Source organism: Trichosurus vulpecula, chromosome 2, assembly GCF_011100635.1.
Source record: "Trichosurus vulpecula isolate mTriVul1 chromosome 2, mTriVul1.pri, whole genome shotgun sequence".
NCBI lineage: Eukaryota > Metazoa > Chordata > Mammalia > Diprotodontia > Phalangeridae > Trichosurus > Trichosurus vulpecula.
Window position 1 is genome coordinate 146716929 of NC_050574.1, and position 144179 is coordinate 146861107.

At 35.8% G+C, this 144179-nt stretch overlaps 2 protein-coding genes across 4 annotated transcripts; one reads left to right on the top strand and one right to left on the bottom strand.

Annotated features, from left to right (window-relative positions):
• Window positions 1–15015: 15015 nt before the first annotated feature.
• Window positions 15016–98113, bottom strand: CEP126 (centrosomal protein 126). 3 transcript variants are annotated; one of them, XM_036746282.1, is made up of 11 exons: window positions 97647–98113; window positions 91182–91301; window positions 71933–72075; window positions 65090–65201; window positions 55994–56195; window positions 33137–35345; window positions 26622–26743; window positions 22388–22463; window positions 21483–21692; window positions 20075–20139; window positions 15016–15466 (listed from the first exon to the last, which is right to left on the bottom strand). In XM_036746282.1, the coding sequence occupies exons 1-11, from the start codon at window positions 97757–97759 to the stop codon at window positions 15383–15385; spliced, it is 3456 nt and encodes a 1151-aa protein (XP_036602177.1). In that variant the 5' UTR covers window positions 97760–98113; the 3' UTR covers window positions 15016–15382. The 3 variants fall into 3 exon arrangements, 2 of the variants coding, with proteins under 2 accessions (XP_036602177.1, XP_036602178.1); XR_005009605.1 differs by lacking the exon at window positions 15016–15466 and adding an exon at window positions 20573–20745 and having other exon boundaries at window positions 97647–97787; XM_036746283.1 differs by lacking the exons at window positions 65090–65201; window positions 71933–72075; window positions 91182–91301; window positions 97647–98113 and adding an exon at window positions 58136–58159 and having other exon boundaries at window positions 15019–15466.
• A 12190-nt stretch (window positions 98114–110303) lies between these two features.
• Window positions 110304–134910, top strand: ANGPTL5 (angiopoietin like 5). The gene is made up of 8 exons (XM_036742451.1): window positions 110304–110402; window positions 116196–116340; window positions 119238–119341; window positions 119621–119714; window positions 121815–121915; window positions 128108–128228; window positions 131160–131345; window positions 134591–134910. Exons 1-8 carry the CDS (start codon window positions 110304–110306, stop codon window positions 134908–134910), a joined length of 1170 nt encoding a protein of 389 aa, XP_036598346.1.
• The last annotated feature ends 9269 nt before the right edge of the window (window positions 134911–144179 follow it).

Sequence of the window (144179 nt, forward strand, 5' to 3'; positions counted from 1 at the left end):
ACTTATCTCTTCTCAGCAATGCAAAGATCTAAGACAACACCAAAAGACTCATAATGGAAAGTGCTATCTGTATCCAGGAAAAGAACTATGGAGTCTCGATGTAGATCAAAGAATACTATTTGCTTTTTTATTTGTTTCTTCTTTCTCATGGTTCATCCCATTGGTTCGAATTCTTCTTTACAATATGACTAATGTGAAAATATGTTTAATATGAATGTATATGTAGAGCCTATATCAGATTGCATTCTGTCTTAGGGAGGGGAAAAGGGAGGGAGAGGAAGAAAATTTAGAACTCAAAATTTTATGGAAGTGAATGTTGAAAATTAAAAATAAATTAATAAAAAATTCACATCATAATAATGATTTTTACTGGATCTGGGATTTCAAAAGCATAGTGTTAAAGAATATATTTTTAAATGTATACAATTGTTCTATAAAATGACCTGGGATCAAGCTTATCAGAGATTATGGTAGTGGAGCACAAACTATGGCAGGTTCTACCAAGCCAGAAAGACTTCAAGTGTAAGTCCAGTAACAGACTGTCTAAAGAAGAGTCTAAGAGAAAACAGAAAATCTTATCATCAGAAGGTTGGCTACTAAATAACGAACTTTTTGGCTATGTGACCCATAAAACTGATCGAAATATAAAATGTTCTTTCTAATTATGGAGTCCCTTTCCACATGTGCAATGTTAGTGAGGAAATGGCTGAAAAGGATCAGAGGAAGCTAAGAATTACACAACTCTTACCACATTTACTAATATTAATATAATTGTGGGCGGTATTCATCTACACTCTTTATTCAATGACCTGACATATCATTGGAAGAATAAATCACATCTACACTGATTTCTTTCTATACATCAAACCAGGGTGTATGGATATTGAAGGAGGACTAGCACCTCTGGTGTGAGCGCTTGCCTAGGCCTTTTCAGGGCTTTGGCACTCAACTCTTACCTCTGGCTCCATGCTCAGCAGTTCACACCCTGGTAAAACCATCTTAGCAGATGGACTAAACCAGGTTGATGGTAACCAATGGGACACAAACCCGTCAGTGTATTAGGGAGATGTCTGCCCCAAGTATGTGAAGACTTTCCCTGGTAGAATGGTGGACAAAAACAGTTTGTTCTAATAGCCATGAAGGCAGCTGAAGGGTGTGCTGTGGAGTGCTTAGTGTTTGGTCAGACATTGAGGATAAGGTCATCCACTGCATCTGGGGCCATCACCAGCTGTCTTGTCTTTTGTCTTGCTCCTGAACTTTGATGACTCTGGAAGAGAGAGTGATGCTGACAACTTTGTGTAATTCTTCCTCACTTAAATTTAATTCGTGTGTGAATTAAGACATCACCCTCTAATGCCACTGATTATCTTTGAAAATGAAGGACAAACGACATACATGAAACCAGAAGACAGACATAAATTATAACTAAATGAAGGTACATCTCACAAGTTCTCAAAAAGTCAAATAAAGGAGTTGGCAGAGTTGGTTTCATTATGTACCCAAAGGCAACAAGAAATGATTTCATGGATACTGGGTCATCGTGGTCCAGACATGGACCCTATCATCATTTCAGAGGTGCAGTGGATAAAGTGCTGGACCTGGAATCAGAAGACTTGAGTTCAAATCCAGCATCAAGACACTTATTAGCTGTGTAACCCTAGGCAAGTCACTTAACCTCTATTTGCCTCAGTGTCTTCAACTGTAAAATGGTGATAATAACAGCATCTACCTCACAGGGTTGTTGTGAGGATCAAATGAGATAATATTTGTAAAAAGTGCTTTACACAGTGCTGGGCACATAGTAGGCATTATATAAATGTTTCTGCCTTTCCCTTACCTTCTTCTTCCCCTTCCCCATTTCTCAGGTAACTTTAACCAATGCAACACAATTGTCCCAGCAAGAAAGCCTGATGATCCTAGAGATAGTTTCAGCCAATAAAATACACAATTTCCTTGCCAAACAAAGAAACGTGGCAGCCAAGGAAGGGCAATTCTGTTAAAGAGTAAAATACAAGCTCATTTGCAAAATATTATGGAGAAGTATGATAGATTACTAGAATAATCATTCTGCAAAGCAGTGAAAAGTAGTTGAGAGGAAAATTATCCTTTGGCTAAAATTGAATGTTTCACTAACACCTATGGAATATTTACAGAATAAAGAGAAAGTCTATAGTATGATAGGTAGATTAACTGTGGAATTCTTATGGAAAGACATAGGAAGAGAAAGTATGAAATGATGGCTATTAGGTGTGGTAAAAGTAGTGCCCACAATGATAAACTCACAGATATGTTCAAATATTGAACTAAATTTAAAATATATTTTATAAATTATATGGAAAAGTTAAATTATACATATAGATGATTCAAATAATTTATGGTAAGTTAAAAATGATTTATGGATGCTCCGGTTAGTCTCTTTATTATATTTACAATAATCTACCCAATACTGTAAGCATATGTTCTAAACTACATAGAATGCATGTTCTCTTATGCCATTAGAGGGCAGTATATGCATTACCTTGAGGACAATATCAAAATATAAAAGGAAATATAAGGTCTTCCATTAACTGAGGACTTATTAAGTGCTTCTCTGAGCAAAGAAATATTCTAGGTTTTATGGAAAATAGAAACATGGTTGGGTTATTTATTATTGTTGGGTTATTTATACTTTTTCATGTTGTCTTCCTAATTAGACTGTGAGCCCCTTGAGGGCAGGAGCTATTTTCCTCCTTTTTTTGAACCCCTAGTTCTTAGTACAATGACTAGCATAGGACAGATGCTTAAAATACTTGTTGATTTAAGTCCTCTAAGTCTTCTTTTGTTAAACTGTGCATTTTATATTTTTGTAAACATTCATCTATTTTATTTATTGATTTTATTAGCATACAATTGGGTAAATGGTTTCCAATAATTTCGTTTCTTTACTTGTGAATTCCCCCTTTTCATTTTTGGTACTGGTAATTTGGTTTTCTTTTCAAAATAAATTTTTTGCTAATGGTTTAATCTATTGTTTTTTAAATAGCTCATACTTTTATTTTTTCCTTTAATTTTTGTTAATCTCATCTTTGATTTTCAGGATTTCTATTTTAGTGTTTATTTGGGATTATTTAATTAGTTGGTTTTTTAGTGTTTTTTTTAAAGTTACCCAAGTCATTGCTTTGTCCTTTCTTTTATTAAAGGGTTTAGAGACATGCACTTTGGCCAAGGAGTGCTTTGGCCACATCCCCCAAATTTTGGTATGATCTTATTATTGCCATTATCTTTACCATCATTTCTATGATGATTTTTTAATTTGATGACCCAATTCTTTACCAAGTTATTTATTCTAATAATTTTAATTTCTTCAGTGGCCCTTTAATGATTTTTTTATTGCTTTTGTTGTTTGTAAAATGTTATTATTTCTGCTTTTCTGTATTTGTTTATGAGGTGTTTATGCCCTAATACCTGTTCAATTTTTGTAAAAATGTTCTGTGCAGTGTGTGTGCATGTGTGTATGTATATGTGTGTGTATGTGTATATAGATATACATATGTATATATATATATATATATATTTCCTCCCATTCCCATTCAATTACCACCAGTGATTTAGCATGTCTAATTTTCTAAAATGCTATTTAGATTCTTCACTTCTTTTTTTTAAATTATGTTTGTCTAGGTCTGAAATAGTGCACATTGAGATAGTCCACTATTATAGTTTTACTATTTCTCCTCATAACTGATTTAATCTTTAAGTGTTAGGAAAACATGCCATTCTGTGCATACAAATTTAGTATCGCTATTATTTCATTGTCTATGGTACCTTTCAGCATAATGCAGTTTCCCCGTTTATCTCTTTTAATCAAATCTATTTTTTTGTAATAACAAAACCTCATCTGAGAAAATTGTTACTCCTGCCTTTTTGGCTTCAGTTGAAGCATAATAGATTTTCCTGCAGCCCCTTATTTTAATTCTTTGTAAATCTTTATTTACACACTTAAAAGTAGGTTTCTTATAAACCACATGCTGTTGGCTTCTGCTTTCTAACATATTCTGCAATCCTGCTCCATATTATGAGTTCAGCACATTCATATTCAGAGTTAAGATAATTTATTGTGTGTTTCTTGCCAATTCTTTTCTCTTATACCTTTCCTCTCTTTGCTTCCTGACCCCTCTTAACAAAAACAGCAGTGAACAATGTACTGAGCACCAGTGCTATAGTTTGGATGCAGTCTGCTTCTGCTTTCTTGCCCTTTTCCTTTTCCCTTGCCCGGAGCCACAAGTTATTACCCTTTTTTCTTTCCATTTAAACACCTCTTTCTGATCCATTCTCTGTCATTAGTTTGTTTTGCTTATATGCCACCCCCTCCTTGAATCTGTCTCTTATTCTTCTCTCTCCCTTTCCTCATTTGAGTGAAATAGAATTCTGTGCCCAACTCTCTGTGTATATTTTACCACTCTTTAACAAGTGAAAGTGAGGTTCAAGTGTTTCCCGCTCCTCTACCCCTTCCTCTGTGTTTATTCTCCTACTTGTACATCTTGATTGTTAAGATAATTTCCCCCTCCCAATATATTCCTCTGTTCTCTCCCTCCCTCTTTTAAGAGATCATCAAAATATAACAAAACTACTCCTAGAATCTGTCTTAATTCCATCTATTACCACTGATGCCAGAGTTCTGAGGAGACACATGTATCATCTTCCCGTATAAGCAGTAAACAGTTTAACCTTATTTAGTTCCTTATGATTGCATTTTTGTGTTTACCTTTTTATCTCTCTTGACTCTTGTACTTGTATTTCAAAGCTTCTAGTCAGATTTGGACTTGTCATCAAGAATGCTTAGAAATCTTCTATTTCATTAAAGGTACTTTTCTTTACAAGTTATACTGAGTTTTACTGAGTGTTATTCTTGGTAATAAGCCTGTGATTTTTGCCTTTTGTGATATAATATTCTAAACTCTCTGCTCCTTTACAGTTGTGGCTGCTACATAGTATGTGGGTCCTCAGTACTGGTTTCATTGACATGTAAGCTCTGAATTTTGGCAATGTTGTTCTTGGAGGTTTTCATTTGGGTTTTCTTTCAGGAAGTAATGGGAGAATTCTTCCTATTTTTGTTTTGCCCTCTGGCAAAAAAGAGATGTAAGCAGTTTTTTTTTAAAAAAATGATTCCTTGAAACATAATGTCTAGACTTAATTTGGTCATGGTTTTTCAGATAGTCCAGTAATTCTTAAATTATCTCTTCTTGATCTGTTTTCCAGGTTGTTATTGATATTAGATACCTTGCACATTCTTCTATTTTTTCCAGTCTTTTAACTTTTTTTAAAATATTTCTTGTCTCGTGGCATTAACTTCTATTTAGTCTATTCTAATTTTTGATGTATGTGCCTCTTCCACTAAGCTGTTAATTTTCTTTAGAAGTTTTTCCATCCATAGGTCTCATTTCTTTATCCATTTTTTCTTCTAGAGCTCTCATTTAAATTAAAAACTATTTGTAAAATATTTTAAGAGAACTTTTTTTGTTTCTTCCAGGAATTTTAGTTGAACTTGTGTGTAAACTATATTTTTCTTTCCAGGTTGTGCCTGTAGATATTTTAGAGCAATCTTCTTTTGGGGGAGCTTGTATATACTGACTTCTATTTACCATCTTGGCTGGTCTTCAAGGATTGCTTTAGCTGCATCTAAGACATTTTGATATAGCTTCTTTTTTGTCATAATTCTTAATCACAGTTTTTGTTTTTATGATTTGATCTTTGACCCAGTCATTCAGGACATCATTAAATTTTATGTTTTATAAAGGATATGGTTCATACTACTGTTTTTTTCCTTTTAAATTGATAATTTATTTGTGCTTTGGTACATGATCTATTTTTGTAAAGGTACCATGTGATCCTGAGATATATGTATATCCATTTCCACTTCCATTAGGAAGATTCTAAATCTTAAAGGTCTAAATTCTTTTTTTTTTTTACTTTTCTAATCTTTTTTATGTTAGTTAAGTTGTGAAAGAGGCACATTAACATCTATAATTATTGTGCTACTATCTATATCTTTTCACAATTCACTTAACTTTTCCTATATGAATTTAGATACTAAGATTGTTTGCTTCATAAAGTTTACCACTGATATTGATTCATGTCTGTTGTTCCTTTAAAAGTATAATAGTTTCCTTGTTCATCTCTCTTCATAACACAAATTTTTATTTTTGCCTTTTCTGATAGCAGGATTGCAGCTCTTGTTTTTCAGAATCATATGATGCATAATAAATTTCATTTCAGCTTCTTATTTTCATTGTTTGCACATTTTAATGGTTTTTTATATAGCATATTGTTAGATTTTCCTGTTCTGAGACTCTCTCTCTCTCCGTCCCACCCCATGCTTAGTTCCTAGCCTGGTTCACTTTTGTCCAGTTCTTTGAATCACATCTGGGGTTTTCTTGGCAAAGACACTGGAATGGTTTGCCATTTCCTTCTTCAGCTCATTTTAAAGATGAGGAAACTGAGGGTTAAGTGACCTGCCCAGGCTCATACAGCTAATGTCTGAGGCCAGATATGAACTCACAAAGATGAGTCTTCCTTACTCTAGGTAAGGAAGACGCTGTGCCATCTACTAGCTGCTACCTTGTATTTGGGATGTATTTAATGTTTGTTTAATTGAGTTCATTAGAGGGGTAAAAAAGTGTGTTGTAAGGTGTGAGGGGGGAATATTGTTACTGACTAGGAAAATAAGGGAAGTCTTGATGAAGGAGATGCCATTAAGAGGCAATGTGGTGAAGCATAAAGAATGTTGGATTTGGCATTAGGGGTCCTCAGCTTGAATTCCTGGGCCTCTAGTATTTATAACCTGTATAACCATGGAGAAGTCATTTAACCTTCCTAGGCCTCAGTTTCCTCATCTGAAAAAATGAGGGGTTTATACTGGATAGGCCCTATATCTCCTTCTGGAATGAAGGCCCATGAATCAATCATCCTGTGAGTTGGGTTTAAAGAAGAGTAGAAGTTTAATAGATGAAGAGATGTAAATCTTAACAAATTATAAAGATGTAAGCTATTATTATCCTTATCCTCTTTCTCATTATTATCATCACAGGCATAAAGTATAGCTTGAATAAGGGCATGTAGGTACATGCTCAGTGGGCAGAGAAAAGTTCAATTTGATTGGAACATAGAATATGTGAAGGCAATTAATAAGAGATAAGGTTGGGAAAGTAGGGTAGCTCTAGGTTGTGGGAAAGCCTTCAGGTCCAGGTAAAAGACATTAGAACTTTATTCAGAAGACAGTAAGGAGCCAATGAAGATTTCTGAATGAAAGAGTAATTTAAGTACAAGGAGCCTAATCGTAAGAAGAAAAATATTCTAACAGTATTATAAATAGGTGCTTTTTAATATAGCCCTGCTAATATATTGATTGAATTAGATTGTGTACATTTTAATATTTTAAATTGTATATAACGTAGATGACCCATTTTCTTTGTAAAACAACAATCCCAACCCTAACCCCTAACTAACTCGAACCCCAACACAAACTCTAACACTTAACCCTGTGAGTCCAAGAGTGAGAAGAGTTGCCCATGGGTGAGGATTTTCAGTTACCTGGTGTTCCATGGCAAAGGCAGTTTTTTTTATCAAATAAAGGTGGTGGAAGGAATGTTGACTGATAAGTTTGAGGACACAGGGGACTTTGTGGTTTATGGAGATTTCAAAGAGCACACTGGAATGAGGTAGGGGATAGTTCAGTAGGGATGGGAAGGGCTAGGACATAAGGATAGGAGTAAGGGTTTGGGAGGAGATAAGAGTAGACCTGCAAAGACTGCTCATGGCATGTTCCCTTGGCAGAATTAAATCACCAGGAGAGTTAAAAGTTAATTTTATTGAATGTTTGAGATATAATTTGGAACTTTGGCATGTCAGACTCCAAAGCGTGTCTTCCAGATACTAGAGCTCCTTGAATGAAGGAAGCCCTCCATTTTTCTATACTCAAGGCTTCCAAGTTTTTGTGGAAGAAAAGCTTCATAAGGGCTAAGGGGCAGTGTCTGGATTTTTCTAGTTTTCTCCTACTATATCTTCTGTCTGTTCACTATACCTAGAACATCTAATTAAATTATAATTTTAAATTCAATAATCTTTACTATTTTAGCAGAATTCATACAGCATCTATTATAATGCCACAAATAAGTAGGTCATTCACAACATAGGACTGCTTATAATATTTTGATTGAATTAGATTAAGTACACATTTTAATATTTTAAGTTATGTTTAAATAACATGTTCTTTTCAAAACACCAAAACCTATAGACAAAAAGTAACATATTGAGTCTGATTCAAGGACTGAATTTTACATATGTTGTAAATACACCATTAGAATTTAAATTTCTTTATGGAATGGAATCTTTTTTTGACTTTGTATATCAAGAACATAGGAAGGTGGCAGAGTCATCTGGCATACCAGATGGAATACTGGATAGAATGATCTGGTCCACTGGACCTCTGACACTCACATGTTAAATTACTTCAACTGTCTGAGCTTCAGTTTCCTCATCCATAAAATGGGGATAATAATAACTCTAGTATCTATCTCACAGAGTTGTTGTTAGGTTCAAATGAGAAAAATGTAGGTAAAGTTCTGTGCAAATTTTCTGGTGCTATGGAAGCATCAGTTTGTACTGACATTTGATAAATTTAGTTCAAGGCCTTTCTAATAATCTATACTAAAATAACTAATATAAGATATGAAAATACCATTATTATTTATTCTCTTAGCAGCTATTTATGATTCTTACTTATACATTGGTCCAAACATTGTCAATACTACCTTTTGGGGAGCAAACTTCATAAATTTATTGCCTGCTGTGTAAAGCAATATTTACTTTTATTTACACCCAACATGGTTTGGGCAAGTTTTAATAAATATACCTTTTACTCTAACAGAGTTTTAGTGACTATGTCTCATGTTCTCCATGCCCATGCTATTCTTAATTTCGATAACATTATCTTAACTGTCATCTTTCCAGAATCTTGGTTCCTATGATTTCCATTTTTACTTTATCTCAGTTATCTATAGAGATGGTCATATCTCAGACCTCAGCATCACCTAAAACTGTTCTAACAGTAATGTTTTAAACTCTGAAACTCCTCTGATCATAAGTTGTCCAACTTTTCAACCACCATATTACTCCAGTATCTACTTATTTGCCCTTAACTTCCTCCCTGTTCTTTTAGTCTATTATCCTTGTGTGGTCTTTACTTCCTCCATACACAATGCTGTCCATGGTCAGTCATTTCAACAAGACATTTTTCTTCAGTCTTGAGACCAGGTTTCCTTGTACTCCCACTATTTCTTCCCTGTTACTTGTTAGTCCTGTGTCACTCTCATGATCACCATCTCTGCTTTGATTTTCTAATTACATAACACTGCTGGAGGAAGTCATTCAATTTTTGCTTCATTTGTTCATTAAACATTTATTAAGCATTTGTGCAAAGCACTGTCCTCGAGGCTAAGAGAGGTACACAGCTTAGATAGCTCATAGTCTATGTTCGTGTGAAGTTTATAGCGTTATAATGGATAAGGTGTAAGTGTAGTAAAATTGTTACTAATGGGGAGTGGGGATGGTGAGGTGAACATGGAAGTCTTCATGAAGGAGGTAGTATTTTAGTCATGAAACCATACTGAATGGATCCACTACCAATACATACTATTACAAACCATGGTCCCACAGATCCATGACAGTAATTTTTATTAATTTCTGGTCAACTAATTGTCACCTCATGTAAAGGCTTTTTAAAGCTTTTTTTCCCTTTAAGCTATTAATTCCATTCCCAGCCAATTCTGTCTTAGCAAAGAATTAGGAGATAAGGTTTGGAGAAGATAGAGGCTGTCTATAGTGAGCCTCCTCATCCACACCTCAAAATCTCATCTCCTCTTCTCTATACCTCAAATCTATTGTTCTTTCATCTCTTCCTTCATTGCAGTCTCAGAAGATTAAGTAGTTCTCCTTGTTGCCAAGACTTATTCTGCCAGCGATGTTCTTGATTCTGTTCCCTCCTATATCTTTTGGGATTTCTTATGTTGATCATTCTCTTTTTTGCTGTCAATCTTCCTACTTTTCTTTTTTTAGGCTTTTCTCCTGTCTACAAGCATACTCAGTTCTCTCCAGTTCTAAAAATATCTTCCCTTGACTTTGCTACTTCTTCAAACTTCATCTCTCTAGAACCACAATCTTTGCTTCCTCTCACCACTGACCTTCTTAAAAGTCTGTTTCTTACTCCTCAACTATTTGCAATGTCTTCTCTCCCTGCCATCAGGTGATGGTGCCCTCTCAAGGTCACAAATGATCTCTTAATTGCCAAATTTAATATCCTTTTCTCACTCCTCATTTTCTTTGTTCTTTCTGCAGCATATGACACAGCTGAATCATCTTTACTTCCTGATAAGTGTCTTCTCTTCGATTTTTCCTGATGGTTCTCTTACATACCTGATCAATCCTTCTAAGTCTCTCTCTTGTTTCCAAATATCTACCAAGACTGTACCATAGGCTTCCCTACTCTCTCTACAGCCTCATTCTTAACAATCTTATTCATTTCCATGACTTCAACTACTTCCTGGTCCTATATTTGCAATATTAATTCATGTAATTTATATATGAAAATTTCTTTTTGGAAAATTTCTTTCTCTTAGTTATCTCTAGTATCATAGGATTATTGAAATGCAAAACTGGAGAGGAGGCAGTATGGTACAGTAGAGAGTTAGCTTCAGAGTCAAAAGATCCATATTCATATCCCACCTCTGATGATCTTTGTGTGACCTTAGGCAAGCCAAGTAATTCCTAATCTATAAAATAAAGGGACTGGACTGGCCCCTGAAGCCCTTTCCAGTTCTAGATCTATGTTCAAATGACTTTAGAGACCAATCTAGGGTACCCAGACCTCAACACATATGCCCTCTAGGGCCAAGAAGAACAAGTCTAAACTCTCTTCCATATGACAAGCCTTTTAAATACTTGAAAAAAGCTATTTATTATGTCTTTCCTAAGTCTCCTTCCTCCAGACTTACTACAATTAATAGTTTGAACTTGAAACTCACTATTCTGGCTATCTATAATTGCATGAGTATTTTGGACTGCTAAATCAAACTATTGTATATATATATATATATGTAGGATATATTGGCCTAAAACATCCACATATTTTCATTAGTAACTAAGCATTTATTAATTACTGTGTGCCAAGCACTATTCTAGGAATTGAGGGTATAAAGACAAAAGCAAAATTGTCTCTGACTTCAAAGTGCTAACACTGTAATGGGAGGAACAGCATGCATATGTATATATGTGCACAGGGAGGAGGCACTAGCAGCTGGGTGGGGAGAGACCAGGAAAATTCTCATAGAGAAGATGACACTTGATCTGGGGTTTTAAGGAAATCAGAAATTCTGAAGAGCAGAAGTTAGGACACAGTGTATTCCAAACACTGGGAACAGCCAGTGTAAAGGCACAGAGATGGATGATGGGAGATAAAGTGTTTGTGAGTATCAGAAGTAGGTCAACGTGGCTAGGCAAGAGAATGTGTGGAGAGGAGTAAACTATAATACTGGAAAGGCAGAATAGGGCTAAGTTGTGACAAACTTCAAATGCCAGAGATCTCTAGATTTGACCCTAAAGGCTAAAGGGAGCTACTGAGAGTTCATTGAGTAGGGAAGGTGGTGCTTGGCCTTTAGAAAAAAATAACTCTGGCAGCTGTGTGAAGAATGATTTGGAGTAGAGAGAGACTTGGGGAAGGGAGACCATTAGGAGGATATTGCAATAGTACAAGTGAGAGGTGATGAAGGCCTAAACTATAATGGTGGCTGTCTGAGTAGAGAAAATGGGGCATACGTGAGAGATAGTGTGACATTGAAATTACAAGATTGGGTAACTTTATGTGAGGTGAGTGAAGAGTAGAGGATGACACTGAGATATTGAACCTGGGTGATGCAAAGGTTGGTGCTGCCCTTGATAGAAATAGGCAAGTTTAGGAGATGGGTGAGGAAAGATGAGTTGTTTTGGGCTGAGTTTGAAATCCCTAAAGTAAATCCAATTTGAAATGTCCAATAATCAGTTGATGATTCAGGACTGAAGTTCAAAAGATTAGAACAGGATATCATTTGGCATTCATTTGTATAGAGATGAAAATTAATTAATTTTTAGATAAACTGTTATCCAGCCACCTATACGCAAAAGGCTGATTTTTTAAAAACACAGATGCAAGTGTTTAATTTTTAAAAAAATTAATGCAATTAAATATAAGTTATATTTTATCTTATTTGATTTTTGCCTAAATTGTAATTTTTTTTGGATATCAATTCTGTCATCTATGTTAGATCACTCTTAACTTTTTGTTAAGGCATGCCTTTATACAAGTCACTGTTAAATGACACAGTGACAGATGCTTAGTATACTTCACTAGATAATTCCTTCAAAGATAAGAGAGGCATTAATGACCAGACATTAAAGTCTGCATCCACCTGAAAACACCATTTGTCTAGCCCACATCTCTCCATCTTGTCCACAAGTGTAGCATTAGATTCTGCAAAACAAAACACTGCTAAAATCCAGGCAAACCTTACCAGCATTCCTCTAATCTATCATTTTAGAAACTCTGTAAAAAAAGAAATGGTTAGTCTAGTATGATCTGTTTTTAAAGCTTTTGTAGATTCTCATTCTCTTTAAAATGAAATTTTAGAGTTTTGCCAGCAATTTAAGTCAAACACACTGGCATATGGTTTTTAGAGAACATTCTCTTCTCTTTTTGAAAATAAAGACATCTGCCCGTATCCAATCCTGTGGCAACTTGTATTTTCTCTCCAATCTTTCAGAAATCACATCTATCACTTCTTTGGCCATACTGGGATATAGTTTATTTAGGCCTAGTGACTTGAACTAATCAAGGGCAATTAAACATTCTATATTGGTAATTTTTGTTCATGTCTTTCTAGCCCAAAGATTATTCTCCTTGGAAGAGAAAACAGAAGAAAATAAAAAGTTTGCGTGGATTTCCCTTTTTTCTGTTGTCTATTATCAGCTATCCCAATATAACTTTAAAAACCCCATTTTTATTACTTAGTATTTCTCCTCAGTCTTAGTTTATTTAGTCCTTGACACTGTTAAAGAGCTATGACATGCTTTTTATTCACCTCCAGTTACTTATTCTGGCTTCCATTTCTATATGTCTTTTGAAAATTGTAAGTATCAGAATTATAGAATCTCTGTTGGAAAAGATGATCTAGCCCGGGCCATATATGATTAAGAATATTCTCTACAACACACTTGACAAGGAGGTATCCAGCCTTTTGCCTGAAAGCCTCTACTTGGGTGCAACCAACCTGCCACCTCCCGAGGAAGCTGATTCTACTTTTCCATAATTCTAATGGTTTTACTTTAATTAAGCTTATTGCAGTCTCTCTTCAACTTTCCTCCATTTTTTCTAGTTCTGTCCTGTGAGATTAAGCAGAACAGCTAAGAGGTACAGTGGATAGTGAGAGCACTGGGCCTAGAGTCAGGAAAACCTGAGTTCAAATTTGGACTTAGACACTTACTAGCTGTGTGACTCTGGGCAAATCAGTTCTGTCTGCCTCAGTTTCCTTAACTGTAAAAAGGGAATGACAATAGTACCTCTCTCTCAAGATTATATTGTAAGGATCCATTGAGATATTTTTAAAAACAATTAGCTCAGTTTCTGGAACCTAACAGATGCTTAACAAGTGTTTATTTCCTTCCTTCCTTGTGAAATTCTTTAAAATAATTAAAGATAACACACATGCCCTGTTCCCCTCAAGTTTTCTCTTCTACAGGCTAAATGTTTCATTTGACCTCAAGGTCTTTCACTGAGGTCAGTCTTCTCTATACACTGTTTAGCTTATCTATATTCATTCTAAAATGTGATGCCCAGAACTGAACAGAGTACTCCAGAAATGTGTTATAGCCAGGTCAGAATTCATACAAACTATCACTTTCATAGTGCTGGACATTGGACACTGAATGCAAAATAGCTCTTTAAATAACTTAAAGAAGAGGTCTGCAGAGAAGATTAGAGACCAAGAGGACAGAAAACTCAATGATCATTAGGCAAAAGCAGAGATGAGAGCCTGAGAAGTCAAGAGTTGGCACACTTCCTAAAGAAACCTTTGGAGAAGAGGAATGGTATGGACTGCTTAATTAAGCACTAAAGAATTGGGGATAAGTGTAAAAAGTATTAATGTCGAGACAGATCTCGTCAAGAAGATTTTGCATAGCCAAATACAAAATAAGTTATAACCTAATGAATTGTAACCCATCTAGAGTCAATATTGTCGCAACACAAATACGATGGTAGTCTGAATGGAATCTAAAAAAAAGAGGAGTCAAAGAATCTGTCAGTGTCTCTAATACAGTCTGGGGAGAGGGTGTCCTGACTAGGTGAGATGAATAATCAGTTTCCTTGGCCTGTATCCTTATCTCCACTATAGAAATAAATCAGGGTATCATAGCTTGATGGCAATGTTCCCTAAGGTCTTTCAGTTCCCTTTTCCTTGACCCTTTATTCATCAAGTTAACTTTCTGACACTAAATCATTTTCCAAAGTATACTTTCCTACTAGAAAGTGAAGGTACTAACCTGTGGGCACAAGCATTTTGACCTGTTTGACTGAGTTTTCAGAGTAAATTAATAACTGGTATCATGGATCATCAATCACTCTCTTGTGAGTATGGTTAGGGTGAACTAGTATCTCAAGACCTGATCATCCCTGAATGAACATATTCAAGTTTCTGAACATGCAAAGATGAGAACCAGGTTCTGAACTTGTGGTGACCCTACCAAAGTGTAGAGGGGAAAGGAGAGGAGAAGAGAAGAGAGGAGAGGAGAGGAGAGGGGAGAGAGAGAGAGAGAGAGAGAGAGAGAGAGAGAGAGAGAGAGAGGGAGAGAGAGAGAGAGAGAGAGAGAGAAGACAAATAGCTGTCTTCCCTTTCTATGACCCCTTTATGTATAATAAAATAAAACTGAAGATCAGAAAACTGTACAATATCTTTTACAAATTTAATTGAATTTATTAGGAATTTCAGAAAAACAATGTTTTAAGAGTATAGCTCATACATAATCTGAATAGCAAAATATTTTTCTTTTTAAAGTAAATTTACATCCAGTAGCATGCTTATTAAAAAACAATGAGGTATTTCCATTCTTTTAAAATGCATTTAACAATAAAGTGCATAATAAAGCAGAATTGATATCATAAATGTAAACTAATCTGTTAATATTCATTACTTGTGTTATCAATTTGCCTTCATTTTACAATTTATTGTATAGTGCTTAAAATGGTTATAGAATTCAGGAATATATTATATATTTACAAGATAATTTCAAAATAAAGGTTCCATTTAGTAGTTGTTAAGTTCCATTAATATTTTCTCTGTATTTGGGATTGAACTTCGGTGGTTATACTGTGGCCTATAGACAGGGAGGTTGTCCACGGCTGACTGTTCTGTAACATAATTAGTTTATGAAAAACACAATGATATAATATTCAGAAGGAACTGGCTTTAACATATTGTTAATCAGGTGTCTCCTTTTCATATATTAACATAAAGAGTATCAATTTATTCATTAAAGCTCATTCATTAGCTCAAAATTTAGAAAATTCTTAAATGTGACAATAATGTTCACATTACATTTATGTTACGGATAAAACCTCTCTACCCAAGAACTGCTGTATAAAAGGCCAACTCGTCATTTTGCAATTCCCTTTAAACCTGGATGTGAAAGCAACATGTAATCAAGGATGAGAGAGCACACTAAAGCAAACTGATTAGTGTGATAGTTGTTTAAAATGCATTACAGTGCTTTTGAAAATGAGCAAAATTCTTTGAATTTAAATTTTGGCTCCTGGGATTCAAAGTCAACATTGAAAATCACAATCTGGGGGTGGCAGAGAATGAATCTACCTCAAGAAAGATATAGTTCTCAAAATGGGAGGGGGGAAGCATCCAGAGAAGAGGTTGGATTACCGCCTTTCTCTCCCCTAACAGAATTGTAAGATAGGAGTTTTAGCTTTGAAGGAGCTTTGTTAAACTTATAGCTCAATTCTATTTAATTGTCCATGAAGAGAATCAGGTCTATAGTTCAACTGTAGAACATTTAGAGGGGTTCTGGAAAGATGATCCTGTTTATCTTTAGATACTCTGATATATCTGTGATCTTAGTAGTGCAGGGAATTTCTCTACCAGGACAGATTTCAAGCTGTCCATGTCTTCATGAGTCACTACAGCCAAAAAGAAGATCATCACTTGGTGTCCAAACCCTCTTGTGATGAGGCCCATCTCCTCCCTGACCCTCTCAGAACTTAGCTGGGCTGGTAATCAGACAGAAGATAGCCTGTACTTGAAGCCTGTGATTTTGTGAGACTGACAGCTTTTGAGAAGTTTGAGTCACTTCTACCCAAATATGAGGGTTTTTATAGAGCAGTATTTTTATAGAATAGAAAATCCTTTGGGATGTGTAAGTTCAAGTTAAAAATGAAATCCTTCATATATTGCATACTGACACAATAACTGATGATCATAAATCTACAGATCTCTTATCAAAGACAATATTCTAAATGCTCAATAATTTAGAAAGTGCCTATCATGTATATGAGTCTGTTATGCACAGTGGTGGATACAAAGCCATATAAAACAATTTCTGTCCTCACGATGTTTATAATATACTTAATGTCTCTAAGCAACTAAAAAATATCAATACGAAAATAAACTAATAATGCAAAAGGAAAGAATGTGATAAATACTAAATGAATGATACAGATATTATATCCTATTTCTCTGGAGCTGAAAACAATAATTTTAAGATCTTTTATCCATAGAATTCCTCATGTTCCTAGAGAGAACTGGCTTACAGATTCCATTTTTCTTTAGGTGATAGTCAATATATTAAAACGGCAGCCTTTTTAGGGATAACCTAGAAAACAGGTTCCCAAACTTATTTGGCTTACTGCCCCCTTTCAAAAAAATTACTCAGTGACCCCCTGGAAATCAACTTTCTTTAACCCTTTAACTTTTTTTTTAAATTTGTGACTTTCTGATATGATCTGCATAAACTTCTGATCCAATTTAAACATATATATCCTTAAAACTTATTAACTAATTATAGTTTGTCAAGATCTTTTTTATCTTAACTGATATTGACTATTAGCTAGCCCCCCAACTTTGTGTCAGCTGTAATCTGCCTAGGCACAACATCTATAGTCTCCCTCTACCAATAATCAGAATGTCTGTGTCTTAGTAGCGAAATCCTTAATGGTTGTATGGGGGAATGAGAGGTTAGGTTACTTGCCCAGGGTCATATAACTATCATGAAAGGCAGGATGTGAACCAGGTCTTCCACAATCCAACTCCAGCACTCTTATCTACTAAGTAGGCTATCTTTATCTATGTCATTGTTAAATAATGTAAAACAGCACAAGATTAAGGATAAACCCCTGGGGCACTTTACTAGATTTCATCCAAGGTGATCTCTAATAATGAATACCATTCATTTTGGCTATCTGACTAGTTCTGTTCCATTCAGTCCACATCTATTTCCATCTTGTCTATATATGGATAACATGAGACTTTAAAATGCTTTGTTGAAATGTAGTTGTGCTCTGATCTTCCAAACTAGTCTTCTTATTAATATAGGAAATGAAATTAATATCATGACTAATCTATGAAATGGGGATAAATTCTACTTGAACTATCTACCTACATTAGAAGACTGTCATGAGGATCCAAGGGGCAGTATGAATGAAGAACTTTGTAAACTTTAAAGTCATACATAAATGCATAAATTCTGAAGAACAGGATTCTGGTGAGGTTGATAGAAGAAAAATAGCAGTAGGCATTATAGATATGGATGTGACTTACTGGGACCTCAACTGTTGGAACTCAGATTTTAAAAGAATCCACATAAGATACAGAATTGAGACTGGTAACAAAAGACAAATACAAGGAGCAGCAAGAACCTATAAAATAATGTAAAAAGGATAAATCCAGTGTAATCTCAGCCTTATGATAAATTCTGAAGACAAATGGAAGAGGATTTTTAAAGCTATGTTAGTAGTAAATGGAATATTAATAACAGAATTCCTTCTTAGTGAAAATGAGAATAAAGAAAACAGAAAGATAGAACTACTCAACTCTCATTTCACTTCTATTTTCTCTAAAACAAGTCCTATTCTGATGCCTTGTGGTGTGGAGGTGACCTTAGGTCTTTGAAGGCTATGCTAGAAGAGTACACATTCTTGTACCCAGCAATAGACTGAGTCTGCCTTCTGACAACCAGTCTAGCTAAGTATGAAATGGTTCACTATCAGAAATCTGTCTATACTTTGGCCAAAGCAACCTATGAAACAAAGAAAAATAGAAAATGGCACTCAGTCCTGCACAACTCCCTTCCACTTTACTTTTTTGGTTATCTGGCACAATGATGTTAAGAATCACACAGGTTTTAGACAGTATATATAAATTAACTTAGCTGTCAGTACTCTAAATGTGTGATCTTTGCTCAGTGATCAGTCAATGGACATATTACTGAAGGAACTGAATTATGTCAGTCAATCTGAATGACCAATGAAATCAATAAGACAGAAGAAAGAAGCAATTGATTGCTCATGGGTTTTCCTTGGAGAGACAAATAAAACAGTGGTTGGAATTGGGAAGATTAAGCCTGGAAAAGAGGAGATATGATAGCAGTCTTCATACATATATGAAGGATTGCCATGTGCAAGAGGATTATGCTTGTTTTGCTTAGCCCTGGAAAACACTTGGACCTTACACTTGGGTGGAAGTTACAGAGAGACAAATTTTGATTCAAGATGTGGGTAACAAACAACAATCCTTTTAAAATAATTATAGGTGTTTTAAGTGCAGCTTTTATGACCAGCTGTTTTTCTGTTCTCATTAAGTCTTGTCTTCTTCAGATCAGACAGCCTTCAAGGAAACTTTATTCCGCTTTCTCTGTGGATGGAATGCTCTCCCTCCCAATTTAGAATCTTTGGTTTCCTTTAAGACTCAGCTCTAGTTCTGCCTCCTTCAGGAGACCTTTTCTAGTCTTCCCCCAGTTGCTACAGCCACTCCTTGTAAGGTTATCTTTTATCTACTTTGTACTTATCTTTGTATGCTCTGGTTTATATGTGTTGTCTTCTCCATTAGAAGGTAAGGTCCCTGAGGGTAGAGATTGTATTTGCTTTTTCTTTTGTATCCCATGTTCTTAGTACGGTGCCTGTTACATAGTCAAGTCAACTAGCATTTATTAAGCATCTATTATGTGCTTAATAAATGCTTGCTGATTGACTGACCTCCGACATATTACTTGTATTTCTATATAGTGTCTGTACCACTCTTGTTGAATTTATCAATACTATTATTGTTTTTTAGTTATTTGTGTTCTTTGTATACACATTTATCTCCTACTAGATAAACTTCTTGAGGACAGAGATTATGTTTTATTCATTTCTGTTCCTAGAAGAGTCCCCTGTACATAGCAGACCTTTAGTACATATTGCTCAATGAACTAAAAATTTCCCAAAGGATCATGTGACTTTGTAAATTGGTGGCTCTTGAGAAATGACTTAGTACAACTGATGGCTGATACCTCATGATCTTTGCATATTCTCCCGTAAAGCTTTATAATTGAAGTGGTCTAGATGTAAGAGTAAGTCAGTTTCCTCATTACATCAGGACATCCATTTATTCTAATGGCATGCCCTTATATTTTGAAAGCAGGATATATAAGTGTGGTATAGAGGACAGAACACTGTTTTTAGAGGCAAGAGGAAATAAATTTCTCTCCTGGTTGTGCTTATTACTACCTATGTGACCTTACACAAGTCACTTACCCTTTTCCTCATTTATAAAATCAGTGAACTAGATGATCTCTAAGGTCAATTCCTGCTCTTCAAATTGTGAGTTCCCATGAGAAGCATTGCTATGTACGGGTAAAGCGTCATCTCTAAAAACTAACTTAAAGGTCAGTATCAACATGGGAGAGGCTTAGATAAGAGCAGGAGTTTTTTTTTCCTACATGAAAACAACTTAAAATAGTTAATCTCAATACTTACCAGAGGTGATGCTATTTGTAAAATACTTTTGATTGATGGATTTTTGCAAATGGCTTCTTGGACATCTAAAAAAATTTCACAATAAAAAATTACTGTGGTAATGTATATTAAAATTTATGCATGAATCACAGTAAAGAATACAAATTTCATATGTGTGTCAATAATACTTAACATTAAGTGGGGAATGTTCTCTATATTCTTAATATGCTTTTATGTTAGTGGAAAAATACAAATGTGGATTCCTGTAATTGCAATGTCAATTAGTTATGAGGTAGCTAAGGGACAAAATAAGATAATGTATGTGAAAGTTATTTTTAATTGTAAAGCATCATATATGTGTAAGCTATTATTTTATCAGTATGGGCATTAACATTAGACAATGTAAACAATCTGATTAAAATACATACAAATTACATTAGTAGAAAAGTATGATTATTTGAGAGTTTTTATAATAACAAGCTATTTACAAATATTAAATTTTTATAAAGTGCCTTTTACCCTAGAAGAATCACTATCAAGAAGATAAGAGCAGGTTCTGTTATTCCTGTTTTGATGCTGAGGCACAGAAAGCTGAAGTAATATTCTCAAGGTGATGGAATGGATTAGTGGTAGAGCCAGGAAAAAACAGAGGCCTTCTGATTTTTAGGCTGTATCTATACAATACCAAATATCTGGACAAAAAGTGAAAAATTCAGTTAGTCATCCAGATATTTTCAAATAGTCAAATGGTCAGTGTCAACAAGCAAAAAATAAACAAACTTCCAGATGACTGATTGCATTTTTCATCTGGATTTTTCAATAATAACATTTAGTACTATATGTTTTTTCTTAAAAGAAGAGAAACAAGTTGTCTTTGTCATCTATTGAAAACTAAAATTCTAGTAACCATATTCTTGAAATAAAAGTAATAGTGTGGTAAACCTGAAATAGTCTTAAAATCAATTAAGTGGTCAGTCCCAAGATACTTTTCATTTGAAGATGTGATAATTCATATATAATGTATATTTTAGGCTAATAAAATAACTTCAAAAGATTTGTGATTTCATTGTAGTAGGTTCTCCTTCCACTGATGCAGATCCCAACCCTTCCTCAACCTCTTGATTTTCTCTGGCCAAAAATGCATTGCCTGATGGCCAACCTCCTTGTGAAAAGTCCCCCTCTCACTGAATTTAGCTAGGCTAATTTTGGGGCAACAGATGCGTAATCTGCTTTCAGGCCAGTCCTTGAAGCCTTTAGAGGTTGGCAGGAACTGTCAGCATTTAATACTTTAATAACATAGCCTTGTGAGAGTACAGGGATGTCAACATGCCACAGTATGGCATCAAATTAGGATTTTAGTAAAAGGTTACTGAAATTATCAAAACATTCAGTATTGTGTTCATTATAGCAAAACTATGCAAATGCTTACAATGCAATCTTTGATTGAGGTGATTAAGTGACTCTATGATCTTCTGTTCTTCAAAAGACAGTGTACCAATGTTTAATCGTTTTGTCTTATGTAAAGGAAAAGTTGGTTTGTATGGCTGCATGGGTTTCATGGCACTTAGAATTTTATCCTCAGGAACTGATGATTTCACTAGTTTTTCAGCCATCAAAAACTGGGCAGTACTTTCTGAAACTAGAGAAGTTATGCAAAGCATTAACAGGATGATATTTTTCTCCCAGTTGAAAAGACTAAAACATATAGACTGTGTTATTTCATGAATTAGGCATAAGCCCCCTGTCAGCTGGCAATCTTTTAACTATTAGTTATTAATATAAATAACTTCAATTATTATAATATATAACATTATATATATTAATTAACTTAATATTAATAACTGATAGTTACTGTTATTGATAGTCATAATAATGATACTAAGGCAATTAAAGCTTTTGAAGTGTTTCCTGAGTAAAATAAAAATTAAATTATGTTCAGTATAGTTAGGTTAAAATACATTTTATTTTATCCACTGATCTTGAGATTGCACATAAAGAAGATGAATAAGATAACCTTTCCCACAATGATTAGTATATGGAAGGATATGGATATAACAAGAAAAAGAATCAGAAATATTCTGTCTTTTGAATGATTTTACTATAATTAGTTTGATGTACCAGCAAATATGTGCAGGAAGACATGTCAGAGATATAATTAAATTTGTAAGAATAGTTTGAATAAAGAAAAATCAGGTAGTAAGAAACAGATTTAAAAATAACCTGTCAATGTAGCAGCATGACTAGTACATGAGAGTTAACAATGAAAAAAAGTAAAGGAACAAATGAAAGGTCTGTGAATAGACCTGGGAGGAAAATATGAAAACTCAAGCATACCTTCTTCAGCATGAGAAATACCACTCAGACTTTGTACTGGCTCACTTGAACTTAATTGTACAGGCTGTATTATATTCTGTAAAAATTGAAAGAAAATCAGAGTCATTATTCTGAATTTTAAAAACATATAAATTATACATTAATAAACCTTTTCAGTATTTAATTGAAATGAGTTTTTTAGTGTTCAGCAAGTATTTTTAAGATCAATATTTTTTAGTGTTAAGAATTAACTGAATTGTATATGACACTATATCTTTAAAGTATTTTATACAAAATTTTGAAATGATTCGTAATAGTTCAGTGACATGTTTAGACATTTATAGTGGAAAGAGTGTTGGGTTTGGAGTCAGAGGTCTTGGCTTCAAATTCTGCATCTGTCACTTGCTAAGTGTGTTCTGGGCAAGGCATTTAAACTTCCTGAGGTTTGTTTCTGTCCTGTAAAAGGAGGAGAACACTAGATGAATGCAAAGGATTTTTTCAGCTCTACATCTCTGATCTTATGACCTGTGATTTCTATGTAGGAAGATATTTGTGATTTCTCTTCATTTTTTGTTTCAGTTGTATTTTAACTCTTTTAATTTATGTATTCACCAAGCTCTTTTATTTCAACTAGAACAGATTAGTGTTTCTCTTAAAATTAAGAATTTTGTGGTGATACCTATGAGGTATATGAGGAGTTAGGTTCATACCAAAGATAGGAAGTAAGTATTATGTGAAATAGGAGGATTGTGTCAAGGGATCAGGTAGTTACAGTTAACACCGTGACTCAGAGAGCTACATGTAGTTGTCTTCACTACAGCCAATGCTTAAATGAATTTGGGTTTATCTGAAGAATGATGCCTCAATGAGTCTGTCATTTTGGTCTCCTTCTGTAGAGAGAAATGGAAATATGTACCACGCATTTTGTAATGTTTGGAACTGCAGAAAAAGTTTCTAGCAATCAAGTTTGAAAGAGTCACTTTTCCCAAAAGGGAAAACACGATGAATCTAGAAGAAAATGGAGAAAAATAGCTAAGCCACCGAAAAACTATTGACTGACTGGTTCAGACATCATCCTATTACATACTAAGCAATCACAAGTGTGAGTAGCTTGATTTGCAGACCCATATTTTCCCTCCTAATAGGCAGGAGAACTGGGGACAAGCTTCTGAAGCACTTACTGTTATTTGGTTTCGTATGCAACACCATTCTGATTGCTACTACCACCATGTACACTCCCATTTTACTGACTGTTAGTGAATTCTAATTAGGGTTCCTTTTTGTTCTCCCCTCTTTGCCTGCTTTTCCCCCTTCCCTTCCAAACAGTCCAGAGACAAGAGAGCTGGATATATTTTTTGGCAAGCCAGTAGGGCCTAAGGAGAAGAGGATCTACTGATGACTGTGATCCTTCTTGTCCTTCTTTGTCCATTTATCTATGAGAAACAGTTTACTTTCTGTCCATGCCCCAGGGGCTGTGGTGGTGATCGAGTAGCAGAAAATAATAATAATGAATATTGAATAATATTAATAATGAAACTAGATCTTCTATGCAACTATGCTAACAGCCGACTACTGCAACGGTTAAATACTTGGCATATAAACTAAGTAGAGGAATAGGAGTAATAATTATAAAGATGGCTTGAATGAGGGAGAAATTCAGGTGTCACTTCAATTCTGATCTAGTCAAAGCAAGAGACTTTGAAAGGTATATGAATGGAGGTGTGGCATAGAGGATGGGGCACTGAAGTTGGAGTCAGAAAGACCTAGATTAAAATCTGGCCTCAGGAACTTATTTGCTGTGTGACTCTAGGTAATTTACATGATTTTTTCCCCTTCCAGTTGAAAAGACTAAAACATATAGATTTAGTATTATTTCATGAATTAGACATAAGACCTCTGTCAGCTGGCACTCTTTTAACTAGAATTCTATCACGATTGATATTCATAATGATACTCTGGCAATGAAAACTTTAGAAGAGCCAAGTAAGAATAACGTTAATATGAGAAAAATGTATGATTTTATCCTGAGGAATTCCTGTTGCTAGAACCCCTTCTACTAATTGACTGACATTCATGACTTTGTAAATAAATTATGATGTTGCGCTAACAAGTTCTGCTACAAATTTATATTAAATAATCTCAACTAGGCTGTCACTGTGGTAAGGCAATTCTTTCACATATCCCTAATCATCTCACTATCAGACTTATTAGAGTATTTTTTCATTCTTCCTCAAATCTCTCACTCTTAATCTTCCTAATCTCTCAGCTAAGAACTTTGCCTTGTATTTTACTGAGGCCATTTACTGAGAATCTCCCTCTTGATCTCCTCTTCATTGAACAACACTCAATTGTTTTTTTGTCACTAGCTCCTCCTTCAGCCTTGTTTTCACTCCAAGGCTTTCCAAGGCTAACTCCTCTACCTGTATCCTTGATCCTATTCCACCCTATCTTCTGCAGATTGCCCCTTTATCATTCCTATTCTCACACTCATCTTCAAGCTTTGTCTACTAGCTGTTTCTTTGCTTCCTAGAAAACATGCTCATGTACCCCAATGCCATCGTCAAAAAAAATTTTACTTGATCTGTCCATCTGTGTTAGGTATCATTCTATATATTTCCTCACTTTTGCAGCTAAACTTAGTACATTGGTGCCTCCAACTTTCTTCTTAATCTCTTCAATCTGGCTTCTGACCCCATCATTCAACTGAAACTGCTCTCTTCAAAGTTGCCAATGATCACTTAATCACCAAACCTAATGGTTTTTTCTTAGTCTTATCCTTTTTGACCTTTCTGTAGCTTGATATTATTTCTAACTTTCTTCAATACTCTCCTCTTTCTAATTGTGGGGGGGGGAGGGAGAGAGAAAGAGAGAAAGAAAGAGAGAGAGAGAGAGAGAGAAAGAAAGAGAGAGAGAGAGAGAGAGAGAGAGAGAGAGATTCTTCTAATTCTCCTTCCTGTCTGACCACTCCTCGTGTTTTTTTTGCTGGATATTCATCCATCCTATGCTCACAAAACTGTAGATGTACCCCGAGGCTCAGATCTGAACCCTTTTTACTTATCTCTATATATTTTTGCTTGGTGAAAAGCTCAGCTCGCATGGACTGACTGCACTACCATTTCTATGCGGATAACTTTCTATCCATCCAGCCCTACTCTCCAATTGCTGCCTGGACATCTCAGATGGAGATACAGACATCTTAAACTCAGCATGTCCAAAACTGAACTCATTTTCCCCACCAAACCCTTCCCTCTTCATAACTTTCCTATTACTGTGGAGGGTAGTAACAGGAGTCATACAGGCTAATATAATAACCGAAATGTTATCCTTGACTGCTCTCTCATCCCCCATATCAGAACTGTCATCAAGTTCTGTTTCTTCTAGCTTTGTTAATCTGTTGTGTACGCCCCCTTCTTTCCTCTGGCACTGTTACCATGCTGGTGCCTAGACCAGGGCTGTCCAAAATGCGGCCCACAGTGTGATTTATGTGGTCTGCCTACAAGCATAGAAATTTACATAAATGCTTTAGTACACAAAGCCGAGCTACCGCAGAGCTCTCACTAAAATGGCAAATCGAAATGTATAGTCTATTGTTTCAATAAAAACCTAAGGTTGGACAGCCCTGGCCTAGACTATTGTCATAGCATTCTGATTGGTCTCCCTGCCTCAAGCTCTGGATAGAGCACTGGAACTGAGTCGGAAAGACCTAAGTTTATATGTGGCCTAAGACATGAGCTGTGTGACCCTGGGCAAGTCGCTTAACCTCTGTCTGCCTCAATTTTCTCCTTGGTAAAATGGATATAGTAATAGCACCTAAATCCTTGGGTCATTGTGAATATAAAATGCCATGTTTTTAAAGTGTTTTGCACACCTTACAATGTTATATAAATATGACTGTTGCTGTTGTCATTCTCTACTCTGCTCTCACACTGATCTTTCTAAAAGGCAGGTCTGAACGGAGCCAGGTCCTTTGACTCCGGAGCCAGTGCTCTCTCCTCTGTACCATGTTACCATTTACAAAGAAGTTCTGAAACTGCTGTTAAACAAAAATAGGTTCTGAAGGTGAGAACAGAACAATTAGTACAAATTAGTGCAAATTAAGCAAGCAGTATAGCAATTATTAAGCTTGATATTTGGTTAGGTTAGATCTAGTTTTTCTTCATGGCTTCTGGTGTATAATGAGAGCACTATGAAGGCAATGTTTTATTTCATTAACATAATATCTCAGTATTAAATGGATATTTATATTTACATTTACCTGTGGCTGTTCAAAGCACTTCTGCCTTACAGAATTAGAGAGCTGTCTTCTTTGCTCTAAGAGAATTCTTGGCTTATTTTCATTGCTTTCAAGATTTATTTTTCTTCTAGCACTGGTAGAATCTTAAGATAAACACCAGAAAAAAGTCATCAATTATGCAAAGCAGAATAATCTATTTTTACTATTTTATACAGCAAAGTACTTTCAAATATGACAGCAGATTTTATGACATAATAATTTCATAAAAGTGAAAACATCAAAGGGGAATTTTCATATGTTCTGATATTTAAAATTATAAAACAAACAAAAACAAGTACTTTCTAAACATAAGGAAAAACAAGTGATTCGACACTTTGTTTTCTGGGGAAAGATACTCTAAATTTTGTGCAATTTCCTGTCCAAAAAATTTTAGGTAACAAAGTCCTACGATATCTCATATGCTAGGAACAGCTTTTCCTTAATCTTTTAAAAATATTTCCTTTCTTTAGGGGAAAAAATTCCACATCCTTTCTAAAAACTTCCTAGATGAAATGAACATGAAGTAGTGATTCATTTTTTTAACCTCTTATTTAATTTCAGGACAAAATGCTCTGAATACTTTTGACTTTTAAAAAAACTACCATTTTGGTTTTTCTCTTCCTCTGCTCATAACCAGTATTGGCATTAGATAGAAAATTTCAGTTGGGCAGGATCCATGTCTACTAAAATCAGCTTCATTTACAGAGAGGCGTGCAGTCATAGTGGATGGAGGGCTAGGTGGCCTCAGAGTTAAAAAAGATCTGGGTTCAAATCCAGCCTCTGGCACGTATTAGCTATTATACCCTGGGCCTCCTCTTTCAGTGTCTCAGGCAACTCTCTAAGACTATAAATTACATAGCAGGTGCTAATCTATACTGATAAAGGAAGTTTCCTTATCTGGAGTTCCATATATCAATGAATGAAAGGTCTAGTTTCTTCTAACCCCAACCCCAAAATGTGTAGCAGCCATTTATACATTTACAATTAGTTGATATCTGAGGGTTTCAGTAATGTCAACTGTTTAAAAAAACTAGACATATAGCACAAGGAATTGCATAAAGTTTTAAATGAATTGTTATTGATCCATATACTTCACATATGACTCCTGAATTCCTATAAAATGTTGTGTTTCTTACAATTTGTAGTCATATTACTTAAACTTAAAAGGGGAAAATCCCCACTAATGACATTTATAGAATCTTAGAAATGGAAGAGGTCTTAGAGGTCATTTGGTTCAACTTCTCCCCCATGAAGGAACTATTTCTTCGTCAATGACAGATAGTTATTTAGCATCTGCTTAATATTTCTTGGGACAGAGGTCTCCTAACTTCATGAGAAAGCCTTTTCCATTGTTGGATAATTTTAAATGCAGAATACTCTTTCTTATGTTTAAATATAATCTATCTCCCTGTAACTTGTACCCACTAGTCCTATGTTCTGTCTTTTTGAGCAACAATAACAAGTCTACTCTTTCTTCCATAAGATAGGTCTTCAATACTTGTAAATGGTTGGCATATATTTTCTGCCTCTGGCTAATGACCCTCTGTTTATCCAGCAATAACAATATATAAACACATTTATTAGAGACTGACAAATACTGTCCCAATTTTCAAAATAAGGGCAGAGGATTAAGTATACAAACCAAGTAAGCTTTATTTTGATTACTACAAAAATCCTACAACATATCAGTAACAGGATGATTACTATTCCTTTAATCAAAAGGAAGATGGGATCACAAAGACCTGGCATGGCTTTGTCATATCTGACTAACTTCATTTCCTTTCTTGATCGGGTCACTAGATTAATAGGTCATAAGATCATAGATCTAGAGCTGAAACAAACCTTAGAGATCATCTATTCCAACACCTCATTTTACTGATGATGAAAGTGAGCCGGACATGGCTGAAATAAATGAACAGCAAAATGTCACCTTACAGATTCAAAAGAACAATCCCAGAAGTACAAGGTAAGGGAGGTATGGCTAGTGTCTCACAAGCTTAATGTGAGTAAAAAGTGAAACTTGTTGGTTTCAAATGTTTGTGCAATTTTAGGCTACACAAGGCTAGGGAATCAATAGTCTTGTTCTCTTGACAGACCATAGATAGAACAGTTTTCAGTTCTGAGCATCACCTGTTAGGAAGAAAGAAATTAACAAGCCAGAGCATATCCAGAAGAGAGCAACAAAAATGATGTGGGGAATAGAAAACCGATGCCTATGAATATTGTTGGAAGAAACTTTTAAGAGAAGAGAAGACTCAAGTGGGTCATAAGAGCTTTCTTCAAGTATCTGAAAGTCTCTAAGATGGAAGAGATATGTTTTGTTCTACTTGGCCTCAGAGGGCATAATTATGAGCAATACGACATAGGTAAAGAGAAGCATATTTAAGTTTAATGTAAGAAAACAACAACATCCAAATACTAGAGCTATTGAAAACTGAAAAGGGTTGCTTTGGGAGATGGCTGGATGCTCCTCACTCCGTCAAATGAAGACTAGACTATCATTTGTTGGGTATGTTATGGAGGGCATTCTTTTTCAAGTTTGCTTTGTACTAGATAAATGGCCTCTGAGGTCACTCCCAACTCAATGATTCTGTAATTCTATGGGAGTTATGCCAAAATTACCTCACAAAACAGTGAGAAGCAGTGGAAGGAAAATAAGCCTGAATAAAGAAAGCTAGGCAAGAGGTCAAACTAAGTCAAATCATCCTGAGAGCATTTATAGATGAAAATATGAGAACAAAAAGATGTGAAGACAAATAAATTTCCCAGTACTTTTATATTGGTCTATTTTAATAATTGTTGACAGCTGTATCACATCACCACATTTACTCTCCATCACTTCAGTACCCAATGTGCTATGTGAGGTAACAGTCCAGAAAATAAAGTAATAAAAAAGCAGCTGGATTTGACCAAAACACTGTGGAAATCAAGACTGGAGACGTCATAATTTTAAAGATATTTATGGACTGACTTTTGAACCCATCTCAAAGAAGAAAAAAGTTAAAAAGGATGTCAAAACTCACTATTACCAAAAAAGGGTGACCAGAAAGTTATTAGTAACTACCAACTCTACTATACTTTTGGGCAAAGGACAGAAGATCTTTTGGGGGAATGGCTTTTGGTCCTATGTTTATGATTCCCTATATATCTTGAATATCAGAACCTTGTTAGAGAAATATGACAGAATTTTTAATCCAATTTCCATTTTCCCTTTATATCCTTGCATTGCTGATTTTGTTTGTACAAGTCTTTTAATTTCACATATTGAAAATTATCTGTTTTATCTTATATGATTAACTCAATCCCTCATTTAGCTAAATTTTTTAGTAGGCAAATCCTTAACAAAGAATATAAAAGATAAAAAAGGTAAAAAAATTAAAGTGATGTGGCACGTTTAAAATAATGAATACAATAAAAATTAAAACTGTAGAGTAAGATGATATTTGCATCAAATATTACTTACAAGTGTCTGATATTCAAGATAAATGAAGAATTGACAAAAAATATATGAAGAGGATATAACCAATTTTCCAAAGGAGAATTGCAGATTACAACATAAAAACATTTTTGAATCACTAATAGTAGAAAAACACAAATTAAAACAGTTCAGAGGATTCAGCTTACTCCATGCCAAAAGAAAAATATGATAAAAAATAGGAACAGTTGATATTGGAGGGCCTAAGGGAAGACGAGCACATTAATATATTTTCAGTGGAGTTGTGAATTGGTCTAACTGTCCTGGATAATAATTTGGAATTATTCAACAAGAGTGGCCAAAGTTTTCATACCTTTTGACTGTATATACTGTGCATGTATACCAAGGAAGTCAAAGACAGAAAAAAAGTTCCAAAACATATAGCAAAATATTCATAGCAGCACTCTTGACAGTAGCAAAGAACTATCACTGCCTTGTCATGGTGCAGGGGTTTGCATAACTCAATGAAGCTATGAGTTATGCTGAGCAGTGTTACCCAAGATGGACAGGTCATAGTGGAGAGTACTGACAAAAGGTGATTCACTGGAAAAGGAAATGGCAAACCACTCCACTATCTTTTCCAAGAAAACCTCATAGACAGTATTGGGCCTGGTGTGCTATGATTCATTGGATCACAAAGACTTGGACATAACTGAAGAACAACAACAACAAAGAACAAGAAAAAAAACTGTATCCTCATTAGTTGAGAAATGGCATAAAAACCCAAACAACAATGACATATGAATGTAGTGGAATGATACTGTGCAGTCAGGATAAAAATAAGTAAATGAGAAATGAGGAAAGCTGTTAAACTGATACAGAATAAAATAAATAAAATAACCAGCACCAAAAGAACAATATGTACATTGACTACACCAATGTAGCTGAAAAAGTCTCTAAAAGGAAGATGACAAGTAACTAAAAAACCAGTGAAGATCCAGGAGCAGAATCTCCTTCCTTATGGTAGAGAAGCAAGGGGCTATTAGGATGGAAAGTTATATACATTGGCAGATATAGTCTCTGTATAGGATGTTTTTTTGCTTAATTGTTAACTCTTTGCCACAAAGGCCACTTTAGTCTGGAGAGGGGAGGAGGTCTTTTTCTTTTCCCAGAAATGACTACAATGTAAAGATGAAATGCTTCAATAAAATATTTTTTAAAAATTAACTTCATAAGTACAAGATTGGAGTGTTGGTGTAAGGCTATATAGCAGTTCATCTGAAAAAGATTTAGGAATGTTTAGTGAACTATTAAGTCTGAGGTGGATATATCAGCAATGACAGCAAATTAACTGTGGTCTCCCTTTTGTGGCTCAAGTCCTTGAGAAGGCTGTCTACAATTGACGCCTCCACTTCTATTTCTTTCACTTTCTAACACTGAAATCTAGCTTCTAACTTTCCTTATCAATCATTCAACTGAAACTGCTCTCTTCAAGTTACCAATGATCTCTTAGTTACCAAATCTAATAGCCTCTTCTCAGTCTGCATGCTTGACCTCTCTGCAGCGTTTGACACTGGAATACCCTTTTTTCCTTGATGCTCTTTCTAGGTTTTTGTGAACACTGCTCCCTCTTAGTCCTTAGCTTCTTTTACTGAATCTTCATCCACGTCACTCCCATTAACACATGTTAGCACAGATAAATGTAAATTACTCCCTTAGCTTCTGTAATCCTGATCTTTCCTCTGAGTTCTGGTTGCACATTTCCAACTGCCTACTTGACATCTCTATTGGTTGCCCCACGTGCAACATGAAATTCAACATGTCCAAAACCAAGTGCATTATTTTTATCCTTAAACTTGATTTTCCTTCTAATTTCACTATTGATGTTTGTGACTTTAAAAAAAATTATTGATGTTATTGACTTTTTTCAGTCTATACATCCCAATCAGTTGCCAAATCCTGCCATTTCTAGCTTAACAATATCTCTCAAATCTGTCCTCTTTTCTCTACTCACACAGCCACTACCCTGATTCAGGCAACCATCACCTCTTTTCTAGATTACTGCAATAGCCTCTGACTTAATTTCTTTGCTACAAATCTCTCCTGAAAACAATCCATCCTTTATATAGTTGCTGAAGTGATTTTCCTAGAGTGTAGGTCTGAACATGTTACTATTCCCCTTAGCCCCTACCTTTTGCTTACTCAACACACTTTAATGGCTTCCTATTGCCTGTAGGATCAAATATAAATTGCTCTGGGTTTTATAGTCCTTCATGACTTGGCTCCAACCTAACTTTTTATTATACATTACTCTCATTCATACACTATCTAGTCCAGCCAAAGTGACCTTATGCTCTTCTGCACATAGAACACTCTATATTCCATCTTCACACCTTTGCACTGAGTGTTCTTTTTGTCTGGAGTGCACTCCCTTCTCATTTATGCCTCTTTCTTTTTTTTTTGAAACTTAGCTCAAGAACTATCTTCTTCACAAAGCATTCCTGATTCTCTCAACTGCTAGTATCATCCTTACAAAATTACCTTGTATTCATTTTGCATATACTTATTAATACACATACGTATATGTTACATCCACTCTACTATCTACTTTCCATAATACAAGGTCCTTGAGGGTGTTGATTGTTTCTTTTTTGGCCTCATATCTCCAAAGTGTCTGGCCATAATAGGGACTTAATAAATGCTTGCTGATTGATTTTTCTGCAATTTCCAGTTGGTAATGATTTCCCCCTTAGACCTTACTTCACATAGCATTTTGTTTCTCATCTCTATGTTACTTATCAGGTAATAATGCGTGTTATATTTAGCTACATTTGTGTCATTTCCATCCTAGTTTGTAAGCTCTATGACAGCAAATACTGTGGTTCACTTAGCATTAAGCACATAAATACTAAGCACATAATTAGCACTTCAACTAAATCACGTAATACTGAGAGAAGAAACCTAATTTTTTTAGGGTGATATTTAATGCACTATTGCCACAGTGCCACAAGAGGGGAAATTTCACATACAAATTAATGCAGAGATATTCTTCTTATCTTTTTAAAAAAATCAGCAGTCTTACCAGCAGCCTTCTCATTTTGTCCTAGGGCACTATGCTCTCCTTTGCACTGAATACCAACTTTTTCTTCAATAGGCTTCAAAGAATGACTATTTTCTTCATAAAGAGGACTTCTTTGTGCACAAATTAATGAACCATCTTGCTGAGCAATCATCTGAGTACCTTTCACACTATGATTTATCTTTGCTTGGTCTTCAGAGGTGAGATAGGAAAGTAATGATGGCATTGGAGTGACTAACTCAGAGCTATTAGTATTCCAAGGTGAAGGGTTACTTTCTTGACAAATAGGACTAAAAATGTTCTCTGTTGGAAAAACATGCCTTGAGCGTAGGTTTCTATTATTTATAGTACTGCTTTGGGATTTTATAGACATCACTTGTTGACACTGAGAATCTTTTATAGTTTTACTAATCCTGTTATTTGTTACAGGTTTATGAGGAGGGCGAGGTGCAATTAATTTGCCCTGAGTTGGTACAGTCTTGTTGGCTTCATTTTTAGCCTGTGGTCTAGTGACAGTGCCTTTTTTGTTTTTAGCAGCAATACCTGATTGGGCTTTGGAAGCCCTTGATCTTCGAATTATCTTTATTATCCCACTCCGTTGAACAGTCTTCTGAGTTTTAGAATCATTATTTTGAACAGGGAATTTACCTTCCTCTTTTTTTGAGGTTATCCAGGCTTGTTTTGCAAAGCTTTTACCTGAAGGTACAAAGGAGTCTAAAGGCACATCATCTGTTTCAGATATTTGTGTAGCAGCTTTTTTTGTGATAAGAGAGTTATCCTTGGGGTTATCATACTTCATTACTCCCAATATGCCCTTATGGTTTTCATAACTAGAAGAATTTATAGCACAAGCATGAACGCTAATGTTGCTAGTAGCACTGACTTTAGTTTGAATATCAGTTGGCTGTGATGATGCTTGAGATGAAGCAAGTCTGGTTTTCAATGAAGTTTCTCCATCTTCTTTTTCTATTTGGTCAATTTCATCAAACCACCTCAGTTTTTTAATGCTCTTTTGAATTTCTGAGTCCCTTCCCTTTAATTTTGTCAACTCCACACTATCTCTGATTGCTGCTGCAGTTTGATTTCCCAAGTTGAAGCCTCGATTTATAATTAACGCCTTGAAATAATCATTCTCATATTTAGATTCTTTCTTTAATATACTTTTGAGCAATTTCACTCCATTTCTCTCATGATTATTATGCTTGGATTTTTTTGGTTGTCCAACTAAGTCAGAATTATTAGACAGTGATGGTGTGGTTCCAACTGTTTTCTCATTTTTATCTTTCACTGACATTTGATCAGGGTTGTTATACATAAAAGAAGCATTAAGTGCATCTGAAAATAAAAAAGGCAATGCCTGATTATTACTCTCTAAGTTTTTCATCTTTTCACCTTTTATATCTTTCAAACTGTCTAGCCCATCAGTACACTGTATTGGGCAAATTTCTTCTAAGTACATATTATTTTTTTGCAAAGAACTAGCTGAATGTATATTACTATAGGTACTTTTATAGTTAGTCCATTGAGTAGAAGGTAGTACTACAGGTGTTGCCATAGGTATATTTGAAGCAGGTACTGAAGTGGTTCTGTTTAGTTGAGTTAATTCAGGACATTTCTCATGTTCTGAAGACTGAACAATTTCTCTTGTAGTGGGAGATGAAGCAGTCCATATTTTGCTGAATCTAAAAGTTGGGCTCTCAGCAACTAATGGTTTCTCTCTTTTAAGCATTCTAGAAGATACAGAGTCAACTTTCCATATACTGAAGGTTTCTGAGGTCTTTTCAGCCTTTTTGTCTTGTGCAAAAGTACATGGGCTCTGTATAGCAGCTACTGTATTATCAGAAGCATCTGTACTTCTTTCGCCAATCCTGTTAAGAGCAAATGATCTTAGTTTTGGATTATTAAAATGGTCATTATGTTTATTTATAAAGTCTGGAAAAGGAGAGGCTGTCTGTGTATTTTGATCACTTAAGTTTATTAGCCAATTATTTATATGTTGAGTTTTAGAGAGATGCAATTCACCTGCATCAAAATAAACTTGATTTGTTGGCTGTGGACTCTGTGAATTGTGAGATAAAGAGTTCTGCTGGGTTGCTGAAGACAGAGCTTTATTAAGTGTTGAATAGATTTCTTCATGGTCTCCAGCTTCAAGACTGTCTATACTTGACAGAGTTTCAGAATTTGTTAGTTGATTAACTTCTTCTTGAAGATCCTGAAAAAACAATGTAAATTTATTTTTTAAGTATCTTAATTTTTAATGTCAAAATTAATGAAGCACTGTAACATCGCAATTATTACTGAGGCTCATCTTCCTGGACACATAGGAGTTTATTAGGACAGGTTATGAGCTTTGTATGGAAGTAATGTGATAAAAGGAAAGAGCAATGAATTGGGAGTGAGAAGACTTGTATCTGAATCTCAGTTCTGTCACTATCCATATGTGACTGGTAAATTCATTTAACCTCTCTGGATCTAAGTTTTCTCAATTCTAAAATCAGGAGCTTGATTAGATGACTTCTAACTTCTCTTCAAGCTCTAAATATGTGATTCTATGAAGTTCCTGTCTTAGTAGAGTACAGTGGGGAATAGCAGATAAACACAATTTTACCTAAGACCCCAAAGTTAAAAAGCAAGGAGGGGAGGGCAGAGCCAAGATAGCAGAGTAAAGGTACTTACCTGATCCCTCAAACCCCTCCAAATACCTTTAAATAATGACTCTAAACAAATTCTAGAGCAGTAGATCCCACAAAAAGACAAAGTGAAACAATTTTCCAGGCTGAGACAACTTAGAAGTTGGCAGGGAAAGAGGTCTGCGGCACCAGAGTGAGAGAGGAGCACAGTTCAGTGCAGGCCATGCCAGTGCAGGTCCCAGCAAACCAGGTGCACGCCTACGGCACCTGAATCAGTGGCAGTGGTGATTTCCAGACCTCTCAGCCCAGAGATGGTAAGAGGATTAGACAAAAGGAAATTTAAAGGGGTCCCTCTGCTGGCACCAGGGGCAAGACTCTGTTGCATTGCCTATACTTGAATATGGGTCACCGTCTTGGATCTTAGTCTCAGTGCAAAGAGGAGCACTAGCACAGCACAGTTTGTGGCTGTTGCAGAATGGGGACACAGTTAAAGGGAAGAAAAGAGTGCTTGTGGTCACTCACAGACCACAGCACAGACCAGGAGAGTAGTAAACACACCCCTCCCTAGGTCATACCACTTTGGAAGGACAAAAAACTTACAGGTCCCCAGAATTAGCTCTGATAACAACTGCACAAAAAACCTGAAGCTTGCAACAGTGCCCCCACCACCCTGGAAGCAGAGCCCCACTTTAGCATAGAATTAAAAGTTAAGAAATAGGCTGGAAAATGAGGAGACAACAGAAAAAAATTCTGACCACAGAAAGTTACTATGGTAACAAGGAAGATCAAAACATACACTCAGAGGAAATGAACAAAGTCAAAATGCCTGCATCCAAAGCCTCAAAGAAAAATACGAATTGTTCTCGGGCAATGGAAGAGCTCAAAAAGGATTTTTAAAATCCAGTAAGAAAGGTGGAAGAAAAAGTGGCAAGAGAAATGAGTGTAATGCAAGAAAATCATGAAAAGGGAGTCAACAGCTTGATAAAGGAGACACAAAAAAAGACTGAAGAAAATAATGCCTTAAAAAGCAGAATAGGCCAAATGGTAAAAGAGGCACAAAAATCTAATGAAGAGAAGAATGCCTTCAAAAGCAGAATTGGCCATGTAGAAAAAGGGGCACAAAAATTCACTGAAGAGAAGAACTCCTTAAAAAGTAGAATTGGCCAAATAGAAAAGGAGGTACAAAAGCTCACTGAAGAAAACAATTCCTTAAAAGTTAGAATTGGGCAAGTGGAAGCTAACGACTTTATGAGACATCAAAAAACAAAAATCAAAAGAATGAAAAAAATAGAAGAAAATGTGAAACATCTCACTGGAAAAACAACTGACCTGGAAAATAGACAGGAGAGATAATTTAAGAATTATTGGACTACCTGAAACTTATGATCAAAAAAAGAGCCTAGATATCATCTTTCAAGAAATTATCCAGGAAAACTACCTTGATATTCTAGAACCAGAGAGTAAAATACAAATGGAAAGAATCCACCAATCACCTCCTGAAAGAGATCCCAAAATGAAAACTCGCAGGAATATTATAGCCAGATACTAGACCTCCCAGATCAAGGAGAAAATACTGCAAATGGCCAAAAAGAAACAATTCAAATATTGTGGAGCCAAAAGATTTAGCTGCTTCTACGTGAAAGGACCAGAGGCTTGGAATATTACCAGAGGTCAAAAGAGCTAGGATTACCACCAAAAATCACCTACCCAGCAAAATTGAGTATAATCCTTCAGGGATAAAAATAGATACTCAATGAAATAGAGGACTTTCAAGCATTCCTGATAGATAAAAAGACTGGAGCTGAATAAAAAATTTGACTTTCAAATACAAGATGCAAAGAAGCATAAAGAGAAATCATAAGGGATTTGATAAAGTTAAACTATTTATATTCCTACATGGGAAAATGCTGTTTATAACTCCTAAAAACCTTCTCATTATTAGGGCAGTTAGAAGGAGTATACATAGACAGAAGCAGAGGTGTGAGTTGAATGTGATGGTATTATTATTTAAAAAAATAAAATTAAGGAATAAGAAAGAAGAATGCACTAGGAGAAGGGGAAAGGGAGAGGTAGAATGGGATAAATTATCTGACAACAAAGAGGCCTGATTTTACAGTGGAAGGAAAAACTGGGGTAGCAGAGAGGGAAGCACAGGACCTTACTCTCCTTGGAATTGGCTCAAAGAGGATACACACTCAGTTGGGTGTTATATTGGTAATTAAGGTGGGACTTTTTTTTTTACTGTTTTCTCTTTTGGAGCACTTCGTAATCAAGGGCCTTTGATGAATCTGGCCTTTGTTTCTTTGATTAAATTGGGAGTCTTTGATGACCTGCTTACGTCAAGGGAAAGCCTAGTTCACATAGATTTGTCACATGGCTGTGACATCCTTTGACCCTGAACAGGGTTTATAAACTCAGAGGTCAGCGTTTTGTTTGGGGCTCTCGCTCACTGGAAGAGTGTTGGTGATCTGGCCAGACAGGACTCTGGGTAGCTGCTGGAACCCCCCGGCTTTGCAAAAACCCAGATGTTGGTGCTTCTCTGGTAACTATGTATTGCTATGGATAGACTGGTTTGTGTTAATTGCTCTGTTTATATAATGTATGTTTGTAATTTCTGTTTGTATTTGCTCTGAAGTTCAGGGTTCTGGCTTTTCCTCCTGAATATGTATGTTTGATTAAAGTGAGATTGTTAACCCCTTAAAGTTGCTTTCCTTACAAAGGCAGATCAAAGAACCTGTGCTGGCAGCTCTTGTTGCTGGTTTTGTTGGGTCTTTCACCCTCACAGCAGCTGCTAGCAACATTGTTGTTATAGGTGTAGAAATCTATCTTACTATGAAAGTAGGAAGGGAAGGGAATAAAAGAAGGCTGGGGAAGAGCAGATAAGGGAGGACAGTTTGGGGGAGGTAAGAGTCAGAATGGACAGAGCAAAAGCAGAGAGTAGGATAAACGGGGAAAATAGGATGAAGGAAAATACATAGTTGGTAATCATTACTGTGAAAAAAATTTTTACAGTGAATTTCTCTGTTAACGACTTCATTTCTCAAACTGAGAAAACTGAGTCAAATTGATAGAAATAAAGCTGATAAATGGTCAAGGGATATGGACAGCCAGTTTTCAGACAAAGTAATCAAAGCAATCTATAGTCATAAAAATGCTCTAAATCAGTATTGAGAGAAATGCAAATTAAAACAACTCTGAGCTACTACCTCACACCTGTCAGATTGGCTAATATGACAGAAAAGGAAAATTACAAATGTTGGAGGGGATGTGGGAAAATTAAAACACTAAATACTACTGGTCAAGTTGTATACAGACTCAATCATTTTGGAGAGTGATTTGGAACTGTGCCCAAAATAAAACTGCACATTGACCAAGTGGTCAATGACCAAGCAATACCACTACTAGGTCTGAATCGCAAAGAGATAAAAACAAAAAGGAAAAGGATCCATGTATAGAAAAACTATGTATAGAAGCTCTTTCAGTGGTGGCAAATAATTGGAAATTGAGGAGATGTCCATCAATTGGGGAATAGCTGCATAAGTTGTTGTAGAAGATTGTGATGGAATACTCTATTGTGCTGTAAGAAATAGATGCTCTCAGAAAAACATGAGAACTGATGCAAAGTGAAATGAGCAGAATCAGGAGACCATTGTACACAATAACAGCAATATTGTATGATGATCTACTATGAGTAACTTAGCTATTTTCAGCAATTCAGCAATATGATGACCCAAGACAATTCTGTAGGACATAGATCGAAATGTGCGGTTTATTGCCAGAGAAAGAACTGAATGCAGATCAAAGATACTTTTTCTTTACTTTTATTTTTGTGTGTTTTTTTGTCTGTGTTTTCTTTCACATAATGACTTACATGGAAATGTGTTTTGTATGATTATACATGTATAATCTATGTTAAATTGCTTGCGTTCTCAATGGGGGGAAAGAAGGAGGGAGAGAATTTGGAACTCAAAATTTGAAAAAAAAAGAATCTTAAAATTGTTTTTACATGTAATAAGGAAAAATAAAATATTAAATACGAAAAAAAATCAAGTAGGGAAAGGAAAATAATTCTTTCCCTCTGAAGATGATGAATTAAAACTGAATTGAATACTTTCATAAGAAATGAATTTTGGCTGCATAACACTTATTCTCCAAGAAATTTTTCAGGTTGCAACTATGTGTTACCCCCATTAGAGGGCAACAGAGACTGAAGAATTAGATTTGGTCAGAACAAAAGGCTCCAATCCATTGTGATTAATGCTGGTTTTACTAATGTGATCTTGCATCTGAGAAGCATTGTGCCCAGCATATAGCAGGTGCTTACTAAATAGTTACTGATGATTGCATATTGAGGCAAATTGGACTATTTTCCATAACTTGAACATGTCTTATATGCTTTCCCATCTTTATGCCTTGATTACATGTTTCTGTAAGATTAGAATATCCTTCCTGTTCCCCTGCTGGCTGAATTCCTATTCGTCCTTTAAAGTCTTATTAAAATGCTATGTTTTTCATACAACCTTTCCAGATCAACCACTTGTAAACTATTGTCTCTTGGACCACATACAGCACTTGATTTTGTACCTCTCCACTGTATTTATTATGTATCGTAGTTATATGTGCAAAGTAAATTTTCACTGTATGCATCTTTTCCCCCATTAGTCTGTAAGGTCTGTGATGTCAGGACCAATGTTTTTGCAAGTTTTCTGTTTCTCTTATGGCTGAATATAGAGTTCTGAGCACAGTAGGTTCTTAATGAAGGTCTCTTATAACTGAGGCAGCACTAATTTTTGAGAAAAAGGGATGAAGCAAACTGACAGCTTTTTTCAAAATGGATTTTCTACTTCATGAGCAAATTGATGCCACATTCTAATGTACTATTGTTATAAAATCTGTAAAGCCAGATACTCATTTTGGTGACAGATATTTGTTTTCCCTTAGCATTATAACATAGTATGTATAACAAAGGCATGGGGTAAGGGGTAGATAAAGAAGCAAGAAGTCTGGACACTCTAAAGAGAGACTTTGATCCTGATTTACACTTGTATTCTACTCAGAAGTTTACATACTTCCATTTGGGGTGGAGAACAGTAACAGCCAGCTACGGGTCTATAGGCAGAGACAATGGTGTGACTGGAAGGCATGTAAGGGTAGAAAAATGTAGCTAAATCTTGATAATATCTATGAAACATAAAATGTCAAAAGAGCATACTTTTACAACAGGAAGATTCCCCACCTATGATTCAATATCATGGTCCATTAACATAACAAAAACAATTTGATCGAAATTTTGACCTAATCACAGAAAGAAAACTGAACTACAGGCTTGAAAGGGGCCAGATAGTCTATTTTAATATCCTTAATGGAAGAATTGGAACTATAATTTTGAAAATGTTCATGCTTGGAATTTACATCTGAAATACTAGTTTAAAAGTTAGTTACAGAATAAAAAAAAGGTACTTTCTTTAGTATACATATGTAAATGAAACTTTAAAGTCTGAATTGAAATGAAATGAATTAGATACTTAATCTTATCTATAAGCTAGTCTTAAAAGTCCTGGTGCTAGGATCAATTGATGATTATAGTTATTTTATATCAAAATAAGACTGAATTGGAGAACAAAGAATTGGGTTTTAGGACAAAATCCCTTCCGGGAACATTTTAAAGGCAAGACAAAGTATATTGGTTTCTTCTTAATAAAGTGTAATCAGATGATCTTAGGTTTTCCATTAACCACCTTTTTCAATGAGTTATAATTTTAACCTCTGTTTGAACTTGACATCTTAAGTAAGAAAGATAAATATATTGTTACCTAGAATCTGACTTTCTGTGATATCTTGTTCTAGTTTCAACCTGAATATTATTATCAATGTTTTGAAATGATTAAGGGTATAATTAGAAATCAAACAAAATTTAACCTACAAAAGAATTCTACTTACTGCTTTTATTTCTAAACAGATGTTGTTAGAGATCTTTAAAAGATAGACAATTCAAGGTGAGTCTTAGAATACTGATATTTGTTGATTATAATTGCTCCTCATACACAATTGTTATCATTAAGAATCCATATAATTCTGAAATGCTATTCCTCTTAAGCCCAATTTGCCACCTATCCTTGTTCCTTAAAATCTGAAGTATTTTTTTGTATTTTAAGTTTGTATGTTGCATTACAAACAACAAGATATTAAGCAGGCTGTGAAAGCATGAAACTTTTGAATTTTTAACAGGCCTCTGTAACCTATCTTGAAAGTCTGAAAAACTTTTGGGGATGCATAGAGATTGAAACTGAAACCTTCTCCATGATACTGTGAAGAAAATAGGTAATGAGAAAGTAAGACAGAATATTTTGGGCAGATTCAATAGCAACTGTGAAATAAATGTTCTTGTTATGCAAAAACAAAAACAAAATTATTCTTTATTTTAAAAATTAAGTTTATTTTTCAACATTAATTTTTTTATATTTTGCAAGAATATATTCTTATCCTTCCTCCTGCCCCTTCTCTACACATTTAGAAGGCAAGCAATATGATACATATTATACATAGGAAATCATGCAAAACATATTTCCATATTAGACATGTTGAAAAAAAAGCAAGAAAAATATTCTTTACTTTCAACAAAGGAGAAAAACAAATAATATTGGATTATGAAGCAAGCCAGTATCTTTAATGAAGCTTGTTCTTTTATATATGTTTAAAGTTTACCAGTGTTCTAAGTGTGAATTACAATAGTGTAGGTATTGAAGACATGAGTTTACTTAACATAGCATGAAAGAATGTTAGAAGTGAAAGAGACCTTAGAGAGCATCTAGAACTTTTCATTAAATATGTATGAGAATAATTGAGTCTTGGATAGGAAAAGTGACTTTAAATCAGATAACCAGTCGGAGTCATGGCCAAAGTTAACTTGAATCCTGATCTACTGCCCTTTTTACTGCACCATACCAGATTCAACATTCCCCCATTATTAATTAGAGTAGAATTCTGAATGCTAACAGCTTAAATAAATCACTTTTAGGGAGACACCCCTTGAATTTTTACCTAGGAATTTATAGGCTAAAATATAGTTCTGATATTGTGGGTACTTTTTGGTCTCACAAGACCATCAAGCATTTATTTATTAAAGCTTTTATTTTTTTTTTCTCTCTTCATAGCTTTTCAACTGTTTAGCAAAATGACACTACTTGTAATCTTTTGTCATCCTTCTAAGTATTTTGCAAATGAGTTGGTTCCAAAAACAAGTGTTGACCTTGTATGTCAAATCGCCCTGCTTGGCATGGAGATGAAGTGTTAGCTGCCAAAGTTGGTTTCTGGGTTTTTCCAGTCTCCTTGTCATGGTCGGTTTATTTTTATTAAACATCATTCTTAGTATCACCATTTCTAAAAAATGTTAATTTTCAGCATCAAGAGCTTGTTTAAATAGGTTGGGTTAGAGCTGCTGTAATAGTATGTAGTTTCTTCTAATTTTTATTCTCTAATTTCATTTTATGACCTATGCTCTAGTATTCAGTTGATGATTTCATTGAACAGTTCTGAAATGACTTAACCATTGTGAGGGTTTGTTAATATATAGCTATTTGCTATTTGATGATCACACTGCCCAGAATCTACAGACATTCTTCTTTTTTTTGAGGGCGAAGGCAGGGTAATTGGGGTTAAGTGACTTGCCCAAGGTCACACAGCTAGTAAGTGTGTTAAGTGTCTGAGGCCAGATTTGAATTCAGGTCCTCCTGACTCCAGAGCCAGGGCTCTACTCACTGCACCACCTAGCTGCCCTCAGACATTCTTCTTAAGAAAAATATTTGTGATAAACAGACAAGGAGATTCTAAATAGCTTGTGAATTCATGGCTTCCTCCATTTCTTAATCCATTCTTAATCTTAAACATTTTCCAACAGATTTTTGCCATCTCCTCTATTCAGTTTCAAAATGAAGTAATCAAGTTTTGCTATGCAGGATTTCATCTATTTTTTTTCATTTAAATTTTTTCTTTCATCTTTGATTTGTATCATTTTCTTATAAATTCTGCATGTCAAATTTTTACCAGGAATGTTTCATGAACATTTTTTTCCAGATCACAGTCTTTCTTCTTATCCAAACTGCACTTATTTTGTGTACTTAAAAGCTCTTCAAAAATGTTCAAACATTCAAAATTGTCTATTTTCCCTCTCCTAATATTCTCTTTATTGCAGCTGGTTCTAAGTTATCTTGTATCAACTGTGTTGAAACTGAAAGAGGCCAACAATTTCTTAAACTTTCTAATGATATGAATTGTACTGTCATTGCACCATTTAACCATTTTGAATATATTTTGATATATAGTATGAGAAGCTCATCTGAGCTGATTTTCAACAAAATACTATACTGTATTCCAAGTAAATCCTGTTGAATAAAGAGCTATTTTTACAAAATTTTGTGTTTTGGGATCTAACAAAGACCAGACTGCCTTAAGTGTAGAATACAGTGTTCTGATCTACTTTTCTATATTTTTAATCTACTAACAGATTGTTTTAATAATTACTACTTTAAAATATAATTTGAGATCTGGTAATGCCAACCTCCTTTTATTCATATAAATTGTTTTCATTCTTTTCACAGATATCTTCAACTTTCAATTCCTTCATATAAATTTTATTATTTTAATTCTATAACATTAAGAAAAGCTTTCACCGAAAGCAGAACAGCTAATAATTTTGACAGAGCTTAATGATAATTTTATCTTTTAAAAGGTGGAGTAAATCACTCCTAGGAACTGTTTTTTAGACCTGATTTTCTTTTCTTTTTATTTCTTTTAAAAAATAAATAGTATTTTATTGTTTCCAATTACATGTGAAGATAGTTTTCAACATTCATTTTTTTATAAGATTTTGAGTTCCAAAATTTTTTTCTCCCTCCCTTTCATCCCCTGTTCCAAAGATGGCATATAATATATATATGTATATATAAGTATATATACATATACATACATATACGTTATGTGTGTGTGTGTGTATATATGTTCCAAGAGGGATGCAAAGGTCTAAAGAATCCTAGAGAATTTCCCTTATCAGAAAAACGTTGTGGGGGGGTGGAGCCAAGATGGCGGCTAAAAAGCAGGGATGAGCCTAAAGCTCTCCCCCAGGACCCTCCAAACACCTATAAAAATGGCTCTGAACAAATTCTAGAACCCACAAAACTTGGGAAGCAGGGCTCCAGCCCAGGACAGCCTGGATGGTCTCTGGGTAAGGTCTATTGCATGGAGTTCGGAGCGGAGCAGAGCCCAGTGTGGGCTGCGCCAGGACCAACCAGACCCAGGATGGAACAGGCCCTAATGCCCTAAATCAGTGAGCTGTGGCAGTTACCAGACTTCTCAACCCACAAACACCAAAGACAACAGAGAAGGTTAGTGGGAAAAAAACTGCCGGGACAGAGTGAAAGGAGTTCGGGTTCAGCCACCGCCCTGGGGGCAGCGGAGGTGGTACAGCTACAGAACTACAGTTGCAGTTGCTTCTGGCCCCAGGCCCACCTGGTTGGAGGGATTAAGTGGCAGATCCCAGTGGGAGTTCAGAGCCTGCTCAGATCTAAGTCACAGTCCAGGGTGGTGGTTCTTGGGGGAGGAGTAGTGCTGTTGTGGCAGAGGTTGCTGTGTAGAAAAAGCTCTGAAAACAACAGCACAGCCCCTCAAGCTTGGGACAAAGTACTTTCTACTCTACAAGCAGTAATACGCCCAAGAAAACTCAAGGGTCAAGTAGTTGGCTGGAAACATGGCCAGGCAGTGAAAACGGACTCAGATTCAGACTCAGACTTTGGAATCTTTCTTTGGTGAAAAAGAAGATCAAAACGTACAGCCAGAAGAAGTCAACAAAGTCAAAGAGCCTACAACAAAAGCCTCCAAGAAAAATATGAATCTGTCTCAGGCCATGGAAGAGCTCAAAAAGGAGTTGGAAAAGCAAGTTAGAGAAGGAGAGGAAAAATTGGGAAGAGAAGTGAGAAGGATGCAAGAAAACCAAGAAAAACAAGTCAATGAATTTCTAAAGGAGACCCAAAAAATACTGAAGAAAATAACACCTTAATAAATAGACTTACTCAAATGGCAAAAGAGCTCCAAAAAGCCAATGAGGAGAAGAATGTCTTGAAAGGCAGAATTAGCCAAATGGAAAAGGAGGTCCAAAAGACCACTGAAGAAAATACTACCTTAAAAATTAGATTGGAGCAAATGGAGGCTAGTGGCTTATGAGAAATCAAGATATTATCAAACAGAACCAAAGGAATGAAAAAATGGAAGACAATGTGAACTATCTCATTGGAAAAACCACTGACCTGGAAAACAGATCCAGGAGAGATAATTTAAAAATAATTGAACTACCTGAAAGCCATGATCCAAAAAAGAGCCTGCATATCATCTTTCAAGAAATTATCAAGGAGAGCTGCCCTGATATTCTAGAGTTAGAGGGTAAAATAGAAATTGAAAGAATCCACTGATTGCCTCCTGAAAAAGATCCCAATAAGAAGACTCCTAGGAACATTGTTGCCAAATTCCAGAGCTCCCAGATCAAGGAGAAAATACTGCAAGCAGCCAGAAAGAAGCAATTTGAGTATTGTGGAAACACAATCAGAATAACACAAGATCTAGCAGCTTCTACATTAAGGGATCGAAGGACTTGGAATATGATATTCTGGAGGTCAATGGAGCTAGGATTAAAACCAAGAATCACCTACCCAGCAAAACTGAGTATCATGCTCCAAGGCAAAATATGGATTTTCAATAAAATAGAGGACTTTCAAGCTTTCTCATTGAAAAGACCAGAGCTGAATAGAAAATTTGACTTTGAAGCATAAGAATCAAGAGAAGCATGAAAAGGTAAACAAGAAAGAGAAATCACAAGGGACTTACTAAAGTTGAACTGTTTTGTTTACATTCCTACATGGAAAGATGATGTGTATGATTCATGAGACCTCAGTATCATAGTAGCTGAAAGGAATATACATATATATATGTATATGTGTATGCATACATATACAAATATGTGTGTGTCTATGTACGTATATATGTAGGTGTGTGTGTGTATATATATATATACATATATATATATATACATACATATATATGTGCATATATATAGACAGAAGGTACAGGGTGAGTTGAATATGAAAGGATGATATCTAAAATAATAAAATCAAATTAAGGGATAAGAAAGGAATATATTGAGAGAGGGAGAAAGGGAGAGATAGAATGGGGTAAATTATCTCACATAAAAGTGGCAAAAAAGTGGTTCTCTAGGAAGGGAAGAGGGGGCAGGTTAGGAGGAATGAGTAAATCTTGCTCTCATTGCATTTGACCTGAGGAGGGAATAACATACACACTCAGTTGGGTATCTTACCCCACAGGAAAGAAGGAGGAAGAAGATAAAAAAAGGGGGACGATAGAAGGGAGGGCAGACAGGGGGAGGAGGTAACCAGAAACAAACACTTTTGAAAGGGGACAGGGTCAAGGGAGAAAATTCAATAAAGGGGGACAGGTTAGGAAGGAGCAAAATATAGTCTTTCACAACATGAGTATTGTGGAAGGGTTTTACATAATGATATGCATGTGGCCTGGGTTGAATTGCTTGACTTCTTAGGGAGGGTGGGTGGGGAGGGAAGAGGGGAGAGAATTTGGAACCCAAAGTTTTAAAAACAGACGTTCAAAAACAACAAAAAAAAGTTTTTGCATGCAACTAGGAAATAAGATACACAGGCAATAGGGCGTAGAAATTTATCTTGCCCTACAAGAGAAGAAGGGAAAGGGGGATGGGAGGGGAGTGGGGTGACAGATGGGAGGGCTTCCTGGGGAATGGGGCAACCACAATATATGCCATTTTGGAGTGGGCGGGAGGGTAGAAATGGGGAGAAAATTTGTAATTCAAACTCTTGTGAAAATCAATGCTGAAAACTAAATATATTAAATAAATTAAATTAAAAAATAAAAATCATCCTAACAAAAAAAACAAGAAAAAAAACATGGTAGATTGAGAAGTACCTCTTTCTATTGCACAGAATTAAGGGCCTCAGAGTTGGAAGGGGCCTCAGAGATCATTTAATCCAACCTGTACTTAGGAATCTTGTCTACAAAATTCTCAACAGTGGTCATATAGTATTAAACTGAAGATATCTAGCAATGAGAAACACAACTCTGGGATACAGCCCACTTCACTTTTGTACAGCTCATGATGAAAAATGCTATCCACCTCCAGAGAAAGAACTGATGGAGTCCGAATGAAGATCAAAACATATTATTTTTCATTTTCTTTATTTTTTGAAGTTTTTTAAGTCTGTTTCTTCTTTCACAACATGACTAATATGAAAATGTTTTACATGACTGCACATATATAACCTATATCAAATTTCTTACTGTCTTTTTTTTTCTTACTGTCTTAAGGAAGGGAGTGGTGAGGGAGGGACGAAAAAATTTGAAAATCCAAAAAAGAAAAACAATGTTGGGGCAGCTAGGTGGCACAGTGGATAGAGCACTGGCCCTGGAAATCACGAGGACTTGAGTTCGAGTCTGGCCTCAGATACTTGACAGTTACTAGCTATGTGACCCTGGGCAAGTCACTTAAGCCCAACTGCCTCATCAAAAAAAAAAAAAACAAACCAAAACCCAAAACCCCATTAAAATTGTCTTTACATGTAATTGGAAAAAAATAGGATATTATTTTTAAAAAGTGCAGTCTGCAGGGATCTTGCACATTTTTGAGTCTGACACCCCTGGGCTAGAACACTATACCAAACAGAACATGAAATAGGAATAAGTTAATGTGTTACATCTGGATTTTTAAAAATCAGCTCATGAGTACAAGATGGGGGAAATACATAGCAGTTAATCTCAGACAAAATTAAAACTAAAATAGATTTAAATAAAAGAGATAAACAGGGAAACTACACTATGATAAAAGGTACCATAGAAAATAAAGTTATATCAATACTAGACATATATGTACTAAATGCTATAGTATCTAAATTTTTAAAGGAAAAAATGAATTACAGGTGGGAATACATAGTAATATTACAAAAGTGGGGGGATTTTAAACTCTCAGAATTAAATAAATCCAACCAAAAAACAGAAAGAATTTAAGGAGGTGAATAGAATCTTAGATATTATAAGAATAGAAACGAATACACCTTTTTCTCAATAGTACATAGTACCTTTACAAAAACTGACCATGTATTAGGGCATAAAAACTGAGGAAATTTTTTATAGACTTGTTCTTAAGTAAAAGTCTCATAGCTCAAACATATAAAGAACTTTGTCAAAGTTATAAGAATATGAGTCAAAGGATATGAACAGTTTTCTGAAGAAGAAATCAAAACTATATAATAATCATATTAAAATGCTCTAAATCACTATTGATTAGAGAAATGCAAATTAAAACAACTTTGAGACATCATCTTACACTTACTAGATTGGCTAAAATGAAAGAAGGGGAAAGCAAATTTTGGAGGGGATGAGGGAAAACTGAGACACTAATTCATAACTGTTGGTGGAACTGTGAATTGATCTAACCATTTTGGAGAGCAATCTAGAATTATGCCCAAAAGGTTATAAAACTCTGTATACCCTTTGACCCAGCAATACACTATAAGGTCTATTTCCCAAGTGGTTAGGGAAAAAGGAAAAGAATTTATACTTCTAAAATATTTACAGCAGCTCTTTTTGTGGTGGTAAAGAACTGGAAATTGAGGGGATGCCCCTCACTTGGGGAATGGATAAACAAGTTGTGGTTATATGATTGTGAGCTGATTGATTTTAGAAAAAGATAGAAAGACCCTAAATGAAGAGTGCTGTGTACATGGAAATGCTTTTTTTGGTCTTTTTGTATTTAAGTTCAAAATGAATAAAAACAAAAAATTTAAATGACTTTGTAGACAGATAGTAAGAGAGTACCTACTGGCCTTTAATTTGAAGTCTCCAAGCCCAGGTGAATTTCATACTTCCTCCACTGTATTTTTTGGAGTTTATATACATACATACAAGTACGAAATACCTTGATGTTAATTTTAAATAATACAGTGTGTATATAGACCTTTCAAAATGGTTCTTTTTTAAAAAAAATCTGACCTTAAAGTGAATACTTCCATATGTACAGTAGAACAGAGGACTGCACACAAGACTATAAATCTCTATTTACAGCTTGCTTTTCTTTTAAAGTATATAACAAATTCAGCATGTAAACTTTCAAAGAAGTCTTGCTTGTTTGTGATTCCTTCTGTTATCTTCTGTGAATTAAAAAGAAAATGCTTCAGTGACCTTCCCTTTCCTTTCTTCCATATTAGCTTTCAAATGAATTGGCAATATCTTGGAAATAGATTATGATGGATCTTGATCTATGATGATTTATTTTCACAGATGATTTGTTATTACTTCTATTTAAAATGCAGGCTATAAACACTAAAAATATGACATACCTATGTAGTTGATTTTTTTTGGCCCAGGAAGTTTGAATACCCTTGTAAAAAGTAAGCAACTACATGTATTGAAATATATTTCATTTATTAGAATAACATGGAAAGACTACCATAATATCTGGGGTTACATGTTTAAAAAAATTCAATTTGAAAGGTTATGTTTCAATTTGGTTAAAGAACCTTAATGAATAAAATGAACATAACTACAACCTCTGGTGGAGATAATCAATCAACAAGTATTTATTAAGTGCCTATTATGTGCTAGGCACTAGTTATATATGTACAAAAAAGTCCTACTTTCAAGGAACTTACAAGTGATGGAACAGTGGCCCTCTTCCTTGACAAGTCAACCCCACTACATGTGCTTATACTATGGTCCAGGCTCTTTGTTAAGCACTAGGGATATGAAGGAAGGCAAAAATAGTCCATGATCTCAAAAAGTTCACATTCTAATTTGGGAAATAACATGCAGATAACTAGGTAAATATAAGATATATACAGAACAAATGAAAGGTAATTTCGGAAGGTGAATCCCCTAGAAGCTGGCGGGGCACTAAGAAAAACCTTCTGAAGAATGCAGAATTTGGGTTGAATCTTGAAGCAAGCTAGGAAAATTAGAGGTGGAGGTGAGGACAGAATATTACTATTACAATACGAGCGATAGGCAGTGCAAAGCATAGAGGTGGGAGATAGGGTGTCATGTTCCACAAAGAGCAAAAATACCAGTGTAGATAGACTGTAGTCTAAGGGAGAAGAAAGCCGGGGTCCAGGTGGTGAAGAACTTTGAGGTAACAGAGAACCAGTGAAGCTGTCTGATTAGCAGAATAACACGAGTAGACTTAATGATTCTGTTACATATTTTCAACTGTGGCCAACTATGTTTGTAATGAAAAGAACACTGGGTTTGGTGTGAAAAGATTTTCTTTTGAATCCATGCTTCCAGGCAATAAACTATGTGAAAAAAGGCAAATCATTTAAACCTTTAGTGTCTCATTATTCCTCTCCCTATTTTATGGGACTTTGTGAGGAAAGCACTATAAAGTTTATAAAAACTTAAACTGCTATATAAAGGTAAGCTACTATTATTATTTTTATCCTTATTAACTAATAAGGAATTAATTAACTCATCTTCTTCATTCTGCCACTGTCACCTAATTATATTTAATCTTCTTTGCTTTGTCTATACCTGCTTCATTGTCAAAACGATCTACTCACAGAACCAAAGAGTTGGAAGGGACAGGAAAGGTTATCCAGTCCAATTCGTAACCAATAAGAAGGCACACTATTTTGCTTAAAGATCTTCAGTAAGAGAGATACATTATTTCCCATTTCAATTCATTCCACTTTTGGATAACTCTAATTGTTAGAAAGTTTTTCCTTACATTAAACCAAAATTTGCCCCCGTAATTTGTACCATTTTCTCCTAGTTCTACTCTGTGGGCTAAAAAGAACAAGCCTAATATTTCTTTGAAGCAAACCAAGTTTAATCCCTTGTGAAAACTGAAACAAATTAAAAGTGTTGCTACCTCAGTGTAGAAAGATAGATTGAATATACTCTTCAATATGACAGCCCTTCAAAAACTTGGAAAGTTATTTTCCCTAACTCTGGCATTCCCTTCTGGATAAAATCTCTAGTTCCTTCAAAGGATCCTCATATAGCACAATCTTGAAACAATTCAGTATGATCTCCTTTGGATACTCTCTAGCTTTTCAATTTATTTCTAAAATGTATGGGTATCCCTGCAAAGCTTCAGCCTAGGTACCCTTTTATTTATAGGCTACTGGGGAAAAACAGACCTTTAATGAAATAGAAGACTGCCAAGCATTCCTGATGAGAAGAAATACTAGAGCTATATAGGAACTGTCAAGTAAACACAGGAATTAAGAGAAATAAAAAAAGATAAACAAGAATAAACAATGATAAAGATCCAAACAAGGATAAACTGCTTATATTTGAATAAAGGGAAGTCATGCATGTGTCCCTTCTGAACCCTATCATTATTTTGAGTCATAGCAGGAACCTAATTAGACAAGTGGTTCTTTTCATGTGTTGATGATCCTAAGAGAAGAATGGAAAGAAAGGGGAAGAAGAATATACTAATGGGGAATTAAAAGGAAGGTTAAGGAAAATTATTTCACTCAGGGTGAGTAAGGAGACATATACATATACTTGGAATGGAGATTTTGGGAAGTAGCTGACCCTTGAACCTCATTCTCACCTAAAATAGACAAAGAAGGGAAGGACACACACGGAGTTGAGTACAGAAATATATTTCACTGGATGGGGAAAGAAGAGGAAAAAGAGAAGAAGGAAAAAGGGGGAATTGGAGGATAGATTAAAAGAAGGATTATTTCTAAGTAGAATAAACTCTAAGATTATATGAAAAATTTATAACTCTTTTACAGACATCAAAGAATGGGAATTTGGGAATACCCATAAATTGGGGAATGGCTGAACAAGTTATGGCATATAAATGTGATGGAGTATTTGGAATAATATTATGCTCTAAGAAATGATGAAGAGGATATTTTCAGAGAAACCTGGTAAAATTTATATTAAATGATGCAGAGTGAATAGAAAGCAGAAAAACAATTTGTAGAATAAGAACAATATGCTACATGACTAACTTTGATAGACTTAACTCTTCTTAGCAATGCAAGGATATAAGACAATTCCAAAAAACTCATGATGGAAAATGCTATCCACGTGCAGAAAAAGAATAATGGAGTCTGAATGCAGATAGAAGCATACTGTTTGCTTGTTCTCTCTGTCTCTGTCTCTGTCTCTGTCTGTCTGTCTGTCTCTCTCTCTCTCTCTCCCCCTTTTTCTCTCTCTGATTTGTTTCTTCTTTCTCTTGGTTCCTCCCATTGGTTCTAATTCTTTTTTTTACAACATGACTAATGTGAAAGTAGGTTTAATATGAATGTGTATGTAGAGCCTGTATCAGAATGCATGCCTTCTTGGGGTGTGGGAGGGGAGAGAGGGGAGAAAATTTGGAACTCAAAATCTTATGGAAGTGAATGTTGAAAACTAAAAATAAATAAATTTTTAAAAACAATCTAAAAATCTCTGTGGATAAGCAAAAAAGACATTATTGAAATGCTTGATACCAACAAATACCAGACTTTGCAAAACAAGGAGAAAATAACTAATGATAGATAGATATGGATAAGAATAACTAGGAGTCAACTGTACCCAGAGACTGTTAGTGCTGTCTTAACTGCCCCTGTGAATTGTTGACATTAATATGTAACATGTTATAGCTTAACATTAAATATATAATGTTACAAAAAAAGAATAACAACAATATGGTAAGGACAAACAAATTTGAAGGACTTAGGAATTCTGATCAGTGAAATAACCAACCATGATTCCAGAGGAGTAATGAAGAAACATGCCATCCAACTCCTGATAGAGAAGTGAAACCTCAAAAGTATAAAATTATACATATTTTTGGACCTATTCGGTACATAAATTTGTTTTTTCTTGACATACACATTTGTAACAGAGGTTCTGTTTTTCTTCCATTTTTAAGGAATTGGGGAGGGTGAAGGCAGATTTTTATTGATTAAAAATACATTTTTAAAAGAGAATAAGGAGAAAGGGAACAAAGTTGGATTTATAGCAGGAATGTAGGAATAGTTCAATATTAGGAAAACTATCAACATAATAGACCACATTAATAGCAAGATCAACAAAAGTCAAACTAGTATATCCACAGATAGAAAAAAAGCTTTTCACAAAATATAAATATCATTGCTATTTAAAAAAACAACTAAAAACATATGAATGAGTGAACCTTTCCTCAATATTGTAAATAGTATCTATCTAAAAATTATATGTAATGGGGATAAACTTTCCAATAACATCAGGAGTAAAATAAGGATGCTCAGTAATCACTACTTCTATTTTATTCTATTTATTCTAAAAATCTTAGTGCAGTTTTAAGCTTTAGTAGCTTAATTTCCCTCAACAGACAACTAAGAGGAAAAGGGGAGAAGACAGAAGTGGGAATTAAAGGAGAGTAGATTAAGGGAGAGATTGTTTCTATGCAAAACAAATTTTAATAACATACAGAATATTTATAGCTCCTTTCGAAGTGGCAAAGAAATCTAAGGATACTCATTAATTGTGGAATGGATAAACAAGTCAGTGCAGCTTGCTTAAAACTGCACTAAGACTTTTGGAAAACTCTTTATAGTGCTCAAAACACTAGCTATAGCAATAAGACAAAAAAAAGAATTTTAAGGAATAAACAAAGCTAAAGAAGAAACAAAATTATTGCTCTTTTGTAAATATCACTTAGAAAGCCCAAGGGAATCAACTAAAATAAAGTTAAACAATGACCAGAAAAATTACAGAATATAAAATAAATTCACTCAATCAGTGTTTCTGTACAAAAGCGCAGCAGGAAGAGACAGAAAGAGAAATACCATTTAAAATAACTACAGAATATATGAAATACTTGGGAGTGTACCTACTGAAACACACATAAGATTTAGATGAATACAATTCAAAACACTTTTTATGGAGACAGATGGACCTAAGTAATTGGAGCAATATTAATTGCTTATAAGTAGCCTGTAATCTACTTATAAAATGCATTTTATAAAATAAAAATGAAAATACTATCTAAATTAATTTACTTACTAAAATTTATTTATAAGGGATAGTTTTCTGGGAGGAGGAGGAAGAAGAATATGGGGTAAATATAAGTGATTTAAAAGCAAAAGATAACACTAAAAATCTATTTAAAAAAGATTACTTCTTTCTGTTGTATACTTAATCCGTTCCATCAGATTGACAAAAAAGGAAGAACTGAGAAATGTTGAGTGGGCTGCAGGGAAACAGGCACATTATTGCACTGATCCATGAACCGGGCAAGCCATTGTGAACAGCAATTAGGAACTATGTCCCTAAAGTCACTAAACTATGTAGTCTGTGACCTAGCAATACCACCATTAACCCTATACCTCCAAAGAGTTCAAAGAAAAAAGAAAATAACCTCTGTATACAAAAATATTTATAGCAAAACTCTTTGATGTAGCAAAAAACCAGAAGTGAATGGAGTGTCCTTCAACTGGAAAATGGCGGAGCATAGGAATGTAACAGAGTATTACTATATTGTGAGAAATTACTAAAGGGATTGTTTCAGAGAAACCAGGGAAGACTTATATGAAGTGATACAGAGAGCAGGGCCATGAGAACTATTTATACAATAACAACACCACTGTAAAGACAACTTTGAAAGATGTTAAGAACTGATTATGCAATGACCAACCATGATGGCAGGACTGACAATGAACCATGCTACCCACCTCCTCATAGATATGTGATGGACTTAAAATGCAGAATGAAACAAATAGTTTTGGCCATAGCCAATGTGGAAATTTGTTTTGCTTGCTTCTCTATATTTGTTACTTAGGGTTTTATTTTTCTTTTTTCTTTTCAACGGGTAGTGTAATATGGGACCGAGAGAAAACAAATTTTTATTAACAGAATAAAGTAAAATAAAATTTATAAAAAATAAAAGTGAAAGAAAATTATGTCAATAAAGAAAAAGGAACCCAAAAGAAAGTTTTATATCCAATGATGGGTATATGTAGTAACCTACTAACGATCCATTTTAAAAATAAAGTTTTTCTCCAGGAATGATGGACATCTACCTTCCCATTACATGATTCCCCCTTGGGAACTGATGTTGTGCTTTTGTGCCATAAAAACATCATGTATGAAAGCATTACAATATTATTATTATTATTATTATTAACTAGAGTGATATTATTCAGAAATTCGAATTTCATACCTGCACGTTGCTTAGATGGAGTTCTTCTAAGAGGTTCTGAGTTTCTTCCAGGTTAAGCTGGAAGTTGTCTTCCTGGCCAATAGCCCAGCTTATTTTGTTGTTTTCCTGTATTTCTTTGTCATAGTTGATCCTGGATGAGAGATGTTTCTGATACATGGGCTCTATTCTTGTCACTGCAGAAGCCACAGCAGAATCTATAGTTCTTGAAATAAGAAAAAAACAATGTTAAGTACTCCTAATTTTAGAGGCTGTTAACAGTTTCCTTCACTTCGCTGCTTGCCCCTGGCTGTCCCAAGCCACCTGGCAGCCAACCTTCTAGTCATGGGTTTCTTTACACTTAACTAATCTGGCATCTGGCACTCAAATAGCACATACATACTCTATAGCCCATACTTGAATTCTTTTCAGCTTGGTAGAACCTGCTAAGATGTGTCTTTTACTAACAGCCTTGATATCCTAGGCACAGGGGTAGGGAACCTGGGGCCTTGAGGCCACATGTAGCCTTCCAGGTCCTTTGGTGTGGCCTTTTGACTGGGTCCAAGTTTTACAGAACAAATCCTTTTATTAATAGGATTTGTTCTGTTAAGTTTGGATTTACCTAACCTACGGGAATCTTTATACCATGATGAGGCAAGAGAATAGGGATTTTTGTAATTTTAATAACAACCATAAATGTCTAATATACTCAATGTTTACTTTTAAAGTTGTCTCAAACTATACACATTATACAGCAAATTATCAAATATTCACAGATAAGGATATGAGAAAAATATATATGTTTGTGACTTTTTGGTACAAGATAGTAATCACATTAAAAACGATTATGCAGATGTCTTACAGTGACAACAAAGAACTCACTTTCAACATAGGGTCATTTCTCCTGAACCAGTGTAGTAATCACTGATTACCTACTGATTCAGTTCTTAGGTGCTACATCAATGTATATCTTGCTAAAATCTGGGGAATTCTCATTGTTTCTGTGAGTCAGCAGCCAATTCCTTATAAACATTCCTACAAAGTGGAGGCACTTAACCAATTTTTACATCATGGACCCTTTTGGCAGTCTGGTGAAGCCTATGGAACCCTTCTCAGAATAATTTCTTTTCAGAAGAATTTTAAGTGCATAAAATTAAATACATAGTACTATGAAGGAAACTATTTTTATTGAAAATAGTTATAAAAAACCTGATAAGTTCATGAATCCCAGGTTAAAAACCACCAATGTAAAGGATAAGAAATAACTCCATTGCTCCTCAATCTATGTTGAATGCATAATGTGGATCCCTTAGACTCTCAAGGAACTGTAGTCCTGGAAGGCTCAGGATATGGAAAGTATTTCTAAAGAATGGACAATAAGTCCCATTCTCTTTTGTGATTGAGAAGTCCAAATACTGCCACCAGAGGTATGCATTTAGGATATACTGCTATTTTTATGTAAACAAAGTAATCTAAAAGTCATCATGAGTGACTCACACTCTTCCCCTGCACCCTATTATTAGAAGCTGCATAAACTTTTAGGTACAGATATAAATTCTAAAGATGAATGTAGTTCTAAGAAATCTGTCACTATCTCTACATACTTTGCTCCAACCCTTGTAGAATGGAGGTACAAGGAGAAGAAAAAATCATCAGGGTAATATAGTACCTCTTAAGAGTCCCATGATGTGCTGAATTTTAGAAATGTTCACAGGTTTTAGGATAAAGTGCAAACCTCAGCACAAAGTTTTGGAAAATAAAGAGATATAATAGTGGTGACAGTGCCTTTTGTAGCAGGTCTTGAAATCTGATTCTCAAGAATAGTCATACAAGACTTAGATGATATGGAAATGTTTTGAGGGCCATATAGGTATATACCCATCTCCAATACTTATATCTATATCTGTATCATTAAATAATTGATAACTAACTCCTAACCTTGTTTCCGTGGCTATAGGTCACAGAGGCAAAAGAATATAAACAAGGGACACCATTTGCAATAAATATCACCTTGGCTCCTGATGTGCTAAATTAGAACACTTTTTTCTTTCTTCTCATAATTCTTCCCCTTCTATCCTCTCCCATTTTCCCTCCCACTTTAGGTCACCCTCCCCATAACAAATATTACTAAGTCTACTTATTATCTAATAAACTCAATTTGTTTACCTTTAAAGTTGTTGTCTCATATTTTTCTTCTCTATTCCTTTCTTCTCTACTCCACTTTCTTCTCTTTTCTTCTCTACTTTCTTCCCCCAGTGAGAAGGGATGAAGGGATGGACAGAAATAGAAGTAGAAGGGCGCAGAGAAATAGAAGGCCAAGGCATGGAGGAAGATGAAGATATGTATGAAGAAGAAAGAGGAATTGATAAAGAGGATGGAATAAAGGAAGGAGGAGGCAAGCAAGGGGAGAGACTTGAAGGTAAAGGAGAGGAAAAAGGAGTAGCAGCAGAACTAAGTATGGATGGAGCAGCAGAAATAGAAGAGGAAGGAGAAATAAGAGGTATAGGAGAAGGAACAACAGATGAAGAGGAAGAGGAGAGTACAGAAGGAGATGGAGAAGAAGAAATACAAGTGGAAGGAGAAGAAGATGTTGAGGTAGATGGAGAACAACAAGGAGGTGGGCGAGGGACAAATGAGGTATGGGATTGAGGTAGATAGGACAGCATTTTGGTTTGTAGAGGAGACGGTTGTACTGACTGAACAAGATCTGGGTTAACAGGATGCTGAGGCAATTGAGAGAGACAGCCAGGGACATAAGAATGAATGGGAGCTGGTGGGTAGGGAAGACGCCTTGATGAACAGGAAGGCATCAAAACAGGCAGGACAGCTTCTGAATGAACAGGAGAAACGACTAGTCGAGTTGGAAGGGAACGGCGTACAAGGGCAGGTTTTGGAACAGATGGAGTTGAGAACTGAGTTGGATGAAAATGACTGGATCTGGAAGATTTATAAAATAGCTTGTTACGTGGGATAGGATCAGAGATGGTAGATCTTTGGGGTGGATGGGGTAGGTATCTAGGAGGTTCACAAAGAATCGGGGCTGGAAGATGAGGGAGACAGCCTGAAAAGCTAGATGTGAATGTGGTTGGAGGATGGGGGAGATAGATGGTTTGATAAGAAGGGGTTGAGGTAGGTAAAAAGGAATCAGGAAGTTTAGGGGAGACAGATGGACAGATAGGTCTGGTTTGCAGCTGATGGATAGGAGAAATAATTGGGCAGGTTGGAAGGCTTTGGGAGACGTGGTAAGGTATAGGAGCCAGTGGAGGAGACAGCTGATCAGGACTGGAAGGTGTGGACACAGCTGGGCAGGCAGGAAGGGATCTGGATGGCAGGAAGGCATTTTGGATAGGCAGGTAGAGATAGCCTTATTAAGTTACTTTGTTAAATCGTCAACCTGTCTCTGATTTCTGGTTTACATTTTTTTCTTAGGGCCTAAGACTTTTCATAAATCAATGACTCCTTTCACAAGGGGGCAGGCTAGACGTTGCAGTAAGTAGATAGCGTGTCCAGCCTGGAATTAGGAAGACTCATTTTCCTGAGTTCAAGTCTGGCCTTACACACTTATTAATGATGAGACCCTGGGCCAGTTGCTTAACCTTGTTATCTGTAAAATGAACTGGAGAAGGAAATGGAGAACCACTCCAGTATCTTTGCCAAGAAAACCCCAAATGGGGTAACAAAGAGTCTGACACAACTGAAATGAATGAACAACAACAATAACCTTTCACAAGTGGTCAGATCTATATATGGAGAGGAAAACAGAAATTTCCCCTCCTCCCAGCTTTTACTCTCAGCAATTCAGAGAATTTTGGCCACGAAGATAAGGAGTGGAGTAGGCAATAAAACTTGGATCAAAGGAGACCAGTATACATTCCACTGTAGAATAGCTACTAAGGTTTTCAAAACCCTTTTTATTAGTAGATAGACCTCCCTCCCATGAGCTATACAAAATAACTGACTGTATTTTTAAAAAACGCAAATATATAGATATTGGAGATAGGTATATGACAACATTTTGTAATCTACAAATTTAAAATGAGATGGGTTGCAGCTTCTTATATCCTTTATGTTATCATAAGGAAAGTTGATTCGATTATATATTTTTTTTATTTAATTGAGCTAAAGGTAATCTGTATTGCAGGGGTTTAGTTGAAAAGAAAGACAGATAATCTGCCTTTTACTTCCTCTGGGGAATGAAAAGCTAGAACTATTACCATAATTTCTCTTTAAAGTTTCTATGAAAGGGGAAAAATAGAAGCATAATTCTTAGATTTAACATTGACTAATTAACTTGACTAATTTTTAGCATAACAATTTTGTAAAATATAGCTTAAGATTTTTGTGTAGATAAGAATAATATACTTTGCATGGATTATAGAATTAAACAGAAAATGAAAGGGCATTCTTATAAGTTGTATAAAATAAAATTCAAATTTGTCTTCTGTTTTTAAAATTTAAATTTGCCAAGTTTTCTCTCAGCTTAAAATTTTTCCTAGTTTACTGAGTTACTTTCTTTGGGGTTAATCTGTTAACAGATCTTCTAACACAAGAAGATTTTCTTTGATTCTTTATTAGGGGTTTAGGAAACACTGGTTACTCTCTGGCTTTTCTTCTTTTTTGCTCTTCAGCTATGACTTTACCGACATCTGATATTACTTTATATCCCTTACCATTGATATTTTCCTTCCTATATAAGTCTTCACTCAGTTTTTAAATGAGCATTGGTATCTGGGTCATTTAACACTATATACTTTCCTAATATTGTAACAAATTGCTAAAACTTATAGCATAAATCACCAGATTTTTAAAAAAAGTTGGGAAAGGGAGCTGGTTCAATCAGATATATAATTAATCAATAAACATTTATTAAACATTTACTATGTGCCATGCACTATGCGAAGTGCTGGGGATACAAAAAGAAGCAAAAGACATCCCCTCCCCTCAAGGGTCTACAGTATAATGGGGGAGACAACAACTAAATATAAATAACCAGAATTATTTATTTAAATATTTCTGATAAATTACCATTCCACATGATTCTTAATATCTTATATTTGTATAAAGCTTCACATTTTGTAAGATGTTCTCACCTACATTGTGAAACAGGTTAGAAATGTTGTAAAGAAAGCAAGTTTACTTCCTGAATTCATTATTTTATATTGTTTCTATCTACAAATAGAATATATTTTATTTTTCTTTTACCTCTTACTATATTTTAACTTTCTTAAGGGTATAGGTTGTACCTTATTTATGTTTATGCCTTTCCAAAGAATTAATATATGCTAAGCAGTTAGTAAATATTTGCAAAAGGACTGAATTAATAAACTAATATACAAAAGGCTATATATTTAATGAATATGTATATATGTAGTGGTGAAGGCCAAGAACTCTAGGGTCTTTTATGGTTTTGTCATTCATTTATTTTAATTATATAATATTTATATTCTATATTTACATTATACATTCAACTATATATTATTTTACTATTTGAAAACCAGAATTATTCTGGCACTTTCCCTCTTCTAAGACCAAAAGAGAATTCATAATATTAAGCAAGAAAAGGATCAATATATTTCCAATGTAGTACATAAAAAACTCATTACTGATAATGGCTGCTAACATGAAAGATAAGAAGTTGCAAACTGTTAGGAGCTTAGAGTGAAGGGGAAAAAACCAATATATATTTATTAAATTAAGTAGTTTGAAGCCTTTTTTTGGGCAAGGATAATAATCCCTTTCTTGTTTAGAAAAACTCAATGCTAACTAAAAGACATATGAAAAATTTGAATACCTTAACAGTTTGTTCCCTTTTTCAGGGACAAAGATGATACAAATTAGTATACAGAGATCTATTATCACCAGAAAATGTGCTTTTAGCCATTTTTCTAGTTGTGAATTAGTACTGATGGATCTTCACTCTTGCCTAGTTTCTCTTTTGAACAATGCCACACAACTGTGAAACAAATCAATAGCAACTAGCATTATATTTTACAGATTACAAAGCTTTTTTGAAACATTGCTGTGAAGTAGTCAGTATGTTTACCCTAATTTAACTGATGGAGAAATGGAGGCTCAGAGGGATTGCCACCTATGGTCATATAAGAACCCGGGTTCTTTTGACTCCAAGTCCCATGCTCTTCCACTTACAGAAACGGCTAGCTAAGTCCAAAGCTATGAGATAGGAGTAGTCAGTGAATAAAGGGTAGAGAGAGAAGAGCAAGGGACAAAGCTGAATACCTACTTCTTCACTATCATTGTCCCCAATTACTTCAGCAATGACTCTCAAATTTATTTATTTAACCAAAGGGTAGGGAACCTGAGGCCTCAAGGTCACCTGTGGCCCTCTAGCTCCTCAAGTGTGGCCCTTTGACCGAATCCAAACTTCATAGAACAAATCCTAAGGTTTAATCTATGACCTGAGTTTCATTCCAAATGCTTAATTCCATCTGGTTGTCCTGTTAACTCAAATTTAACTCATTTCAAACTTAAAACCTAAACTCCTAAATTCTCCCAAGGAAACAACTGTTAATTATTTCCTATTTATCCTCTACATAGCTGTTATGGTAATTAAAGTGGGACTCTTTTACTGTTTTCTCTTTTGGAATGCTGAGGTGCCTTTGAGTCTTGCCTTTCAAATGTAATGTCAAGCAAAGTGAACTTTTTGTTGTCTTTGTTTTGGAAGTGCTTCTCAGCACTAAGGAATTTTTGATTGAATCAGGAGTCTTTGATGACCTGCTTACATCAAGGTCACATTGTTGTGATACCCTCTGACCCTGAGAAAGGTATATAAAATCTGAGGTTGGTGTTTTGTTTTGAGGCTCTCACTCACTGGAAGAGTGTCATGTGATTTGACCAGATGAGACTCTGGGTAGCCATTGTTAAGAGCCCCCCAGCTTTGAAAACCCAGATGTTGGTGCTTCTCTTTTTGGTAACTACGTATGTGATGTCTTGATCAGACAAATCCTGTGTTGATCTGTTTGTAGTTTCTGTTTGTATTTGCTCTGAAGTTCAAGGTGCTAACTTTTCCCCCTGAACTAAGTGAATGATATATGTATGTTTTATTAAACTGAGATTGTTAACCACTTTAAGTTGCTTTCCTTAGAAAAGCAGATCAAAGAACCTGTGCTAGCAGCCCTTCTGTGTGCTGGTGTTATCATTCTTTCATCCCCACAACAGCTGCTAGCAACACTGCTATTACAATAGCTGGCTTTGTATATATTTGTTTGCTTGTTATCTCCCCTATTAGACTGTAGTCCCTTGAGAGCAGGGGATGTCTTTTGCTTCTTTTTGTATCATGGTGCTTGGCACATAGTAAATTAATAAATGTTTACTGATTAATTAGATGTCTGATTGAACCAGCTCCCCTTCCCAACTTTTTTTAAGGCTTTTTTTTCCTAGCTGTTTAGGTTTGAAGGCTGTCCCTTCCATTACAACCCTACGAGTAGTTATAATCTTGTCCATTCCCTTAGTTCTAGATATTTACAACCAATCTTTTGATGGCACTCACCACTGTGTTCTAATTTATCCAACACAATTTATCAGGTTAATGTTTCTAAAACATCATTTTGTCATGTTACTCATTGCCTCAAGAACCTGCATGGTTCCCTACTGAAACCTGAACTCTCAAGCCTGGTATTCAAGATCCTCTATAATTTATCAATAACTTTTTAATCCAATTTCCCCACTACCCGACATTGTGAATCCTCTGTTCCAAAAACCCTGTCTTCGTGAGCATTCTCAATTCATGCCATTCTTCCTGTTTGGGATATCTTGAATTTGCCTATTCAAATCATACCCATCCTTTTGGGCTCAGACGATATCCTATATTCTCCAAAAACCCTTCCTGAACACTCCATATTAATTTCCCTTTTCTCTAAATCACTACAACACAATGAATGTATCACTTATTTTGACACCAAATCTTTCTTCTTGACACTGTTTAAACTTTCACAGAACAGTTGATCCTAAAAATTGGAAGGGACTTCAAAGTGAGGTATATTGGAAAGAGCACTGAATCAGGAGACAGGAATAGTAGGTATGAGTCAGAGTTCTGACCAAGACCTTAGGCAATTTTTAGATTTAGAGATAAAAGGGTCTTTAGCGATTATAGAATTTATATCTAGGAAGAATCTTAAGAGATCATTTAAGTTTAATTCATTTTATAGTTGAGAATCCTGAGGCCCATGGAGATTAAAAGACTTAGCCTAGCACATGGGTGTTTAGTAAATGCTTGCTGAACTGGACTGTATCAGTCAAAGTTATATAGGAAATCAGTAGCAGAGCTGAGCTATGAACTCAGGTCCTCTGATTCCAAATCCAAACCCTTACCATTAGTGACCAAGTCATTTGATTTTTCTCAAATTCAGGATCCTCATCTATAAAATGAAGGTGCTAACTAGATTTCTCTAAGGTCACATCTAGCTTTGAAATCTTGTCCAACCAATATTTGAAATAAGAATTCTTTCATATGTATTTCTCATTTCTCCAACTTAACTGTGAGCTTCTTGTAGGTAGGGAATGTTAAACTTATTTTTAATTTCAAAGAATGTAATATATTTCCATAAACATTAATAGTAGCCATGTAATAGATGTTCACTAAATAAATGAAAAATATGGAATCAGAAAGGGCATGAAGAGCTTACTTATCCATCCTTTGGCAAGCTTCATTTAAACCACTCTGTACAGAAGCTCTTGGTTAAGATCTGCAGTGGCTGATAACCCTTTACCACAAGAAAACTTTCTTATATCCTGCCTAAATTTCTCAGGCTATAATTTAATTCAATTTTTCTTTTTCTATTCTTAGTGGAGATTGATAGAATTTGGTTTTAATTTTTCTAACACTGGTTTTTGATAACTAATGCTGTACTAAGAAGAAATAATTTTCTTTAGAAAGTATTTTTTTAAACCAACTACTTTAAAATTTTGAATTCTAACATGACTTTAAGCAACTGCATAAATCATATTCCACTGTATTTAAATTTCATTTGTGAAAAAAGAAACATTGCTTAGGTCCATAATAAGATACAGAAGAGCTAATACAGTGACAGCAAAAATATCATATATATGATGTAACCTAACCAATATTAAATAATATAAATAATCAATAGTAAAGATACTTACTTCCAGTTTATTGTAGGTCTATTGGAAGAGTAAAAGTTAGATTCTTGTTTCAAGTTGAATCCCTGAATTTGTTCAAGGGCCTCTTCTAATCCGGGAATTGGCTTCTGATAAACTTGTGTGGATAACAAAAAACATGAAATGGCATAGAATCAATTCATCATAAAATAATCTCCCTAGTCTTTTATATTTATAGCATCATGTAGTTCATAAATAATCCAAATGTAAGTTTTATCAATCAACAAGAAATATTTTTAAGGTTTTTTGAATTAGCAGATTTTTTAATTTAAAAAAATTATAAATAAGTTATTACCTCAAATTTCTTGTGGAAAATTTCAGAAAGAGATGTAATAAAGAATTTTGATCACACTACTTGAATGTGTTCTCTCCATTCAAAAATATTTTGGGAACACTTTGGCTATATCCTTGGCCTTTATTAGTCCCTACGCCTTGTATAGATGTCTACATGGTTTATCTTCCCAGTAGAATGCAACTTAATTGAGGGCAAGTACTGTAATTTTCATAGTAATAATCATAACATATCACATGCATATAGCACTCTAAGGTTTGCAAAGCACTTTATAAACATTATCTTACCTGATTCTCACAACTTTGTGAGCCAAGAACTATCATAATCTCCATTTTGTAGAAGAGGAATTAGAGAGGTGACTTACCTGTGATTACATAACTAATAAGCACAAGAGGCAGGATTTGAAACCAGGTCTCTCCTGAAACTATATCCATCTATTTATCTTATATCACATTTGCCTCTTTATCTCACCACTGCTCAGTGTAATTCTTTACCCAATGTAGGTACTTAATGAATATATGTTCAATTGTTGAACTGAATGTGGGTTTCAATTTTCGAGTAACACTCAAAGTTCACAGTCTATCATTCAAGATCTTCTCTAATCTGATCCTACATTAATTATTTTTCCAACCATATATTTTCTTTATTCAGAATCCTAGAATTTTAAATCTATAGTAGAAAAAGGGATAGACTTGGAGTCAGGAAAGACATGGACTTGACTCTTGCCTCTGATACTTATTAGCTATGCAACCACAGATGAATCATTTAATCTCTTTGTGCCTTGGTTTTCTCATGTGTAAAATGGCAGCAATAGCACCACATACTTCCTAGGGTTGTTATAATGATCAAATTAGATAATACGCATAAAACGGGGATTAGTCAATGGAGTCTCTGATCAATTTTAAAAGCTTCTCTATCAACCCGACTAAATTATAACTTGTAGGCTTTTGTTTGGAAGGTGTCTCTCCTAAAAGGAGGTATTCATGCCCACTAACTAACTCAGAAGACACACAACTCCTGTGATTGAGGTGGCCTCCAAGATGATAGGCTATTTGAGGCTTGGAAGAAAGACTTCTATTGTAGAAATATATCTGCTCTGTGGCCTATTGAAGCAAGCTGTGAGATCACTTTGTATTCTCTTTATCTCTCTTTAGAACTTTAAGAATGTCCAGTTTATGTATTTTTTTCTCCATTCTCGACAGCTTTATTGAGTGTTCAGAAAATTGTGCACCAAGGACTCTATTCGCTACAACGTGCACCGCTAACATTCCCAGCCGGGCAGGAATCCACTACTTCTTGGAGGGTTTGTGCTCTAGGCTAAGATCCTGGGGGGGCCTCTTTTCTTTCTGCTTCATTTTCATCCTCTTTGGAAGATATGGAGTCACACTCCTGGCATAACTATCCATAGCCTGTTTGCTTAGGAGACTTTTTCGGAGGGGGTGGGGTCCAAACAGCCCAAATGGTAGCAGAGTCCGCATCCATCACAACTCACAAGGTTCTCATTGTCTCCAGTCCCCTTGCAAGTCACACACTCAGTCCACAGGTCCTCAGACTTGGGCTTCTTCTGAAGCACAGACTGTCTCTGTCTCCTTTCCCGAGGAACTCTTTCCTCAGGTTTTTCTTCTTCAGGAACAAAGCTTCTTTTGCGGCCTCTGGTTCTCGTGTTTCTGATTGGCATTTTCTTAGGTTCTGGTGGCACATCTTGTGGAACAAATTTTACTGGTTCTTTAATCTGCCTCCGTGATTGCTTGATCCCATCTGGTAAGGTTTCCATGGCAATGTCAGCTTCCATGTCACTGCTCCCTGCCTGGTCACATTCTGAGCACTGCCAGTAACTGTTTTTGGACTTTCTTGGCATCCTTGTCAGAGGGGGATCCAGACAGCCCAGATGATAATGCAGCTTACAGGTGTCACACAATAAAAGCAGATGTTGGTCATGGTTCTTCTTACAAATCCCACAACTATAAAGGACAGCCGGCAGGGTCGAGGTCTTTTGGGCACCGCCTTCCTTTTTGCTGACCTTTCTCTCCTTGGGTGCTCGTAAGATGGCCGGTATGTTCAACTTCCGTCCAGTGATTCTGCCCAGCAAGGCCCAGATCCCCTGTCCTTCATTTCTGAGCTTTCCATTCAGGTTCTGGAGCTCTAAGGATTCACACAGCTTATTATACTCCACGTGCAGCTTTTCCTGTTCATTTTCCAGCTTATCCTTGATGTTTTTTTGCTCAGCCATATTTTCCTGAATCTGAATCATGCGCATGTTTCTCTCAAAATAGTAATTCACAAAATCCGCAGTCAGAGCTGGCTGTTTGTGCTTCCGCTGTCCATCCACACTGGAGCTAGTATCTGATGTGTCCACAGGGAAGATATCCGTGCTGATGCCCATGAGCTCAGCTTTGCGCATCAGTTTACGAATGGCTGAAGCACTGCTGGTCAGAGGCCAGGGCAGCTTTTCTCTCAGCATCCAGGCCTGAGGCCTGGTGGAACGAGCCAGTTCTGCCTTGGCCTGATACCGCTGCAATCAAGCATTGATTCTGGCCAGTTTATGTATTATAAAACAGCAATCATCAAAACTACTTGGTACTGGCTAAGAAAGAGAGTGGTGGATCAGTGGAATAGGTTAGGTACACAAGACTCAGTAGTCAGCGAATATAGTAATCTACTCTTTGATAAACCCAAAGATTCCAGCTTCTGGGATAAGAACTCACTATTTCACAAAAACTGCTGGGAAAACTGGAAAACAGTATGGTAGAAATTGGGCATGGACCAATATCTTACTCCATATACCAAAATAAAATCAAAATGGGTTCACGACCTAGATATAAAGGCTAATACTATAAGCAATTTGGGAGAAAAGGGAATACTTTACCTGTCAGACTTACGGAGAAGGGAAAGATTTATGACTAAACAAGAGATAGGGAGTATTAAGAAATGCAAAAACGGATAATTTTGATTATGTCAAATTGAAAAGTTTTTGTACAAACAAAGCCAATGCAACCAAGATTAGAAAGGAAGCAGAAAATTGGAAAAGAATTTTTACAACTGATGTCTCTGAAAAAGGCCTTATCTCTAAAATGCACAGGGAACTGAGTCAAATTTATAAGAATACAAGTAATTTCCCAATTGAGAAATGGTCAAAGGATGTGAAGAGGCAGTTTTCAGAGGAAGAAATTAAAGATATCTCTAGTCATATGAAAAAATGCTCTAAATCACTATTGATTAGAGAAATGCAAATCAAAACAACTCTCAGGTACCACATCTCTCCTGTCAGATTGGCTAACATGTCAAAACAGGAACATGATAAATGCTGGAGAAGATGTGGGAAAATTGGAACACTATGCATTGCTGGTGGAATTGTGAACTGATTCAACCATTCTGGGAAGCAATTTGGAACTATGCCCAAAGGGCTATAAAAATGTGCATACCCTTTGACCCAGCAATACCAATTCGAGGGCTATATCCCAAAGAGATCATATAATGGGGAAAGGACCCACATGTACAGAAATATTTATAGCAGCTCTTTTTGTGGTGGCAAAGAATTAGAAATCAAGGGGATGCCCATCAACTGAGGAATGGCTAAACAAACTGTGGTATATGAATGTAATGGAATACTATTGTACTATAAGAAATGAGGAGCAGATAGACTTCATAAGAACCTGGAGAGTCTTATATGATCTGATGATGAGTGAAGGGAGCAGAACCAGGAGAACATTGTACACAACCACAGACATGTTGCTTCTGTGATGACTAACTTTGATAGACTTGGCTCTTCTCAGCAATGCAAGGTTCTAAGACAGCTCCAAAAGACTCATGATGGAAAAGGCTCTCCACCTCCAGAGAAAGAATTATGGAATCTGAATGCAGACTGAAGCAAGCTATTTGGGCTCTTTTTACTTTTCTTTCTTTTTTTTTGGTTTTGTTACATCTTTCTCATGGTTCATTTCATTGGTTATAATTGTTCTTCACAACTTGATTATTGGGAAAATGAGTTTCATGTGAAGGTATATGTAGAACCTATATCAGATTACATGCCATCTTGGGGGGGAGGGGGAAAGGAAAGGAGGGGGAGAAAATTTGGAACTCAAAAAACTTACAGAATTGAGTGTTGTAAACTAAAAAAAATAAATTAAATAATAAAAAGAATGCTAAAATTTTTCTTGACAAGTAATTTTGGAAAAAATAAAATACTACTTAAAGAAAAAAATGTCCAGCTAGGTTTGGGGGGAGAGAAGAAGCCTATCCTCACATGCAATTTCTTTATAGAATGGTGACTTATGGCAGAAGCCTATGGCAGAGGTAGACCTATTGCATGTACAATGCCTGGGAATTAGAAAATAAACATTTATTAGGTGTTCAATATGTACCAGGCACTGTGCAAAGCACTTCAGATAGAAAGAAAGGCAAAGGACAGACAATTCCTGTGCTCAATGAAGTTGACAGTCTAATGGTGGAGACAACATGCAAACACCTATGTCCAAACAGGGTATATACAGGATAAAGAGAATATTTGACTGAGGGAAGGGACTAGAATTAGGATGGATTTGGAAAGTTTCCTGTAGAAAGTGGGATTTCAGCTGGAGCTTGAAAGAAGCCAAGGAAAAGAGGAGGGAGAGTATTTCAGGTATATATGTTCAATTGTTGAACAGATAGTGAAAATGCCCAGAGTCAGGAGATGAAGTGACTTGCTTGAGGAAAAACAAGGAGGCCAGTATCATTGGATAACAGAATGCATGGGGGTGAGGTATAAAAAGAGTGGGACAGGGGCAAGCTATAAAGGGATATGAAAGCCAGAGGATTTTATATTTCATCCTGGAGGTGACAGGGAGCCAATAGAGTTTACTGAGTAGGAGGGTGACAAGGTCAGACCTTCACTTTTGAGAAAATCACTTTGGTAGCTGAGTGGAGGTTGGACTGCAGTGGTTAAAGATTTGAGGCATGAGACCAACCAGAAGCCTATTGCAGTAGTCCAGACATGAGGTGACTGATGAAGGCCTGCACCAGAGTTGTGGCTCTGTCATAGGACAGAAGGGAAAGTATAAAAGAGATGCCACAAAAGTAGAAATGACAGGACTTGGCAATAGACTGGATATGGAGGATATAAAATAGTGTAGAGTGAGTCCTTTGCACCTTGTGCATTTTTTGTGAGGATGAAATAAAAGTTGTCCTGTGCACAATTTGCATTTGTTATCTTGAGTGCCTGTCTGGTTACTGGGGAACCTTTTTATTTATATTTGGGGACACCTAGACATAAGATATATTTGAACTTTATTTTGGATATTTTTTGGGAATAACTCTAGTTGGGGGAACAACACATCAAAGTAAGGTACTGACTCTTAAGGATCAAGTTCCAGTGTCATTGTAAGCTAAGGGGTTTTGTATATGTTGGAAAAGGGAGAGGCTAGGCTACAGTTTACAAATACTGTGCAAACCTTAAAATGTTATATGTTAGCTATTACCTAATTCAACATGCTCATTTAACAGATGAAGGAACTAATGCTAGAGAAGTTATGTGACTTGTACAAGGTCAGAAAACTAGTTAGTTGGAGATGAAACTGGTCCCTAGTCTCCTGATTTCCAGTTTAGAATGCCACACTGTTTCTCATCAAATGAGGTAATATTTATCTAGCACAGTGCCTGAACATAATAAATACTTATTTCCTCTCTCCCCTCATTAATACAAACTTTCCACTCTAGTCTGGCTAGCTTCTTTATTTTCTTCTAGACATATCAAACTCATTCCTGCCTCTGAACCTCTTTGCTCATACTCTAGAGTAGATTGTGCTCTCTCATACTGGTTCTATGTAGCTAAATCTTTCCTATAGTTACAAGGTTCCTTCTCATGCTTTCTCTACTTTTCTCTGAAAGCCTTATCATATCCATGTTGGTGACTGTCTTGCCATTTAAAGTTCAAAGTTGATAATTAAAAACAAACAAGCAAAAAGTTCCTATTCCAGTATCCAAAACAAAAACACCTAGGACATAATTTTGAACCAGATGCAAACTATGTAATTCCTAAAGCTACTGAATTATTGGCACAGGTAGGTAGTGTAATAGAGCATTGGATCTGGAGTCAGAAAGATCTGATTTCAAATCTGGCCTCAGACTTATTAGCTTTGTGACCCTGGGTAAGGCATTTAACAACTCTCTCTCTGTCTCAGTTTCCTCATTTATAAAATAGGGATAATAATAGCACCTCCTTCCCAGAGCTATTGCAAGGATCAAATGAAAATAACTGTAAAGTGCTTAGCACAGTGCTTGGCACATGGTAAGTGCTATGTAAATGTTTGCTATTATTACTATTAGAAAATCAAAATTATTTCTAAACTAGACTTCTGATGACCCAATACTGTATGTGTATGTGTATGTGTGTGTGGGGGTGTGTGTGCGCGTGCGCGCATGCGCATACACACATACGTATTTTAAGGATATATTTATCTCTTTTGTTTGGTCTTCTGCTTTACCAGTACATTATTAGTTTCATGTAAAAAATCTGGTGGTAGACTTTAATTATTTTGCTAATGTATTAGATAATTATAAACCTGTTCTCCTGCGCTGAGGAGGGATATGAGCACGTTGGAATTTTTCAGTGACTTCTTCAAGCTTCTGTTTTCTTTGTTGAAGAATTTGTTCCCTGATCTGGTGTTCTTTTTCTTCTTCTTTCTTACGTTTCTCTTCAAAAGCTCTACATTGAAATATGCAAATATGTGACAGAAGTATTATTATTAAACAGCAATATTTAAAATTCACAGGCAAAATAGATTCAGAAAATTACTTAAGTCAATTTCATACCTCATAATATTCTCAGAAACAACAAAATTATCAAAAGCTCATTAAGTTACATTGTCTTTAGGTCGCTCTAAATTTGACCAAGTGAGTCACTTAGTGTTTAGTAGGTGGTTAGGAAATTCATTTAAGCCTTTTAGAACACTAGAATTCTATTTGGATTACTAATATCCTAATATGAGTTGATTTAGGAATAGCTCTGGTGTGGCTGCTCTCCTCCTTATTCTCCGAAGTCTTTTCAAGACCAAAAACAAGATCACATGAACCTCTAATTCTTCTGTGTATTTGGTTCACCCTATGGCAGGTACCTGGCTCACCAAATTTCCTCTATAACATTTCTAGAGGAGAGGGGATAACCACAGTTAGCTATGTCCTTCAAAAATTACTGTAATAACATTAGCAATCATTAATGAAAACAAACATTTAAGTATCCAAACATATAGAAAAAGGCTAAATAAAGTTAAGCCATAAATACCTTTCTAGAAATGGTTTGGTTTTAAAAGTATTAATTTAACTTTAATAACAGTGAAATATATTCTTCATTTCTACATCCCCTTTTGAACTTCTTCTTGCTGTTATAATCCTGTACATGGTTGTAATCAGTCTATTATTCATTTGGTTCTGCTTTATTCCCTTAACATCACTTAATCAACTTATCACATTATTTCCCTGTATTAATCACATAATTGTCACTTCTTGGAACAATAATATTCCATTATATCTGTATATCACAATTCGTTTAATCATTACTCAATCATCAGATATATGGGTTGTTCCTACTTTCATTTATTATTAAATATGTAATTGCATTGGATATTTTCCCCTCATGGATCACTGCCTTGTAATGGTGGAGGGGCTTGCATATCTTAAACTATGAGCTATGCTGTGCAGCATTACCCAAGATGGTCAGGCCATACATAGCGTAGAGTTCTGATAAAAGGTGATCCATTGGAGAAGGAAATGGCAAATCAGTCTAGTATCTTTGTCAAGAAAATCCAATGGACAATATTTAAGACATGACACTGGAAGATGAGCCCTCTCAGGTCAGTTGTCCAACATGCTACAGAAGAAGAACAGAGGACAATACAAATAGCTATAGTAGTAAAGAAGCAGCAGGGCCAAAGCTCCTAGGAAGCTCAACTGTGAATGTGTCTGGTGATGAAAGGGAAATCAGATGCTATAAAGATCAATATTGCATAGGAGCATGGCAGGAAATATCTATGGAACCAAGGTAAGCTAGATGTGGTCAAACGAGATGCAAAGATTAAACATCAACATCTTGGGTGTTAGTGAACTTAAATGGATGGGAATGGGTGAATTCAATTCAGCTGTTCATTACATATACTACTATGGGTAAGAACACTGTTACAAGAAATGGAGTAGCCCTCATAGTTAATAAAAGGGTGAGAAAAGCAGTACTAAGGTATAATCTCAAAAATGACAGAATGATATCTGTCCAAACCTAAAGCAAATTGTTCAACATTACAGTAATACAAACCTATGCTCTAATCACTAATGCTGAAGAGGCCAAAACTTATTAGTTCTAGAAAGACCTACATCATCTTCTAGAAATAAGACCCAAAAAAGATGTCACATTAATCGTAGGGGATTGGAATGCTAAAGTAGGAAATCAAAAGATAACTGGAATAACAGGTAAATTTGGTCTTGGAGTATAAAATGAAGCAGGGCACAGACTAATAGAGTTGTGTCAAAATAACTTGCTGGTCCATAGTAAACACTGCTTTTCAACAACCCAAAGGGTGACTCTACACATGGACATCTGCAGATGGTCAATACTAAAATTAGATTGATTACATATACTTTGTAGCCAAAGGTGGAGAAGCTCTATACAGTCATTTAAAACAAGACCTGGAATTGACTGTGGCTTAGACCATTAGCTTCTTATTGCAAAATACAGACTTCAAATATTGAAGTATGGAAAACCATCAGACAATATAGGTATTAGCGAAATAATATCCCTTATTAATATGAAGTAGAATTAAGGAATAGATTTAAGGGATTAGACCTGGTAGACAGAGTGCCTGAAGAACTATGGAAAGAGGTTTGCAATATTGTACAGGAGTCAGCAACAAAAGACATCCCAAAGAAAAAGATGAGCAAGAAAGCAAAATGGCTGTCTGATGAGACTTTAGAAATAGCTGATGAAAGAAGGAAAGTGTAAGGGACATGACAAAAGGAAAGATATACCCAACTGAATGTAGAATTCCAGAGAATAGCAGAGATAGGAGGGATAAGAAGGTTTTCTTAAAGAAGCAATGGAAAGAAATAGAAGAAAACAAAAGAATGGGAAAGATGAAATCTCTTCAAGAAAATGCAAGATAACAAGAGAATGTTTCATGCAAAAAGGAGCATAATAAAGAACAAAAATTGTAGGAACTTAAGAGAAGCAGAAGAGATTAAGAAGAGGTAGCAAAAATATACAGAAGAACTATATGAGAAAGATCGTAACATAACTGATAACACCGTTATCATGATTACTGACTTAGAATTAGACATACTAGACAATGAAGTCAAGGGGGTTGCTAAGAATAATGGTAGTGGAGGTGACAGAATTCCAGTTGAGCTATTTAAAATCCTAAAAGATGATGCTGATGCTGTTAAAACTGCTGCATTTAATATGCCAACAAATTTGGAAAACTCAACAGTGCCCATTGGATTGGAAAAGATCAGCTTACATCCCAATCCTAAAGAAGGGCAATGCCAAAGAATGTTCAAATTCTCAAATAACTGTACTCATTTCACATGCCAGAAAGGTTATACTCAAAGATTCTGCAAGCTAGACTTTAGCAATATGTGAACCAAGAATTACCAGAAGAGTAGGCTAGTTTTTGAAGAGGCAGAGGAACTTGAGACCAAATTGCCAACATTTGCTGGACTGTGGAGAAAGAAAGGGAATTCCAAAAAAATCTACTTCTGCTTCACTGACTACACTAAAACCTTTGACTATGTGGATCATGGGACTACCAGATGATCTTACTTGTCTCTTGAGGAATCTGTATGTATCAAGAAGTAATAGAACCAAACATGGAACAACTGATTGATTTAACATTGGAAAAGGAGTATGACAAGGCCTGTATATTGTCACCTTATTTACTTAACTTACTTATATGCAGAGTACATCATGCAAAATGCCAGGCTAGATAAATCAAAAGACAGAATTAAGGTTTCTAGGAGAAACCAATCATCTCAGATATGCAGACAATACCATTCTGATGGCAGAAAGTGAAGAAGAATTAAAAAGCCTCTTGATAAGAGTGAAAGAGCAGAGTGTAAAAATGACTTGAAGCTTAACATCGAAGAAACTAAGATCTTAGGAACTAGTTCCATCACTTTCTGGCAAATAAAGGGAGAAAAAGTGGAAACAGTATTAGATTTTATATTCTTGGTCTCAAAGATCACTGCAGGTGGTAACTGCAGCCATGAAATTAAAAGATGCTTGCTCCTTAAAATGAAAGCTATGGTAAATCTGGATAGCATACTAAAAAGCAGACATCACCTTGCCAACAAGGTTCCATATAGTCAAAGTTATGGTTTTTGCAATAGCAATATATGGCTGTGAGAATTGGACTATGAGGAAAACTGAGTGCTGCAGAATCAACATTTTCGAGTTGTAGTATTGGAGTAAACTTTTAAAAATCCTTCAGAAAGCAAGGAGATCAAATCAATCAATACTTAAAGGAACTGATCCAAACTATTCATTGGAAGGTCAAATACTGAAGCTAAAGCTTAAATACTTCAACCAAATAATAAAAAGATGGGAAAGTCCCCGTGTTGGGTAAGACTGAAGGCAAAAGAAGAGGACAGTAGAGGGTGAGATGGATAGTGCCACAGAAGCAACAAACATGGTTTAGACACACTCTGGGAGATAGTGAAGGGCCTGGTATACTATAGTCTGACTCTACAGGGTCATGAAGAATAAGACATGACTGAATGACTGGACAACAACATTGAATATTTTAATATGTTTCTAGCTCAGCTAGCTCAGATCTCTTCCTCTGAAAACTGTCTGTTGATATTCTTTGACCATTTATAAATTGGGGAATAGTTCTCAATCTTACAAATTTGAGTAAGTTCCTTCCTCATTAAAGAAACTTGCTGAAAATATTTTTTCCTAGTTACCTGGTTTCCTTCTAATTTATGGCTACAATGGTTTTGTTTGTGTAGAAACCTTTTAATTTTACATAACTGAAATAGTCCTTATAATCTGTTGTGATCCTCTCTATCCTCTAAATACAGATCTAAATGGAAAATTTTTAATTGTTCATTGGCAGGCCAAGCAGATATAATAAAAACAACAATGGTTTGTGGTTATTTTAAATGGAATTTCTTTTTGTATTTCTTTGCTACATTTTCTTGTTAATCAAGAAATGCTGATAATTTATGTGGGTTTATTTTATATCCTGCAACTTTGCTGAAGTTATTATTTTAATTTTTTTCTTTGGCTCTCTACAGTTTCCTAAGTAAAGCATCATATCTACAAAATGTGATAGTTTTGTTTCTTCTTTGCTTTGCTTATTTCTTCAATTTTTTTCTTAAAGTTATATAACTGGCATTTTGAACAGTATATAAAATAGTAATGGCGATAAGAGATATCCTTATTTTACCCCTTATTGGAAAGGTCTCTAGTTTACACCCATTACACTTAATGCTAGCTCTTGATTTTAGGGAAATACAGTTTATTCTTGTTTGCTAGTCTGTTTTTCCATATAAGAAATGCATATATTTTCTCATAGCTTCTTGTGCAGTTATTGATATAATCATATGACTTTTGTTGTTCTTATTAATATAGCTTATTATGTTGATAATTTTACTAATAATATTGAGTCAACCCAGTATTTCTGGTAAAAATCCAACCTGTTAATCATATGTAATTTTTGTGATCTGTTGCTTTAGTCTCCTTGGAAATATTTTATTTAAAATTTTTGCATCAATATTCATTAGGGATATCAATCTATAGTTTTTCTTCTCTATTTGGAATCTCCCTGGCTTGGATAGCAGGACCATATTTGTGTCATAGAAGAAATTTAGTAGAACCCATTCTTTTTCAGTTTTTTTTTCAAACAACTTCAGTAATTCTGTAATTAACTGTTCTTTAAATGTTTGCTAGAACTCACTTGCAAATCCTTTTGGAGTTCATTTATGGCTGTTACGTTCTTTATTTTTTGTTCTATTAATTTGCGCATTTTGTATTTTTGCAAACATCCATCATTTCATTTATTTAAAAATTTCATTTAAAAATTGTATTTTACCTTTTCAATCTGCAAAAATCCACCTTCTCTTCCCATCACCACCTCTTCCTTCCCTCGTTAAGAATAAAAATGGAACTCTCATTATGAATATGTATAGTCTGGCATTTTTGTTCCTATTCTTTCCTCTAGCATCTGCTTTCATTTAAAAATTGTTTTTAATATTTAACCCCTCCACTCCCCTCCAAAACCCTCTTCATTTCTTCCAGAAATTCTAGTTGAATTTGTGCCCAGATGGTGTTTTTCTTTGAGGCTTTGTTTGTAGCTGCTTTGGATCGATTCTCTTCTTCTGGGTTCACATCTTGGGAGACACCTTCACCATAATAGCTCTTTATTATGAGATTATTTGTTTATTTCTTTATAAATTCTTCTAGTCTTACTTCCCATTTGCATTAATGATAGAATCTGTACACTTTTGGTGAGAAAACCTGGACTGGACTTGGAACTGTTTTATATTCTATTGAGTCCTGCTTCTGCTTTCTCCAGATACTGAGTGGTGTATTGTTCAAGGATCTCAGGAGCAGCCCAAGATGGGAGAGCTTCCAGTATGCCCAAAGTGGTCTGAACTTGAGTGAAATTTGATTGGTGTCTTCCTGTTGTGACCTTTACAAGCTTATGACCTATGTTTGGGTCTGAGCAACACAAATGAGCTTGCATCCCAGTTGGAGCTTGAATAAAATTGCTGCAGGATGCACTGTTAGCTAACTGCAATGTTCTGTGAGTTCACAAGAACAGAACTACAGACAACTCTTTGGTCTGAGGTCCCATTCCAGGTTATTCAGCTGCAGGCTTCAGACTAGGCTGGGAGCTGAATCTGACACCCCACTGATTCTCAAAGTCAGAGCCACATGAGTGCTTCTTGCCATGTTCTACCAATCCTAAGTTCAAGTCCCTTTTTTACTATGAACTGGATTTACAATTTAGTTTAGCATATGATCAACAGTTACCTGCTGGCACCTGTTCCAGCTCCCTGAAGAGTCAGGCCTCTCCTTACAGTATTACTGACCTCTTCTTGCCCAACCTCTGTACTGGAAGGCTACATGCAGGGCCCTCCTGGTTAGACCTCATCCTTCTGGTGTGCAGACCTCTATGTCCCTTTATATTTAACTAGATAGAAAAAAGTGCCTCATTGTAATTTTTTTCTTTGGATTTCCCAATCAGGAATTGGACTGGTACATTTTTCAGGTGTTGGAATATTGTGAGGAAGAGACAGTTTGTACTGTTTTCTCCTATTCTGCCATCTTGGCTGGTCTTTCCCAGTCTTTTCATTCTTCCTTCTTCCCACAGGAAATATTATATTATATATTTGATGAAAAATTTCCTATATTAGTTGGCTATATTTAATGCATTGAACTATAGTAGTTCCCTTTTACCTCCAGGATCAAATATAAAATCCTTTGATTGTTTTTTAAAACCCTTCATTATTTGGCCCATTCCTACCTTTCCAGTCTTCTTATAACATACTTCCATCTGTGTACTATCTGATCCAGTGACACTGGTCTTCTTACTGTTCCTTGCATAATCCATCTTTCAACTCTGAGCATTTTCACTGGCTGTCCCACACATTTGGAATGCTCTCTCTCTCATCATCTCAGGCTCCCAGCTTCTCTGTATTCCTTTAAGTCTCAGGTAAAGTCCCATCTTTTACTAAGTGTTTTCCAGTTCTCTTTAATCATAGTGTCTTCCCTCAGTGACTATCTACAATTCATCCTATGAATAATCTTATTTGTACATATTTTTTTGTATGTCGTCTAGATTAGAACGGGCAAGGACTGTGTTTTTGTCTTTATATCCCCAGCACTTAAAACAATGCCTGCAATATAGTCAATACTTAATAAATGCTAGACGACTGATTAATGTATTAGATAAAAGAAACTGCTTAAAACAAGATCTTAGAATTCCTAACTGTGTCAATAGATCGATGCATGAACTAAACAGCAGGAAATTGATTCCCCCAGTATGTTTTCTAGTCTTTTCTTGGAAATGCTTCTATTGTTAAGGACAGACTTGACCCTTTTTGAATTGTAGTGGTGACTGTTCTGGAGATGGATAAAACTGTCACCTATCCTAAGTTTAGAATTGTCTTTTATCCATTAATGGATTACATTTATAAAGTGCTTTATAGGTTGTAAGATGCTTACCTCAGAACAACTCTGTGAGAATAGTATTTAGAAAGCTAACTCCCTAAGTAACTATAAGCCATTAGTAGTGGATTAATTTAATGAATTAATCATCAAACACAATCAAGTATCTACTATGTACTAGCACTGTGCTAGATACTGGGGATGCAGAGATAAAGAATTAAACAGTCCTTGCTATGTTAGATCCGTAGATTGAAGTGTATGTGACCTAGCATGTCACTTTAGATTACACATTGATTAGTCTACTTGTATACTACTCATATACACTTGTATTAGTCCAGATGTATATCATTCACCTCATTTTACAGACTTATTAAACTGAAGCATATACATAGTAGGTAGTTTAAAATGTTTTATAAATTGAACTGAGGCTTAAAGAGGCTAAGTCACTTGACCAAGGGTTCTAGTTCTGGTTTTGATCCTTCTGATTCCAAGACTAGTAAGTATTCTTTCCAGCACAATATCACTGCATGTGAAAACAGATTTATTTTTATACTCAAGAATTTATTTTTAAATATGAAAGTTTATTTATAAATGAAATTCTAAAGCTTCTCTGAAAGCATGATTTGGGCTTTATAAACTGATTTTTGAACTGAAAAGTGTAGCTTAATTTAGTTGCTACTCTATGAATATCACTTGAAATTAATCTTCTTTTCTGCTGACATTCAACTGTTATTATCAAACTTTCCAAGGCTCTCTTCTGAATAGGATAACTATAGAAACCCAATGAAGGAAATTATGCTCTGGTCTGTAATTCTGTAGCCAGAACAATATCACCTCATGCAGTATTTTTACCAGCCTGTTGAAATTAATAATATGGTAGACTGAAATTAATAAACTAAGCGTAAGATCTCATTCACTAGCAGAGTTTTACTACCACTGAAAGAAAAATAAGACTAATAATAGTCACATTTAAAAAGTATTAAACAGTATTTTAACATTCTTATAAAAAACCCACTTGTGAGTAGATTATTTAATTGGCAAATACCCTAGGCAACATAAAAACAAGAAATGTAAATAAATTAAACTACCAAGAAAATGAAATTTAAATATGAGAAGTGATAATAGAGGAATAGGCCTGAGATGAGTAATGATTCTTTAAGCCATTTCAATCATTGTCTATCATACTGAAATATGCTGCCAATTTTACTAGTATTTGCTTTAGTATTACTGAAAGTTCAACGGGACTAATAATGATTTTCAAAAAGTAAACATGTATTACCTCTATTGTTTGGCAATTACTGCTATAGGTTAGAAATGTTTAATATGAAATCTGTCTTGTGGTGCTGTTGCATTTGAAATTTAGCAAGAGTCTGAGCAAATAAACATTTATTATTAGGGGTATGCTGCCTGTCAACAAATGGGTTACCGGCTTGCCTCCATTAATGCCAAAAGACCCCACGAAGATGGACATCTCCCCTATTATAGGTTTTGGGGAGTACAGAACAAAGAACAGAACCGGGTAGATGACATCATGGGATTGGGGACATGATTGGTTACAAAGCTGAGGCACAGGAAACAACATGATTGGTTGAAAGTTTGGTAATGGAGGCTAGCAACAACTCCTTCCTTCCTTCCTGAGAGTCTAGGTGCAAGATAACAAACCAGACATCCTTGAAAGATAGCTCGGCTGCATAAAGATATCAGGCCTGACTCCTTTTGTGTTCACACACATTCCCCAAGGTCTGTTAAATTCCTTGAGACAAGAATAGATCAGTGATTACCAGAAAAGCTGGATTTCTAAACTTAACCTATTATTGACCAAATGGATTTTGAACCAAGTTCTGAGGCAGTTATAGGACAAAAGCAATTAACTGTGACTAGGGATCAATCAATAAATAAATAATAAAGGATCAATTCAATCATCTTAGTGTCTAGCACCTTGTCTCCGAAGTGTGCCACTTTAATTGCTTACCATGTAATGATTTGTCTATATTAGTGGATTCCCAGAAATCGATGGCTATTTTGTACCCATGACTTTGAAATGAAAACCTACTGATAATTATTTATAAAATTATAGTGACAAGTACTCTTCATTTCAATTCAAAGAACATCTAATTAAATGCCTACAATATACTATGAATTACTATGCTTAAAAATGGACCACAGCTGTGGCATTAAATGAGTATTTAAATGTGACTAACAATATGGAGGACTAGACATTTTTTCCAGTCCTCATGAATTTTCAAAACTCTCTAAGACAGGAATTACACCAAAAAGCAAACGTAGCTGTCTCCATAGGCCAAAATGCCAAGAAATCTAACAAGGTAATTAATAGCAGAGAGGCTAATCCCTAATGTGCTCACTCATCAATTCCTTCCTGTAAGCAAGGAGGATTTTGTTATCCTTTTTAGAGTTCAGTTTCTCAGGATCCATGGTCATGGCAATGTCCAGTTTCCAGGTGATAGATAACTCCCAGAAAAGCCCCAAGGATCCTAGATACTGAGGCTGTGTCATAAGATATGGGGTGACATAATTGATATTTACTATGCTTGTACAGAATGATGATGCTGTTAAAGCTAACTTGTGAGCTTAATGTTGGCAAGATGCTTTCTTTGCCTGTTGCCCTATAAAGCAAGTGGGCACTGTCAGTAAGTGGGGAATCCACAGGGAATCCACGAGGAACCCATTGGGGAATCTGTGTGTGCTTTGACTGGCCCCCTTCAAGGCTTGAGGGGATTTAGGGGTAGTTGACCCCCTGTCTCACCAGCCCTTCCAAGAAGGGTTGTTAGGGAATGCAGTACGAGTTGGTTCTCCCATTATCAGCAACCTTCTGAGAAGACTAGACTAGAATAAAGCTGATTATTAATCCCTGTGAAGGTGTCTGCCTGTCTGACCAGATCAAGAGTGAACCTGTTAGAGGCTGGAGTCTGAAAACTCCAGGGCCTCTGGTATGTTATCCGTAAAATACTTCCCTACCAATCTCTATGCTCTGGCTAGGTAGCAATAACCCAACCCAATGGCTTGGATTCTGGGAACCACTCAGCAACTTCCTTGCTGTCATTGTGGTCCCTGCTGTCATATCTTGCCCCTACCATTCTGTGGCAACAAGCAGCAGACACCAACACTGCAGAAGAGGGAGAAGTATAGGAAAACAGAATCAAGTTCAACCTGAAGTGGCCCTCAGCAGGGCTACAGTGTGAGAGTGTGTGTGTGTGTGTGTGTGTGTGTGTGTGTGTGTGTGTCTGTGTGTGTCTGTGTGTGTTTGTGTGGTAGGGAAGGGAGGAGGGCTGCACCAAGGCCTGAAGGAAAGGAGAATGCCATCTACCTAGGGCCAGTTTTTCTCCCCTTCACCCCAAGTCACTTGGATCAGGGACTGAGTACATTCCCCAGTGTGAGAAAAGGTTGAGACAGGTTAGATAGCCAGTCCTTGGGGGATATACTGTCAAATTTAAATGAGTCAGAAAGTGAACATTCAGGAAATATATAAAAAAAGACTGAAATTACCTAAGATGCCAGGAGGAAGAAAATTTAGTAAAACCAAGAGCACAAGATAATTCAAAAGGGAAGATATTAAAATAGAAGGGAAAATGGCCACCAAGATGTCTAAATGTAGCCAAAGAGTTCTTAAAACAAAGGGTCAGTTTTATCTATTCTTTGCCAATCTTATACCTTTAATTTGTCTCTATTGCTAATGCTATCATTTCTAGAATTACATAAATTAATAGTGCGAATTAGTCTTCAAATTCTTTATTTATTGGGAAAGCGTCTAATGTATCCCTATTACATGTAATGCTTTTTTTTGGTTTTCGATTGATACTTTTTATGATATTGAAAAAGGTCTCTTGATGCCTAAGCTTTATAAGATTTTTAGCAAGAATGAGTGTTACATTACAATTATATTACTAAGCAGCAGTCATCAAAATAATTTGGAATTGGTTAAAAAATTGAGAAGTAGATCAATGGAACAGGCTGGAATGAAACAATGGAACTCAATAATTCAGTGTTTGATAAGAAAATCAATTACTTACTAAAGAACTCACTACTGGATTAAAATTTCTGGGAAAACTGGAAAGCATTCTAGCAAAATTAGGCTTAGAGTAACATCACATGCCATATTTCACAATAAATTCAAAAAGGACGCATGACATTTATATTATGCCATAAAAAAAATCAGAAAAAGAGTAGATCATATATCTTCCAAAGCCATAGGTAAAATATGCATTCTTAACCAACACAGGATAGAGACAATTGCAAAAGAAAAAAGTTAATTTTGACTACATGAAATTGAAAACATTCTATACAAAGAGGATTAATGTGTCTGACAAAATAATGGAAGCAGTTGAGTAAAAAAAAAATTTGTATCAAATTTCTCAGATAAGGGTTTGGTATCTAAGACATATCTAACTCTAGCTACATCCACATAGGTATATAAGTATATGTATGTATATATGTGCATATGTATGCACGTAGGCTTAGATAGACAGATCAAAAACCATTCCTAATAAAGAATATAAAAGAATATTCCAATTCATTAAAAACAAGAGAAATGAAAATCAAAACAACCCTGAGGTTTTATTTAGCACTCTGAAACTTAACAAAGATGAGAAAAGAGAGGAATAGTTGATGTGAGAAGGGTTGTGGAAAGATAGGCAAATTATTTTATATAACAGGCACTGTATGGTTAAAATGTGATTCAGTATGATCATTTTGAAAAGCAATTTTGAATTACTAAAATGACTAAAATGTCTTTACCCTTTGAATCAGAGATTATACAACTTGGCACATATCCTAAAGTGGTCATTAATAAGAAGAAGGTCCCCATATGCAACAAAGTATTTACAGTAGTACTTTTTGTTATAGCAAAGAAATGGAATCAATGGAATATTACTGTGGCATAAGCGGCAGAGTAGGACAAATACAGAGAAGCATGGAAGAGCTTATGTGAACTCATTCAGTGTGCAGTGAGAACCAAGAAAATAATATGTAATGACTATAATAATTTAAATAGAAAGAACTACCATAAAATAATCACAAGTGAATATTATAAAATTATGAAGAAAAGTACAGCCCAAAGAACAGACAAAACAGTCCCTCTATCTCTCACTGCTTTTCAGAGGTGAAGTGCGGATGTGGTTCATGAGTGTAGAACGATGCATATATTGTCAGACTTTCTGAATGTATTAATCAGTTTTGCTGAATTTTTTTTCTTTAAAAATATTCTTTGGTATATTGGATGCCTCTCTGGGAGGGAGGCAAGGAGGGGAAGAAATAATAAGAGAAATTTAGGTGATGTAAAGACAAAAGATATTTACAAAACTAATTTTAAAAGATTACTTGAGAGCACATCTTAAATAAGGTAGAACTGATTGGTATGATCACCATGGGATGCAATTTTAATTCTAGATGGGATTGTTTTGTTTTAGGTATTTAAAATTATAAGTGACCATACTGAATAGAGAAATTTAAATTTAAATAAATTTGAAAAATCTTACCCAGGAATAAAAGTAACTCATTTTAGAGTGAAGATGGTGATTTCCTCAAAAAAGTGCTCACTATCCCTCAATCTTCCCCTAAATAAAAAGGCAAGAATTTGAACATTACAACCTGTCAATGATCTTTATAAAACTTGATAAAATATTTGCCTAACAGTTTATTTGAATCCCCACTGGCTAGAAAAGAGACATGTGTACACTAACTAATCTCTTGCTCACTGAACCTCAAAATACAAAAAAACTAAATAACAAATTAGATAAGCCAACTTCTTAGCTTCCATTTGACTATAAATGCAAACAAATGAAGAGCCAAAAATAACAAAGAAAGGCTCTTTTTAAAAACAACAGTGATGACAATGATGACCAAAATCCCTAAACTGATTTAACCAGGTAGAAATTAGTAATCTATAGATATGATAGAAAATATAGAGTAATCAGAGAAGCAAAGAAATTGGAATGGCAAAGAGAAATAGAACTTAAGTTTCCATCTACAAGTCCTCCAAACAAATTAAGAAAACATAGGAGATACAATCCTAATTGGGAAATCCAAGAAAAAAAAATCAAAGGGAGTCATTTTTCCAACCCATGTAGGTAGAGACAGAGAGGTCTATAGACAGCAGGGATAGAGTCTGGCCAGGAAAGGCTGGGCCAAGCACTCCAGTACAGGAAGGAGATGTGTAACAGGACAACAAGTCCTAAATCCAGCACAGAGAGGCTTAAATGTGTGCAGGAATATATGTAAACTCTCAGTTCTGTTGCTTACTATCCAGTGCTGGGTAACAGATCCAAAGCTGAGTAACTAAAGAGGAGACCTGTGCCTAGTAACAGTGTTCCAGGAAGTAGATACTGGCTCTATTCATGGACCCAGGAAGGAGCAAGCTCAGAAGCAAGCATCTGCTGTGTGGTCTGGACCCCAGGAGTGGAGCAGAGTCACAGTTCCAGCTTCTAGCTTAATCAAAAACTTACAGAGGACTAACTAGGGCAGAAATCTCAGATCAAAGAGAAGCCTATAGGTCTGTCACTCTGAACAAGTGGAACTTTCTGGATGATTAATAGTGGCTGAGCCTATCAAGAGCTGACTGAAACTGCAAATGAAGCAGTTACTTATACCTAAACCCAGTTCAAGAACTTATAGAAATAAGACCGGGGAGCAGAGATGACACTTTACCCTGGATAATACCACTCTGTGCACATTGAAAGCTTATAGTTCCTCAGCCTGAGCTTCCCCTGAGAGATGGAATAATACTCTATTTCCCACCAGGCTGTACTCCTCAAAACATCTCCATCATGCTCTAGAAATATCCTTACCTAAAAGATTACTTCAGGCCTGAACTCACACCTCATTAGTACTCTCTGTTCCTGGGGCAGATTTATTGGAGGGGATAGAGCTACTCCTAGCACCTACATTTAAAGAGTTTATCCACGATAGACATCTCTTCATTTCCCACCAAGATGCTCTCCTCTGAACTTCATCATGCCCCCACGCTGGCTTTCTCTCCCACCTCCCCTGCCACTTTCAGCCTCCTTTTCTGGGTTGTCTACACCATTAGAATGTAAGCTCCTTGAGAGGAGGGACTGTCATTATTTTGGTTTATATTTGTATTCCCAGAGCTGATCATAGTGCCTGGCACATAATAAATGCTTGTTAGTTGACTGACAGTTTCAATACCCCTGAGAAAGCATTAGCAGAACCAGGTCAGAATTCCCTCCAGAAGTGCACAGAGCCTGGCCCTGACATAAAGTCCAAAGTCAGAAAGTAGGCTGGAAGAATGAACAAACAAAAAAAGAAAGCCACCATTAAAATCTATTATGGTGACAGAGACATGCAAGACATAAATCTAGAAAAACGAACAGCTCCAAAATATCTACAGGGACCGCCTCAAAGTAAAATACAGCATAAGTACAACTCAACAGAATTCCTAGAAGAGATGAAGTAAAAGTTTTTTGAAAATTAAAACTGTTCTTATAAATGAAATGAAAGCTCTAGAGGAAAAAAAACTGGAAAAGAAATGAGAGCATGGAAGAAAGAATTAGAAAGGGAATTACAGTTTGGCACAGGAGTAGAAAACCTTACTCAAGCAGCAAACTCTTGAAAATCAGAATCCACTAAATAGAAGCCAATGATTCCACGAGACAACAAGAAACAAGAAACTTTGTTTTAAAACAAAGTCAAAAGATTCAAATAAACAGAACTGTAAGGTATCTCATAGTAAAAACAATTGACCTGGATAACAGATCAAGGAGAGATAATTTAAGAATCATTATACTACCTAAAAACCATAACAACAACAACAAAGAACTCAGGTATCCCATTTTGAGAAATAAGAGGAAACTGCCCATATCTCTTAGAAATAAAGGGCAAAGTAAAAATAGAAAGAATCAATTGGTCACCTCCTCAAAGAAACCCCAAAATGAAAACTCCCAGGAACATCAATGCTAATAGCCAGAAAGAAAGAACTGGGGGAATGGTTGAATAAGTTGTGGTATATGGATTTAATGGGATAGTGTTTTGCTTTAAGAAAAGGTAGAGATGGTTTCAGAGAAACCCAGAAAGACTTGTATAAATGGACAGGGAGTGAAGTAGGTGGAACCACGAGAAAAATATATAGAAAGATAATAATATTATGAAGATAAACAACTCTGAAAGACGCGGGAATTCCAACTGATACAATGACTACTTTCAGTTCCAGAGGTCTAAAGATGAGATAGGCTATAAGTCTCTTGAGAGACAAGGCTGAGACCTTTTTTTTGTGTGATGTGGACAATGCAGAGATTTGTTTTGCTTGACTATGCATGCTGGTAACAGGAGGTATATTTTTCTTTCTTTTTCTTTGGTGGGGGGAAATAGGAAGGAGAAATGGTAATTTTTGGACAACAAAGGAATTTATTTTGCTTGACTATACATTTTTATAACAAGATTTTTTCTTTCTCTTGTGGGTGAAAAGTGGAAAGGAAAAATGGTAATTTCTGTTGATTAAGAAAAATAATTAAAAAAGAAAATATACACGAATGCTTCACCAGTCTGGATGCTACATATCAAATAATCTTAAATATTTAGAACACAGCCCTATGAACCATGAAGTAAAACATCTAAACATAAAAATCTATTTGCAAAGCTCATTTAGCTTTTATTAGAATGTTACTCAGAGCCCACTAATTCTTATTTTATAAATAATTCTAACACAGTTATCTGATTATTAGCCCATTTTTCTATTTTTACTGATGAGAAGCAACAAAATTATTAAAAATCTTGAAATGTTGCCATGCCATACTACTAATTCATATTTATTTTGTTGTTTACTAACTCCTTCACATTTTTCACACTTTAATTGCCATACCTTTATAGTTCTTTAAGGTTTTTATGAAAATCAAATGTGATAAACAGAGGTAAAATACTATGGAACACATCAAGGTTAGCTAATATTAATTCATTATCTTCATATTTTTATACATTTTAGGTATAATATTGTTATTACTTCTATAGGTGGGGTCTTAAAAGAAATAGATGATTTACAAAAATATAAAATACCCAAATTAATAAAACAAATAGCAAATGACCTTATTATCTTATCATGGTACAGAAGAGACCTATTTTAACTCTAAAACAATTATAACAGAAAAAAAGGAAGAACTGGAAAATAGAAGGATATCCCTTGCTTGTAGTTAGATGAAATGAATATAATAAACTAGTAAACATTTTTCAAATTAATTTATAGACTAATGCAATTCTATAAAACAAAATTTAAAAAATAGAGAGGTTTAGCATACAGAGAATTGCCCTTACTATCAGAAAACCTAGATTCAAGTCCAGCTTCTGTCACACACTCACTGTGTAACCCTGGGCAAGTCATTTAGACTTTCAGTGCCCCAGGCAATTCTCTAACATGATAAATTACAGGTAAGTTGTTGAGCTGAAATGATGGAGGTAATTTCCATAATGAAAAATTTCTATCAATGAAGTCACAGGTCCAGATTTTCTCCCTGCATCCCTGTATCATTCTAATAAAAATACATAAGCTCTACTTCAAAGAATCAGATATTCTTAACTATTTTTTAAAGGTCTGGTTGGTAGCAAGGGAAAAAAGCACAGAGAAACAGATGGATGGAAGAGAAGGGAGCATCTTTCACAGAATCAAGTGAAGAAGAGGTTAGTATTTGACAAGCCCATATTTAAAAAACTGCAGAATGAAATTATTGTAATAACAACACTGGAAAAATGTAATTGTTTCATGGCACAAAACTGTTTAAATAACTACCTATATCATATGCTAACTGGTCATTAAAATTAGAAGAAAAAATAACATTAATTTCGATTATGAAGCAAAGAAACTTTTTAAGCAAACAAAAGGAAATAATTGGAGACAATTTATTGATTCAATTATACAAAAATAATAAAAAAATTGCAAAAACTCTCTAAGGTAAAAGGAAATTAATTAAGAAAATATTTACATAAAATATATTAAGATTAAAGTCCAACATCCAGAATTTACGCAAAGTGATACATATTCAAAGAATAATATATACGCCCCCAGTGTAAAAATGTTCAAAGGACATAAACCAACAATGTTGGAAGGAGAAAATGCAAATTGTTAATAGCCACATGAAAAGATGTTCAAATTCCTTAGCAAACAGAGAATTGCAAATCAAGATAACCTGAAAAAACCACCTTATATACACTACACTGATAACAAAAGTGATGAAACTGAATCCTGTCAGTACTTTAGTGCTATTTTATTACATTATTTGTAGGACTGTAGGCTGATACAAACATTAGGGTGAGTAATTTGGAATATATAATGAGAGAAAGCCACAAAACTGAATGTACTTTCTCACTCAATGAGCCCATTGCTAAGATTTCATCCTATAGGTATCAAGAATAGAAAAAGGAGACCTAGTTGCACAAAAATAACCATAGGGACATGTTAAGACCTATTAGAACTCAGACTCTGCTGGGTCCCCTCAATGCCACAAAGAAGTATTTCAGAACTATAGCGAAGGTGCTATACATCATGTGAGTCATTGGCTTGGTGTTCTAAATTTTTTATAAGGTGCCACCCTGTAGTATTTTATTATAAGTTATAATTACAAAAAACAGCTTTGAAAAAAGGTTTCACCCCTTAGAAACTTATAAGCAGATTCTTCTCTGCAGTGATTAATAATATCCTTCATGAAATATGCATATGTTTGACAATATGAAGAAGATAGTAATTTTGTAGGTAAAAATGATTATTTACTGTGATAATAACCATGAATATATTAATGTGTATAATGTTTACAGAATCAGCTGAAAATATGTGAACAGAAAATCAAAGAATTCACAAATTTGAAACAAGAAAGGACCTTAGAGGTTAACTAGTATAATCTTTACAAATGAGAAAACTGACATGCAAAGAGGGGAAATGACTGGCTCAGGAAGTAAGTGATAAGAGACGGGCTTTGAACCTAAGTCGTCTGACTTCAAAATCCAAAGAAGTAAAATACTAGTTTATGAAAAGAACAAACAACATAGAACACTTATACTCTATCTTCCTCTGTTTCCTTCAAAAACAGAGAAAAAGTACGAATGAAAAGATGTTAAAGAAGTATAATTAATGGAATGAAGAGTTAATGTGAAAAGACAACATAGCAGAGAGAAAAAAGGTAAATAAACAAAATAAAATAAAAGGTGGGGTTTCACCCTTGACATGTTCAGGGCCTTTTGCATATTCCAGTGTTTCTGGAAAACATGGCAACTCAAAAGGACAAGTCAGGGGGCCCCTTAACAATGTGCATTTGCTTTCCTACATGGTTGAATGTGGGTGAACAAAAGCAATGAGTAATTAACATGATCAAGCCACATAACTAGGCATAAAGATTACATGGTAAGCTATTACTTAATCATAAAATGTTGTCAAAACAGGAAGGGAAGCATTATTATAAAAATTATACATGGCACAATTCAGACAACTCAAAAGACAATTCATCACTCCCTTATGATTTGTGAAGAAAAGTAAAACTAAAAACCTGAAAAATTTAAAGATAACACTCCATTTGGAAGATAAAATATTATTTAGGTCAACAAAATTCACTGCCCCCCCCCCTTTTTAAAGAACAAAAGGTTCAGTCATCTAGTAAAACCAATAAAGCCTTTTTAAACTACCAGAATAAACTACAATTACTTACTTTCTTCTTCTGTTTGATTCTATACAATATTTACGTGCTCGACTTCGACATATTCTTTGTTCCTGCAGTAACTTTTGACGTTCTTCTTCTAAATTTTTTTCCAGATGGATCTTCATATTTCTAGTCATAATGTTAAATTAAGGAAAGTATTTTATTTAAATCTTTATTCAAAGACAAATGCATATTCAACAAACATTTCTTAAGCATAAATAGTTTGAAGAGGATCAAATCAAGCTCAGGGAAAGATCATCAAGTTCAAATGAGATACGGTCCCTGCCTTCATGGAGCACACAGTCTACAATCTATAATAATGTTAATGTAACATGTGCAAACCTCATTGAAAGATCTCTTCAATAATGACTACTTTGGATGAAGTCGACAAGTCAGACTAATTTCCAATATTGCCAATATATCCAACACACAAAATATATAATAATTAGTGGCATAGCCAAGTTTTGGCATAACTACTTGAAGAACTAGCTCCAGGAAAATTGAGAAGACAGAATGTTACCTGTAGATTTGAAGAAAGCATCTATTATTCTCAGATAACACTAATTTTTTAAAAAAATTATCACTAAAGTGACTAATTATAAAAACAGGTTAGTTTCTATACAAAAACTTTCATGGAACTTTCAGGATTCAATACTTGTATAATTTCATCATAGAAAATAAGGTAATAGGAAATGAATTAATTTTCAAAATTATTAAATCAAAAGGGAATATAGTCAGTCCTTTATAGGCTCTCAGAGGTGAATTTCACTCATAAAATTTTGGACCCTGTGAACTTACTAATTATTTCTTTTGAACACTTTGAAATTTACATTCCTGAAATATAGTGTACACATCAGACTCTCACAAATTCTAATGAACAGTCTGTTTTCTCCATCATTTCTATTTAGGTAACCAGCTCCTCCTTGGTTAAAAATTCAGATCCTGAATAACCATTTCCCTTGTTGCATGCTCTACCTTTTAGAGAATTAAATTATCATTAAAGGAACTCAAGAATTTTTCAATTGCTCTTAGTTCTACTTTTGACCAAGAATGTGCTCCATTAGAAGTTGAGATAGTTGAAGTCTCTCATCATATCATATCAAGACTCCATGAGAAAAGTTTGTGATCTATTCCCTAGATTTCTGTCTATCTACTATTTTTGCTTAGGCGAATTGTATTATATTCCCATGACAATAACACCCTTCTGTTTTTCCACTTCACCCAAAAGTACTCTACCACTCAACAAGTATTTATTAAGTACCTACTATACGCAAAGCAGGGGGATCTATGGAGAGCTAAGGTAATGGTAGGAATACCAGGAACGTGAAAAAGTACTTTGTTACCTGCCAGATAAGATCTGGACATCAGCAAACTCTTTTCCCTGCCAATGTTGTCCCCCAGTGACTGGTCACCACTCTGCTTTAGTTCCCGAAATGGCAGCCATTGAGAAGTAATGGAAGAACCTCTTAAGCCAAAAACAGGTAGCAGCAGGGGCAGTAGGGTAGAATGTAATTCCAAACTCCAACATGAAGAAGCCATGATGGAGGCATGTTGCAGTTCTACATTCTTTCAACATGGCCCACATACTGTATGCAACTGGAAAGCAAGAATTTGAGCACTGAGAAGGTACAGTCAAGATCACACACCATTTAGAAGCCACAAGTAAAAATGAGTGGAGACAATGGAATATGATAGACTTACAACCAAGAATAACTAACCCAGCAAAACAGCATAATCCTAAGGGGAAAAATGAATTTTTAATGAAATAGAGAACTTCCAAGCATTCCTGAAGAAAAGACTCTGGAGCCTAGCTGAAATTTTAAAGTATAAACACAGGAACCAAAAAAACCCCATAAAATGGTAAATATGAGCAAACAATTATAAGGGACTAAAAAGGATGAGCTGTTTATATTCCAATGTGGGGAGATGATACATGAGTCTCTTCAGTCAACTATCATTAGGGGTCACAGCAATGACTACAATGAAATAGGGTCTGGGAGTGTTTTTTTTAAAGTTTTGATTATCTTAAAAGAAGAAAAGGAAGGCAAGGGGAAAGGGATATAGACTGGAAGTGAAGAAGAATGGGGAAGGAAGGGAGAAATTATCCCATATAATCAGAGTGCAGTAGAAGATTATACAAATGAGGGATGAGGGTGGTAGAGAGTAGCATCTGACTATCACTTTCACCTGAACTGGTAAAAGGAAGGAAGAATAATGATGCATACAAATGAATGCAGAAATACGTTTCATTCAATAGGAAACAGGAGATAAGGGGGACAAGAGAGGGGGAAGAATAAGAAAGAGGGCAGATTACAGGAAGGATTAGTCCTAAACAAAACAGACTCTAACAATGGTGGATGGATACTGAAGAGAGGTTTAAAAAGAAATAAAGGATAAGAGCCTATGATTCGGCTTTGGAAGGGAAAAGGAGAAAGAAAGGTAGAGGAGAAGAAATTAGAACATTGATGCTGAGAGCACTCTTCTTTTATTACTCTCTTTTTTTAAAGAGGTGGCAAAAAAACTTTGATCAACACAATGACCAAGAAGGAATCCAAGGACTTAGGATGAAACATACTGTCTTCCTCCTGAGAGAGTAATGGACTCAGATCTAAAATGAAGACATATTTCTTTTGAAGGCATATTTTTTTTGGCATGCCTATTGTCTTGCTTGACTATTTGGGGTTTTCTTGGCAAAGATACTAAAGTGGTTTGCCATTTTCTTCTCCAGCTCATTTTACAGATGAGGAAACTGAGGCACACAAGGTTAAGTGACTTGCCCAGGGTCACAGAACTAGTAATTGTCTGAGGCCATATTTGAACTCAGGTGTTCCTAACTCCAAGCCAGACACTCTATCCACTGCGCCACCTAGCTGCCCATGCATATTTGTTAGAAGTTTTTTTTCTTTATCAGTTTGGGGAGGGGGAAGTGGGAAGGAAAGAAGATGGGTTTTTACTAGTTGAGAAAAATGTGAAAACAAAGAGGCCATAGATTGCAAGCATCTAAAAGGAGAAGGGAAACAGTTAACTGGGAAATAAATCTTTGCAGAAAGTTTCTCTGATAAATGTATCATTTCTAAGATAAATAAGGAACTGATTAAAATGTATAAAACTAAGACTCATTCTCCAATTGATAAGTACTCAAAGGATATTAACAGGCTGTTTCCAAAGGAAGACATCTAAGCTATCAATAGACATTAAAAAGTGCATCAAATGACTAATTATTAAAGAAATGCAAGCTAAATTAACTCAGATTTTACTTCACATTCCTCCGACTGACAAAGTTGACAAAAAAAATGACAAATATTGGGAGGGGAGAATAGGTACATTGATGCACTGCTGGCAGAGCTATAATTGGTCCAGGCATTTTGGAAATCAATTTAGAATATAGCCAAAAAGTTACTAAATTGTGCATATCCTTCTATAACAGCAATATTGCTATTAATCCTATACCATAAAGAGATTAAGGAAAGAGGAAAATGACCTATATGTGCAGAAATATTTATAATAGCTCCTGAAGTGGTAATGAAATTGAAATTCATGGTGCCCATAACTTGGGTCATGACTGAACAAATTGTTTTATTAATGTGATAGAACATCGTTTAGCCATAGGAAATGATGAAAGAGATGGTTTCAGAGAAACCTTGGAAATCTCATATCAACGGACACAGAGTAAGCAGAACGAAGAGAACAATTTATATAACAACAACAACATTGTAAAGATAAACAACTTTTTAAGACTTAAGAACTCTGATCAATGTAATGGCCAACTATGATGTCAGAAGACCAATGATGAATAACGCTATACTCCCTCCTGACAAGAGAAGTGATGGACAAAAGATGCAGAAATGGTCAGTATGGAATTTGTTTTGATTAACTATGCAAAGATTTCTCACAAGAATTTTTTCATTTTATTTCATTTTTAATGGCTGGGGTGGGTGGAGAGAGATATTTAAGGAGAGAAAATAAATGTTAATTGAAAAAAATAATTTTCTAAAAGTCCATTGAATGCTTGTGGACATGCTTAGTTATAGGTACATACATAGAAGAGGAAAAGGAGGCAAGTTTGCACTGTCAGAAATAGGAGAGGAGTTTGCACTGTCCTCAAATTAACCAATGCCTTTTCATTTATTTTTAGAATACTTATAATACAGAAATATAGTTAGTACATATCATATGAAATAATTATAAATTTCAGATACATAGGTGGTCTTCCAGTCTTAAATGGACTCCTTCATATTGAAATGGTCCTCTCAAAGGATCACATAAAAGTAGAAGTATGGGGAAAGGCTTGTAGCTAGTGTTTGTCCTAGGGAGGTTACAATTTAAAATAAATGATGGTAAATTAACTACTCATTTGCACAACCAACTGCATTGCTAAGTCAAGGCCCCTAGAGGGAGTTTCATAATTATTTCTGTAACAGGGCTCCAGTAGAAAAACTCTTAGGGGAGGAATGCACTTTACCAATTTGCCTCTTTTACTTAGTATTCTTTTAAGAAAATATCAAAAAAGGTACTGACATAGATGGGATCATTGTAATAGACAATGGAGAGAAAGAATAACTATTCAATTATTATTTTGCTTCCATTTACTCTGAGAGAATGATTTTTGGATTAGAAAGAGCAGAACGAAAATGGCTTAAAAGGTGCTGGAACCCAGTATCAGCATAGTGCAGTATACTGGTTGCTAATGTAAGTTTTAAAAAAGTTTTGATAAGTATTTCATCATAATTGTTTCCTTGTGATCCTATGTATTTTACCTTATGCATTTAAAAACATTCTTGTGAGAAGGGGTCCATAGCCACACCACCAGGCAAAAGGCATCTATCAGAGGAAGTCCTATGGGGTAGAGGAGATTCTTATACAAGATCACTTCTGAGGTGCCTTTGCATTCTTAGAGATTCTCTGATATTCATCATATCCAGGAAGTCTAGCCGGCTTTAGTGGTAAGCCTTAACATTTAAAAAAGTATGGCTATAGCCATCATAAAAATGATCCCTAAAAGAAGGGAGTATAGTTTGTATTTATGGAAATTGAAGCCAAAGTTCATATGGTTTGCAAATGCTGGATGTGAGATTTGAACCTCCACAAAAAATCTGGTGGTCTTTCTACTGTACCATCCCCCACCCCCACCCCACATACTCCAGTTCACAGATAAACCAAAAGAACCTAAAAAAGGGATAGTTACATGGCAGTTCTGAGTCCAAGGAAATGGCAATGTTTGGGGATATTTTTAATTAAACCAATTGAATCAGCTGAATTTTAAGTGAATGAGTGACAATTAATTAGGTTAAATCTGATATTAAACTTATTAATTTTCAATTAAATCTGCCTAAAGCTCAGAATAAAATGTTTGAAAACTTTAAGTTTTAATAACTATGTAACAAGTGAGCAGCAGCATGGAATAATGCATAGCAGGCAGGTCTTAAGGTCAGAAAGACATGGGTTCAAGGCCTGCCTCTGACAAACCATTGTATGACCATATGCTAACCTCACATTCAGATAATTTTTTAAGACATGAGTAACAAGAAAGTTGTCACTACGCATCCTAGGAGGGAGTTTCCTAGCGGGAATATCAGATGAAATTACAGATTTGGGACAAATAAAGGTCACTGGTACTTGTAAACATACTTTACAGAGCATCTTTATCACTTATCACTTTGAAAATACAAAGGCTTATCATAAAAAATATCCCTTAAAGGAATAAGCATGGTTATATTTTACTAAGGTTTCCATAACACAATCTGCCCAAACACTATATTATGAAACAGTATGTATGTATGTATGTATATTTTAATTCATCCATTCCTCCCATGTCTCTAAATTCTCAACTTGTCTAAAATAAATTACCCAGTCTGTGGGTTACCCAAGTCACCTGAACCTCCCTTTTATCAATGCAACAGTTTGCTGACGTGGGATGAAAAAATGAGCTGTGGAGAAACATTTCGTCACATTTTGTTGAAAAAGTCAGGTGTAAGGAGATGCCAAGTTTATAAAATCCGGTTATGGGGATACCTGTAGATTTTAATTATCTATATAATTTCTCTCTCCTAGGAGCTTGACGAAGAATTGAAAGGTGTAAGAAGCAAAAGATTCAGTCACTTCTGTAATACACAGAGGGGGAAAAAACGAAAGGAAAAAACCCACCAATAAGTGTGCTTCGGGGACTGGTTATTAAAATGCACAAGAATTAGTAAAAAAAAAAAAAAACAAACAAACAAACAAAAAAACCAGAACCCAAAAACCTCGGAATAACTGGGCCGAGGAAGAATGTGTCATAAAAAGTAACCCGTACATTCACCTTATTTCCAAGGACATGCCGGGCAACGACAATACTCGAAACAGGTTTCAGTGAAGTCCCCACAAGCAGGGGTCGGGGTGGAGGGGGCTGGGGATGGGGCTAGGTCTTGGGCACCGCCATCATTCATTCATAAACACCCATCACCCTTTCTGAAGCGGTTTGCCAAGGAAGGATACTGATACAAGTTGTTCCCTTGGGTAAAGTTGCTTCTCCAGTGGGGGACCGGGGAGGCAGGAGCAGTACCTGGTCCCCGGGTTGGGCTTCTGGCCCCAGGCCGGCCCGTCAGCATCTCTCAGCCCAGAGCCGCCTCGACGACTCTCTGCTGACCCCCAGACGCTTCCCTCATGTCAGCTGCGCGGTGCCCCCCCCCGCCCCTCCCCCACCCCTTCTCCCTCCCCTCCTCTGCCCCGCTCCCTAGATCCCAGAGGCCTCGAGTTACGAGTGCAGCAAGGTGGGCCGCGCCAGCCCCGGCTCCCGCGCGGCGGTTCTGCTGGTGGTGTCGGCGGCGGTGGCGGTGGCTATGGCAGCAGCTGCAGCAGCAGCGGCGGCGGCGACCTCGCCAGGCAGCGGCAGCAGCAGAGGCCCGGCCGACTCCGCCGCCGCCGCCATCTTGACAACCAACAGACGCCGCTACCCTCGCAACGGAAACTAGGGAGCGAGAGCTGGGGGAGCCGGGTTCGGGGAGGGGGGAGGGGTAGAGAAGGAGGGGAGCGAGGGCACGGTACACCGGTGGGGGGGGAGGGGACGGGGCGGGGCCGCGGCAGAGGCAGCAGCCAATCCGAGGCGCCGGCTCGGCCTCGAGGGGCTGGCGCGGGTTGAGGAACAGGGCGTCGAGGGAGTTTTGGGGTAGAACAGAGAAACGTCCTGGAGGTGCGACCTGTGTGAGGGAGTTGGGCCACCCTGGGCTTAGAGGAGTACTCAGCCCTTCCTGACGAGGGATGTGGAGGGGTCTTAAAATCCTTCGATCTCCACCCCGCAACCACAAGTTTGACCATAATTTGAACCTCTCTTCTTGGACGATGACCTACACGTCGGCTTTCTTTCTAGGGGCCGGGGTTCGGTTTTCAGCCATTCAGAAAGATGCCCCCTCCCCGCAGACTCTTGCTGAACCCTAGTGGTGCTGAAACCCAGCACTCCTACAGCTCTAAACCTGTGATTCCGAGGGTTGCTCCTGCCCTTACTGCAGCCAGTAGCCAGCCTCATCCAGTGTCCACACCCGATTACCACATTTAAAGTGTCACAGGCTTGTGATGGTTTCCGTGGCCCTCTAGGTCCTCGAGTGTGGCCCTTTGAATGAATCCAAACTTCACTGGACAAATCCCCTTAATAAAAGGAGTTAAACTCAGAACAGTTGGTCTTGGAGTTGGGGATTTTTTTTTTAAAGGTGAGACTGCCTATCATCAGGAGACAGTCATTGAAACAGTTAATTGGTACAGTAATGTGATAAATTAAAAATGGGATTTTGAGCCATCTGCTTGATCGCTACAACACTATATAATGGTGGTGGTGGGGTCTGAAAGCATTTGTTGGATCCATCATAATGGCATATTCAAGTTCTGATTGGTTTTCAGCCAGTTTTCTTGCTGAAAATTTCCGAGATTAGAAGCAGAATACATAGACCAAATAAAGATTATTCACCCACAATTCAAATGTCCCTGTCAACCTATGCAGTTTTAGAGTTGAAGCAAAAAATAATGTTTCCAGTTGAAATTATTAAAAATACTTCCTCCCCCACCAAAAAGAGAGAGAGAAAATGCTATGTATGACTAAATGGAATATTCCCAAGAGGCTGGCATTTTTAAAGTATCACAGCTAATCTTGTATAGATTAAGACAAAATACTAATAAAATACACAGAGGCAGCACGGTATAGTGGACAGAGGGCTAGTTTTCCAGTTGGGAAGATCTGGCTTCAAATCCTACCTTTGATGGTACTAGCCTTATAAGCCATAAACAGTTACTCTTACCCTCTCAGTGCTCCTAGGTAACTTTATAAGATTATAAGTAACAGAAAGGTCTGATCTGCATTGGTAGAGGAAATTTCTACACTGATGAAATCATTGGGACTAAGAGTAAACAAACACATTGCCTTCCTGTATCATAGGCATGTCAAGGGGGTAGAAAGTAGATATAACAGGTTCACTGTTTAGGGAAAAACTAACTGTCATACCAATCTTAGTGTTTAGAACCTGAGGAGCTTAGAGAAATCATAGATTTAGAGCTTGAAAGAACCTTAGGATCATCTAATCAAATTCCCTCATTTTTAAAGATAAATAACAAGTCCAAAAGGTGAAGTGCTCAATATAGCAGGGCACTTTCCACCATTCCCTACTCCTACTATTTGCTGTCATTCTTCTGCCTCACATGAAATGATTTGAAAAAGTACAGTGCAAGATGATATATAAAATAGATGGAAAAGGATTGTCATATGAGGATCAGTTGGAGAAAATTGGGGGTATGTTGCAGTGGTGATTCCTTTCATTTGGACTAGATGACCCCAAGGTCCCTTCCAGCTCTCAAATTTTGCCTTTTAATGAAAGAAGAAAGCATTGCTATAGGTTTAGAATATTTAGGCATTGCCTAGCTATCTTGAAATTCTAGGATTTGGTACAGTATTTGCTCACTTTGTATTTATTTTGTATATACTTAATTATGTACATGTTTTCTCCCCTGAGCTTCCTATGAACATTGGGGGAGGGAGAGTACCTTTCTCCTTGACCCAGCAACATGGTGTTCGCAAGTCCCATAACAAAATTGAACCTGGGTCTTGGGCCACTGGCTGCCTTTTTCTGCTTTGAGTTTCTTTCCTGAGCATAGCTGACCAAATAGGGATTTTTGAAATGGTCCAGCCTTATAGCAGCCTTGTGAATCTGAGAGGCTAGCTTCTGGGTCCTTCAGTCGAAGCTGACTGGCAGCAGGATGAGTTTACACATTGGAGAGGATGATCACAAACAGGACAATGAATCCATCTAGCTCTTGGCACAGCTTGCCAGGAGATATGGACTTACTGGGAATTGTTTGGCTAGAGTTGAGGTAAAATGTGAAATGCTGATTTAGCAGTGCCACACATTGCTTTATTTTCTGATGTTTAAGTCTAAACCCCCCAAGAGAATGTAAAAGTTGTTAAAGTTATTTCTGCTGCTTGTTTTTGTTAATATGCACCTGTGAATCTTTCACATTAAGCATGTTGTGTGTGTGTGTGTGTGTGTGAAATAAATAGTTGTTCTATACCTGATTTATATTTTGTATCAAGTACCTTTTATCTCCCCCACCCCCAATACACACATCTTTTACTGAAGCTAAGCATTAAGTAATTTTTTCCTTGTGGTTCCAAGGTTGAGGCATAAAAAGCCAGCCACAATGAAACCAAAAACAAACAAACAAAAAGCCTGAATTTTCTCTTCAGAGACCAGGCTCCTCCCAACTGAGTCTCACTGGATCCAGTGTTGAAAACAGATCCTTTGGTGGAAAGGGAGAGGCCTAGTGCTCCCCAGCCGCTGGGTCAAGTAGTGGTAGTTATTGTTAAAATTACATTCTATATTTTTATAGATGGGATTTAAACCAAAATCCCTTGATGTTCAAGTTGGTGTTTTTTTCGGAGATATAGATATTTTCACACAGCATCTTTCTTCACATAGCTATCTTTTGCCCCTATCCCTTGCAATCTTCTTGTGAAGCTGCCGTAATCCAAATATAAGTAAGAAAGCAGTGACATCCAAGTAGAGTGGAACTGAAGAATATATGGGAGACAGCATGCAATAGTGGGTGGGAAACTGGCTTTGGATTCAGGAAGACTTGGCTTCAAATTCTATTTCTAACACATACTGGCAGTGTAATCCTGGGCAAGCTAGTCCACCTGTCAGTGTTCTTGGCAACTAGCTAAGGCTATAAATAGATCGATCAGATCAATCAAAATGTATTTATTAAGAGCCTCCTCACCTGGAATTCCCTGTACCATTGAAATCCCAGGTCCAATAAAAAAAATGAGCGTCCAACTATTGCATGAACTCATGTCTTGGGTGAAGCACTGATCATGAACAGTTATCAACATAGATGTGTTATTTGATCATTTTTGAAGGTGATAGGTTTATGTCACTAAAGGAGTTTAGGATTAGGGCTCTAGAACTATAAGGTATCTCAGGGGCCTTCTAGTCTAGGCCTCTCATTTTACAGATGTAGAAACAGGCACAGGAGAGTTTAGTGACTTGCCCAAGGTAATACAAGGAGAAAATAGCAAAATTAGGAGTCATACTCAGATCCTAGGGACTCTACAGCCAGTGCTCTTTCCACTATACCATGTGCATCTCCTTCTGTGACAGCCTTTTTTTTGGGGGGGGGGGAGGAAGTATAGTTCTCTGAGGTCAGGAACTAGGTGTGACATTAAAATTTTTTTATTGATATCCTTCATTTCTGTAGGATGTAAATTTCACACAGTATTCCTCCTCCTACCCTCTCCCAGAGAGCTACTTTTTATAACAAAGTACTAAAAAAGTATAAATGAAATAAAATACTAAAGAAAAAGTACCACAAACTAAGTAACATATATATGTATATGTTTGTGTATATGTATGTATGTGTACGTGTGTGTATATACGTATATTTGTATATATATGTGTGTATATATGTGTGTATATATACACGTATATAAGTATATATGTGTGTATATATATATATAAATATATATATATATTCTGACATTATATGCAATACACAAAGTATACTATTTGTAATCATTGAACAATTTGCTACGTAAGGCCAACCAGATAGAGGCTGATTATTTCCTTTCAGGCACCATGTCAGTTATTCCTATGTGGTCTTGACTAAATAAATAGGCAAATTAAGCTTGCTCCAGGTATAGATAATTGAGACAAAATTGGTATTCAATAGAAAATCTAATTACCAATGCTTTTTCCATTAAGGAAAAGTTCTATTAAATTAATAGCATAAATGATTAACTAATCTTTAATTATTAAATATAAACAATAATACAACTTAGTCTAAGTACAAATTAAGCACTTTTCGTTTTAAACTTCAGTTGCTAATAATTACTACTTAATTAAAGACCAATTTTCCTACTTAAAGACTAATCCTATTTTCTTAGCATAGGTAAAAGGGTACTTACATCAGGGTGCCCCATAAGTCTATCTTTTGTCCTATTTTTTTCAATAATTTTATCAGTGACTGGAATGAACTATTGATATAGGGATCTCCCTGGTGAAGAAACTCCTTCTGCTAATGCAGCTTGGCGCTTTATCTTCAATTTGTAGTCTTAGGGAGTGGCCTAGAAAACTGAAAAGTTAAGTGACTTGCTTAGCACCTCAAAGCAACTATGTATCTAAGAAGGGATTTGAAGTCTTGTGTCCCTATCCATTACCCAGTGGCTGCCTCTATGGCTTATTCATCAGGTTTGTGCATGATGTAAAACTGGGAAGTTCAACCGATATGTCGAATGACAGAATAAATATACATTAGTCAATATTCTTTGCTTCCAGTTATTTAACCCATTGTAAATCCACATAATTGTCTTATCATTCAAATCTATTTTCATATTTGTCCATAAGGATAAGAACTTTTGTCAAATGCCTTGCTGCATGTGAGGTATAAATGCTATGTATTTGTGGCTTGTCTAGTTAGTTTGTCAAAAAAAGAAATCAGGCTAATTTGTCTTCATGATATCCTGCTGAAACTTAGTGATCACATCTTCTCTTTATAAATGACTGTAAACTTTCGCTGTAATGATTAATTTTAGAATTTTGCCTGGAATTGAGTTGAAGATCAGTAGCCTCAACTTTAAGAAATCTTATCTATTTATTTAAAACTGTGACAGTATTTAACCATTTCCAGCCTTTCAGTATCTTTCTGGTCTCTATTTTAAAAAATAGATCATTAACAGTGGCTCATTACTTCTATCAGGCAGTTCTTTAAACTCTGGAGTTTATGTTGAGGTCTGTTGACATTGGAGACCTATAGCTCCTCCCTTGCCAACTTCTTACTAATCATGGGAACAATTCTCTGTTAACCACTAAGAAAAAACCCCACAAACCCAAACACCAAAAACCTTCAAAATCCAAGATTGTTCTTGGCAGAGAAAACTGAATCAATATGAGATTCAAACAGTTCTTTCATCTTTCAAACGCAGTATTTAGCCATAGCAGTGTTTCCACAATCCAGCTAGCAGCTTCTGTGGGGGTGTAAGATCCACCCACAGCCAGCACCCAGAAAGCTGCCAACAGCACAGGTTCTTTTGATCTGCTTAACTAAGGAAAGCAAGGTGAAGGGGTTGACAAGCTTACTTTAATTCAGCACACAAATATCATTCACTTAGTTCAGGGGAAGACAGCACACTGAACTTCAGAGCAAATTAGAAACAAATTACAAACATCAACAGACAGACCAAATACAGATTCATAGTTACCAACATCTAGGTTCAGCCCGGGAGCTCAGAACAAGGGCTGGCCCAGAGTCACAGGCACCACCATGGCTGTGGGGAAGAGCTCTAAGGAAGAGGAGGCCAACCCCTGGTTTTATATCTTTTTCAGCGTCAGGGGTGAGTCACACATGAGACTCACCCATGTGACCTAGAATTGTCACAAAGAGGTGACTTAAACCCATGTGGTCTAAAAGCCTCTGCTGTCCCAAACATGTAAACTAGGCCCTCCCTGGAGTTAGCTCCACCTTGGGCCCCACCTTAGTTGCCAATCCATACCCACATAGGTTTTACACCTAATAGGGGTTTGGGCCTGGGGCTTAGCACTTAGTAAGACTCAATGAAATACACTGAATTACTCAAAGCAAACAAAAGCCAAACTCTTCAAGGGCACTTGTTGAACTAAGTGCTAAGGAGCCCATTTTGCTTGCCAACACAAGTAGACACTAGATAAATGCATCCATTGGCATCATTATATTCACCCTGAACAGCTTTGATTTTTCTCTTGTCCCATTTCTGTAATCTTTAGTATTCATCATCAGTCTTAGCACTTCTTACACTTTTTATAGGACTGTCTCACTGTATCATATTCTTTCTCAATTACTTGACCTTGCTTGTATCTTTAGTACATGTCTTTTAAAAACTAAGTTGGGTGGTTATTTCCATATATAGTCACATCAATATTATTCAAAAGCTTCCTTTCTTCATGATCAAAATAATTCATTTTTATGTCATCAGAATTTCATTCTTGAGAGGATCGTATTTCATTTTGGCCAAGTTTCTTTGTATAACTTTAGACCAGTGGCTCTTACTTATTCTTTCTCTGAGCTATTTGAAATCTGTTCTTTGGATACCTTAGATCTATATCAGACTTACTTTTATAAACTGCCAGAATCAGGTCTGACACTTGTGCAAGTACCTGGTCAGGGAAGAGCAATTCATATCTGGGGATGAGGGCAGGGCACAGGCTAGGTGAGCAAGTCTAAACTGAAAAGCAAGGCAAGGTTGATATTAAAGTGTTTAGATGTCAGTCATCTGTAAAACTAATTTTTCTGAGATTTAGGCCAAAGGGTTAGTGTTACCCCACTCCACTGAGTATTGAAAATTGCCATCATTATATTAATGAGTTGAAGATTTCCCAAATAACGCATTCATTTTACTTATTCGTAATTAGTGGTAAATTCTTCCATTTTCTCAGACTGATAACGTTAGTGTTTTCTTCCACTCTTCATTCTCTCTTACCCATGTATCTAATCAATTGATATTTCTATCTTCATAACATTCCTTGCATCTGGCCCCTTCTCTCTCCTTATATAGCTATGAACTTAATTTAGGCCCAAAACACCTCTTCAAGGAATATGTTTGGAGCCAGCTCAAACTGGCTCTCAAGAGCCAGTTGTTAAATTTTCAATATGAGCATTAACACCTCAGAAATCAGCAAATGTTACAAATTGGGGGTTGGTTTATTGTTCTGTTAATTGTCTGCACTTAAGAAAATAATGGAGAAAATGTAAATAATGCAGATTAAATTTAGAAGTATGCCGTGCATACTCTTTTTTTAGACAACTGATTGTTAAACAGTTAGGAGCATACCCCTGCCTCTTTCCTAGATTACTTTAGTGGCCTCTTAATTGCTCTTTCTGCTTCTAGTGTTTCCCACCATTAGTGAATTCTCCATATTGTTGCTCAAGTGATTTTCATTATGTTCAGATCTAGCTGTGTTACTCTTCTGCTTAATTTATATATAATAACTTTCTGTTGCCACCAAAATCAAATATAAACTCATTTTTTAATTTTTAAAGACCAGTACAATCTTGCCTCAAGCTATCTTTCCATCTTCATTGTCCATTACTCCTCCTACCTTACTCAGTGATCCAGCCAAAGTGGCCTTTCCTCTGTTCCTCACATATGACATTCCATCTCCTGGTTCCATGCCTTTATGCCTACCACCCTCTATGTCTGTAATGCACTTCTTCTCTCTCACCTCCAGTTCATAGAATTTTTCTCTTTCTTCAAGACACAACTCAAGCACTCCATCCTACGTGAAGACTTTCTTGATCCCCTAAACTGCTAATACTCTCCCTTTCAAACTATCTTGTTTGACTTACTTATATTTATTCCTTTTTTGTTTTTTCTCATATATGTGTATGTATATGTGTACACACACAAACATATGTCTTTGTGATCTCCTCTGATAGAATATAAACTCTTTAGGAGTAGGGATTTTTTCATTCACTGTATTTGGATCCCCAGCACCTAAAATAGTGCCTGGAATAGAGTAGGTGCTAAATAAATGCTGGTTTATTGATCAATGATTGATTGATTGTTGGAAAGGACTTAGAGGGTGTAATTATACTGTAAGTCAATCATAACAAAGACTGATTAAATACAGGTAGCTCTTCAGTGGGTAGGGTAAATCTATACAGTAGGTTACCAAACAGAAGAAACTTCCTACCTCTATTCTATTTTAATTTTTAGAGAGAGATTACCAGAGGACAACTAAACCTATTCTCCTATAGTCAAGGGTGCCTTGGAACTATGATGGTAGTCATTCTCCTGTTTTAGGCTGCTTTTGTTAGCAGCACAGCTTACTAAAATTTAGCCTTGGTGGCTCACAAGTTGTTTAGGTAGCTGCCAACTGAGGGAGCAGGAATGTTAAGGTGAATAAGAAAAAGTAGAAAAAATAAGTAGGAGACATATTTTGTATAGAAGGGTTTAGCACCTTTTTCTGGGGCCACTCTCCCAACTGGGCACTAGCGTTTTCAGGATTGGAATTACTAGAAGACATTTAACTTTCACTCCCAGAGTCCTAGGGGGCAATTCTAGAGGGTTGTGGTTTTAGTAATTTTGTTCCTGAGCCCTTGCCTGAGGGTTTCCTATTAACAAATGAGCAGATGATTAGCTTTTAAAAAATAGATTTTTCTAAAAAAGTATAACAAGAAGAGTTCTCAAAATGTAGGTACCTCCCTAAAAATGTAGGCCCACTCTTCCCTTGCACACAGAAGCTCTCTGGGGTAGAGTGAGCTCAACCTTAAAGTACAAACCTAGTGAGGCACACCCGTAGACAATATAGGTGGGTGGAAAGGAGACTTATGAGTCCTGGAACTGTGAGGAACTGGCATCCTCACAAAGTTCTTCTTAGGTAAAAGTCCCTGCTGGCTGGACAGTGGTACTCCCTAGGTCTATGTATCTGTTGAATCTTTAGGCAGCACTTCTTAAGGGATCCTGCTCTTAAAAGTTTGGTGATTATCTCACTGCAGATACTTCCATTGCCATCGGCCATTACTGTGCTAGTGACCACTGCTGTCTCCTTAGTCAGTTCCATGGCAACCTCTGGATTTCCCAAACTCCCAAGTTTGCTTGGACCTTTCTATCTCAGAATACACATTTGCCTAAGATCAAGAAAGAATAAACACAAAGCAGCAGAGGTAGCAGGGTATTCACAGCTGCCATGGCTGGGTGGGAGACAGGGCTGCTGTAGCTCTTTCATTTGTCTCTCAGGATTAATTTAAAAGTAGTCTTGCCTCACTTGAAGCTGAAAAGCAGTCTTTAAAGCATGGGTGTCTCCTCCATGAAGTCTTCCTTAAGTACTTCACGTCAAAATATTCTTTTCCTCCTTAAGTTTTCTTAGAGAGAATGTTGTCAGTTTCCCAGACAAAAGGTCTGACACTTGTCAGGTGTATTATAGAGAGGATTCTTTGTTCAAGTCTTGGCTGAACTACATATCCCCTGAAGTCCCTTCTAACTCTGAAATTTTGTGATTCTTTACTCTCTCTCTTTCAAATTCTGCCTGGTAGCATACTTTTTTCCATGTACATGCTATCCCCTTGCATGAGGGTAGAGATTGCATATTTTTTAAAAAATCTTCTTATTCTCAATACCTAGCATTGGTACCTTGCATACTGGAGGTACTTAACATTTGTTGAATTTATTATTTTTTTCAAAGGATTGGGAAATTGCTGACTAAAATGTTGGCTTCATATTCAATGAACTCTACTATTGATTACTGTGTGACAGTAGATAAGGTATAAATCTGAAGTAAATGGGAGAACAAATTGAAAAGCTAAATGAGAGTTTCTGAAAGTGGCAGTGGACTAGGACCTGGTTGATTGTGTATATTTTCCTCCCTTTCCTTTAAAATTTAAAATATCAAGGGGAAATGAGGGAAATTATACAAGTCAGTAGGTCATGTTTACTGATCTAGGTATTCAGATTGCATTTTTACTCTTAAGATCAATATTTGCTTGAAAGTTTCTATACTGACAAATCATTTCCATTGCTTCCCTATAACAGTACATTTAAAAAGGAAGGAAAGGAAGTGGTATAGGCCACGATTATATAAATATCTATACTTTTAAAACTACATATGCAATAGTGCTACATTCAGATTTGGAATGTCAACAGGCAATGATGATGCATTTCCACAATTAGGTCAGGATTAAATTTATTTCCTTAATCACATGACACATTATCCTTCTACCTTGAGACTGACAATGTGCAATAAAAAATTATTTTTCCTATATTTTGAATTTTTGTGGTGTGGAGATCCATGGGTTGTCCCTAAAATAATAATACACCATTTGCCACCCTAGAACTCAAATAATATTAAGAGACCTATAGGAACACTGTCAGAACATTGTGCTTACCTTCTGACAAGGATTTATGGGAAGACAGGAATAAGAGTTACTCAGAAATGAGGAAGCATGAATGGACAGAAATCTGTACTTTTGTACATTCATATATTAAAATGTTAAAGTATTAATTAAAGAAGTGCATATATACATTCAATAAAATACTTAAGAATAAAATGTTCAATATAAACTTTTCAGATATGATTTCATGAATTTTTTTGTAACCTCCTTACTGTATTTTTTTCACCTAAAATGCTTCACTTGACAATTAACTCTGTGGAATTTGCCTCTGTGTTGTTTCCCTAGGCCATCTGTTTCTGTCTATGACTAATTTTGGAGTTGAAGCCAGTTTGAGCTCAGCTGCCCAGTTCTCCAAGATGAGCTGTTATTGTCCACGTGGACAGCTATTCTTAGAAAAGTGCACCTCAAGCATACTCAGAGAGATTTATGCCTGGTCAGCTTACCTATAGGAATTATTTCTACGGTGTAGATGGTAACAAAATGATTTCTAGGACCATTAACACATTTTTCCCATTGAATAATGTTCCTGCTTTGGTGAATTGTCCTAGTGATAATCTAGAAAGTGTTTATAGATATAGTCTTCTGTGCAATAGGCATACACTGTAAAAAGCTATATAAATATGAGCTGTTAGATATAGGTAGATGAAATGGAGTTCAAAGTAATTTGCTTAAAAACAATTATAATTTGTTGAATCAATGATGATGCATAGTTCTGACATGGACTTATATTCCCCTACATAGGAAAAAATGGAATTTATGTGGTCAATATCAATGTAAATGGATTGAAATTAAAAATGCATTCAAGATTATATACTTTAGATGCCAAGGTTGATCAAATTAACTAACTATCTTTACTCTGTGTATGGTGGATGAAACTTACCTGCTTCTATTGTGATTTTACGATCATGGAATTTAGAGATCAGATACCTTAGAAGTCATTAATATCTACCTCCTTATTTTACAAATAAACCTAGGCCTATAAAGCTTAAGAGATTTCACAAAATCACAGAATCTCAGAGTAGGAAGGGACCTTGGAGACCATCTAAACAAATTCACTGCTGAATTGGAATTTCTTCCATTTACAGAAGACCATTTTTTTTTTGGTTTCATTATGAAACTACTAATTTCCACTAATGCAGTTTATCAGAGAAATGTTTTTTCCCTAAATGCAAGAAAGGCACACTTATGACATATAGATACTAGGAGGAAGTTCTGTCCTAAGTATTTTAATTTTTTGGTTATTATTGGAAAGCTTTGAATTTATAATAAAATAGCTTTTATCTATACTATAATTGCATAGCATACTTTAAAATGACCTAAAGAGAGCAAAATCCTATATTAAAGTTCTAGGTGTTCTAAATGATCTCTTTTAGAATGTCAAATAGGATTAATCTTATTATGCTCTTCTAGATGTGGATTTAAATGCTGATGAATTATCTTCTGTTCACTTAGTAGTTTGGTCACTCTGAATTATTTGTGGGGTAGGAGAAGAATCCTGTAACATTTCTTAAATAGATCCGTTAAACTCTAATATATCACCTACTTCATACTTCCCATAGTTATTCCTGAACACCAAATCAGGTGCCTATGTTTTTAAAATGAGCGGTGTTTTAAATATAGGAACTAAAGAATTGGGGTGTTGGCTTCTATTTGTGTTGTACATCTTCCAAAAACTTTTAACTGAAGAGTCTGTGCACTGCAGTTTTTTTCCAGAGTTGGAATTTGAAGCGGTGTTTTCATTTCTTCAAGGAAAATATGGTACCTCTAAGCTTAACTTCCTCAATATGCCTAAATATATATATTTTTATATGGGGAGAAAGTGTGCAAGGCAATTGTATACAATTTTCTACCACGGTAAGTAAATTATATTCCTTTGGTAAGAAGACACTGATTAGGTAGTCTGAAAGAATAATTTCTACATTTGCAAAAGTTTCTTTCACTACTAACAGATATAGAATAATTGAGTTTCTTTTATTATAATATTAAGATTAAATTTGACAACACTGTTAATATTATTATATTTAAACTATCATCCTTTAAATGGAGACTTGATGGTCTTAAAACAACTTCTAATCCATTTTAGTTTATTTTTTGAAAAACAATTGTAGGACTGAGGTTAAAATGTGACTCATGACAATAACTAAGTTAATGGAATATCTGATTGGTTAGAAATAAACTTCATTTAATGGGTTATTTTTAACTGTTATGTAACATTACGTACTTTAAATATTGTGTTTATTTTTATCTAGAAAGCTAGGAAATATAATCTTGGAGAAAAAATACCTATTACATATATGCATTTTTAGACTTTATATTTTATATAAATCTATTTGAACTCTTTAATTAATATTTTAAATTTTATTTTATTCAAAAGTACAATGCATTTATTAACTGCCAGTATCAGAAGTTTGAAAAAGTAAGTGAATCATATGAAACTTTGGATTTGGAGTTAATGAAAGCTAATGAAGTAATAATTGATTTAGTCCTGTCTTAAAAAATTAATTCTTTTAGGCTTTTCACATGGGCTTAAATAAAGCTGTATATAGCCACATATTTTAAATTTTCTAAAATACCCATTATGTCAGTTATTACCTTTCCATGATACAAAGAAAAAGTAAAGAATAGCTAGTTCTGAAACACAAATTTTGTCTGGGTAATTGTAAATGTATAAATCTTACCTGTGTGAAGACAAACTGTAATGCAAAGGCACATGTGATAAATACAAAAGAGAGGCCCAACCAAAGAGCATTGAATTGTTTTTTTTGGGGGGGGAGTGGAAGGGGTAGAAATTACCTTTAGCTGAGGAGATGTAAAGGCAAGTAAAATGGAACTTTTTACTGTTTTATCCTTTGGAGTGCTTCTCAACACTAAGGCAATCAAGTGCCTTTGATTGAGTCTTGCCTTTGTTTGTAGGAAGGCCCACACCCTTTTGCTAATTAGGTCATGTGAGGTATGAAGTCCTCAGGCCCTGAAAAAGTGTATACATACTCTGAGGGTAGCAGTTAAACTAGAACTCTCAGAACTGTGGAAGGAGAAGTTTTGCTTTGGGGGCTTACTCACTGGAAGAGTGTTGGTGATTTGGCCAGATGAGACTCTGAGTAGACATTGGAGCCCCCTGGCTCCTGGTGCTTCTCTCTCTGGTAACTATGTATGTATTGCTATGGTTAGAGAGAAACCCGTCTATTGATCTGTTTATATTTTCCCTGTTTGAAATTTCTGTTTGTATTTGCTCTGAAGTTCAGGGTGCTGACTTTTCCCCCTGAACTAAGTGAATGATACATGTATGTTTAATTAAAGTAAGATTGTTAACCCCTCAAAGTTGCTTTCCTTAGAAAAACAGATCAAAGAATCTGTGCTAGCAGCCCTACTGTGTGCTGGTATTATTGGTCTTACGCAGCTACAGTAGTGGTAAGTAGCATTGTTGTTACAGGAGACAAGGAAGACTTTGTGGAGGAGGTGGCACCAGAAGCTGCTGACTGTTTTCACTCATCAAAGATCAGCAGAGGACAGAGAAGGCTTGACTCCTCTCCCTCCTTTCCCTATTCCTTGAGCAGGGGATTTCTATGCAAGTTCTCTATTTCTTAAAGCTATTTCTAATTTTTTATTTGTTGTATATAAAATTATTATTGAGCATAACTTCTTCATGATGCCTGTCTAAGTATTGTTTATAGGAGAGATTACAATGGCGGAAGTCAGTGAATAGCTTGTGAGACAGACGTAGAGAGGATGAACCTTCTCTGACTGTTGCAGACAGTAGGGAAAGGAACTTTTTTCTTCCCATTCTCTAAAGGGAAGCTGGGATGAATGAGAGAAAATCCTGTAGTTTTGATTTTAGAAATGACTTAAATTCAAGCTCCTGAATAGCAAAGATATACCAACCATGTGGCTTAGGATCATTTTCATTTGGCTATGAATAAACAAGATTCAGATGGCTTAGAGTGTCAGACTCTAGGTCTCCCAGGGAAAGGATGAAGGTATGGTCTGGGAGGTGTGTCTATACTCTAGGGCATAAGTTTTAATATGTTTGTGTGTTATGAAACTTTGTCAGTATGGACCCCTCTTCTCATAATAATGTTTTGAAAATGCCCAAAATAAAACACATAGGAAATCAATTATATTGAAATAAAGATATTTCTTCCCCATCCAAATTTTTAGAATCCCTGAAATCTATCCATAGTTAAAAACCCTTGCCCTAAGGCAACCTCCCACCCCCAAATTCCAAAGGATGGAGGGCTACTTCCTCACTTACATAGCTAAACCCTGGCTCATAGTGCCATCTGCTGGTTAAATAGCAAATAAGTAGTCGAGGACTAGAAATCCTTCTGTTCCTCATAGTATATTGCCTTGACAAGAATTGTCTTGTTTTTTAGTATAGTTCTTGATATAGTACTTTACAGAAATACTCCGCAAAAGTATATTACCCAATTAATAGTTTTTACAATTTGTATAGTTATTCTACCGGAAAAGTAATACATGAATCATATTACAATGAATAGAGGAAACCTGGACTATATGTACATAATTAAATGCCCATTCACTTATTCATTTCCATTTTCCTATTCCTCTATCTTAAACACCCATCCCCACTCCTGCAGAGGGATCCAGAGTGCCCACTCCACTGCATCCTTTGGGCTACTCACATCCTTGCAGAAAGCCTGGAGAGTCACCAACTATAATCCTTCCTGCAGGATTGAGGACCACTGGACCTCAACAGCTGTCCTGCAATTGAGCCCTAAGGACCATTGGGTCTTACCAGCTGCTCTGGCATTATAGCTTTCTGCCCATAGGGCCTGACCATTTGCTCTGATGCGGCAGCTCCTGAGCCCCAGGCATTTCCATCTGCCCTGCTGATAAACATTAAGGATTTGGGATTTTCCTGCTATCCTGCCACTGTATGCTGAGGGCCATTATGCCTTTCCATTTATGCTGCAGCTGAATGTTTCTGCATGTTTTGTCTCCCACAGTTAGAATTCGAGCTTAAGAGCATAATCTTCCCTGTTTTCTGCTTGTGTCCACAGTAGTGTGTACAGTGCTTGGCTCATAGTAAGCACTTAATTAATGCATCTCAATTAATTTGGTCACCCAAAGAGGGGTGATGGTGGGGAATGGAATGTCATTCTCTCTCTGAGATCCACAGATAACTTGACATTTACTTAGCACTTCTGCTCACAATGGAATTTTCAACCACAGATATTTCCTATTGAGTAGTATCAGGTTAGTGGCCACCTGTGCCACCTGGCTGCTATGAGACTTTGAAAAATGAATGTTCAGAAAGTAGGGTGACAGTTAACTGAGAGAAGAGACAGTGTACTGGCAGAGAAGGGAGGAAAGAGTATCCAGGAGCAGGGTGTGGTTGATAGAACCATAAACTTCAGAAAGGTCAAGGAGAATAAGGATTGAATAAAGGCAATTGCATTTGGAGATCCTTGTTAACTGGAGAGAGAATAGTTTTTGTGAAGTGACTGCGTTGGAAGACAGATTACACGAGAATGATAAGTGAGAAAAAAAGGAGTGGTGAGTTTAAAGGACCATTTCTAGGAGCATATTCGTGAAAGAAGAGATACAGGACAATTGCTTGGGAGAATGACAGGATCCAGAAAAAGATTTTTAAGGATGAAGGAAACCTGGGCACATTTCTGTCAATCAACCAGTGAATCAATCAATAAACATTTATTAAGCACTTTCTAGGAGATAGTAAGGGAAGAGAAATTGAGAAAGAAAGGGAGTATTAATGGGGGAAATCTCCTAAAAGACACAGGATTAAGAGTACCAATAGAAGGGTTAGCAAGAAGTTCCACTTTATTAAAAACTGGAAGAAGGAAGGAGATACTGGCAGAAGATAGAGAAGGATTTTCACATATGAAATGGCAGGGGGAGAGGGAAGAAAAGGGGCCTCTCATTGGATGCCTTTTATTTTCTCAGAAAAAAATTGGTGATGAAGTCCTGTGCTGAGAGGGGAATAGGATGGTATAGGATGTCTGGAGATGAAAAGGCTTGGAGTAGAGGAGGCCTTTAGAGAAGGAAGCTAGGTGGTGTTGTGGATAGAGCAACGGTTCAGGGAGATCAGAGTTCGAATCTGACCTCAGATGTTTACTAGCTGTGTGACCCTGGGCAATTCACTTAACCCTGCTTGCCTCAGTTTCCTCATCTGTACAATGGTCTAGAGAAGGAGATGGCAAGTCATTCCAATGTCTTTGCCAAGAAAACCCCAAGTGGTATCACAAAGATTTGAACACAACTGAAATGACTGAACAACAAAAAGTCATTATGGAGAGTAAGATATAGAGACAATCGGGGAAGAATAAAAGTTCTCTGTAGCAGCAAGGGCTTAGAAGAGATTTTTGGAGTTTTTTTGGTTAGAACCTGTGATGTGACAGGTATGAGGAACTGTGAGTAATGAAACTCTCTACCACTGAAGAGCAGCACCTTGTCTGCAACCTATAGTCATAAAAAAGAATTACCATGAAAGGAACATAAGCACCTACTATGCTAAGCTTACTAATTTTTAATGTGATTTGATCCTTGTGAGGTAGGTGCTATTACTATCTTAATTTTACAGTTGAGGAAACTGAGACAAAGATTAAATGACCTTCTCAGGTTCACACTAGTAAGTTTCTGAGGCCAGATTTAAACTCATGTCTTCCTGACTTCAGGCCAAGCGCTTTATTCTCTTGCCACTCGAGCTGTTTCTCAGTTCCCAAGGCACTGAGGGATTGAGTGACTTGCCCTGGGTTAAGTTGGCTTTTATCAGGGACAGAACTTAAACTCAGGCCTTTCTGACTCAGTGAAGCTTTCTACTCACCATATTGTACTGTCTCTCTAACTAAATGTAGATAACATAATAGTGAACACAATCCTACAGTTGCATGATTTTCAGAGCATCCGAGTAGGAACAGAGCCAGCAAATAATGGAGTTTAACCAGGGTCAGGTTTGACAAAGAGTGGAAAAATGGGATCGAGGGAGGGATTAAAGGTAGGAGATTGTGATTGAAAAGAGGAATGTGAAAATTTTATACCCTAGAGATACAACAAAGATTATGGAGATTACCATCCCTGTATATTGCTGAGGTAGAGTGAAGATAGAGGTTATAGCAGTTTAGAAAATTGATAAATTAGAAGGTCAGAATATTCAAGGGAACATTTATGGTGTGTGTGTGTGTGTATATATATATATATATATATATATATATATATACATATATTTATTAAGTGCTTTTCAAAATCAATTTCTTTTAAAGGCAGATGAATTTGAAATTGAAATTATGCTAAATATTTAATATATGCTTATTTGCCTATTTTGGTCCAGATTAGTGATTTGGTCCAGATTACATGAGAGTGGTGTGGGGAACTCTCATGGAAACTTTTTCTAGTGATAAAGACTATCTCTGTGATGATGGGGCAACTCATCTCTAACTAACAGTCTTAGTCATCTGGGGCATGGAGAAGCTAAGTGATTTTCCTATGTTCATTCAGTTTTTGTATGTACATTATGTGTTAGAGATAGGATTTCAACCTAGGTCTTCCTAAATCCAAGGCTACCTTATTTCTTCTATATATTACAGCATGCTTCCCCTCATATAGATGTAATTACTATGTAATATGCTACATTTTTGTCTGTCTCTCCTTTTTTCTCTATTGATGTGACAGGATTCTTCAGCTATCAACATTCTTGAAGAATTATCCAATACAGGAAGCAAAAGTAACCCTAATGATACTGCGCATAAGGAAAATTGTGGTGATTCATGTGCAGTTCAAACTAAAATTACACGAGAGGAAAAACATTTTATGTGTAGTAAGTAATCCTTGAAAACTGAACCTATAAGTTGTTGAATTTTTTATGTTATGAATGAAAAAATTGGTCCCGGCTAATTTGTTTGTGGGCTAATTTTGGGTAATTTTACCTACATCTTGCCTGTCTATCTTGGCCCAGTGGCCATGTATCAATTAAATTCTGTAAACTGCAGCAACTTGCTGTAGAAGGTGGTGCTGACATGATAGTATGTAAATTTATGGGAGGTAGTCTGCTTATTCCCAATCTAATGACCAGGTAAAATTCTTCCTGTATTGTAAAGTGCACAAGTCTATGACACAGAGAAAAAACCAAAACAAGCCAAAACATAGAAGCAAATATTCATTTAGCACCTACAATCATTTCCTACTTGGGTGTTAAAGGATACAAAAATGTGAAAAGTTGAGCTTTTCCTTTTTAGTCCTGCTTTGTGGGATTGTGATCCTCCATAGGATAATTTAGATTTGGCTTCTTTCTCTCCCCTGTCCTATTTTTCTTATTTCTGTTGAGGACTCCATCATCCTCCTAGTTACCTAGGCTTGGAACCTACATGTTATCCTCAGCTCCCCACTCTCCTCATCGCCCATATCCAATCTTTTACTGAGTCCTGTTGTTTCTATCTTCAAAGTAACTCTCACTCTTCTCTGCTCTGACACTGCCACAACCCTGGTGCAGGCCCTCATCACCCATGCTTAGACTACTGCGACAGCCTTCTAGTTGGTCTCCTCACTTTGTCTTGATTCACTAGTGTATCAACTCAGCTTTTAAACTAATCTTTCTAAAGTGCAGGTCAAGCATAAAATCCTCTTTTTCATTCAAAGCCCTTCATAATAGACCACTGTTCTACCTTTCCAGTCTTTTCTTCACCTCACTCACCCCGATATGTTTTAGGATCCAGTGACAATGACCTCCTTGCTGTTCTTCACATAAGATATACCTTCTCTGTACTATGTGCATTTTCACTGATTGTCTACCTGAAATGCTCTCCCTCCTAATTTCTACCTCTTGGCCTTCCTGGCTTCCTTCAAATTCCAGCCAAGGATGTGCTGGTAAATGTTTAACAACCATCTGGAGGGGTGGGGCGGGTGGGGGGGGAGGAACGGGGGGAGGAGATGGGAATGTACCCAGGACATGCTTTTAGCCTGTATCATTATCATTTTCTCAACTTTTAGGTCTAGACAGTTAGGAAAACAATAAATTCAATCCTGATTTATGGCATTTGATGATTTCTGAGGTGTAAATGCTTATACTGAAAAAAAAAAGAACAACTGACTCTGTGAATTCATTCAAACTAGCTCTAATAGAACTCAGGTCTCATCTAAAATCCCACCTTCTACAAGAAACCTTTCCTAATTCTCCTTAATACTAGTGTCTTTTCTCTGTTGATTATCTACAATTTATCCTATATACAGCTTGTTTCCATATTGTTTCCCCAGTTAGACTGTGAGCTCCTTGAGAGAAGGGGCTGTGTTTTGTTTTGTTTTTTTCTTTACTTTTCTTTGTACTTTCAGGGATTAGCATAGTGCCTGGCACATGGAGGTAGTTAAGAAATGCTTGTGGATTTGCTGCATGTAATTTGGAGAAACGAGGACTAGGTGGGGGAGAAGGATAGCTGTTTCAAGTATCTCAAGGGAGTTGTTTCATGAAAAGAAGGGTTAGGTTTATTCTGGTTGGCCACAATGAGCAGGTGTGAGTTTAAGTGAAAAGTTTCAGTGTGATATAAAGGAAGACTTACTGAAAATTAACTATCCAAAAGTGGAATGGACTGCCTCTTAAGGGAGGGAAGAACTCACTTCCAGTCTTGCCTCTGATACTTTCTAGCTGTATTGCCTCTTTGAGTCTGTTTCTTAATATGGAGATAATACCACCTGTAGGATTTATCTCACTGGTGATCCTGACACTCAAAGGAAGAGTGTAGAACATTTTGCAAACTCTAAAGTGCCATCCATGTAAATGCTAGGTATTATTCTTCTCTATCATTAGACTGTTTTCAAGTGGAGGTTGAGACGCCATTTTTCAAAGGGTTTGTTGAATTGATTCATGCTTTAACAAGATGTTAGATTTGATTCTATGAAGTGAAATGATTAAAAATAAGTAGCAATCATATTTAAATAGCACTTTCCAGTTTTCAAATCTGTTTTTTATATATTATCTCATTTGTGCTTCACAGCAACTTTTTAAAGCAGGCAGGGAAGAAAGGCATTGCTATCCCCATTGTACGTACCATGAAACTGACTCAAGGATGTCTTGAGGATTGATACTCAGACCAGGTCCAACTTCAAATACAATGCTCCTCGTATCTCCAGCACTTAGCTCAGTACCTGGCACATAGTTAGCACTTAATAAAGGCTTGTTGATTGACTTTCCACTACAACACAAACCTCAACAACTTAGAACCTAGTCATCCAAATCCTTTGAATAATAAGAATTTCTCTCCACTTTTATGACAAAGATAGGAAATTTAAGAAAACACTTGATAACAGTGTTAAATACAACAAAACAACTTCCAAATTATATTCTGGTCTTGGTATATTCAGACCAGTTTTCTACTTCTACATATGTAATATGTAATGGGAATTGATATCTCTTTCTTCTTCTGGATTTACTTCTAAATAATATAGCTATAGAAATTAATTCACTTTTGTTCAAGTCATTGAAGTATGCTATACTTACTAAGGCATTAGAATATTACTATGTTTTAGAAAAGGTTTAAATAAGGGATTAAGTAAACAGGGTTAACAAAAAATTATCCTAAATACTGTTCTCTAAATATTTGTGTTAATCAAAGTTTTACTGATCTCATACTTATCCAAAATTTATGAAATTCAGGATTTTTCTTTTCTGTCTAGTAGTCTTCTACAGCAATAATAATTATCTCAACAATTTTATTATGCTTTAAGGGAATTTGCAGAGTTCCATTGTTTCCTATACAAGAAGCACCAAAAAACTGCTCAGAAATATGATGGATGAACAACAAGCTTCTTTGGATTATCTATCTAATCAGGTACTGGTTTAATTTCTTTGTTGATGATAACATATCAACTTTTTTTCTTGGCTGGGGTTAACAATTATCATTGCTTGAAATAAAATTAAACCTTTAATGTTTCCTCAAAGTAGCAAGGCATGCAATCCTGTAATATGTGCTTACAAAATACTGAAATTAAACTCTAACAGCCTGAATAATAGAGGCACATGAAACTCAACCTAAGAACTCAGAGGTATCAGAAGTGTATTCAAATATAACTTTACTTAAATATATTTTTCCCTTCTTTTGGTTATGTAGGTGAATGAACTTATGAATAGAATCCTTCTTTTGAATACAGAAGTTTTTAGAAAATATCTGGATCCCTTTCCTCATAGACCAGTTCAGGCACATGGTAAGAACTTTGCCTTTTCTGTAATTTCATATCTCTTTTATGTTTCAGAAGTACTGTGGATGAGACAATGCCATTTCTTTATTTTTAGACGAGTATGTCCAGATCCTTATTTCATAATAGAGGTTGAGGGATTAACAACTGTTATAAGGTAAATTACATTGTAGACTCTGTGTGTGTGTGTGTGTGTGTGTGCATGCGTGCATACACACATATATACGTATATACTCACACTGTTTGGAAACACTTCAAGCCATTTGAAAGCTGTGACTTTGCAGAAGTACTTTGAACCTGAATAGAATATAGTTATACCCCCCAAAACATCCTAGGTGCCCATTATTTTTTCTAAGGTATTTTCAGATACAGGAATAGAAAGTTTGCCGCAGAATCTTTCATGGCTGAAATATATTTCAAATTTGAAAGAATAGGCATGGAAAGACAGATAAATTTGGAGTTAGATGACCTGGATTCACATCCTGGCTGTTTAACCTAGTACCTGTGCAACTCCAGGCAAATCTCTGAACCCTGTTTTCAGTAAAATGAGGAAGTTTGATTAGGTGACTTTTAAGGTCCCTTCCAGTTCCAAATTTATCAAAAAATCATAGACTCTAAAGGTTCGAGACAAAGAGCTGAAGAGGTATGAAGAATAGTTAACCTATTTACCTCATTCTAAAATACATTGGAACCTCCAAGATTTTTGGAAATTATCTCTCACCTGGGCACAGCCCTAACACGTCAAGTCATACATGGGTTTCCCATACAAGGCTACTCCAGGTTTAAGGTACTCTTTGTATCTATATCCACTCAAAACCATAGCCCATAAGCTCCAATCAATGTATCTACCTTTATTAGTCAGATAGACAATGCATTTCAAATACTAGAAAATTAGTTCAGAGGAAAAATATTTAGTGAAATATCACAATAATAAAAGTAGCAATAAAACATTTTCTCTATCAGTCTTGACACCCTTCCACAAATGCATATACCATACAAAGAGTGGAAGTATAGACACATATGGGGAACTCTAGAGGGGCACAAATGAGGGAATGTGTGTCTAGGGTATATACACACACAGAGCACATATATAGTTAAGGTGGCCATTTAGGAGGTTGTGTACTTAGGTAACATGTGAGGCTTGAGCACATTCATGGAGCAGGGACACTCTTCAAACACTACCTGTTTTTTCTGGTGATGGTGCTACTTCTGTAGGTATCCTCCCCATTGGTCTGATGTGGCAGTTGTTTCAGCTGGATTGTACCAGGAATGTAGTCTTTGCTACTCATCCCCCAAATTTCTCTTTGCTTCTAGCATCTGACTTCAGATAGAATAATTAGCTTGGGTGCTAGCTTTTCTTCCTGTTGAGTAAGCTCTATCATACTCTTTCAGTTTAAACCCTATGGGCTTTACTCCTTTTACAAACTTTGAATTTCTCTGATAATTGCTTTCATTCCTACTGAAACGTAACATCAATCTCTTTTTCAAATATTCATTCAGTAAATAGGATGATTAAAGAGTGCTGTATTTGTATCCCCTGCACCTAGAAGAGCATTAGTGCTTAAGAAATACTTGTCAATTAATCTGTTGCTCTGACTAGAAAAAGAGAGTCACTTCAAATCCATTTGCCTATTGCTACTTACATTGACAATCTTAAGAGGGCATAGTTGGGGAGGCTTGAAGAAATGGAAAATAGAGATAAATCTTTTATTAATTTTTTTCAAAACTGAGCAAGGGGAGAGGAGAGAGATGGTATTGGGGTAAGTATTTAAACAAAGATGATTATTCTTTTAAATCAATATGATTATCTTAGCAGCAAGAAATTCAGATCTCATGCTATCATTAAGTGAATAGAAGAAACATTTTGTAGTAACTATTGTTTGCTTTTTACCATTTGGAAAGAAGGATTTGGATTTGCTTCTTCTCTTTGTTTTTATCTTTACCTGATTTTTAGATTGAATGTATTTTTATTGTCAATAATTAAAAATTATCATTTTTCTGAAAATAAATTTATACATGAATTCTTTAATTCTCATTTTTTCACCTTACAGCTCTAATACACATTTTTATAAAAATGCCAACTTAGAATGCTTTTTGATTGTTCTTTAGGTTTGGATTGCACTGATATTAAAGATACAATTGGCACTGTAACAAAAACTCCAAGTGGTTTATACATAATACACCCAGAAGGCTCCAGTTACCCTTTTGAGGTAAGAGTCTTCTTTTAAATGCTACATAAGATAGGGGAAAAGCATAGAGATAGAACTTATGGTTTTACTGGTGTAAGGAGCTCCAGCAAAGAATTTCCTCTCTCAATGTACATTGGCACCTTTTCTTAAACTTATAGTCTTAGACAGTTGCCAAGAGCACTGGAAAGTTGTTATTCGCATAGAATCACAGTATGTCTTACAGGAGGGAATGGAATCCTGTTCTAACTGGTTTCAAGAATGGTACTCTACCACACTGCTTCTCAAAATAAATATGCAGATTCAGAGTTCTAATTCAATATTTTTATAATGTATTCCTTAAACATTTCTGAATGAATCCATAAGAATTCTGCTTTTAGTTCGATTGGTTTCTGGAATTCCAGTGTGCAGTGGTTGTTAAATAAAGCACAAGGGGCACTATTCTCTTTTTTAAATTAGGAAGTTTTACAATTCCAGTTTAAACTAAAGTCGTGGTTGCTGTGTTATAGTAAAACAATTTGTTTCAGGATCTTATTTTGTCATGACAGCAATAATGAATATTTTACTGACATGAAAATATAACATAGTAAGCACTGACTTAGGACTCACTAAGGAAGAATAATTTTGATCTTCCTTCTATGTGATTTCATAGGCTTTTTGAAGTTAAACAATTTGGTTCCATGAGAAGTCAACCAATAAATTTATTTTAGCAATAGTAGGAAAGGTAGAAACCCTCCCCCCAATCTATTTCTGGTTCAGGTTGCATGTAACAAACTATTCAAGTATATGCAAGTCCTGTTTCTGACAAATATTCAATATTAAATATATAATAAGCTCTCCAGCAAATGCTTCCTTTTTTATTCATTCATTCATTCATTCATTCATTCATTCATTCATTCATTCATTCATATAGTGTAGTGAGGTTTGCTAAATGCTTTACACACATCTCACTTGATCCTTACTCCAGTATTTTTCCTGATTTTATAGGTGAGGAAACCTAGGCTAGATTAATCAATCAATTAAGAAGTATTTATTCAGCACTTGCCATGCATGGGAAGAGGTCAAGTGGTTTGCTTATGGCCATGTCAAGAGTCAGGATTTGAATGGATAATTAGTTTTATTGTTTAAAGATAAGTACATAATAACTTAAGAATGGTTAAATGTATCATAGCAGGAAAATATTATATTTTTCTTTTAAGAATTAGGATGAAACAGTTCAGTGTGGTTATTTTGCCAAAATATATTTGAAATATTCGTGAATTCACCTTTTCCTCAATGTGTGTCCCCCAACCTCCTATGCAGATTTCAACCTTGCTCATCTAATTTAGAGCACTAGTCTGCAATGTGTGTGCATGGCCTGACTCCTAGAGGGTGTCATCTGTCATTTAGGGAGTAGAAAGATGAGTCACATCCAATATTCCCTGTGACAACCAATCTTATCTCCAACACGGCCATTCCACATCCTCATCCTCAAACACTTTTCCAGTCCATTTTCCCCAACCTCTTTCCCCAAAATTTCCAACTTCCCTCTTTCTGTGTAGTTAGGAAGTATTTCTCCCTAGTAGCAATTATAACCTACCCACTGCCCAGGTACTCCCCTGTCTCTCAGCTTACCAAGTGGCTTTGACAGGAGCCCCTCAGAAGGAGGGAATAAAACATATTCTTCTTCCTTCTCACCTTTTAAAATTTTTGGTGCTCTAAATAATAGTTCCTACCCTTTAGAACCTCACTATTTTTGTCACCATCTTCATCACTATCTCCCCATATATATCCAAGGAGCTGCCAAATCTTCCTGTGTCTATTTTCACACACTCTTGCATCTGCTTACTTCTCTCTATTCACACAAATACCACCATAGCTCAGGCCATGATCACCTCCTCTTTGGACTATTTAAATAGCCTCCTAATTTGTTTCCCTGACTCAAGTCTCCCCTTTTAGGTCCAACCTCCACAGAGCAAGGTTATTTTTTAAAAGTATAGATGTGATCATGTCACTCTCTACTCAATAAACTCCTATGTCCCCTTATCGACTCAAGAATCAAATATTATTTTGACATTTATCTGATCCTTTTAGATGTCTACTTTTGTATAAGTTTTATAATATACATATTAGTACAGAAGTAATATGTGTATAAAATTTACAAATACATAAATATACATATATTATGGGAATGTGCTACAAAATTTATCAGTAATAAGAGTGATCAGAAAAGTTTGAAGAGCACTGCCTTGGTTGATGGTCTTCAAAAATTGTTATGGCTTAAAAAATCATTACCTAGTGGCCAACCTTCTGGTGATGAGCCTCTCTGCACTCCAAATTTATCACTCAATTAAAATTCTGATCTCTGTTATGAAATGACATCCAGGGCATTCTCCTTCATTCTTCAATGAATTCAGTACCTTGCTTATATAGTCTTTCCACTCCACATTCTGCCTTTATACTAGGGGACTTCAACATACATGCTGATACTCTCTCAAATATGCTAACTCCCCAGTTCCTCAATTTACTCAGTTCCCAATATTTACTCCATTCTACCTCAGCTATACACAGAGATGGTCATACCTTTGATTTTGCCATCCTTTCCCTAGTCATCAACTATGAAATTCCTTCATCTGATTGGAATCTTTCAGCATTCGTTTTTTCTCTGCCTTACAACCAGTAACCCTATTCTATGTCCTTACTGTGGTCTTCAGTCTCTCCACCCCTCAATTTTCCCTAGGCCATGACCCTTGTAATGGCTATACCCCACTTCTTCCCAGACTTGACCTCTTGGTGAACCAGGATAACTCGATACGGTACCCTATAATTTCCCCCTTGTCCTATTTTTTAAACCATGCTCTGACAAACCTCAGCCTTGATTTACTCCCACCACACTCTGACTTCACTGCTATAAAGGCAACTAGGTGGATAGAGCACTGGACATTTAATCAGAAGAATCTGAGTTCAAATCTAGCCTCAGACACTAGTTGTGGGCGATTCACATCCTCTGTCTACCACAGTTTCCTTATCTGTAATATGAGATAATAATAATACCTACCTCCCAGGGTTGTTGTAAGGATAAAATGAGGTAATATTTGCAAAGCACTTCGCAAATTTTAAAGTGCTATATAAATATTAGCTATTCCTGTGCTCCTAAACAGAACTGGAGAAAATCACATAGCCATGTTAACTGGTTCCACTACAAATGTGTTACAAAATCTCAACTTGACCTTTACTGCAACAGGGCAATCCTTTTGTACATGTATAATCAATCCTATCTCCCATCTACCACAGCACCTATTTCAAAACTTTTCTTCTCCCTCAAACTTCCTGTGGTAATCCCTGTCCACCACTTGTTCTCTATCACCTTGCCTCATAGTTTATTGAAAAAAGGCTATTCCCTGAGAGCTCCTTCTTATTCCACTTTTCTTCATCTCACATCTTCCTCCAACTCTTTCCTCTTTCATCTGTTTCACATGAAGAAATAATCCTTATCCTTACCAAGCCAATTGTCTCAAGGCACCCTTGATACCGTTCTATTCTATCTTTTCCAGAAGATTGCCCTCTCTCTCATTCTAACTCTCACTAATCTTTAATGCCTCCCTATCCATTGATTCTTTCCCTGATGCCTACAAATATGCTCATGTCTCCTCTAACCTAAAAAACAAAAACAAAAAACCTCTCACATGATTCAACAATCTCTGATAGCTAAACTATGGCTATAATTCTCCTCCCTTTTGTGCCTAAACTTCTTGAAAAAGCCACCTACTTTAGGGGCCTCTATTTTCTCTCCTCTTGATCTCTCCTTAGCCCTTTGCAATCCTGTTTCTGACCTCATTCATTCAACTGAAATGTCCCTACAAGTTATTTTATGATTTCTTAATTACTAAATCGAATAGCCTCTTTCTAATTCTCATCCTTTTTGACCTTTCTGTAGCCTTTAATACTGTCATTCTTTTTTCTCTAGATACTCTCTCCTTTCTGGGTTTTTGTGACATTATTTCCTTCCTACCTATCTGATTGCTTCTTCTCAAATTTCCTTTACTGGATTTTCCTCCACGTAATGCCCACTAACATTTGGTATCCCCCAAGGGTCTAACCTCTTCTCCCTCTAGATTATCTAATTTGATGATCTCATTAGTTCTCATGGGTACAATTATCATTTCTATGCTGGTGATTATTATACCTATTTATCCAACCCTAACTTCTCTCTTGAGTTGCAGTTTTACATCTCCTCAACATGTGAATAAGACTCATTATCTTTCCTCCCAAGTCTTTCCCTCTTCCTAGTTTCCCTATTACTGCCTATAGTATCCTCATCCTCTTCGTCACCCAGGCTTACAACCTAGGTGTTATCCTCAATTGTCTACTTGTCCTTCTTATCCCCACATGTCCAATCTATTGCCAATACCTGTCATTTCTATTCTCATGACATCTCTTCTATACATCCCTTTCTACTCACGTAGCCACTCCCTGGTAGTAACCTTTGGAGAACTTGCACAGGGCAAGCACTCACATGGTGGTCAGAAGAAGTAATATAAAGACACTCTCAAGGTCTCTCTTAAAAAACTTTGGAATTGATTGTGTGACATGAGAGGCTCTGGCACAGGACCTTTCAACATGGTGTGCCCATATCAGGAAAGGTGCTATGCTCTATGAGCAAAGCAGAATAGAAATAGCTCAAACCCCTCTCTCCCACTCTGGCAAGATGTGTAAATTTGGAGAATCCACCCCAAATGTTTATATGGAATATTTGTGCCTGACATATGGTAGAATATTCCATGCTCGTATTGGTATGATCAGCCACAGTTAGACACACGAAACTTGACTCTAGCATAGTGATATCATTTTGGTCCTCTTTGAGAACGAAGGACAACAACCAACTAGTAACCTTTATCACCTCAGGACTATACTATTACAATACCTTTCTCTATTAGTCTCCCTGCCTCAAGTCTCTCTCCAATCCAATCCATTCTCCACTCAACTGTCAAAGTGATGTATGTAAGGCAAAAGTCTGACCATGTCATCCCTTTACTCAGTAAACTTCAGTGGCTCTCTAATTACCTCCAGGATCAAATATAAAACTTCTCTTTAGCTTTTAAAGCTCTTTCCAACATGGCGCCTTCCTCCCTTTCCAGTCTTCTTACCCTTTACTCACCTTCACTGTATTCTGCAATGCAGTAGCACTGGCCTTCTTGCTATTCCTTGCACATGACAACCCATCTCCTAAATTTTTGACTTTTCATTAGATATCTCCAATGCCTGGTATGCTCTCCTTCCTTAGTAAGAAAGCCTCCTGACTTCCCTAGCTTCCTTTAAGACCTTGTTCAGACATCACCTTCTACAGGAAGCCTTTCCAGTTCATTCTTCATTTTCTTTCCCCTCACTCCCTGCAACTTTCTTCTAAGGTCATCTTTTTTCCTGGTACCAGCTACAGTTCTCTTTATCCTTTATTCATTAGGGAGCTTTCCCTTTCTTCTTCCCTTCAAATGAAATTAAAGTCAATAAATATCTCTTCCCACACTGTCAGCACCTGCTCTTTACTGGGGATGCAAAGAAGCATAAGAAGATCATCTTTTCTTTACACTGTATATATCTTGTATATTCAATTTTTGCTTGTCTCTCTGGTTAGAATGTGAGCTTATTAAAGTCAGGACTGTATTTTTCCTTTCTTTGTATCCCCATGCTTAAAGGTACACTGCACAGTATATAACATGCCTTTGATAAATGTTTATTGACTTAGTGCCTGAATTTAAGTAGTTTGGTCCTTGTATTACAGATATATGGTCAGTCCCTGGGTTTATACTTAAAGCCTTTATAGGATTACTTGATATAGGCTATACTCAAAGCCTTTGCAGTTCTTCCAGAGCTTTGGTAGGCCCTGTCAGAATTGTCTTAGAGTTCAACAGTCCAGTGTCACTACTAACCATATATAAAGTATATAAAATAAAACAAATTTTGTATTACTGAGAAAATCACAATGATATATAAATGCAGGCATAATAACTACTGGTATTATGATTTTCTAATAAGTTCTTATTATATTATGAGTTTATTTCCGTGAAATAGTTATAAAGACAATTTTTTAGTCACAATACCCTGCTGTCATACAAATACATTAAATTGTTTAGAGAAAAAAATAAATTTCAGTTAAAAGTCAGTTTTTAAAATATGAAGATGAAAAAAGTATAGTGCAATGACAGATTGCTAAAATTTTCTGAAATGTCTTTATTTTAGGTAATGTGTGACATGGATTACAGAGGAGGTGGATGGACCACAATACAGAAAAGGATCAATGGAGTAATTGATTTCCAAAGGCTCTGGTGTGATTATCTGGATGGATTTGGTGATCTTTTAGGTTCAAATTTTACATATTTATCCTTCTTAATTTTGGTCATTTTTAGGCCACTCCTACAGACGATGTCTCTGTTGGTCAGAATTTGGTGATGCAGGTCATACTCCTAATTAACTTTGTTATTAGTATTGATAGTAAGAATGAGGATGAGAATAGCTTGGAATCTACATAGTGGTTTACAGTTTTCCAAGTGCTTTTCTTTTTATTATCTCATTTCATGCTTCCAACAGGCCTGTATCATAAATACTACCACCACATCATCTCCATTTTATAGATGAGGAAACAGAAGGTCAGACAGGTTAAGTGACTCATCTGTGGTTGTAAAGCTGGTAAATATTCAACATGGGATTAAGAACTCAGAGCTTTCTTGACTCTAAATTTAGTGCTCTTTCTACTACCTTCTGCCACCTTTCAGGAGTATTTGAAATTCTTCTGATATTCTTCTTATATAAAATAAATGGCCCTTTGAGACTTTGAAATTTTTGTTTGGAATGAGATTTGATTTGAATTCTAATATGATATATTTTTTAATGTTCATATTGTATGATTTTCTATATAATTTTCAAATATTATAGGCAAGTAAAATGGAGAATTATTAAAGTGCTGGTCTGGGTACTCTCAAGTACTCAAATGGATCTGTGATCTCCTCAGTGTGGACATTCCCTCCAATTATACAGATTGTAACTTGTCTATGTTTGCTATCCCAAGCAATTGAATATTCTATTCATGTCCTCCCATAATTTTGACACAGGAATCTGCCCAATATACTGAGTCGTTTCTCAATTTCTCTTGACATCTCCACGATGCCACAGCATCTTATACCTTGCTCTCATGATATGACTAAACCACCTTCCTTTTCAACCATATATTTCTTTACTGATATGTTATTATTCTAGTTGTTATTTATAGTTCTTTATGTGTTATGTATTTCTTTATGTGTTATGTATTGCGGCCTATTTGCTCCCACCATGCATTGATCCTTTGCCATCTTAGTGATACTCATTTCTAATTCTTTCATATCTGTGTTGTAACATGACTTGTTGCCATATAACACTAGTAGAATATTGGCATTAAAAAGACAGGGCTTTTTTTCTGGGAGAAGTTTGAGATCATTAAAAGAACTTTTCAATTTCCCTAAAACAATCCAACCTGCTCTTTTCCTTCCTTATGATTTTGGAATCACGTTATCCATTTATAATGCTGATCTAAGATATGTCAGTTGATAGAAGAGCTCAGTACGTTGTCCATTTAAATATATGTCATAATTTGGGCAGTAGGCGTTTCTCATTCATTTTTTTTCTGTGTAGATGGTTAGGCCAAATACTTTTGATTGGTTGTGGATCCCTTCCAAAGATTCTGCAGTGTTTTAGTGTGATGTCATCTGCAAGCAGGAGCATCTAGAGGACCTCACCATAATAAAGAATTTCTCTTTCTCTTCCCCAACAGTGTTAAGTCATTTGCTGAGTATATGTCTCCCTGTTTAATTAATTCTCTGATGTTAATGATCAGAGAATCATCACATGAAGTTCCTTCTGTTATATGGATACTTGAATAATTTTCTTCCATTTTTCATCATCAATATCTTTTTCTTGAGATCAGAATGGAGTGTTTTTTTTAAACTGCATGATGTATCTTTTTCTGACTAAGCCAACATAAAAGCCTGGCTTCAGGAACAATGACTTTTTTGCTCTCTTTTAGATTGTTTGTATATCATGAATTCATTGAATATTTTCTTCAACTCTTCATTCCATTTTTTTCTTCTATTTAGGCAAGGTTATTTTTCATAAACTAAGAGACAGTAAGACTGTGAGATCCCATAACCTATCATACTCCCTTGGGTTGGTATTTCATTTGTCTGATCCATTTTCTTTCTTCTAGAGTTTTACCAGAAACCTGGCTCCAATCTGGTATTTTGCCCTCTAATTGGTAACGTGTCTAATACCCCGGGAGTAGGTTTTAGAGTCTCCAAAGCTGCCCCAGGGTTCATATGGGTTAAGTATATACAGTATACTAAATGTGGTTGTTAATTTCTATCTATCTGCTGTCAAGCTGAGAATTGTCACAGTACCATCCCTAGGCTTTCTGCATTCTTCACCCCTCCTTGCCCCCCATCTGTTCTGCCTGGTACTTATCAGCAGATCCTTAGCTTAGGGATATGTTTCAGAATGTGATTATAGACATACTGGGTATGCAATCTGTAGCCCTGAGGGCACATTGAGGGTAACACAGAAGATCCCTGGGATTCACACACAACATTCACTGGTGGGTATAGTCTTGTCCTCAGATTAAAAGAAGTTTTATGCATTTTTACTTTGGAAAGAGAGGGAATAGACATTCTGAACTGATCTAGGAATTTGACACTGTACCATAGAGCTCTGAAAAACCTGCTATTCCGCAGTTCTGGAAATGCTTACCTCCAACCTATGAACCCAGTAGTTCTGTTTATGACCCCATGTTCACTGATTTGAGTTATTATTTTTCTATCCATGGACCTTTTTGATTATCTAGATCATACGAAATAAACATTCAGTTAGGAAACCATAATACAAAAAGACAGAGAACATTGATTTGAACTAAATATTTTCAGGAAGTCTTGAGGCAGACTTAGCTTGGAGATAAGCCATACAATACCTATTTATATACATGAATTTATTATTATCATATTGATGTGGTCTAAAGTAACTTCTAGTCTTTTTAAAATTTTCATTTATACTTGATTCTCAAGCAAAATAATCATAGCTAAATGAAATGAAAGATTAAGATAATTATATGGATAATTTAAACTACAAATTAATATTTGGGCAAAGATTCCCTTTCTCCCCATTAACTTTTCTATATAAAACCTCTTAGTTTTTGGCAGCTGAGATATAAAATGGTCAAAAATGATTGATTTTTGCTTTCTATAATTTAAAACCAGACACTTTCTCTCTACAGGAGAATTTTGGCTAGGATTAAAAAAAATATTTTACATTGTAAATCAAAAAAACACCAGCTTTCTGCTACTTGTGACACTGGAATCTGACGATGAAACGTCTGCTTATGCATCTTATGAGAACTTTTGGATAGAAGATGAAACAAACTTTTTTAAGATACACTTAGGACGTTATTCAGGAAATGCAGGTAAAATTATCCTCCCTAAAATTATGCTGGCAAATAAAAATATAACATGTGACACTTCATGGCAGGTTTAACAATGTATATATGCTGCTATGTAGTATTAATTGTAATAGACTTTTTGGTGCTAGTGGTAGAATGTGTTGGAAATGAGGAAATGGGACAATATTTTGAGTTTTGATACTCTAAATTTCTTGAGCAACCTTAATTTTGTATAGCCTCTTTCAGTGTTCAAAGTGCTTTCATGTGGATTATCTCATTTGATCCTCATAAAAATACATTTAGGAGAACAAATTAAGTAGTGTCATCCCAATTTTACATATTAGGAGACTGACATTCAGAGAGATTGGCTAGTATAGATATGAGATCAGAAACCAGGTCTTCTAACTCCTGCTTTTGCATTATTTCTACTATACCAAGCCTCTTGTGATAGTTTGCATGTATGTGGGATCTTTGAAAACTCAGATACATGATATTAAATTAATTTTAAGGGTAATTAATTGCGATATGTTTTTATCTTAGCAAAATGGACTTCTGTGCCCTTCAGTTGCTGAAGTAATATGCGATCTGTGATTCTGTGTGTTTGGTGTCCTAGAGGTGAAATGACCCATTAGTAAATATGTCACAGATGAAGTTAGAAATCTGTCCATAAATTCTGCAAGATTATTTCTTTTAGCATGTTAGGTTTTAATTTGAAGATAATATGCTATTCTTTTCATATAAATAGGACTTTACTGATGGTCAGTAATTTGAATTGATTTTTCACCAGAGATCATATGTTGTGGTTATCCATCTATATTGTCTTATTTGGGGCATCCTTATAATCAATGCATTCCTTTGTAATATAGATAACATTGAAAGTAACCTGTCTATATGGAAGTGGAAACCTTGACCTTGGCCTCTTGAGTATTCTGCTCTAATAATTTTCTATATTATAATGGTAATGAAGAGGAGAATATAAACCTCTCTGTACCTCAGTTGACTCACCTATAAAATGTCCTTTAAGGTTCCTTCCAGTTCTAAATTTATGAGTCAACAGTGTTATTTGGCAACTGAGAAAGCTAATGTAATTTTAGCCTGGATTAAGAGAGGCAAAGTATACAGGACTAGGAAAGTAGGTCCCATTAACCTTCACTATGCCCTGTTCAGGCTGCATATAGAATATAGTATTCAGTTTTGGCTACAAATTATTTTTTAAAAAATTGATAATCTGGAGAGCATTTAAAAGAGGCAAGATGTTGAGGAGTCTCAGTTTTACTCCATGCATTAATTGCTTGAAGCAACTAAGTATATTTAGCTTAGAGAAGAGAAGATTGAGGGGAGAGGGTGGAAATAGAGGGGAAGGTTGATATATCTTCAGTCTGGAAGGTCTGTCATGAGGAAGAGGAATTAGATTTGTTTTGCTTGACTCTAGAGATCATAACTGGGAGCAATGAATAGAAATTGAAGAGAAGCAGACTTAGATGAAATTGGAATTGCTGACTTGGAAAGTGGTGGGTTTCCCCTTTATTTGAGGCCTTTCTATAAAGCCTGAATAACCATTTGTCAGTTATATTGTAGAGAGGACTCTTGTTCAGGTTCAGGTTTGACTAGGCCTCTGAGATTCTTTCCAGACTGTAAGATTCTATGAAATATGAGACATTCAGGAAGACAGTAGAATTTTAGGAGACATTTGCATACTCATGATAATTGAAACCATGGAAATATATGTGATTTTGGCAAAGGAGATAATATAAATATGAGATAGAATAGGACAAAGGAAAGAGAATTTGTGGCACCCACCAGAGAAGCTGGGGAACCAACCTGAGTAGGATTTAACAGCCATATCACAGCATAATGGTGAGAAACATTGGGAAGCATAGGCTAGTCAATAAATGGTGGAAAATGATCAAGGAGGACTGCCAAAAGACCATTTGGCAATTAAAAATTATTGGAATTGGGGAATGATTTTATAAGTTCATATATGAATGTTATACAAAATTATTATGTGATAAAAAACAATGAATGAAATTCAGAGAAATATTGTAAGATTTGTATGAACTGAGGCAGAGCAAAGTAAACAGAACCAGGATGACAATATGCATAATATTAGTGATAGTTGAAATAATGTAAACAAAAAAAGGCAATTAAATTATCACTAATTGTGATGACCAATCTTCATCATAGAGAACTGTTGAAGAGACTCAACTTCTACCTCTTAGTAGAAAGATGGGGTACTTCAGATATGAAAAGTAGTATATACTGTCAGACATTGTCACTGTGTTAGTTGGTTTGCATAAATGCTTTTCTTTGTTACAAGAGAGGGTTCAGTGGTTAAAGGGAAAGTAATTGTGATATAAAAATGAAAGGCAATAGAAAATAAAAAGGAAAAAGAAAAAAGTCACTAGTGACATTTGAGAGATCATTATCAATAGAGTGCTAAGGGAGAGAAGTAAGATTGTAAAGGTAAAAGAAATATGTTGGAATGTTACAGCTATAGAGGATAATTTGAGGAGCATGGAGGAAAGAATATATATATATGTGTATGTATGTATGTATGTATGTGTATACTCATACATATGCATGTATTTTTAGGATAGTGGAGTTCTGAGTCTATTTGTAGGCATAAGGAAAAAATCTAGTATATCCAGACTGAAGATGAGAGCGTGGTTAAAGATCCACATAGACAAGTTCCAGAGGAGATTGGTGAGGCTAGGAATAAAGGGTACAGGTAAGGAGGTTTAAGTATGAAAATTTTTAAGGTAAAAGTCTTCCTTTTATCTATAACCAACTCACTGCATCCAAATGAAGTGGAAAATGTGGTAATTTAGTTCAAGGCTTTGCACACAGTCAATAATAACTATTGAGTGAATGATTCAGTATTCAAATAAAAAAGTTTTCTGCAGAGTGATGGCAGATTTATATACAACACTTTGGCCCTTACATTATCTGATTTGCTATTTACGTAGTCTAAATCCAGCTACCATCTTCTTGACTTTGACTTTTAGAACTGCCTAGATGCACTATTTGGGAAGATGCTTAAAGGGCCTACAAAATTCTGGAAGGCATTAATTTTCTTGTGTATAATGACACCTGAACAGACACTGATATATGAAGTATTGCTTGTAATAAATGTAGATTAAATTATATTTTGTATCATTTTTACCTTTAAAGTACTCATGAAATTTCAATAGCAAATTAGGCTGAAAATATTCAATTATATTAATGAAAAATGTTTTCATGTTTAGTCATTGTCAGTCTGTTTTATTTAGGTGATGCATTCCGTGGTCTCAGAAAGGAAGATAATCAAAATGCAATGCCTTTCAGCACCTCCGATGTTGACAATGATGGATGCCGTCCAGCATGCATGATTGGTGGTCAGTCAGTCAAGAGTTGTAGTCACTTCAGTAATAAGACTGGGTGGTGGTTCAGTCAGTGCGGCTTAGCAAATCTTAATGGTGTTCATCAGTACCCAGGAAAGTTGCTTTCATCTGGAATTCACTGGGGTACATGGGTTAAAAACAGTTCATGGGTCAGAATCAAATCTGTTTCAATGAAAATACGAAGAATTTATAATCCGCTTTTCAAATAATTAACCATAAACAATAATATATTAGTTATTCCAGTTATTCTGGGTAAAGCATAGGTACTATCCTATAAAATGTCTGTATTTCTTTTATCAAGAAAATTGTAAGAGCTTATATTTATATAGTTCTTTATGCTTTAAAGAGTGCTTTTCCTCAAAATAACGCTGGGAGGTAGGTTGTGCAAGTATAATTATATCCATTTTATGGGTAAGCAAACTAGAGCTCAGAGAGATTAAGTGACTTATCCAAGGTCTCTTAACTAGTTAAGTATAATATTGGGGACTTGAATCAAGATCTCCTAACTCCAAATCCAAGGCCTTCAATTATGCTATTTTAGATATACATACACACACACACACACACACACATATATATACATATATGTATATATAAGCCAGTGTCCAACTATCCAACTACATGTGGAATATGCTTGTCATGGATTCAATTCTAGTCTTATGCCTCTATTTTTATAAAGCAAAAGTTTAGCCTAATATGATATGCTACATACTAGTAGAAGCATTAGCAATATACAATTAATTACTTTTTAAAAAAATTGTTCAAGGGAAAGCTAGGTGGTGCAGAGAGTAGAGTACTGGCCCTGGGTCAGACACTTGACACACTTACTAGCTGTGTGACCTTGGGCAAGTCACTTAACCCCAATTTCCCTGCCTTCCCCCCTCCAAAAAAATTGTTCATCTTCCAACTAGCTTATTGTATCCAGTTAACTTCTGGGTTTTCTTACTTTGATCCTCCTTAAGTACCAAAGTATAACAAATAAGACTATTTTTCAAAATAGAATATGTCTTCAAAATAACATTGGGGGGAAAATGTCTTGAAGGCAAGACTCATGTTTCCTTTTTCTTAGTGTCTAATATATAGCACTACACACACACACATATATACTTTATATATATATATACATATATATATATATATATAAAACATAGAAATATCTGTTGAATGGACAAATGTTTAAAATACTTGAAAACAAACTTTTCAAGCATCCTTAAAGACTTATAGGGGCCCGTTTACATAAAATGATACATTAATTAGGAATCTATGTTGTTTATTCTGAAGGACTGTGTTTTAAAGGACCTGTACTAGGTACTAGTTTGAATCTTGTTAACCTACTTTGAACTGTTGGAAGTAATTAAATTGTATTTCTTTAAAAAGTATTCTTCAATTCACTCTCTTTATTAGGCCAGACTAATTTCCCCACCCTCCCTATAAACAAAAATGATTGAGGCTATACATATACATATATACATACATATCTATTCAGATATTATGATTATGGAAAATTGTAATTTCAAAGAGGTGTTTTCCTTGGCACTGAAACAACTATAGTGAATTGAAATAACTTAATAAAAATATCATGCTTATCTTTATGACTCTCCTACAAATCATTAAACAGACAGGAAACTTCCATTGATGGACTCTTAAGGAGTAACTTCTGTTCGAATCAATACCTTAAAGCATGTGTTTTTGAACATTGTTTGACTTGGTATTTAGTATTAGCCCATTGTTGTGTCCATTTCATATACTTACGTAGCAATAGATTCCTCATTGTTAATAAAAGGTATCATAAAAGTTTCTTTTAGTAATTCTCATCTTTGAAAACTATTGAAATTTTTTTTCTAATGATTCTTTCTGTTTTCAGTTAATTCAGTCCACATTCTAATCCTAATTGGTTATATGACAGCATATTCACTCCACCAGTTTTTAAGAGGCTAGTATAAATAGGTAGCATGGGTTTCAAGGGAAATGAAAGTAAAAACACAGATTGGTACTAAAGAAGTGGTACTAGAGCAAGCAAAACCCAATCCTCTCACTTATCACACTGAGTCAAGACCAAGAAAGATCAAGAGGGCAAGTGGATATAAAATCTTCAGCTCTTACGGAAGAGGACAGAAGTGGGCATAACATGCTCAGGAAAAGCCAATTTTGAGTTTTTCAAGGAAGTGGGAGAAAGATATGAGGAATGTTAAAAATAAAAAGTTTGCTTATACCAAAATGGGAATTCCACAGAGCATAGAAAAAAGGAAACAATATGTAGAAGGTAAATATTCTTACCTTGGTGAAAGGGGGTGAGAAGAAATAAGTGAGGGATGGGCATGAGGGTTTGGGTGGACGTAGCAAGGCTGAGATGTTCATGCTTAGAGAAGCAGGTATAGACACTGGTGATGAGTGGAGGAATTAGATGGGTGAGATAGATAGGAGGCACATTACAACCGTAGGGAAAACCAGCACAAGAATGAAAAGATGCTTTAATCTGTTTATACTATAAGAATTATTAAAATTTCAATGAAGGAAAGAAAATAAAATGTAGAAATATAGGTATACAAATTACACAGACGTTAAGATGTAAACACACACACGCACACACATATGCACACACAGAGGTCTGATTAAGGTCAGAAACCAGTATTAGAAATAGAACATTTATGTGGGTTTATTTTATATCCTGCAACTTTGCTAAAGTTATATATTTTTTCAAGTAGTTTTTTACTTGATTCTCTAAGTGAATCATCATATTATCTGCAAAGAGTGATAACTTAGTTTATTCTTTGCCTAATCTAAATCCTTCAATTTCTTTTTCTTCTCTTATTGCTAAAACTAACATTTCTAGTACCAAATTGAATAATAGGGGTGACAATAAACATCCTTGTTTCACCCCTGATCTTATTGGGAATGCATCTAGCTTATCCCCATTACATTAAATGCTTGCTGATGGTTTTAGGTAGATGCTACTTATAATTTTAAGGAAGACTTCATTTATTCTTATACTTTCTGCTCCTGTCATCAATGCAAGGTTCAAAGACAGCTCCAAAGGACTCATGATGGAGAAAGCTATGCACACCCAGAAAAAGAATTATGGAGTCTGGATGCAGAGGGAGGCAAACTATCAGCTCTCTTTTTCCCTTCTTTTTTGGTTTTGTTTCTTCCTTCTCATGATTCATTCCATTGGTTATAATTCTTCTTTACAACTGGACTATTATGTAAATAAGTTCAATGTGAAGGTATATGTAGAACCTACATTGGATTACATACCATGGCGGGGGGGTGAGGGGGAAGGAGAAGGAGGAAGAGAAAATTTGGAACCTAAAAACTTGTGGAGCTGAGTATTGTAAACTAAAAATAAAAAATAAATTTATAATTAAAAAGAAGAAGTCAGGTCATCCAAACTCTAAAAAAAAAAAAATAAGAAGAAATAGAACATTTTCCCTCTCGGATGATATAGGTCACATTGTATCAGCAGGATTTTATGATCTGCTTTCGATCTGTCTGAGCTCATTTAGACAGTATCGGGTGTTTTACAAATTCATGGACAATAGGTGACTGGGAAAGAGGTAGAGATGGGGAAGGTGTGAGGTGGAATGCCAATATGAGCTATGCCCTTTGAAGTTTGCAGAATTAGGAGGGATAGGGACTGGACTTGTGATGTCATCAAATTAGGGAGTGTGTGTGTTTGTGTATGTGTGTATGTATTCCAGAGGTAGGATTTGAACCTAGGTGTTTCTGACTTCAAGTACATCTCTCTGTCCTCTATGTCATAGTGTCTCTTGAGCAGAATTAAGGGATAAATATGTATGCAATTTGGATTATATGAGGTATGTAGTAGAGTGCATGAGAACTTTAGAAAACAGAGAGCAAAAAAAGATAAGATATAAGAAAGAGATAAGATGGCGTCGAAAGGAAGCATCATAGTGGCATATAAAAAAGATGAAAATGAGAATGAAAAAATATGCAGAATGGAAAATGATTGAGGCTATATATGTTAGAATTGCTGTCCAGTATTATTCCTAAACCAAAAGGAATACCAAAGTTTATACACTGCTGCTTATGTCCCCTGTCAAGTTCCCTGTATTTCGGCCCTGGGCTACATAACCCACTAAGTACCCCCGTGTTGAAGAACTGTGCAGAAAATGGAGGGGTTGGGGAAGAATTCTTTATACATTCACATAAATCTTTAAGGAGTTGCCCTTTGACCCCCTGCTTCAGAGAATCTTGGTAGTCACTGACTGTTTTAAGAATAACATCATTCAAGTTGTAAAACGGTTCATACAACATGTGCTTTCAATTCATATCAATAAAGGGAACTAGAAAATAAGTTTTGAAAAGCAATCTACATAGGAAATTTCATAATACAAGAGTATGATGAGTTCTGGCTTGACTTTTCTTGTTTTCAGCAAAGCAATTCTAATGAAGTAAAAATAGTTTTTCCATACACAAATGTGGATTCAAGAATTAAACTGGTTTACGTGGCACTGTAGAATTTAATGTCTTAAACATCTGGAAAGACAACTTGATGACATTTCATTTTCCACTGAGGTCTGAGTTATTTCATATTTCAGTAAGGCCAGCCTTCAGAATGGAATGGTATTCTACTAACTTACTGATTTATTTGTTGTGAATTAAGACATTTAAAATATCTGATTTGTCAACATTGTGTCTTTTTATTTAAATATCAATTGACTTCATAGCTTTTAATTTTGTAGACATGTTTTGTTGCCCAAGGCTACTGGAACAAGTTTATAATGTTCCAAATACCTGAATAAGAACAGAAAAAAATGCAAAAGAAGCTGGATAAGCTATTCTCAAAGAGTATCTGTCAAAAAACTTACAGCAAGTAGATTCTAAAAAATAAAACCCAGACATATTATAAAAAAATATAAAAAGAGTGAAACCCCCAAATAGAACATTTTATCATTGTCTTTTAAATCTATATTAAGCAAATGAGAAAATTTATGCAAAAACATTACAATATAAAGCTCCAATTAATGTAAATTATTATTATAGTTTTTGAATTGAGCCTTCCATAGCAATTGTTATACCTTCTGAATTTTTTCGAATTTAGAAAATTTACTCCTAGTGTCAAGGAATTAATATGATATATAAAGTACTACTGATATGCCCCCCCCCCAAAAAAAAACCCAATCCCCAGGATCCTATGTTAAACAGCATGGGATTGATTACACGTTTTCCATTTTCTCTGATGGATAATAAGATATGTACACATATATTCTCTCTTTTCAAAAGAAATTTGGATGTTGACTTAGACACTTACTTGTATGTTTAACTGTTTACATTATCATAAAACTATGGAATCATATAATCTTAGATTTAGAAAACATTTCAGAGGTTATCTAGTACAATCTTTTCCCAAATCATAAATCTCATCTAAAAACTCCCTCACACATCTTTATTTAGCATATAATAGAAGCCCCTTAGTGATGGGGTACTTGCATTCAGCTCCATTTTGGGGAGTTCTAGTTGTTAGTGTAAGGGAATGTGTGATGTGTTTTGTTGCCTATGTAGCTTATGTGTGTCTACATGGGTCTGTCTAGATGGGGCTTGAAGAGAGGCATGAATAGGTACCTTTAGAGTCCCCTTCACCCATTCTTGTCCAAGGGAGACTGATTCCTGCCAGGAAGGGAGGCAGGAGGTTGGGGCTAGAGGCTGGCCACTCTCCTCTCCTCAAAAAAAGAGTACTGGGCTAGAATTATATTTGTCTTCTTCCTTACATTTTGATAGCCTTTTGTGGTTCAGTTGTTTTTCAGTGGTATCTGACTCTTCATGACCTCATTTGAGATTTTCTTGGGAAAGATACTAGAGTACTTTGGCATTTCATTCTTCAGCTCATTTTATAGATGAGGAAATGGAGGCAAACAGGGTCAAGTATCTTGCCCGGGGTCACACAGCTAGTAATTGTTTAAGGCTAGATTTGAAGTCAGGAAGATGAGTCCTTCTGACTCTAGGCCCAGCACTCTTATCCACTAAGTCACCTAGCTGCCTGTGTTGTTAGTCCAGGGGAGATAATTATTAGGTTTAAGCTGAATCCTGCATTACTATCTCTTAATAGGAAAAGAGTAACTCAAGATATAAATCCAAGGCTTTATTCCCTTCCCACCAAATGCCAGTTTCACAGTGAATACATGTAGCAAATAACAAATAAACTCATTTATTTGAACAGGTAGCAAACAGAAATCAGAGAGAGTATACAGATGAGGACATATGAGCTCTCTACCATTGGGAGTGAAATATCCTAGTTCAACCAGGAGAGTCTCAGATTTCATTCAAGAGGTAATTACCCAAAAGCTAATGTGGCAAGTTGGGATAGGGAAATGATTGGGATCTTAGCTCCTTTACACGGCCACTTCTTTCCAGTCTTTTTTTCCCTTCAGAGACTTGAGGAGAATCTGGAGCCATGCATCTTTCTTGAAGCTAAAAGCCAGAAAATTAGGTTCCCTCTTCTCCCAAGCTCCCACCAAATCTGCCCCTCAGCGCTCATGAAGGCATGGACCATTGCATAATCAGTCTGTAAGGGTGAATGTCGTTGAGTCAATCAATCATACTAGCCCATTTAAAACAATGAACAAGATGCTGTGGTCCTCCTGAGGATACCTTAATCAAGTGGGAATACTTCCATTGAGTACCGTTTGTGGGAGAATGTGTCAAAGACTTTTGAGGCAATGTTTTGTATCAACCGTTTTTACTATATACTATCTGAGTAAATATATCTTTCTAAAAGTTAATTAAGTCTGGTTGACTAATTGATATCAACTGATAAAGACACCTGTGGGTGATTGTGATCTATGGCACAAAAAAGATATCCTCAATAATTTTTAAATTATCTCTCCTGGATCTATTTTCCAGTTCAATTGTATTTCCAATGAGATACTTCACGTTTTGTTCTATTTTTTTCATTCTTTTGATTTTGTTTTTATTGTTTCTTGATGTCTCATAAAGTCATTAGCTTCTACTTGCCCTATTCTAATTTTTTAAGGAATTATTCTCTTCAGTGAGATTTTGTACCTCTTTTAATCCTAGAACCAGGAAGGGACAAATAGCCATGAGGGGACAGATTCTCCCATTGGAAACTTAGTGTGCCAATATAATTGAGGGTTAAGAGAGCAAGGCCAGAGCATGTCCTGCACATCCATTCCCTCCTGTCATTCTCATGCTACAACCTATTATAGGCCTTCATTATTACCATCTTGGACTATTTAAAAATATTTATTTTATTCTGAACTTAAGAAATAAAACAAGCGTTTCCATAATATAGTAGAATAGAAAAAAAGATGATTGTACATGAAACTATTATGTACAACTTGCTATTCCTTTTAAATACATAATAAAGCTATCATGTAACTTTCTTTTTCCCCCCTTTTCTCTTCTTATCTCCCTTCTCTGCCCCTTCCCCATATTAATGGCCTTCTAACAGGTCTTCTTGGCTCTATTCTGCCTTTCCTCTACTCCAATTTCAATATTGTATTGATGCCAGATAAATATTACTTCTAGACAGCTGTGACAGGCAATATGACATAATGGATCCTCCGAATCAAGGTTTGGGTTCATGTTCTGCCTCTGCCACATAATGTCTATGTGACTTTGGGCAAGACACAACCTCTCAGTGACCTAGGAAACTTTCTAAGCCTATACGTTTCAAAGCATAATTATATTAGCTAACATGTACTTCATACTTTAAGGCCTATTATGTTATTTGATTCTCACAACAACCTTGAGAGAGAAATATTATTGTTGTCATTTCTATATTGTAGATGAGGAAAATGAAGGTAAGACTTCCCAGGATCACACAGTTGATAATTGTCTAAGGGAGGGTTTGAATTCAGGTCTTCCTGATTTCAAGTCTGTAATACTAGTCACTTTGCCCTCTAGAGACTTATCTGCAATGTTAGGGGGAATTTATTCATATAGGAGTTGCCTATGCCTATGCCTATGCAATCACAGATTCTTTCTCTATCCATAAGTATGGTATGATTGTGTTGTTCTTTTCCAAACTGTTCAATGATTTCCTATTGATTACCACACTTGTTTCAGACCCGGCAGTCATAACTCTTTACTGTCTGTCACCACCCTAGCTTTCCAGCTTCATGTAATAGTTTGTTCTTCCATGTGCTCTATGTTTCAGTCAGACCATTTGCTTCATGACACCCCTCTACTCAAGATGTTGCCTGCTATCCTGCTCTGCCTCTTAAAAACCCTGTTTAAAAGACTTTTTTCCAAATATTAATTCAATTAATCAATAAATCAACAAGAATTTGTTGAGCACCCTATATATGCTAGACCTCATGTTAGGTGTAAGGGATACAAAGACAAAAATGAAACAGAACCTGCCTTCAAGAAGATTCCATTCTATCAGGGCAGACAACACGTACACTTACAAGTGTATATAACAAAAATACAAGATAATTTTTTGGAAGGTAGGGATCAACAACAGGTGGGACCAAGAAAGATCTCATTTAGGAATTGGAACACAAGCTGAACTTTGAAGGAAACTAGAAAATTTAAGAAGTAGAAGGGAAGGTGTAACAACAATGTTACTTTCAGCTACTGTGGAGGTGTAAGGCTAATAATACCAGCTCACAAGAAGGCTGCTAGCATAGGTTCTTTGATCTGCTTTTCTAAGGAAAGCAACTTTAAGGGGTTTACAATCTTACTTTAATTAAATATACATATATAATTCACTTACTTCAGGGGGAAAAGCCAACACCCTGAACTTCAGAGAAAACACAAACAGAAATTACAAGCAGAAATTATATAAATAGAGCAAATAATACAAATCAGCAGACAGGGCTTCTAACTGTTTGTCCGTAGGAATACATACATAGTTACCAGAGAGAGAAGCATTAACATCTGGGTTTTCAAAGTCGGGGTGGGGTGCTTGTTAATGGCTACCCAGAGTCTTGTCTGGCCAAATCACAGGAACACTCTTCCAATGAGTGAGCTCACCCAAGCAAAAACAGTAACCTCCTAGTATATATACACGCTTCTACAGGGTCAGGGGGCATCACAACCATGTGATTCAAACTCGTGTGACTTAGGCTTTCTTATGACTTAGGCAGGTCATCAAAGATGCTTAATTCAATCAAAGACTCGATTCAAACAAAGGCAAGGCTCAATCAAAGGCACTTGATTGCCTTAGTGCTAAAAAGTACTCCAAAAGAAAAAACAGCAAAAAGTCCCACTTTGCTTGCCATGACAGAAGGGAGAGTATATACCAGGTATGGAGGCAGCCTGGGCAAAAGCAGAGATAGAAAATAGAGTATTCTGTGTTAGTGATAGCAAGAAGGCCACTGTGGCTAGACAAACAGAGTCTGTGAAGGAGAGTAATATATAACAAGGCTGCACTCCAGCCAGATTGTGAAGGGTTTTAAAAAGCTAACAAAGGAATTTGTATTTGATCCTCAGAGATAATCATGAACCACTGAAGTGAGTTAAGAATATCTCTTTGGCCACTGGGTGGATGATG

Excerpts from the sequence above, each read along its gene's own strand:
- CEP126 (XM_036746282.1), bottom strand. The coding sequence starts at position 97,759 with ATGCTGACGGGCCGGCCTGGGGCCAGAAGCCCAACCCGGGGACCAGGT. Across the intron at positions 21,693-22,387 it reads TATTTCTCATGCTGAAGAAG|TTTCAGAAAGTACTGCCCAG; the intron begins GTATGCTTGAGT and ends TAACTTCTCTAG. Across the intron at positions 20,140-21,482 it reads CCTCAATCAAAGATTGCATT|ATGTCCAAGAAGCCATTTGC; the intron begins GTAAGCATTTGC and ends AAATTTTTTTAG.
- ANGPTL5 (XM_036742451.1), top strand. The coding sequence starts at position 110,304 with ATGGTACCTCTAAGCTTAACTTCCTCAATATGCCTAAATATATATATT. Across the intron at positions 119,715-121,814 it reads TAGACCAGTTCAGGCACATG|GTTTGGATTGCACTGATATT; the intron begins GTAAGAACTTTG and ends ATTGTTCTTTAG. Across the intron at positions 128,229-131,159 it reads TGGATTTGGTGATCTTTTAG|GAGAATTTTGGCTAGGATTA; the intron begins GTTCAAATTTTA and ends TTCTCTCTACAG.